Source organism: Globicephala melas, chromosome 16 (genome assembly GCF_963455315.2).
Source record: "Globicephala melas chromosome 16, mGloMel1.2, whole genome shotgun sequence".
NCBI lineage: Eukaryota > Metazoa > Chordata > Mammalia > Artiodactyla > Delphinidae > Globicephala > Globicephala melas.
Window position 1 is genome coordinate 29366932 of NC_083329.1, and position 121896 is coordinate 29488827.

At 42.0% G+C, this 121896-nt stretch overlaps 2 protein-coding genes across 10 annotated transcripts; one reads left to right on the forward strand and one right to left on the reverse strand.

Moving 5' to 3' along the window:
- Positions 1–11470: 11470 nt before the first annotated feature.
- Positions 11471–35157, forward strand: LOXL4 (lysyl oxidase like 4). 4 transcript variants are annotated; one of them, XR_004041423.2, is made up of 16 exons: positions 11471–11566; positions 15849–16143; positions 16726–16904; positions 17812–18017; positions 19442–19480; positions 19654–19873; positions 20654–20837; positions 21012–21166; positions 21869–22036; positions 23089–23251; positions 25413–25656; positions 26755–26870; positions 27487–27623; positions 28004–28115; positions 28439–28585; positions 30165–35157. XR_004041423.2 is itself a non-coding variant. In XM_030865287.2 (15 exons), the coding sequence occupies exons 2-15, from the start codon at positions 15864–15866 to the stop codon at positions 28468–28470; spliced, it is 2235 nt and encodes a 744-aa protein (XP_030721147.2). In that variant the 5' UTR covers positions 11471–11566; positions 15849–15863; the 3' UTR covers positions 28471–35157. The 4 variants fall into 4 exon arrangements, 3 of the variants coding, with proteins under 3 accessions (XP_030721147.2, XP_030721144.2, XP_060142246.1); XM_030865287.2 differs by having other exon boundaries at positions 28439–35157; XM_030865284.2 differs by lacking the exon at positions 28439–28585.
- Positions 34189–121629, reverse strand: R3HCC1L (R3H domain and coiled-coil containing 1 like). Of its 6 annotated transcripts, none has more exons than XM_030865280.3 (9): positions 121572–121629; positions 102017–102125; positions 69443–69551; positions 65681–67488; positions 48802–48977; positions 44143–44213; positions 43133–43228; positions 42501–42641; positions 34189–34991 (listed from the first exon to the last, which is right to left on the reverse strand). In XM_030865280.3, the coding sequence occupies exons 4-9, from the start codon at positions 67472–67474 to the stop codon at positions 34924–34926; spliced, it is 2346 nt and encodes a 781-aa protein (XP_030721140.1). In that variant the 5' UTR covers positions 67475–67488; positions 69443–69551; positions 102017–102125; positions 121572–121629; the 3' UTR covers positions 34189–34923. The 6 variants fall into 6 exon arrangements, with proteins under 6 accessions (XP_030721140.1, XP_030721142.1, XP_030721141.1 ...); XM_030865282.3 differs by lacking the exon at positions 121572–121629 and adding an exon at positions 121250–121553; XM_030865281.3 differs by lacking the exon at positions 69443–69551.
- Between the last annotated feature and the right edge of the window lie 267 nt (positions 121630–121896).

Sequence of the window (121896 nt, forward strand, 5' to 3'; positions counted from 1 at the left end):
TGCAGCCAGGTTGAAACGCTGCAACTTGCCTCCTTGCTTTGACTTAGCCCTTCCTCCCCTTTCTACGCTGCCTGTACCTGTGGCATCTCCAGGCCTTCTGCTCAGTGGGGCTCCTGGACAGGCCTGAGCCCCTGTTGCTGCCATGATGATTATGGGTGGATGGGGTGACTTGGTGTCTGTCCAGGGTCACCTCTTCTCAATTGTCATCCTCACAAGGGTTCACGGCCAATCTCTAGGCTGTGTCCCGTCTCTTCTCTGCGAGGGCATCTGGAACAGCGAACTCCATCCTTCCCACCTGGGAACGTCTGTATGCACCATTAACCGGGCCGCTCCTTCTCACTTAGATTCAGATTAGCAAGAGGAGCTGCTACTTTGTCCTGTCGTCAGAGACAATCAAGATGAAAAAGTATCTCAAGCAACCACATGGAAATGTTGGCTTCAACACAGGGTGTCCACACGCCTGTGAGACCCCCAGTGCCTGTGGTAGCATGCCAGGAGGACGCTCTAAGATTTCCAGAAGGCAGGACTCTATCATCAATACCTGGAGACAGCATAGGCGATTGTCATTGATTAAGTGAGATGCTTAAATAGACCGATCACAGTCTAATTATCGCTCATCGCTGACTCGAGGTACCCTCTGAAGTTATAAAAAACAGTCTGTGTCTTCTCCTTACTCCTTCTGAGGAACTGAGCAGGAGGAGTAGAGATTGGGGGAGGGGAATCAGGGTGGGAAGAGGAGCAGGGGGCTGGCTGTTGCCCCTGGCCTGGGCAGCTGGGGTCTCTGCCCGCCTAGCGCCCTTGCCCCTTTGTGGTATCAGCACTCCAGTTTCCCTTTGAGGAACTACCCGCCCCCTCCATTCCAGGATGCCTTGGTAACACTGTCAAAGCGCTCCCTTCCCACCCACCCCTTTGCCCCTGAGCAAGCTCTGGCCCAGAACAGCATCAGCCCCAATCAGACCTTCTGGTTGAATTTAAACTTGAGTGAGACGACCTGAGGCCATTCCACGAGCAGCAACCGGAGTCAGCTGCCCTTTCGTTCCTGCTAATAACCAGGTTCCCTGAAGCTGTTAGCCTGCCTTTAACCAGCCTGCGTAATTTAGCTTTTCCTGTTTCTTTCCAGTAAGTCCCTTTCTTGTTTAAGTTAGCGGAAGTTGGTGTCTATGGTCTGAAAGGTCAGAAGGATGACGGATAAGAGGCTGTATCCCATGTCTCTGTCAGGGCAGGGCCTGGGCAACTAAGCCACTTCAGGGTTACCGAAAGTGGGGTCACCGTGCAGGTCAGGGCCATATTGCCGCTGAGTCCTTGTGGGATTTTTTTTTTTTTTATTCAAATGGAAAGTCACAAAAATTATAATCATCCTCATCAGTTCACTCAGTCCCATGTAGTTAATTTTTTTTATCTTGATCTTTTGTTAGCACTTTTATGAATTCATCAGTTTTCCATTAGGGTTCTGAAAATGCTTATTCATTCAGTTCAGCAGTATAGTCAGTTACCAGAAACCTGTATTTGTCAGAGTCTTTTCCATGAATTCCTTGAAGATGAAACCCTTTTATAGGAACATTTTTGCAGGTCAAGGTCATATTGAATGGGTACAAAACCCACAGATATGGCCAGCTGAGTCACATCAGGGATGAGGTCCATGAGGCCAGCAGACTACAGAGTGGCCACATCCCAGCAACCAGAGGTGACACAGCAATGGGGTAGCCGCTACATCTTTGGGGTACTTGGTCCTCTCACAGCAAAAGTTTTAGTCCGTGGCTGGTGTGCTAGCTTCCCGTGGCTGCCGTAACAAATTACTACAAACTAGGTGGTTATAACAACAGAAATTTATTCTCTCACAGTCAGAGGCGGCCAGAGGTCTGAAATCAAGGTGTCGGCAGGGCTACACTCCCTCTCAAGGATTCTCAGGAATCCTTCCTTGGCTCTTCCAGTTTCTGGCAGCTCTGGTTTCTTGACTTGCGGCAGCCTAACTCCAATCTGTGACTTCATTTTCACATGGCCTTCTTCCCTGTCTGTGTGTCTCAAATCTCCCTTTCCTTTCGCTTATAAAGACACCAGTCATTGGATTTAGGGCCCACCCTAAATCCAGGATGATCTCATCTCTAGGTTTTTAACCTAATTGCATCTGCCACGGTTCTTTTTCCAAACAAGGTCACTTTCATAGATTCAGGGAGTTAGGACTTGGATATATCTTATTCGGCCAGTTTCACAGGATACAAGGTCAATATGTAAAACTTGATTGTATTTTTAGATGCTAGCAAGGATCAAGTGGAAATTTAAAAACTTTTAAGTGCCGTTTACAATAGTACCAAAATGTGGAATACTGAGGCATAAATCTAACAAATGTATGTTATATGTGGGATCTTTATGCCAAAAAGTATAAATTACTGATTAAATAAATAAAAGGAGAAAAATAAACGGAGACCTATACTGTGGTCATGGATTAGAAGGCCCAATTTTCTTAAAATACCACTTCTCCTTACCGACTTATAAATTCAGCACAATCCCAGTCAAAATTCTGGCAGGCTTTTTTGGGTAGAAATTGACAAGCTGATGCTAAAATGTATATGGAAAGGCTAAGGAATTAGAATAACTAAAACAATTTTGAAAAAGAACAAAGTTGGAAGAGTCACTATCCGTTGTAAGACTTACTCTAAAGCGATGACAACACACTGTGATATTGGTGAAAAAATAGGCCAGAGGCCAGGGAAACAGGATAGAGTACAGGGAACACAGCACAGCCCCATCCGGGAGAGGCGTTTCCTCACTCTGAGGGCAGGTAGCACCATTGCTTTAGAAGCATCAACAAGTAGCCCCTCTGGCTTGGAGCTCAGCATTTTTGGCCCATGAGCACTAGCTACAAATACGTGAAAAGTTTTTCTAGAAGCTTCTTAGGTAATGGACATCAGTGGTGGTGGTGGGCAGGGTTGGGGGTGTAAAGCTGGGTGGAAGATCATGGAAGATGCTGCAACCTAACTGTAGCTTACAGCCTGCTTTATGAGCGCACGTTGCCCACACCTTGAAAACTCCTAGATGTAAACTGAGTGAGATTGGTTGGGGGGGTGGGGTGGGTGCTGAATGTGTTACCGGAATAATAGAGAGAAGAACCTGGAAAATATTGCCTGTACTGTTACTGTGACCCCAGCAGTACCCTGGAGCCTGGGAAATTGGGTTAAGTTTACTTTTCTGGATTTCCCAAAGTGGCTACATAAATAATAGATGCTTAGCAAATATCACTGAACAAATAAGTAAATGAACCATCGGCTCCACACAGATTGCACTGGCTGATGGAATTCACGTAACTCACATAAGGATATAAATATAATTCATGACTTATATTGAGGGCAGGAACTGGGTCTGCCCCTTGCCTGTGCCTAGCAATGTGTTCTCTGTGCAAATATGACAGATCCACGCCTAACAGGATAATGCTCCCATCTGAATGAAACATTCACCCGTTAGCTCCGGTTTACAGATCCTTGCCCAAAGCATAAGGCGTTAACACCAAGCTCCCGGCACACCACCGCACCACAGTGACAGTAATTCAAAGAGGGCTGGTGGGCAGAATCATATGCTCATTAACTGGTAATGAGGAGAGGAAATTATTTCCCCTAAGAAGTTAAGTTTCTGCTGATATCTTGGTGGAATTCCTTCTCTCCCACCGTGTTTACTAGCACTCAGTGCTAAAAGGAGACATCATTTATCTACATTTTTTCTGGATAGTTCAGTCAACACTTTAGGAGTCAAGCTGTCCTAGGAAGAGTGGTTTTCAGTTAATGGCTAGGAAATGAAGCTTTTGTTGTACTTTCTGGGCAGTTTCCTTTGTGAACAAATCAACAACCTTGTAACTGTTTAACTCCTCTCTGGCCACTGGTGTATCCAGAATGGTCCAGGACTAAGAATGGTTCCTGCAACTCAGGATTCACTGGGCATTATGAAAGCCAAGACCTACAAGGGGAAGGAGAGGGCATTTGCACGGGGCTCCAGGTCCCTCTGCCTGCCCAGAGCTGATGGACGGCAATGACACCTGTTGGCCAACCCCAGACATTCAGTCTTATGTTCACCACGGCGTAGATTTCTGTGGGGTTGGAGAGATGTTGAACTTCCTGTCATGGAGGAAGAGTCTGCCAGAAGCTAGATGCTGGCCTGACCTCCCACTCCTGGCCCAGCACACGTAGGGCCTCCTAAGGACATAACGAGGAATCCACCACCACACACGCCAATGATGTGCTCCTCAGGGACACGGAGGTTCTGGCAGAACTCTACACAGGACAGACGATACGGCCCTCCCACCCCACCATGAAGGGACTGAAATCCCTTTGGGAATAACTGCGATATAGAAGACTGTGACCCTCAAAAATCAGCCCGTCGTACAAGGAGGGGGTCCTTCATAATGCAGGAGGGGCGCTGAGGGGGCTGACCCACCAGACAGGTCTGAGACTCCTAGGAAAATGGCATCCACAGGGCCCCAGACTCCGTCAGGCAAACATTTTCTGAGGGTGTGGTCTAGAGGTGGTTCTCAAATGTTAGCAGGCATTAGAATTATCTGAAGGACTTGTTAAAACACAGATGTTGGGCCGCATCCAGGGAGCTCCTCATGGAGTGCGTCTGGGGTGGGGCCTGATAACTGGCGTCTCTAACAGGTACCCAGGTGACGCTGATGTTGCTGGTCTGGGACCACACTCGGAGCACTGCTGGGCTGGAGCTGAGCTTGCCAGCCTGCTTCCTGCCCTGTCTGGTGTTGTCTGAACAGATTAGCCCTGCCTTCTGGTGCGGCTTGTCTCTCACCCCTTGGCCCCCAGACTCGCTGGTTTGGCCTTTGACCGCCCTGATGCCCGTGGCTCCCTGTGTCACCTCTGGCTCTCGGCCGGGTCTTGGCTTAGCTCCTGCTTCATCCAGGGATTTCCCTTGACCTCTATCGTGGCAGGTCCCACCCTCTGCCCTGGGGCAGGCCTGGTCAGGGAAATTCCCCACGGGACAGCTCCTTGCTGCCCCCTCCTGGCTCCTGGAAGCTGAACATTGGCTGGTGCGTGGAAAATTAACCCTTCGTCGTCGTTTGTCAGTCCCAGCCTTGATCTTACATTCTAGCTGGGGAGATAAAACCAATTCTTCACAAAGAACCTTAAAAACGCGTGCAAAGCTCTAGATCAACAGAGTCAAATGCAACAGAATACAAAACCGTGTTTAGGTTGCCATGTACCTCTCTCTGGTCTATAGCTCTGTTCCAGAACTCATTCATATTTCTCACTGACGGCCTCAATTAATTCCAGAGATAATCCACAAATGGTTGATCTGGGGCTGTGAGTGGTAACTAATACTTTCGCGTTCAGTTTGGCTCGGCCCCCAAGTAGTCAACGATCTTGCCAAAGGGGCCAAGAAGAGGCAAGGCCCTGGGTAAGGGAGTGCTGTGCGAACTGCGAGGTTCCCGGTCTAGCCCACTAAGGCCAGCTGACCTCACCTGCCACAGGAAACCTGGAGAAGCAATGAGGTTACTGTATTAGTCATTTTAAGAGATCCAGGAAAATACCACGGAATAAGAAATGGTTTTTAATTTAACTTGTCTGGTGTCACTTGAGGAAAAAGGGGTTCAATTACTGGCGGGTGAGAAGGTCAGCGTAGTAGACTTGCGTGAGATTCTGAAGGGACCTCGGGGGCTTCGGGACTGTGGCACTGAGTCTTCATTGCATCTCATTTCCCCCAGAACTTATGACCTTCATTTACCTGAGTAGAAGCACGTCCAGGCACTGTGCCCATGTTTAGCTGCTGAGACCTGGGGTTTGCAGGTGGAACTGGGGGGAAGAAGGAGAACGGGATGGGGGCATATTCTTAAGGGGCCTGGAGAAGACCCATCCCGGGCCCTTGGCAATGAGAGCGTGGAGTCCTAACCACTGGACCGCCAGGGAATTCCCTGGGGGAGAGTTTAGAGAGGGGTGTGTGGCTGAAAGGGAAGAGGCAGGGAGAGAAAAGGAAAGGGGGGAGCAGGGCGTGGGGAGGGGTCTAGAGGGAGAGGGAGGGAATGATGATGGGTGGGGAGGAGGACGATGATGAGGATGACAGCCTTCCTCAGCCTAGGACTTAACCTGAGATACGAGGTAATGAGCTGAGAGCATGTATCTTCCTGCGGACGGAGGTGGCAGAAAAAAGGCTATGGGGCAAAGATGAGGGAGAACTATTGGTGTCAAATCAGATGAAGAGCCAAACATCTGTGGGAACTCAGGGCCTTTGTGCTGGGGATGCAGAGGTGGAGGCAGAAACGGGGGAGTCTCAGTCGGGCTCCCTGCCTTTTAGCAGCTTACTGGTTACTAAGATCCTCCCTGTCCTCGCCCCAGCTCCCCGCCTTTCCCAGGCCCTACCCCCTCCCACCAAAAGATATGAATCCGTGAAGAGTTATACCAGCTCAAGATAGTACCGGAAAGATTAAGGTTCCTACAGCCCAGCTCTAATCAAACCCACCCCCAGCCCTCCTGGGAAAGCTTCCATGGCCCCACACCTGTCGAGGTAGGGCGGGGCCCACACCTGGCTCTGGGGCTGGACAGCTCAAGGCTTTCTTTTTATTTATTTATTTTTGGCTGTGTTGGGTCTTCGTTTCTGTGCACGGGCTTTCTCTAGTTGCGGCGAGCCAGGGCCACTCTTCATCGCTGTGCGCGGGCCTCTCACTGTTGCGGCCTCTCTCTTTGCGGAGCACAGGCTCCAGACGCGCAGGCTCAGCAGTTGTGGCTCACGGGACCAGTTGCTCCACAGCATGTGGGATCTTCTGGGACCAGGCCTCGAACCTGTGTCCCCTGCCTCGGCAGGCGGACTCTCAACCACTGCGCCACCAGGGAAGCCCGGCCCGAGTCTTTCTAAGCAGAGCTTGAGTGACTTGATACCCCAACCGCAGCCCCAGAGCCCACCTCGAAGCCACATCCCCGCCTCCTCATGGCACCTCCTCCCCCTGCCCCCAAGACTGTCCTTAGACTGGGCAAGGACTCCCTGCTTCAGGAGGCATCACTGTGGCCCTTGTCCAATCATGGTCCCCCAGAGGACGTGGCGTTCACAGGGCCAAAGGGATGTGCCCACTGGAGCCCACACCCAATTTCTAAACCCAGGCTCAGGGAATTCTTGCCCAAGAGGCCCGAGCCAGCTCCCAGCCCTTCCTCCTGAGGGTAGACTTCACCCAGGCTGTGCGCCCAGGCTCAAGGGGCCAAAGGGCCACAGTTGCAGAGGTCTGGACAGGGCCTGGTGTGCTCATGTTTCTGTCACAGCAGAAGGACCCTTGCCGTGTGGGATGGAGCAGAGGGTGGGAGGGGGAGGCAGGTGGGCCAGGCTGGGGCTCAGGGCCAGGGGTAGATACTCCCTGTAATAACATGTTTGACACAGAACTCCAAGAAGTAGAAAGTTCTGGATTCATACCTGGCCTATTCCAGGGCTTTCCAAAGGTGTATTTGTCAAGGCAGGAGGACAGACCATGTTTTATTTGACAGTGAGTGAGTTTGATTTTTAACTCTTAGATACGTGGACATACGGTACGAGGCCCCCTTTGACTCATGACCAAGCCCTGCAAATGTTATTGAGTAACAGAGATTTTCCGGAAGTTTTCAGAGGAACAGGGAGGAAGATGACATTCCATATCACAAAGCAAAGCTTGCTAACGTTTCCACTGAGCCAGCTCTTCCCTCACATGTCCTCCCCTTACCCAGCAGACCGTTCGCTCCTGTCTCCCCAGGGCCCATCTCCTTGGTGAGCCTCTCCAGCCTGGCTAGATCCACCTCCTCGCTCCCCCATCCCTAAGATTTCTTAAGGTCCCCTCAGCTCCCACTCCCCAAACCCCACTCTAAACACAAGCCTAATAAACAGCTCTCAGCAAAGGGAAAACCTGTCCTCTGTTGAAATGGTCTCTCCTCCTCCATCTGTCCTGCTTTGTGTTATCACGGTCTGCTCTCCACCACTGCTGTGTCTTCGAGCCATCTCACCCACTAGGCAGTGAGCAGAGACTGTGTCTGGTTCAGTGCCGTGACTCGGCCAGCGCCTTATATTTTGAGACCATTTATGCAAGGTTTCATGGACGAATTCGTGGAGAAATTAGAATTAGAGTTAGGCCTGGAGAACAGGTAGAAGGTGGAAAATGAAGTCAGGAGAAGAAAGGAACAGAGGGGACAGGAGAAGCAACAGTGGAGTCACTGTATCCTGTGGGCAACAGCGAGCCACTGAAGATTCTTGAGCTAGGGCATGACAACACGTTAGGAAGATCCATCCGCGCAGGATTTACTGAAGTCAGGGTCAGCCGAGATGCAGGGAAGAGAGGAGGGCAGTTTGGCCCTGGGATGTCAGAGGGCAGGAGTGCAAAGGCAGGACAAATGGATGCTGGAGGCCGTACACTGGCCTCAGCAAAATGGCTTGCCTGACGCCACATGGCTCAGTCAGTTAGAACTAGAATTCAGGTCCCCAATTCCCAAGATGTACAATTTCCTCCATACTGAGTCTCAAAGGAGGTGGGGCTGAGTCCCAAAGGCTGCTGAGGAGGCAGTTTTGCCCAGCGGGCATGGCACTGGGTACTCTAGCCAGGTTCTCCCCGGGCGGCTGCTGGCAACGTGCGAGATCACAGCTTTGTGCAGGAGATTCGGGCCTTCCCACTTGGGAGGAAAGGCCAGGCTCTGATTTGGGCGGGGATGAGGAACACCCCATGGGGAAGGGATTCGTGTTAGCTACTGTTTAATCTCTCAGCTCCTCACTCAGAGGGGTGGGCAGATGGCAAAGCTTACACCTGGGGCCCTGGGGGACTGGGTGAGGGGTGAGGAGACATGGGAAATTCCTGACATCTGTAAAGTGCTCCATGACTTCCAAAGCTTTATTCATGACCACCCCACTTTCCCACCTCTCTAGCTAGTGAATCATAGCCACCCTCCAAGGCTCTTCTTCCATGAAGGCGTCAATCCTCAGACTTCCCTCCTCTGTAACCTCACAGCCCTGTGCTTAGGCTCCAATCTACCACTTGCTACCCTCTGCCGATAGGAGCTGTGTGACTTTGGCCAACTCACTTAACCTCTCTGTGCCCCAAGTTCATCATTAGTAAAAGGAGGGTAATGAAAGCATTGTCCACAGGGATTTTAAGAGTAAATCAGATGATACAGGGAACAACAGCTCCACACCTGCAAGCTGTTATGATGATGACGATGACGCCTCATCTGTTTGGTTGACTGTGGGTCTGTCTCCCCCACCACTCTGCAGATTCCTTGAGGACAGGGATCTCACATCCAGCTTGTCTGCTTCTCCACCAGGTCTGGCTCAAAGCACAAAGCAGCCCATTTATTCAGTCCATCAGCACCTACTGAACACTTGCTATGGGTGCTAAGCCCTGTGATAGAAACTGCGTTTAGAGATAAATAAGAAGCTCAAGGGGGGCCCCAGAGTCGAGGTGGACACAGACCCGTATATCAAGAGTGCGGCAGAGGGTTTTGGCGGCAGCTGAGGCTGTGAGCACAGTCAGGCACGAAGGAGGAAGCGGACAGTCTCCATCAAGTCAAAGCTTATTGAGATGAACTGAATTGTCCCATTTGACCCCCAGAGCAACAGCATTTAAGGATGAGGAGATGGCCCTCAGCTGAGAAAATCCCACCGCTAGCACGTCATGGAGCTGGGCCTGGGACCCGAGCTCCTCCCTTCTGAAGCAGGGGGCTCACACTGACCCCCTGGGAAGTCCCTCCTTCCACTGCTCCCCAGCCTCAGCCTCTGCCCAGACTTGTAGGTTAAAGGACTTCTGGGCAGCATCCGTTCATTCCCTGGGCTCTAGCCCAGGCTAGGCCCTGGCCTCCAGGGTATTTTTAGTTCTGGGCGGCCAGGCCTGGGAGGGTGATTGGCAGCAGGTGGAGCCCATGTTTTTCGAGCTTCCCGTGTTGTTCCTGGCTCAGCATGAGAGGTGGCTGGGCATGGGGAGGGGGCCGAGGCATACCTGGCACCCCAGCCCACAGCGGGCTCATTGTCCCTGGGGGAGGGGCTGGGCCACTACTGCTGCCACTGACCAAGGCTGGAAGCATTCTTTGCTGTTGATTCATCACAGGGTACTCTTTGAGCCCAGCTGGGGTGGGGCAGGGCATTGGGGGGACATCTGGGGCATGGGCAGCCAGGGGTGAACACTAGTCCTCCAGTGGCCAGGTCAGTGTGACCTGGCTGTCACCCAGGAATCAAAAAGGTCTGCCTTGCCACCCTAGCCCTTATCACATTCTGCCTTATAGTGATGTTTGCTTACTTGCGTCTGCCTCCAGGACCAGACTGGGAAGCCCCTCCCATCCACCCCCTGCAATGTCTAGCACTCTAGCCCCCTGTCCAGCAAGTAGGAGAAAATCAAAGATGTGCTGAATGATGGAGCCTTTGGAAGACCGTCAGGCAAGGTGGGGGGGAACAAGGGGAATCAAATTGCACTGATCTGGGCCTAGGGAGGAAACTGGGAGGCTGGAACTCTGACCATTTTACAGACCGGGGCACTGAGGAACTGGGAGGAACCAGGACTGGGGGAAAGAATCTGGAGGAACCAGGCTGGGATTCAGGCGTCTGGGTGCCCCCCAAAACTGATGGGACTCCCCTCTGTCAGCCCCTCCTACTTTTGTCTTATTCCACCGTCTCCCCGCACCCCACCCTCCGCATACACTCTCCGCCTACGAGCCTGTCAAGGGCCAGGGCTGCCTCATTCAGCTCTGTAAGCGGTTGTAGTGGAGGATTTCAGCTTGTTCCATTATGGTTTATTACGTTGGGGAGCAAGTCGTGTCTCTTGAGGCTCAGTATTCCCAACTGTACAAGGGGCCTCATGCCCCCGCAGTACTCAATAAACTTCGAGGGACCAGGGCAATGGAGAGGACTGCCTGTTACCCCAAAGACAGCACACCTACACCCCACCATCCCGACCTCATCTGAACAGAGCCACCTCGCCCCCCTGCCCGCCCCCGCCGAAAGGAGCCTGCGTTGTCCGAAGTAAACAAGCCGGTGGGACAGTGAGGCGCTACCACGTGAAGGGCGCTGCGCATCTTAGGGACCCACTGACTGTAATCCCCAGGACAACTCTGGTGGTGGCCACACCACCTGGCTTTGCAGAAGAGGAAGCTGCGCCTCCGACAGGCACTCACGAGGCCACAGCGGCACTCGGGCAAATGCAGCCAGCTGGCGCCGAGCCGCAGTCTTTTCCCGGGAACGCCGATCCTCCCACAGTCCCTCCTGCTATAGCGCGCCAGTTCCCTCCACGGAAAACAGCTGCCCCGACCCCCGCAGCCTAGCGACCCCGGGACTTCCCGGGCCAGCGGGCTGCGAGTGGGCGCCGGGCCGCCCCGGGCCGCGTCCGGGGGAGGGGGTCGCCGGGCCCTCGTGGGGGACCGACAGGGCGGGGCGCCCGCCGCGTCCAGGTCCGCCCGGGGGCGGGGCCTGCGGGCCTCCTCCGCGGCTGGCGGGCTGGAGGGCGGGGCGGGCGGAGCGGGGCGGGGCGGGGCGCGGGCGCCCGTGGGCCGCAGCTGGATAAAAGGGCCCCAGGGTGCCCCAGGAGGCCCGTTAGCGCTGCCCGGCCGCGGAGCCCCGGCCCCAGCCCCGCAACGTCGCACTCCAGCTGGTGAGCCCCTGCCTGGCCCCTGGCCAGGTCTGTCTCTCGCTGTCCTGCCTGTCTGTCCGACTTCTGTCTCTCTGGGGGTCAGCAAGTCTCTGAGGGTTCCTGAAAGCTGGGAATGGCAGGCGTGGGGGGTCCCATGAACAGTTAGCCTAGACCCCTAGTCACTCCCCAACCTGCTGCCAGTGTAAGTGACCGAGTTGGGGAGCTTGGCCCCATGGCCGCCCAGGGTGGTGCGTCGTGGCCTCGGGGTGCCTGCGTGTCTTGTTTGTGGACACGCTGCGTGTAGTGTAGGCTTTTCTCTGGCCTCTCCCGGGGCAGGGTAGGGGGAGGCAGGGGAAGGGACAGGTGGGTTCAGACGTCATTCCTGTGACAGGGTTCAAAGAGGCAGGGTGGAGCCGGGCTCTCTGAAAAAAACAGACCAAAACTGAGTATGCTGGGGGTCGGGGGGAGACTGGGGACAGAGATGGAGGGTGGGCAGAGGGCTTCAAACTCTACATGTCCTATGCCTGGACAGGTGGACATTTGCTGGCACTGTGTCAGGTCACCACAATCAGTGGTCCCAGGGAGGCAATCAGGGCTGAGAGGGGAAACCCCACCCCCTCCTCAAAGAGCTAGAGAGAGGAGGCTTCCAGTGATTCCGGAGCCTGGTTCCCACCAGGACAGCACCCCAGCGCTCTTTCTGAATACCCTTGGGCACTTCCAGCCTCTCTAGCAAGGCCAGGTCAAGCCAGGTGCCAGAGTCCCCTGGCAGCACCTGGATCAGGTGCCTCTCTCCTCCAAGCTGGCAGGATCCTGGATCTGCCACTTGGTTGCACTCAGCGCTGGCATCCAGCCCAATGCCCTCACACCACGGCTGGGTCATAAATCAACCAGCAACAGGGTGGAATTTCATTCATCTCCCTGCCTCCCTTCCTTCTTCCCCTGCTCCCGTGTCCATCTCTCTCCTGACTGGGAGCCTGGCGCTGGAGCCAGGCTGCCTGGGTTTGAATCCTGGCTGGGCAAGTTACTTAGCTTCTCTGGACCTCGTGTCCTCACCTATAAAGTGGAGATGAGTATTCAATAAATATTTTTAAATGTATAATAAACTTATTGTGATTAGCCTGCCCTCCTCCTCAGCCTCACTCTAGCTAGCCCTTTCTCCTTCACTTTGGAAGAGATCCACTTTTGAGGCTGTTTCCTTCTCTGAGGGAGGCTTCTCAGCCTGGTCCTCTTTTTGCTTAGCTCTGGGGGAGCAGTTATGGGAGACACTCCCCTGGGTTGTGGAGACAGGAAGCAAAGACACCAAGTGCTAGGAAGGTGGGGGTCCGGGCGGGGGACTTAATGGAGGGGGTGACGTTTGAACTGGGTGTGGAAAGATGTGTAGGAATTTAACAATCTGAGATTGAGGGAAAGGGTACCCCAAGTAGAAGGAACAGTGAGAGCAAATGCTTGGAGGCTGGGAACTGAAGGATGTGTTTGGGGAATGTGAGAAGACAAGTGTGATGTGAGCGAAAGCTGCAGTGGGCAGGAAGGCTGGGAAGTGGGCTCTCCCTGCATATGACTCGGTTCCTGCTACCGCCCATCCACCTCCTGGGCGGCTTTCATAGAAGGGAGCTGATCTAGCTCCAGGATTCTTCAGCAGAAGGCCACCCCTGTCCCCACGGAGGCCCCTTGGAGGGCAGGGGGCCTACAGGCCCAGGAGTGTCCACAGCCTCTAATAAGACCTCCACAGTACTCTGGGGATGTCAGCCACAGCTACACAACTGACCTACCCAGCCCACCCCCTGGCCCATATCGTAGATGGGGGACCTCTAGTGCCACCCCCTCATTTTAGAGGTGTTGCACCTGAGTCTCAGAGGAAAGCATCTGAATCATGTCACCTAATTTGGTGGCAGAATGAGGAGCATCCTGACTGCTGCTGACAGGGAGCGGGGTCATCTCTCAGGCCAGACCCAATGTGACCCCTGGGTCCTACCAGCTGGTGGGCCCTGAGCCCAATCTTTCTATCCTCTCATGTCATCTGGGGGAGGTCTCTATCCACAGTGACTTCGGTTTGGCTCAGTCACTAGCTGTCCACCTCCTCCTTAGGGGTGCAGGGAGGAGGGAATGGGAACATCCCAAGCAGCAGAGAGCCTTCTGCATGTGGTGACAGCCAGCAGGGAGCCTCCCCCGGCTCCTGAGTGGGGAGGGACATGAAGAAAACAGTGCTTAAGTCTGAGAAGGAAGTGTCGCAAAGAAGGGTAGCAGTACTGGGGACTTGATGTTGAGTTGGGAACGCGGCCTCCATTCCTTCTTTATCCAAAGAGAGGCTGGGACCAACCTAGACCAATGGTTCTGTAGTAGCTGTTTCAGTTGCTGTTAATAATAGCTGTCAGATGAGAGCTTGCTCTTCTAAGGGCTTAACGCGTATTCATTCATTTGATCTTCACAAGAATCTCACCCCCATTTTATAGAGGGGATAAACTCCATGAGAAAACTAAATCACTTGAGATTGAGAAACTAAATCACCTGCCCAAGACCACCCAGAAACCAATTGGTGGAGGCGGGACGTGAACTCAGTCAGCCTGACTCCCAGTCTGCACGCCTAAGCGCAGTGCTATGCCACCTTGCACCCACGCATCTGCAGATATCTACGGGGTGCCACCTACATACCTGGCACTGCTCTGGGCACTGGGGGCACAATACAAAGTCCCTGTTCCCGTGGAGCTTCGTTCCTGAGCTCATCATGTGCACTTCTAGGAGCCCACTGCCCCCAGCCCTGGGCTCACCAAAGCAGGCGGCTTGGTAGCTGAAGTGGGTGGGACTGGGCGCGGCCAGGAACAAGGACCGATTCTCAGCCAGAAACCGGCTTGTGGGGAAGGGAATGGCAGGGGGCCCTGTAAGACGCTCCCCACTGAGACTGACCAGCTAAGGAATCCCCCTAAGAATAGCAGTGGCCATGGGAGAAAGAGGGAGTCTCCCCAGAAGGAGCCCTTTTAAGCCTCAAGCACCGAAGAGGAAGCCCAGGACCCGACTTTCTCCCTCCACTTCCAGGCCAGCCTCAGCTTCCTGTCAGCAGTAGAGCTGGCCGTGGAGGAGCTTCGGCACTGGTGGCTGCAGATACTCTAACAGCTCCAACCGGGGATGACCGTCCTCTGTGCTCGTCCCAACCCTGCTCCTAGGAGCAAGGCTGCTAATGTATGAGGGGGAGCCCCCAACTCGTCCCCTGTAAGGACCCAGAGAGCATATGACAACAGCTTCCTGGAGATGGGAGCCCTCTTCTGTGTGTGGTCACTGCCTAAAACCCTCCCAGGGCCCTTTACTTCCTGCAGGATGAAAGGCAAACCCTCTGCACGGTGCACAAGGCCCTTGATCATCTGGCCCCAGCCTGTCCCTCCACCTCAGTCCCCTCCAGGCCCCCAATACTGCAGTACAGGGTTAAGAAAGGGCACTCCCTGCTCTTGCACAAACTCACCTCTTTCCCTGTTTCCCTCTTTCCTCATCCTGTTCTCTCTACCTGGAATTCCCCTTCTCTGAAGGGGAATAAGAGAACTCTTATTCATCCAACAAGGCCCTGGTTAAGTGTCCCTTCTCTGATTCCTCATCTCTGAGCTTCGTGAGGGCAGAGAGTAGTGTCTGATGTGTTCACTTCTGTGTCCCAGCACCTGGCCTAATAGTTGGCCTGAAGCAAATATTTCAAAAATGTTCATTGACTCAATGTACAAATTATGCATGTAGGTGGACCTAGAGGTGGAGCTTGCTGTGTGGCTTGGGCAAGTCTCTTAAACTCTCTAGGTCCCAATTCCTTATGTCTAGAGTCAGGAAGTTGATCCAAATACCCTCTGTCTCCTCCAGCTCAGACAGTCTAGCCCTTGGGGGCTCCCCATGACTCAAAGTGTAGGCACCCCCACCTTCTACATATAAGATGACATCAAAAATGGCTGTTCATTGAGCACTGGCCGTGTGGCAGGCTCGTGATAAGCACTTTATGTAGGCACTTTACATCCATACTTTATTCAACACTCACAACAGCACTGGGAGATAAGGATTACTACCCCCACTTTACAGATGAGGAGACTGAGGCTCGGGAAGGCTAAACTTCAACTTCCTCAAGGTCATATGGCCAAGGAATGGTGGGTTTGAACCAGATCGACTAATCTCAGAGCCCAGACCCAATCCATGCCACCACACACACACACACACACACACACACACACACACGCACACGCTCTCGGAGGGACCTGTGCTACCCTTTGTCTCTGCTAGCAGAAGAGACCCGAGGTCAGGGGTAGACGTGGTCATCATTGTCACATTTACTCGTTCCCAGGTGCCTTGACCCACAATGTGGTCCCTACCAGCTGCCTTCCCTCCTCTCCTGCTGCTCCTGCTGCTGAGCCAGACCCCTCCCAGCAGGCTGCAGTCACTGAGCACCATGAAGCTACGGCTGGTGGGCCCAGGGAGCAGGCCGGAGGAGGGCCGCCTGGAGGTGCTGCACCAGGGCCAGTGGGGCACCGTGTGTGATGACGACTTTGCGCTTCAGGAGGCCACGGTGGCCTGCCGCCAGCTGGGCTTTGAAGCCGCCTTGACCTGGGCCCACAGCGCCAAGTATGGCCCAGGGGAGGGTGAGTGACCGGTGCTCCCCTGCAGGATGACGAGGAGATGGTAGCGGGCTTCTCTCAGGGGCTGGGCTCCCTGAGGCTCCAATAGAACCTGTCACGTTCCCACCAGTCCTTTGATACCCAGCTCAAGTGACCACCTCTGTGAGGCATTTCCTGAGTGCTCCAGCTGCAAATGACCTGTCCTACTCTCCCATTCTCACTTGCAGTGAGGCCACCACCATCACCACCATCACTACCACTCAACTCTCAGTTCCTTGAATATAGCAATCACACACAATGGGTGCTCAGCAAATGCTGTTGAGTGAATGACTAGATGGATGAATGAGGGAACAGGTAGATCTAATTAACAGACCTACCTGGCATTTTCCAAAAGCAGATTCTATGGGACCTGAGGCCAAGAGGAGACACTAGGCAGGGATGTAGATACCAAGCTCCCAGGAGAACCAGCTCCTCTCTCCACCCCCATTTTCTACTCAGGCTTTGGAAGAGGAATGTTGATAACTGTGGGGTCCTATCCAGGAGGTAGAGCCCGTGACTTGCCTCTCTGTGCCTGTCCCTGAGCATCACTCATCCCCTCCCACACAGGACCCATCTGGCTGGACAACGTTCACTGTGTGGGGACAGAGAGCTCCCTGGACCAGTGCAGGTCTAATGGCTGGGGCGTCAGTGACTGCAGCCACTCGGAGGACGTCGGGGTGGTGTGCCACCCGCAGCGCCAGCGTGGCTACCTTTCTGAGAGGGTCTCCAATGCCCTTGGGCCCCAGGTGAGAAGGCCGTTCAGGCCCCGGCCTGAGCTGAGGAGGGGGTCAGGGGACAGAGGGCGTCCAGGTGGCGAGCCTGGAGGAAGAAGGAGAAGAAAGGGAGCAGAGCGCGGGCTGGGGCCCTGAGGCCTGCTTGTGGCCTGGAGCAGGTGCACGGGTAGAGGGCCCCAGCTTGAGAAAGGGCAGGCAGGGAATCAGAGGCTGGGTCTGCCGGAATCACTGAAGCTGCTCCCCACGAGGGAGGCAGCAGCAGGTAGGGCTTGCCTCAGCCACAAGGCCCGGCCACAGTTGCTGTCTCTTCCTGGCACAGACAGCTCCAAGCTAAGAACAGCCCAAGCCGAACAGCAGGAGCAGGCAGGGCAGGTCTCTCGACTCTACCCTCTGCTGCCAGACGGCCTCAGCCTGAGGACAGCTGGCCGTGGCCCACTGAACGGGGCAGGCCCTGACAGGGGGCTTCGCACCGGTCTAAGTCATCCAGGGTTAGGGTGGGGGTCTCGTGGGCCAGAGGATCCTGCTGGTGGTCTCAGGCAGCTGGTCTGTGCCCATCCTCTGCCCTCCCCAGGGTGGCGTGAAGAAGGCCCCCTTGTGCCTGGTGGAAGCCTCCCAGACTCCAAGGGCTCCCATCCTGGCCCCAGGAGAGCATGGCTCTGCTTGGTTCTCCTGGAGTTGAGGAAAGGACCCTAAACAAACCGAGCTTCTGCCTCCTACTCACTGTGTGGCTTTCAGCAAATGCCTCCCCATCATCCCCAAGGACCGAGCCACGTGGCCTCTGTTTCCTGGCCTGTCCCATGAGGGCGCTGGGTGGGGTGATCTCTAAGTGCTCCGAGCCCCAGCTTTCCCACGTGAAGACCTGCAGCGGGCTCAGCGGGGGCAGGAATCCTGGGGCCCACGGTGACCACGCGTCCCACAGGGCCGGCGGCTGGAGGAGGTGCGGCTCAAGCCCATCCTTCCCAGTGCCAAGAGGCAGAGCCTGGTGACCGAGGGAGCTGTGGAGGTGAAGTACGAGGGCCACTGGCGGCAGGTGTGTGACCAGGGCTGGACCAGGAACAACAGCAGGGTGGTGTGCGGGATGCTGGGCTTCCCCAGCGAGGCGCCTGTCGTCAGCCACTACTACAGGTAGGAGGACGGCTGGCTGGAGGGCCGCGCGGAAGGCGGGGTTGTGGAAGCGTCTGAGTGTGTGTGTGTGCGCGCGCGTGCACGTGTCTGTGTGTGATGTGGGACCTTGGAGACTGCAGTGAGATTGGCAGGAGTAGTGTCTGTGGGAGGACATTCAGTGGGTGTTGGGATTGGGAGGGAAACAGGCCCGGTGGAGCAATGTGCCTGGGTTTCCTGGGTTATGGATCCCTCAGTAATTAAGACAAGAGTGAGGATGAACTTGGAGACCCTGGGAAGTTTCTAGAAACAATCAGAAAATAAACATCGTACTTGCCAATCAGATAAAAAGAATTGACTATAGTGCAGAGTACTCCCCAAATGAAATGTAAATAAATGTAAAATTGTGTCCCTGATTAAAAAATTAGACCTAACTAGTAAAGATACAGTGCTGCTCGCAAGTACAGATGGCCTGGGTTCTGGTCTAAGCTTTGCCAACAACGAGCTGTGGGCCTTGGTAGGGCATCTGGGCCTCAATTATCCAATCCGCAGGGAACTGTTTGAACTTTGTCTCAGTGAATTTCCTCAACTGCGATCCAAGCTAGGCTCTGACTGGGTTGCGTCCAAGCCAGGCGTGGGGTGGGGCGGCATTTGGGAGAGGGAACATAAAAATATTCTGTCAGAAACGTGACAGAACTGTCCCAAGACTGCATTAGCCTGTAAACGATGACGAGTCATAGTTCTACCAGCTCCGTCAGTGAAAACTTCGTATGTTTCTCATCAAGGGATAAACCTCCCACGAAACATCTGAGTCATCTACCCTTGCCCATCCCCAATCACTTTTAGTTGGTCTGTCCCGTGTCTCTGACTTAGATGACCCTGGTTTCCAAGGCCAGCCACGTGGCCCCATCCTTGGGGATGACTGGGAGCTGGGCCCCTGACTCCCTGCTGCCCGGTAATTGCACATCTGGGCCTGGCTGGCTTGCCTACCTCCCCTGAGGAGGGCAGCCCTGATTATAGCCTCAGTATCTCTGCCTGGGCAGCTCCCACCAGAAAGGCCTTCAACTTCCACCTGTCCCCAGAGGACTTTCCCCAGGGCCCCTTTTCTCCGGTTGCCCCCTGAAGGCTGACCTTCATCTGGACTGGGGGAAGGGTGAGCTTGGAGCTGCCTGCCCCAGGGCAGCCCGGTGCAGAAGAGACACCCACTTTGGGCTTAGTCAAGGGAACTTGCTCGCCCTGCTTTCCTTCCCTGTAAAATGGAGATCATCGTTATCTGTGGGGTGGCCACTCCCTCAGGACTGTGGTGAAGCTCAGCATTGAAGTAAGATTAATGAACAAGTTTACAAACTGAGTCTAGTACAGACTCAAGGACAAGTATGGAGAGGCAGGGTGACGGCGGGTAGGACTTCCGCACCCACTCGACTCCCCGCCTGTTTGTTCCCATCCAGGAAAGTCTGGAATTCGAAGATGAAGGATCCCAAGTCTAGGTAAGGAGCAGCACCCTCAGGGGAGGGTGCAAAGGGGTGTGGCATGAAGGGCCTGCTTCCCCTCCCTTCTCCTCCCCTCCAGTCCCCTCTCCCCTCCCCAGTGCCTTGGCCTCCCTGAGTCCTGAGCACAGCCCTCAACCCCTCCCCTGCCCTCAGTCTCCCTTGTCTTCCAGACTGAAGAGCCTGACAAAGAAGAATTCCTTCTGGATCCACCGGGTCAACTGCCTGGGAACAGAGCCCCACATGGCCAACTGCCAGGTGCAGGTGGCACCAGCCCAGGGCAAGCTGCGGCCGGCCTGCCCGGGGGGCATGCACACTGTGGTCAGCTGTGTGGCAGGGCCCCGCTTCCGCCCTCTGAAGGAGAAGCCCGGGAGCAAGGAGTCCTGGGCAGAGGTGGGTCCCATGCAGGCCTGGAGGCACAGGCCCCACCCCACGGGGAGGCGCTGATGGCGAGGCAGGGGAGGAGCGGTGAACCACCCCTATCAAGGGGGCATCAGTTCAGACTGGGAGGAGGAGAGCAACTCACAGAACGTAGAACTTTGGGATTTACTTAAAAGGGACGTTTATAACCCTACCATAAATGGAAAGCTGACAACTGTAATTACATTGTAGCTACATCCCATTGAGGGCCGAAGGCATGGAGCCCGAGCCTGGCCCTTCGTCATAAAAAGCAATGAGCAAGTGCTGGTAGGCACTGGGGCAGGGCAGCACCATGTGAGGGGGTCTCCTCGATGAAATCGGAGCAGGCGGGCGGGCATTAGAACAGAAGTGACTTGCCCACTGTGCGTTTCATTGACACATGTCCCCACGGGTCTCTAAAATCATTTCACAGATCTGCTGCGGAAGTGTTGCTCTGGGTTCAGCCCCAAAGGACAAAGCAGCAGTGAGGCTGGGCAAGAGGAGGGGACTCGCCTAGTGAGCAGGTGGCAGGCTGTGAAGGCCAGGGAGCCCCAACTCCTAAGGCTCTTTTGTTAGGGCTGGAATCTGTGATTACTGTGGCCGCTCTTTGTCACCGAGGAAGGGGGAGGTCGAGAAAGAGCTTATTCAGAGGAATGGCCACAGAAGTCAGAACTCCAGGCCTTGGCTCTGCCTGTCCTGAAGGGGCTCTGCCGGGGGTGTAGCCCCTACCCCTGCCTCCTCGGCCCTCCCTGAGGCCGGGTTTTCTCCCAGCAGGAGACGAGGGTGCGCCTCCGCTCGGGGGCCCAGGTGGGCGAGGGCCGGGTGGAGGTGCTCAGGAACAGCCGGTGGGGCACGGTCTGCGACCACGGGTGGAACCTCCTCTCCGCCAGCGTCGTGTGTCGTCAGCTCGGCTTCGGCTCTGCTCGGGAGGCCCTCTTTGGGGCCCAGCTGGGCCAAGGTGAGCGAGGAGGCCTGGGGTGGGGTGGGAGAGCCTGGATGTGCCGCCGGTCCACCCTCTGGTGGTCCTGGGGTGCCAGGGCCCAGGCCGGTTCTCCCCTTCTGTGGAGGGGGAGCCGCAGGTGTGGGGTTGCAGAGATGGACCTCCCATGGCCTCTCTCCCTCCCTTCTGCAGCGCTGGGGCCCATCCACCTGAGTGAGGTGCGCTGCGGGGGCTATGAGCGGACCCTCAGTGACTGCCCCTCCCTGGAAGGCTCCCAGAATGGTTGCCAGCATGACAATGATGCTGCCGTGAGGTGCAACATCCCTAACTTGGGCTTCCAGGATCAGGTGAGCCCCGAGCTAGCCTGGGACACTGCTTGGAGCCAGGGGGGAGCAGTTCATGAGAGCCTGCCTGGAGCCAGCCTGGAATGCCCTCTCCTCTGGGAGCCTCCCCTGGCCTGGCCTACTTCCCCTCAGGGCCGGGTTCTAGCCTTCAGAGGTGTCAGAATATCAGTGGGACTCTTCAGGTGCATGGGCTCTCCCACCCCACCCTCTCAGGTCCCCTGTGAAGCTGAGAGAGACGGTGCCTAGGGCAGAGGGCCACAGGATGTCAGCACCCGGGAGTGACACTGGGAGGCTGAGTGGGGTGGTCAGAGTTCAAGGGTCACGCTAACATGGACTGTGGGCAAGTCTCTCGCCTCAGACCTTGGTTCTCTTCTGTAAAATGGGGTCAGCTGTCCCATAGGGTCATTGTGAACGGGACGATAGCTATGAAAGCCCTTGGCAATAGGCACGTTGTCATCAGTGGTAGGATTTCAGGTAGCAGGAGGGCAAGTACCAGAGTGAGAGCCCCAGGTGCAGGCACCCAGTCAGATTTCTCGAGCGGGCAGGGACGTTAGGGACTATCTGATAAAACGTCCTCACTTTACAGAGGAGACTAAGCCAGAGAAGGGGAGTGTCATGTCCAGGGCTGCAGGTTTCCAGGCCGGCAGCCCTGAGCTCTCCCCTGCTAAGGCGGCCCCGCCCCTCACACACCCCTGACCATTGCAGGTACGCTTGGCCGGCGGACGCAGCCCCGAGGAGGGGGTGGTGGAGGTGCAGGTGGACGTGAACGGGGTCCAGCGCTGGGGGGCCGTGTGCAGCGACCACTGGGGCCTTAGCGAAGCCATGGTGGCCTGCCGACAGCTTGGTCTGGGCTTTGCCAACCATGCCATCAAGGTAGGTCCTTGCTGTGCTCCAAAACTTCCTGTGCTAAAGCTGCTGACCCTTCATTCATTCACTCAACAGTTAATTATGAGTGAAACCATGTGCCAATATAATGCTGGGTGCTGGGATACTGTGGTGAACAGGACACACAGTTCCTGCCTAACGGAGCAGTCAGTCGCCACATACAGTCAAGTGAGGGATGCAGTCGTTCATAAAACGTTCACACAACAGGCACATAATTGTGTCTGTAGGAAAAATGAATAGAAGTGAGCCAGACGAGGTGGGGGAGGAATAAAGAGCCCATGCAAAGACCTTGCGGTCGGAGAACGCTTGACTCTGTTGAGGAAATCAGGGGCCGGGGGTGGAGTGCGGCTATCAAGAGGCAGTGGTGTGAAGCGCCAGGGTGAAGGAGGAGACGGGCCACACCATTCAAAGCCCGCAATGCAGACTTTTAAAAGATTTCTTCCTTGCTGTGCGGCAAACAGTTGGGATGGAGATTAACATGAGTACAGAGAAACTATTGCAGTAGCCCAGCTGAGAATGGTGCTGGCGTGGACCCGGGGAAACAAGTGGATAGATTCCAAAGATATCAAGGAAACAAGATCAAGAGGCCTGGGGCATGGCTGCCATGGAGAAACCTCTTCAACTTCGCCCACACTGGCCTGCCAGGCAATACTGGGCATACTTCACCCGGGAGAACTGGGCTCAACCCCGAGCACAACCGACCATCTAGGGTTTTATGAAGAACAGCTGGGGAAATGGGACAGGCCTGCGTGAACAGGAAGGGAACAGGACCTTCGTCTTCAAACAGCTGAGGTCTGCCGTCAGGGAGAGTGATGGCAACAGGGCCAGCGGTGGAAGCCATAGCAGTGGATTTTTGCCTCGACACATAGAAGGCATTTCTAATACCAGAGGGGTCCAGAGTAGCATCACTAAAGATTTCAGGCCAAGGCTGGGCACAGCCCGGTGTGGGTGGTCTGATGGGGTCCAAGCCTCAGATGGGAGTCAGGTGACTCTAAGAGCACATCTCAGCCCTGACTGGGTGATGCTGGCTGTTTTCTTAGGACACCTGGTACTGGCAGGGGACGCCGGGGGCCAGAGAAGTGGTGATGAGCGGGGTGCACTGCTCAGGCACAGAGCTGGCCTTGCAGCAGTGCCAAAGGCACGGGCCGGTGCACTGCTCCCACGGTGCAGGGCACTTCTCAGCCGGAGTCTCCTGCACAGACAGTGAGTAACGGGAGGGGCCGGTGGGACAGGCTGGCCCGGGCTCCCCTAATTTTGCAAGGCCACACCTCCTGTCCTCAGGGAGGGCCCTGAGTGCTGGTCCCAGCTCCAAGGCCAGCAGGGTTAAGGGGTGGAAGGAGGGCTGGATGCAGAACGCCAGCTCTGCCATTTACCACGTGCGGGGCCAAATCACCTGCCACACGGGGATACAAACCCTGCCCTGCCCATCTCATGGAGTTACTGTGAGAATTAAAACAGAGAATATGTGAAAATGTAAGGATACACAACAGTGTTTTCCAATCGTCGCATCACGACCAATAGTTTATAAAAACAGGATAGAAAACAATGATGTGATACATTTAGTAAGGGTAATATTTTTCTCTTGGAATTATTTATGTGTGTCACATTAAATATATTTCTTACTACAGTCTGTAGTAAGAAAAGAGTTTGAAAACTGTTGTAGAGGGTGTGGAAATGTGAGGACACATGGGGCCTACGGTGAGCTGTGGGACTCACCCAAAAGACTTTAGGTCAAGACCATTTTGAGGCATCGGTCTGCCCCACACCCCCAGATTCTTGGGGTAGAAGCATCTGTTTGACATCTGCCAACCTGGTCTGGGCCAGGATAACCGTATCCAGTCCAAAGGCTGCAGGCTGCCACCAACCTGAGTGGCCACTTGACCTTCTTCCCAGCCAGGCTTCAATGCCCAGACATCCTTAACTCTTGTCAGCGAGCTCTAGGACTTCCTCTCTGTCCAGCGCATGCTGGAAGAGCGCCAGCCCTTACAGTACACCCTCCCCTGCAGGGCGATGGGGCCTGCTCCCCCGCCTCTCCCCTCCCAGGAACCTGTACCCCTCTGTCCTACCGCCTGGAGTGGCAGCTCTTCTCCTAAATGCATTTGATGTTTCACAACGGCTGAGCACAGTCAGCCGACCTGCCATCTCTGTGGTCATCCCCATTCCTCCTCTGTAATTTTTCTCCCTTTTTTCTTGCCTTTACCCTCTCTTCTTCTCTCTGAAAGCACTCTTTTCCCTCAGGAATTCTGGGGTCTGTCAGTGGGCATATCCTTAGCTCTCTCCAAAATATGCCTCAGGAATTCCAAGAGCATTTAGTGGTAGTACAGACACCATCCAGCAAACAAGCTCCCACCCTCGACGCCTGTGTTCCCATCTCACCATCGTCAGTGCAAGGCTCACCCATATGATAGCTCTGCCCCAAATCTAAAGTGTAACCCAGTTTTTGCATGAACACTGAGAATTGGCAAATTTCTCTCTTGACGTTACATGCAAAAGCTGTGCCTTTCCTCATTTCTGTGCTGACACAGTGAGGGACAACACGCTGGCCTCTGAGGAGGGTAAGAGCCCCCGTGACAGGAAGGGAGCGGGAGAGGCACTGAGCAGCTTATGGAGACACAGGCTCTAGCATGTTGGATTTTTACGCACCAGAATGTCCACGATGCCTCAGAGGAGAATGCACAGGATGCCCTGGTACGAACACCCCTGATAGCAACCAGGGTAGAACAGGACGCTTGGAAGAAGCACAGGCTTAGGAACTGCAGCAGAATGCACCAGAACGGTAGAACCCGGGGCAGGCTTGGTGCTTAACTCTTCCAGCTCTCCAGCCCTCTCCTTCTGCCCCTCGCATTGCTGGAACTGAGGCCCAGAGAAAGAGTGAGCTGAGGTAACAAGCTAGGGGTCAGCAGAGCTTACTGCGGGGTTATATGAGCTAGGCTACAGAGGCACTTAATGGGCTGAAACGCATTCTACAGAAGAAATACTAGCTTACATCAACCGCATGCTTACCGTGGGCCAACCATGATCTAAGCACGTTACAGGTACTATCACACTAATCTTCTTCTTCTTCTTCTCCCCGTCATCCAGATGAGGAAAATGAAAGACAAAAGGCTGAGCAAGTCCCAGAGCTAGTTAATGGTGTAACTAAAAACCAAGCCAAGAGAGGAACCCAGGCAGTCTGGCCCCAAAGCCAGCAAGCTTAGGCTAAGGTGATAGAGCTTTCTTGCTATTAGAGCTCACATCTCCTGACTCTAAACCGCCCTACTCTTCCGGCGCCTCCAAAAGAGCTTAGTCTGGAGGCAAGGCTGTCCCCTAAGCCAGGGAGCCAAACCGGCTGCCTTCCTAGCCTCTGGGTCTCCACCGTGCCCAGGTGCTGCAGACCTCGTTCTGAACGCCCAGCTAGTGCAGGAGACGGCCTACCTGGAGGACCGCCCGCTCAGCCAGCTGTACTGTGCCCATGAAGAGAACTGCCTCTCCCAGTCCGCTGACCGCATGGACTGGCCCTACGGACACCGGCGCCTCTTGCGCTTCTCCTCACAGATCCACAACCTGGGCCGGGCCGACTTTCGTCCCAAGACAGGACGCCACAGCTGGATTTGGCACCAGTGCCACAGGTTAGAGCCTGCTTAGGCCTTGGCTCTAGGGGAACAAAACCAGGGTCCAGGGAGCCAACCGGTGTGGTCTCTTCCGGGCAAGCCTTCCTGGGAGGGGCGTGCGCTCTGGGAAAGAGCCTTCCTTCCTAGACACCTCACTGGCCTTGCCTCCGGGCGGCAGTGAGGAATCCCAGGAGCATCAACCTGCCCTCTCCATCACTCCGTCGGCTGCCCAGGAGGTACCCACATGTCCATCTCCACCACAGTGTCCAACAGAGCAGTCCTTGCCAGCAGAGCTGGTCTCTGTTAGAATGATAGTGGACAATTTTTCTGTTGGCCCTGAGGCCTTGTCTTTAAAAGCCAGGTGAAGTGGGGACTCCTAGAAACCTGGAGACCCAAAATAGCCATCCCATCCAGGGTGCTGGCTGTGCAGAAAAAGCTAGCTGGTTTCTGCAGCAGCAAAGCGAGGCCCGCAAGGAAGAGCTGCTGGCGCTGGAAGGAGACAATGAGCGTTCTTTCCTACCAGGAGCCTCCAGCCCAGACAGAAGGAGAGATGATGTCTGTGACAAAGGCAGAATGGAAAAGGGTGTTTTTTTCCTTCAGGACACAGCCGTGGGTGGGGAAAGCTGAGAAGAACAGGCAGTGACTTTGGGACTTGGCCTTGCTGAGAAAATAAGTACCTTTCCCGGCAGCATGAAGAGCTGTCATTAGAACTGGAAACAGTGGTAGCAGTTTGGGCCCAGGCTGGCAGGGAGCAGAGGAAGCATCCCTCCTCACTCAGCAACTCGGCTCCTGGGCTGGTCCCTGGACGTGTCTCTTCTTTCCACCTGCAGGCCTCAGGCCTTGTAGCCAGGCAGCCTCCTGGAGCTTTGACCTCTCCTCACCCGGGTGAGACCCTAGGTGACAAGAGCAGCTGTCTTGCTGCCTGGCAGGGGTGCCAGAAAAGTAGGCCATGGGTCACACTCATCTTGGGTTTGGGGGGGAGAAGCGCACTGCACTGCTATTGTAACGTTCCTCTCTGGGTAAGGATGGGGCCTAGTGCCTCAGCCTTCCCTACCAGCTCCTCTGTGAGGACCCTCTCCTGTTGCTGCTGGCCTGACAGCTCTGCCCCTTCTGCAGGCACTACCACAGCATTGAGGTCTTCACCCACTATGACCTGCTCACTCTCAATGGCTCCAAGGTGGCTGAGGGGCACAAGGCCAGCTTCTGTCTAGAGGACACAAGTTGCCCTACAGGTATGTGGTTTCCTGTCGGCATATCCTCCTCTGTTAGATTCCTCGGCCCCTTTGGGCTCGGGATCCCCTCTGCCCTGCTTAACAGCCTAAGGCAGCTGGAGACTCCAGCCTGGCAACAGTCAGCACTCAAGGCGACTCAAAAAGATAAATTTCTTACCCTCTCTACTTCCTCTGCATTCCCAACATACTGTGTACCACTTTTGAAATGCCTAACGCTTTCTCTTTTGGATAATAGTTGCAGACCTGTTTCACTTCTAAGTCCTTTGGGACTTAGCATGGATTGATTGTCTGATTCCTATTCGCACACCCACAGTTCCTAGCCCTTAGAAATGGCATGGTAAAACACTGGCTCTCCTCAGGGTTGTATGGGCAAATGAATTAGCGTAGTAGGGCTGGAATCTTCTAATCACATTTCCTAGGCCAACAGGAATTTCCACTAGTGCATCCAAAGAAATAATCTCTGTCACAGATGGGCTTTGCTATGGTGCTGGATTCATGCTTAGTAGGAATTCTGGCTCCAACAGGCAAGATATTTAGCTGAAGCCCAGGCCCCTAGTCTGACTGCATTTAATTGGCAATTCAGGGACTCAATAACTGTCAGCACCCTCCATTACAGGAATGCAGAGGCGCTATGCATGTGCCAACTTTGGGGAACAGGGAGTGACCGTTGGCTGCTGGGACACCTACCGACATGACATTGATTGCCAGTGGGTGGATATCACAGACGTGGGTCCTGGGGATTATATCTTCCAGGTAAGTGAGCTTAGGGATTCCCCACAGGAGGTCCATTTCTTCCAGATGTTCCAAAAGCTCCCTGAGGTCAAATGAAGAAAGAGAGCTTCATAAATAGGATCTCTGCCAGGTCTGGCGCTTGAAGGAGCTACACCGTAGGGGAAGGGATCAGAATCCAGGACGTAGGTTTGAGTCCTGATTCAGCGAACAAGGGGCACGTCGCAACTCAGTCCCCATCTATAAAATAAGGACCTTACTGCCTCCTTCCTGGGGTGGCTGTAAGGGTTAACAAAGAAGACGAGCACAGTTTGCAAGACAACATGAAATGTAAAGGATGTCACAGCCACTGTCAACTCAGAAGCCCAGTCACCTGTTTTCAGCTGGCCCATCTCTCACCCCAGGTGGTTGTGAACCCCAAGCTCGAGGTGGCAGAGTCCGATTTCTCGAACAACGTGATGCGGTGCCGCTGCAAATACAACGGGCAACGGGTCTGGCTGCACGACTGCCACACAGGTGACTGCGGGCCACTGTGAGACCAGCCCCATGCGAGCTCGGGGAGCTGGAAGACCCTGTGTCCCTGTGTGTGACTTCAGTGTGTGTACAAGGCTGGGGAGGGGACAGAGATGAATTGCCTTTGACAACTTCATAGAAGTTCATAGATTTCTGGAACAAGCTGCATCAGCCCCACCCAGTAACTATTCCTACATCCCTCTTTGTCCTTAAGGTTGTTTGGATTGTAATCTCAGTCTGCCATCTGTCCTGGAATCTTTCCTTTACTTCAGGCCATGTCAGGATTTCGCCTTTCCAGTCTGTTATTTCTCCCCTTCCTTTCATAGGGTCTTTCTTAGTTGCCTCCATCCCAGGCTGACTGCCTCACAGGCAAACGTAGAAGTCCCCCGGATCCGTGTTGCTACCGCCAGCCCTGATCACTGCTTACAGGACGCAGACCACGGAGAACAGGGCTCAGGACGCTTGCAGGATTGGTAATTTCAGGCAAAGAAGCAACAATCCAGTGGGGAGCAGAGTAAGGAGGTGGCTGCCTCACTTGCCTGTACAGAAAGGAAGCAGTTCCTCTACCTTAGAGTTTAAAGTGCTTGTATTTGCTGTGGGGTGTGTGCAGTCACTCCCACGCTTTGCACACAGAGGGTGGGGCAGGTGTGTTCATTTAGTCCACAAACATTTATTAAGACCTACCTCTGTGTTGAGCACTGCCAGGCACTAGGAACATAAATAGGAGTAACAGGCAGAGCTAAGTGTCAGGTAGGGTAAGCAGACACGCAAATGGGTAACCCCAGTCCTACTGGGTACCCCAGAGCGCTGTGAACCACTGCTGAGCAAGCAGAGCGCCCTCCGAGCAACCACCTGGAGGCCAGCCGGGGTTTCGCAGAGGAAGGGACATCTGAGCTGGCTGCAAGGAGAGGCACAGGTCAGAGAGGGGACGAGGAGAAGGCGCATAGGATTTGGCTTCAGAGGGCTTCACTGGGCAGCAAATCCAGTTCCACCACCTTCTGGCTTTAAGACAGTCAGGAAATCTCCTCCTCAGAAGCTGTCTCTTTTGTAAAATAGGGCTATGCAGTCACACCTACTAAAGCTCTTTGCAGGGAGGGTTACGGTGGCTCCTGCTGAGAGAATGGACTTGATCCCGTGGGCTTCTGGGAACCACTAACAAATTTCAGCCAAGGAGGCAGGGAGATCAGATCAGATTTTCAAAAGATAACTCTGGCAACAGATGGAAGACAGTGAGAAGAGGAATATAAGGATTTGAAAATCGTGAGACTGCGTAGATGCTGCTGCCATTAAGTGAGACAGGAGCGTGAGCGAGATCAGGGGTTGGACCCTAAGGCTGCCGGCGTGGAGGCACAGCCTCCGTGATGCTGCGGGCAGGCTGCAAGGGGGCCAGGGCAGCAAGGAAGGAAAGACCACTACGCAGCTCTGACCCCTCCAGGGTCCTTGCAGGAAACACAGGGCACACTCAGGTGAGAGTAGGAGGTTATTTAATGAGAGGACTACACTGAGGTGTGAGTAGGACTAAGGAGATGAGGAGTGTTGAGACGTCCAGGGATAAGCAAAAGTGGAATGTTGTTATCACCTTGGGCTTGAAGGGGCAAAGTGTGTCCTGGAGCCAGGCGAGCGCTAGCACTGAGGAGGAGGGAGCAGCGGGCAGGAGACCATCACTGCACAAAGAGGGGAAGAAATGCCCTGGCCTCTCTCCTTCCATCCTCTAATCTCGTGCTGTTTCTTCCCAGTGACCTACATCAGTCGGCAGTCTCTAGGGGTCAGGTCTCCAGGGCATGAGAGAACAAGAAGGGTAGAGAATGAACCTGGGGAGGGGCGAGGGAGAGTGGCCAGCACAACCCTTCCCACTCAAAAGCCTATCTTCCCGATGTCCCTGCAGCTACGCATCTGTTGGCATCCATTTCCATAAAACGGATTGTTTGTGCCCACGACTAACCTGATGGAAAGGCTGAGCTGGGCAGGATGTCTTGGTGTTTGTGACGTTGTCAGGGAGGGGATGAGACTCCGGTCAGGTCGACGACTTACCTGCCCTCCTCTGGTCCGCAGGGGACGCACACCGAGCTAACACAGAGCACTCCCCGGAACAGGAGCAGCGTCTCAGGAACAACCTCATCTGAAGGCACCCCTGCGCACCCCCAGCTGCTGCCCACACACCAGATACCTCAGCTTATTGGAGCCATGCCCTTCACAGAGCCCTAACTCAGAGGGTAAGGGGCCAGTGCCAAGGGGCACCAAGAACCAGCTCAGGAAGCCTTCTGATGGCAAGATCACCACACCAGGGCGGCACTGCTCCCTCAGGATGGCTCTGGGTCTATCCCCTGAGGGCCTTTGGTCTCTGGACTATGGCCTTTGGGCTTTGTTCAGCTGAGCTCCTCTTCCATAGGAGACCCAGTCCTTCCCGGATCTTGCCCCAGAGTTCATGGTTCAAGAGCTATCAGTTCCTTAGGAATGGACTGTGGCCCAGTCCCCCATCTAAATGGTGCTTTGCAAATGTCTTGGAGGAGGACCGAAATACACAGGAGGAGAGGTCAGCTCTCTGCTAGGAGCTCTGTGCAACACAACTTGTATCAAAGTCACAACTGGCAAAGAAGCTGGTGAATTCAGTCCCTTGCTTGATAGGTCCGCATTTAGAATTCAGCTACCATACTCTCTAGAGTCTGTTCTTTAGTGCCCTTACCTTTACCCTACAGCACATATGGGTGTTTCTAATATCCCTGGAAGCTTAGGCCTCAGGCATCCCCTTATCTCCTGACGGGCCCAAACCACCAGTTACCGAGTGCTTGCGACGGGGCAAGATTCACTGGAGTGGCCAGATATGGCCTTCCCGCAGAGCAGCAAGAGGAGGCCGAACAGAAAGAGTCCCGGGGTGCTGTGGACCCCAGCTGCTGCCAGGCCCTCTGCCAAGGGAAGAACACTTGCCCTGACCCCGGCAGGCAAGGTCACTGTGTGCCTCAGGACCGGCCTAAAGGTCGGGTCCCCCAGGCTTCTGGAGTGAATTTTGCATTGAATAAAGTTTTGCAGTGGAAAGAACATGGGTCAAACAGACCGCTCATCTCTGCAGGAAAAAGAAGACAGGTCTGGTAGAGTGGAGGACAGGAGACTACGGAGAGGTCAGAAGGGGAACATTTAATTTAGTTAAGGACTAAACCTAGGAAAGGCCACCATCCCTGCTTGACCTGGCTGTTGGCAAGCCCTTGCTCAGATGGTATAAAATCCCATGGTCTTCCTGGACATGATTCTTAATCTTGTCTCCACTAAGACACACTTGAGAGATGATCCTTACAGGTCTGATGCCCTGATGCCAGTAAAGTTTGCTCACTATGGACTGCTACAAAGACAAGACTGGCTGTGATTCTTGGCAGTTCCCAGCACCCTAACTCTCCCCCTTTTCACTGCTGGTGACCTGGTTACTAAGATGTGTGGAGCCCACATACTACTCACAACAGCCCCACTGCACTTCTCCGACATCAGCCTACAGTCTGCTTCGCAATTCCCTCCCTAGGCTCCGTGGTGAAACATGGGTTGGAAAGGTTAAGGGATGAAAAGTAGGAGGAAAGAAGAAAAAGTCCAAAGATGGTAAACTTTTACAACCAAGGCTGCAAGGCCAGAGTGAATGGTGGTAGATGGGGCAAGATTACAACAGTCCTCCCGTCCTCACATATGAGAGCTGCCCTTCCTTAGCCGGTAAAAAGGGACCCGCTCTGGGGTATCCTCTGTGAATACAAAGAAGCGCGCTTTTCCTTCTCCTCTACCATCCCTCTTCTCAACTCCCTCACCTCCTTCATTAGGGCAGAGGGAGAGCTTTACTTTGGCATGGCAGTTTAGGTAAACAAGGGAAGGACTGATTTCCTGTTGGATCCAGCAAACATCTCCCAAACAGTAACAACATTATACTCGCACATGCACCCAATGGTCTGTGAAAGAACGTGTAGCTGGCGGGGGAGCGTGTGGTGACTGATGACTAGATTCAGGCAGGGAGGTTACCTACAGCTTCTGGCTGGATCCAAGTTTCCAAGAAGGCCAGAAAAAGCAGGCCAGGCAGCCAGCCACCGGCTCTGGTCTCAGTCTTGCTGCCCACATCACACATTTGATAGGTGCAGCCAGTTCTAACTCTTGGAAAAAGCTATACAAGGGTTGCGCTGTTACACCTCTGACTTGAAAGGGAAGGATATGGGAAGATGCGGCTGGCATGACTTGTAACTAGATGAGGAATGTTAACAGAATAGCAACCACCAAATTCCAGACAGAACCAAAAATGTCTGATGATTTTCACCTCGGCATTCTTGTCTCAGAGAAACTGAAGTACTAGGAACCTCAGCTTACCATTCAGATGCCTAATTTCTTCCTATTCCACAAAGACTTCCACTCCATGAGGAGTATACTGGAACGCAAGGGGAATGTCTCTATCTACTATAAATTCCAGGTGATACTGGGATTCAGAAGTTCAACATACATGAAGCAACGTGTAACACACAGCAGAGTGCGTTAGCTGTCTTCTCAAATATCTACCCGAGGAGCCAGTGGCAGCTACAGGGTGCTCTCCAGTTAGCTCAGTGTACAAAGGCATGGTGTAGATATGACCAAGGAGCTGATTCCTGTCTGGACAAGCTCAAGTAGTCCGTGCTGGGTCAGGGCAGGTGCTCTTTCTTACCTCCAGCCAGTATACATCAATTCCAGCTACTGGAAAAATACAACTAAAAAGCACATTCTCTACTAAGGGCCGAAGCAGGAGCACTCCTTAGCTTTCAGTTTTGGCTAAAAAAATCCTTTCTCTGGATCTACTTATAAGGATAAATCTGAAAGTTAGAGGTGGCTGACTGTTATCCGAAAAAAAGTGTAAGTTACTAGCCACCAAGTACACAGCATTAGAATGAGGACAAAAGTAACTTCTTGAAATTATGAGTACTAAAAGAAAACTGGGTAATAAACACGGGACTATGTGTTACCATCAACAATGCCCTTAGAAGCCAAAATGCTGCCAGAAAGGGGAAGCACCCTCAAAGGCAAGTGATAGGAACAATCACTTTTTTTTTTTTTACCACCCAAGGCCATTCTCAGCCTTGAAGAATCAAAACAGAGCAAAGGTCTACCTCAGAGGTATACTGTTCAGTACGAAACCTGGCTAGTTTCCTGCATTTCCTTTCAAATGCAGCCATACTGTTCAAACAGACTTCCCTGTGTTCTACGATGACAGCACAAGCTGTACAGCCAGCTGCCCTAAGCAGTGCTGGGGCAGAGGGTCGAGAGGACCTAATGACCCCTCCAAACTTGGAATGGAGGTATTGAACATGAACAAGGGACAGTTTCAGAACAGACAAAGGATGAGAAAAACAATGCTGAGGAACTGTAAGAGGGCTCTAAGACCGAAACAGCGGCAGGGATCAAGACCCACGGCCAGTGTCATTTGAGGAACGTTTGGACGGAGCCCCACTACACCATCTTCTAGGCAATGCTATAACCCATCATTGTCATGGGCACTAAATCATACAAAAATGAGGCTGCTGCCCTCACTGAAAGCACAATGAGACATCATTTCTTGCTCTCTCAGCATCTGGAGGTCCACCACTACGATTTCTTCAAAAACACTGAGAATGCAGATATGAGAAGGATAAAGCCTGAGCTGACTGCTCTGACTTGTCCACGTCTTTTAGGAAATCTCTTACTGCCCAGAGGTGTGTGACTCGCTGCTCTTCACTATAATGGACGAGCTGGTATGGCTTTTGCCAAATGCCTCTGGCAAAGGCAGAGAAGATCATACCAAGAACATGCTGTGTGCCAGATGCCTCCTGCAGGATGTCAGATTGGACAAAAATGGCGAAAGGCAAGAGGGTGGGGTGGGGATGTGCAAAGAGGGCAAGAAGGGGAGAGAAGCCACCACATACCAATGCCAGGAGAGTATTTTGTAGTATACTCTGGGGCACAGAGATGATCAGCAGTCTACTGCTGATCAATAAAACCAACAGATCCACCGAATCCACGCACAGCATTACGGGGTGAAGATAAGGGAAGAACTGCTCTCTAATTTCTTTAGGGGCATGACAAAACTGGCCAACAGCAGAGTGATGTATGTCATAAAATGGGCTTTAATGTCTTTCTCTTTCAACGTGATAGTACTGCTTAAACTGGAACTGGCACACAGCTCCCAAGACCGGCTTCCTGTAAGGAATGAAGCGGGCACGCCCCAGGCTGCCATGCGGCTGGAGCAGCCCCAGGCACTCAGCTTAGTACAAGCTCTGGAGTCCAAATACCTACACCTGCTGCAGTTCACCAACTTTGGGGTTCTGGAACCGGCAGTGCAGATTCTGTGAATACCAAGCACTCCAGATACCGTTCCATCTCCTTGTACTAACAGCTCCCTCCCCTCTGACCGCCCACCTCACCCGCCCCCTGCAATACTGCTGTTCTCAGCTTTGTGAGGTACTAAGGAACACCCTGCCTTTGCGGTGCCTTAATCTCCCATCATCACAGGTTTGAATCCTCTGTTTTGCATTTGCTTAAAACATCTTGGAAGTGTGACTTGCCCTGTCCAGAGGACTCTTGGAAGTCACATCTTCCAAGTTTCTTCCTAGCTGATGGCTTCCTTCCACGTCCAACACAGTTAAGGCAGTTCCAAAGAACTGCATTTAGGAGTGAAGACAAACAGGAGTCTGTCTTCCTCCTATACCTCATCAGCCCTTGTCTTGATCGCTTATCTCTTTCTTTCGTTAACATGCACATCTGCATGTACACAGAGCTCTGGAAAAATCCTCTGAAGACTGGAAATATTTTCTGAATTCCTGGAATTATCCCTGTCATCAAATGATGTTCAAACTGCAGACTGGTCTCTGCCTTCCCAGATGTCTTCCCGTTGCTTGGCTTCCAATTGTTTTCTCTCTGTAAATAAGGGCAGTGTTAAGATGGTTAAGTATAACTTCACATAACCAGTGACTTTCACTTAATCTGAATTACAAGGCAAACTTTAATCATGAGACAGGTGAATTCCCTGGTTTTCTCTTACCTGATTCCAAGAGTCAATATTTTTAACTTTCCAAGTGCTTTGTAAGTGGGAACAATGTTTCTCTTACTATATAATAAAAAGAGAAAGATCTGTGGCTAATAGAAATAAAAAGCATATGGAATAAGTCAGAACTGAGCAGGATCCAGATTTTTGTCTTGCTGATAATATATTTATTTTAATTATCTTTCTAAACTGTGTTAGTGCTTCAGTAAAATTGCCCATTATTCCCAGTCTACTGATCTATATAAATATTTCAATAGGCATCAAGAATATGTTTCAATATTTTTCTTCTACTTTTTTGCTCAAATGGAAATAGTAGCCACTGGGCTTTAGTCATATCTCTCTACTACAATTCTACAAAAAAAAGAAAGAAAAAAAAATTTCACAGGAAAATCAAATTTCAATATTTTCAGAGCACTTTCAGGAGCCAGAAATCTTCTGGAACACCAATTCCAACATGGAAAAATGACCACATATAATGGAGGGAAACTAAGAACTGTTTCTAAAAACAAAAAATGCACAAATCTGGGCAATCCATCTTCAAATTTTAACACAGAAGCTTAGTTTCCATTTAACACTTTCACCAATACCTGAGACAATAAAGACCTTACACAGTGTGGTGACCCAAGTACTTCACTAGATGCCACAATACCAGTTCTAATTTCATGGCTAGTCAGTCATTGATCTTGACACCATAAAATGTAGATGATTAAGCCTAAGTGCTTCCTTCCAAGGGCAATTATTTCGACTAAGAGATTTTGCAAGTCATGAACCAGGGGGATTACAGAAATCAAGGTGAGTTCAGAGTTAATTCTTGCTATTCTGACATATCTTTCCAAATCAGCAGAATCCCTTACGGAATTCCTATACTGTATTTGACTCAACTTTAAGGGCAAAGAACTTGATAAGGAAGCTAACTGGCACTTGGAAATGTGAGAAAGAGAAATTTGCTGCTATTTGGGCACCATCTTGTGGCATTATCTGAAAATAGCAGCAAAGTTACAAGAGGCAAAAAATGGGGGTCAGTAAATTCCAAACTGAAGGCTCAGTGTCATGTGACTCAGCTTTAAGGCAAGCTTAAATTGGGTTGAGATTCTCCAGGGAGATAGCACGAAGGATAACTGGCTTGTCTAAAGGATTCTGGGATTTCTTAGGAAGGCTGACTGTGGTTCTGATTCAGAGAAAAGTTAGGAGAGGATCTAAAGGCAAAGGCAACCTTGGATGAAAACAATCAAAAAGTGGTCCTGGGTTCCAAGAAAAAGTGAAGAAACTAGAAAAGTGAATTATTAGAACTCAGATTTTTCAATAAACTCAGAAACTTAAACCAGAGAGGCAATATGGAAAGCTTTAGGAAAAGAAATCCAGGAGCAGGAGAAAAACGAATGACTGGTCCATAATCCACGATTTCAAAATCGAAGTAGCACTGGAAAAAAAGTTTTTTGTTTTTTAAAAAGTTTGGGGTCAAAACTCCTTTGGTGGTAAATATAACCTGAAAGGACATAAGGCCACAGAAATATTAATGCTAATGTGTTCGATTTTGGTGTTATGAAACACGTATTAATATATTATTTTTCTAAAATTGGAAAAGTTTAGAATTCTGAAACATTTCCTACACTAATGCTTTCCAACAAAAGACTGTAGATCTGTATTACCAAATATATGTAAATATAAGAGGAAATTCTGGTGGTAAACCATATGATAAAGTCAGCAAGAATAGAGAGACAAACTGAGAAGCACAAAGAAATAGTGAAAATGTGAGGCTTAAATTTATAAATATAGAACATGAACAGAATACAGAAATACAGGTTAGGATGAGACCTAAAAATATTTTCTTCATCTTAAAAGAAAAAATGGAAGCTTGGAGGTGTTAAGTAACTTGCCTACGATTACATAATCAGTGAAAACCTGAAGCTGGAACCCAGGTCCTTAATTCTTAAATCAGCATACTTTCTACTGTCCTGACCTCTGAAGAGAGGATCTGAAAATATTTACACAGAAAAGGAACAAATGTGGGGGAAAAAAAGTATTTTGCGAAAGATAAAGAATAAACATGTTTCCACTTTATCAAAGAGAAAAGAAAGTAGGTAATAGCTGATAGACTGTATTAAAAAAGCTCCTATTAACTCCACCAATTAAAAAAAGTAAGAGAAAGCCCAACAGCAGCCATAAGGGCAAGGAACTAAAGAAGAATATAGTGTTAGCATGAAATGACTAACTAAAGCACTAACGTAACCTGGCCCTGAAGACTTTTATTTCTCAGTATAATAAATAAATTGGCAGAAACGATTACATTAAATGAGTTGACTTCTCACTGAGGGAACAGAAAGTGCTAAAGATGAAAAAGGGGCCAGTTTGGTGTCGTGTTTACAAAAATAAAGAAAAGGGATGGAAATTAAAACCTTCAAAATTTATTTCTACACCTAAGAAAATAATGAAGAAAAATCATCACAAAATCCACTTGTAGCCACCTACAGAGTAATAATCAACCTGAAGACTTGAAGTACAAGTCTGGTCAAACTAATCTAACTGCCTTCTTTTATGGATTGACAGACCTGGTAGATCAAGGAGAGGTAACATAAATGACCTCTTCATTTTAGATTTCAGGCTTACCAAGTATGTATTAATCATTAATATACTGGGAAAAAATAGTCTGGCTCACGTAAGTGTTAAGGGAGCATTTAACTCTAGAGGGTGGAATGATTATCAATGTATTAAGTATAACACGTGTTATTTACTTAGCAATAATTGGTGAAATGGTCAGTCAGTCCATAAACATTTTCATCTCTGATATAGGCCAGAGACGTGAGTTTACTAAACAGCAGGTGACACCAAAAATATGGATAAATACTGCATTCCACAGAAAAAGGTCAGATTAAAATGAAAGGAAATGTGGTTAGAAATGAAGGGAACTTCACGTCCAGGGAGAAAAGACACCAAGAAAATGCCGTAAGACCTAGATTATGAGTCAGCAATGCAGCACTGTTCTTGAAGGCAGAATAATGGAATTCCTAAAAAGGATTTCAGAAGGCAGCTGACTGTGATTAAATTTTTATTACAGTTGACTAAGTATCCTATAGAGATGATTTTACTTTTAAGTTCTCAGTGATTTCATTAATCAAACTAAGGGATCAAATTATTGTTTACCTAACTCTGCCTCTCAGGCCTATGACCCAAAAGATGGCCTTTTAGAACCAGCCAATTAATCATATACCCCCCCAAGAATAAAATGGAACAAAGTTATGAAATAAAATTATGGCAGGCTTTGAAAATGAGAGTGGCTTATTCTGAAAACTTTGATTCCAACTTTAGGTGGGAATCAAATGTTCTGATAAGTGGAACATGGGGAAATTTTACACGTATTCCTGAGTCTGGTCTTTAAAATGTGGTTTTATCATTTAGTGTGAATCCTTGATTTAAAACGTGATTAAGTCAAATACAAAGTACTCAAGGACGATCTATGTTTTCATTTCCCACTCTTAGTATAGTTCTAATCTGTCATGCGCTCTGCTAGACTAAAAGATCTATCTGTTCCTCACACTCAGGGACTTGTGTCTAAAGTTCTTATTTTCCAGATATATAAAATATGATTTGCTTAAAATGATTTGAGTACTTCCTTTTTCTCGCTTCTCCCCAGAGTAGCTTTAATTTCTTAATCTCCTTTTTAAGGATTAAGACAAAGACTTCTCAATAAAAGGATAAGAAGACCAAAGTAGGGTAAAGGAAGTTATCAGGAAAGTATTTATACCTCAAAATCCCAAATTCCAAATTCATTAATTAGAAGGGTTCCATATGTAATGTTCAACTCTGGATTTTATAAAGAAAATCATGGAGGACTTGAAAGGGTTCAGAGTAGAATCATGAGTGAAATAAGACATATGAAGAAAAATTAGAGTAACAAATGTCATTCATGTATTCAGTCAATGAATGTGCACACTGAGTATCTCTTTATGAACTAGGCACTGTGCCAGACAGCAGAACTCTTGAAGTGGGAAAAAGAAAGGCTAGGAAATTATTCTATAGTATTATTAATAAAAGTACCTATATCAGGATGGCACAAAGATTTCAATTTCGATTTCTATGCTAATTCTGATCTATTGGCTACGGTCAAGTCAAAACTCACCAAGAGTGTCATGACTGATTAGCACTGTCTGTCATGGATAATGAATGGGGAGCAACAGTACACAGTACACATTTGTCATTACTGGCTTATATTATTATAATGAATACTAATTTCCCAAGAGTCACATAAATAATAGTATTCTAAATACGTAAAGCACCTTTTAAACATTTTTATACATGTTAACTTATGTTGCTCAAAAAATTCTCCATGGTTAGGTAAGTCAGGCATTGCTTTCACTTTGTTGGAAACTGGGGCACAGAGAAGTGTAAGAAAATTGCCCATGGCCATATAGCTAGTTAACGGCAAAAACTCTATTATAGCCCAGATCCTCTCACTCCTAAATGATCTGCCCTGATCTTTACAGTTAAAGGCTGTTAGAACAGAATGATGTCCAGATGTTCCTGAATTTCTACTAAATAAAAAAGAAGAGGAAACTGTTTTAAACTATTGTACAGGTTTAAGTTAGACCTATGGAAGAATTTTCTGACAGTAAAAGCTCTAACCATTGGAAAGGATAACTAAAAAGAAGCCTGTCATATTTTATTTTCTGAAGACCTTAAAATGTTTTAATTTTTTTTTTTGGAAAAAAATGTTAATTACCCCAAAACTCCTTCAAAAGGGATTACACTATTATAAAAGGACCATGGGTTTTAATTAGAGAGGGCTAGGTTCAAATGTCTCCTTTCAATTTACCAGTTGGGTGACCTTAGACCAGCTACTTCACCTCTCTGGGCCAGCTCTAAACTGGAGATAATACCATCCCCATCCAGAGTTATCATAACATGTTATATTGCCAGGAATTTCCTTCCAATCCTTTTAATTGCAAAAACCTCTATGTGGCTTTTAATCTTAAAATCTTCAGAACTGAAGAGAGAGGAGAAACAACTGCTTAAAATATCAGGTTCATATTTTCTTTCTTACTCAAGGCAGATATCCCCACCAGACTGCAAGTCTTAAGGAGAGGAACAACATCTTCTGTTTCTCTAACTTTCCTAATTAGGGAGCACAATGCCTTGCACAGGGTAGGTACACAGTGAATTCCAAATGTAGTTGATAGTGTATCACAGGCAATTGAAAATAAAAAGAGTAATGACAAGAAAAAAATACGTACTGGAATCTGTGCTGGACTCACCATAAAATGATATTTTGCTACTATTACTAAAAACAGGAGCAGCTCGTATTTATCACACACTTATTATAGGCCTAGAGAAACAGGAGGGAGAGTGTTCCTATCGTTTTTAAAGATGACTAAGTATCTTTTGTGGATTATCTCACTTGATTCCCATTTTATGGATGAGGAAACAGAGGCCTCCAGAGAGTAATTACCCAACTGGTAATTTGCCTAAGGTGACATAGCCAGTAAATGGCAGAGTTTAGATGTAGACCCAGGCAGTCTGATTCCAGAGTCTATAATGTTATTTCCTATGCTGTACTGACCCCTTTCCCTCCAGTGGAAGAAGAACTGGAACAGAAGTATCTGTTCTGTTTAATACCTAAACAGTACTTTTAATTTCCACAGAAAAAAATCTTTAAGTGAGAAGTCTTGGGCTCCATGCAATTACAAGAGTATATGCTCAATGCATAAAGAAGCCAGAAAGCTATATCAGGAATTTTTCCATACGCATTTTCTCAGATATAAAGAATGGGAGAGTTCTGAAACATAATAAAGGAAGAGTCCTCTACAACCTGTAAAGATTCAGGACCAATGGATAGGAGAAACTTACCACCCTGGGTCTCTATTCACAACTAAATGCCTTCTTTAAAAAAGTAAGTAACAGGGTACCCACTTAGCCAACAGCCTCATTTTTAATTTCATCACTGAAATGTCCTTTGCATAGCTGAGCATTTAAAACAAATTCAAGGGGAACAGTATGCTGATGTGCCTACAGAGAAACAGAGGGGGATACTCAGGTGATAGCCATACAAAACTATTATTGCAGTACCTGTAGAAATACAAGTGATATTACACACATAGGGAAGCAGGAAACATTGCAAAAAGAATCACATCTCCTTTTATAGATACCATTGCTATTACCCTCTATTGATTTTCTGAGATAACTGTGGTTATCACAGAGAAATCATTTTCCTCAGAGATAACCAATTAATAAAGGGTTAAGGACACTGCACATTCTACTTTAATCTAGCTCTGACAGTGCCATATATAAAAACCAGAGGAATCTTCCCCTGTTTCTATAGTCTGTAGGAAGCCTTTGAGTCAAGAATGCATGGAAAAAATCAAAACTGCCTCATTATAATCATTAAGGTTTCAAAAATTAGTTGGGTTCAACTCTGAAACTCTAGCACCTGCCATGACACCCTCTGTCACTGGTTATCTGGCCAGTGCAGCTGAGAGTCTGCAAGCTGCCTGCTATCACCAAAGCAGAGTGGACAGGAAGTATTAATGGCCTTGTTAGACCGGCAATAAACAAGGAGTTTGAAACTTCCATTCGTTTAGTGGAAAAATGAAGTTACTTTTCGGTAAGTGGAATTTTCAGAATAAATTGTCTTCACAGATTCCACAGATCGAGGGCTAAGGCAATCAGACTGTCTAAAGCCTGAAGGTTGATAAAAAGCACTTAAGTGCTAACCGGAGTCCCAAGCCTTTACGTACAAGTCAACAGCCTATAAAGGGGAGAGAGACATTTAACCTCAACTACAAACTATAGGGAAAGAAAAACCCTGCTTGTGGATCAGTTGAAATATTCTGAGGACTCTTAAGTACTGGAAAATAATCAGAAGATTAGGCTAACCTAGATGTGCTCTAATGGAGCCACTCAGGACTGTCTTTAAAGAAAAAATTACCTTCTACAGTTATTATCAATGTCAGATGCTGCCTTCTCCTTAATTTGTCTTCTATCTAAGATCTAAACCATCTGATAATATCATGGCAATCATGGCCCAGTAAAACCACAGCAAATAATGTTTTCTGCCTGGGAGACTATTATGTCTTCATAGGAATATTTTTCTGAGAGTCGGGAGCAAGAACTATAGAAATAGCCATGGATAAGCTAAAAGGACTGAACCTATCTCTTGGAAAACAACAGTAGGAACATGGATTAAGATGCCTTGGTGTGGAACAGGCAGACAAATTCTAAAATGTCTTCCTCCTAAATATAAGGCATGAAAACAATTTCAATATATGTAGGAGGCTTCTAGGAAATGGAAATGCCGAAATGGAATGGGCTTCCTTCTTTTTTTTTTTTAAACACATGCCTTATAGTGAACTCTAAAGGGACTAAAGAAAACACCATCAACTTCAACTCACCGCGGGCTTCTTGCAGTTTCTTAAGTTCTGCTTCCCGTTCGGTTTTGCTCTGCTTACTTCGAACCCCAAGGGCACTGATGACTAACCTTCTGGCTAGGGCTGCTGAAGTCTCAGGACGCTCCTTTGCTGGCTGGAGAAACTCTGAATGGGAGAAAGGGAGGGAGCAGGAGGGAGTAAGGAAGAGAAAGCACTCTAGCTCCAAGTGATTTAACTCAGTAATTAACATACCAAATAGACTAACAAGGGCTGTATCAGCAGTAATTAATACAAGCCTGATAGATGAAGAGCAGAGGAAATTAACATGGCAAAGCACAAACAACCCTGCCTTCATTATCTGTATTAACACAATTTCTTATAGTGACTCTATCAAACAGCTAAACACAGAGGTAAACTAGATAAGGATGTCATCAGAAAATGGTTGCTGCATTGCTTGCAGTTAGTATCTCCCACTCTCTCCAAGTGGCTACTCCAGTGCTATATTTCCAACACAGCCTTTTCTCCTTAAAATAATATTTCCTTTAACACTAAAAATAAAAGTGATATGTCCTTAGAACTCTGGATGCTATACAAGTGCTGGAAAAAACAATATCACCGCTATCAACAAGAAAAAGCTCCTGAGATTATAGGCTTACCAGCATAAGCTCTAGCTTTGGCCTTGGCTGCTCTCGTAGCCTGCGACAAGGGCCGGATCTTCACCATGGTATGTTTACTACCCAGAGCATCACGAGCTGTTAAGAGAATAAATATAAAGAAGTAGAAGACATGAAGAAGAGTGATGCAAAAAAAAAATTTAAGGCTAGTTCTTAAAAGTATTTCCTAGATGTTATCCTTTATTTTTCATCATGAGCAAAAGAAATGGTAAGCTCTAGAAAATCCGTAAGGAACAAAATGGCAGTGATTATTTTAGAACAGGGATCAGTAAACTATGGCTTTGTGACCAAATCCAGCCAACCACCTGTTTCTGTAAAGTTTTACTGAAACAGAGCCATGCTCATTCATTTGCATACTGTCTAGGGATGCTTTCTGGCTACAACACAAGAGTTAAGTAGTGACAGAAACCTTACACCCTAAAATATCTACTATCTGGCTCTTTACAGAATAAGTTTGCAGACCCCTATTTTAGGTGATTCAGACAGGAATCAACATCTCTAATTTCTTTGAATGCCTCTGCATCAGATCTATCATGAGGCCAATGATATAAGTGAAAAGGCCAAATCATATATTCGGAAAGTAGGTATTACAAATGCTCACTGGACAGGTTAAAGGGCTACTGCAAATTCATTTGTCGGGGAGGGGGGTAGAATCAAAAATATTTTAAGATTTAGTCATACTGGCTTCTTAAATCTTTACGTATAATCTGTCTATGCACTATCATAATGACAGCTATGCAGCAAATAACCTTGGAAGGAGCTCTCTCTCCAAATACCACTGGATTAGGATAAAAAGGGAGAGGGGGAGCAAATGGGTACCAAAGTAACATGCCTCAAAAACCTCTACCTGCCAATTATCTGTATTGACTGAATAAAATGTCAGGTGGCTGGAACAGAAAGCAAATAAGGACAAGTAGTCCTTAGGAGACTACTTGTAAGAGAAAGTAGGAGAAAACGGACAACAAGCACACTGAAATCCATTGGGTGAATACCTGTAATCGGACTGGAGAATACTCCTAGGGCGTGTGTATCATCCACCCATTTAATATCAAATCCTTTCTTTCTGCAACAAAAGAACAGAATTTTATTCCTTAAAATAAAATTTACTTTTAAAAAACATCTTTCAAATAGAGTCTCATAAAGCATTTCATGATGAGATAGAAACACTCAACAAGCACACAGGTGGAATGGGGATAATGACACACAAAATGGCTTGGGGTACAGAAGAAGCCACTGAACTTTAAAAGCAATAATACCATCATAAAGAACTACCTGGGAGCATTTTACATTGTAAGCCAGTTTACAGACATCAACTAATTAATCCTCACGTGTTCCCTGGGGAGGTAAAGTATTTATCACACTATTTACAAGAGATGTTTTTAGGGGACTGGAACTAGAAGAGGTGGAACGAGGAAGCATAGGAGGGGTAGAAGAATATTAGAGGAGGAGGTAGGCAGGGAAGGTCATCTGGATTTAATGCAAATATAGGCTCAAGGACAGAGACAAGAGACAGAGAGGAAGAGGGAGACAGGTCATTCAAAGCAAAATCAATCAATCAATCAAATAAGGGAGAAAAGGGACAACTCTAATCAGAGAGGCTGACCTATTCTTTCTTTCCAGTTGTAGAAGTGAAGTAAGAAAGGGAAACTCAGGTTCTGCCACCTTCAGACCATGGGCAGGTTTAATCTCTCTGTAAGCTAGGTCTGCTCATCTGTAGAAATGGGTACAGTTCCTTCATAACAGAGTTGCTGTGAAAACGGAAGTGAGATCATCCATGACAAGGTAAAGGGCACAGTGTTGAGCACTTAGTGGACATCTAATAAATGAATAGTGCCCATTATTTTTTATTATTAATAGCAATATTCATCAGGAAGATGATTAATATTGATGAAGATGTGATTAAAATATGAAGTTGACTCTGGTGTTTGACTCAACAGGCATTATTATTATACGCTTTTGCACCATGACCTTTTCTTTTTTTTATAAAGCACTATAAAGAAAAAAAAAGGCAACTGCTAAAATATCTTCCCTCTTTAACAACTAGTCAAGAAAAAATTTCCTTTGAAGGAAAAAGGAATAAAGAGGCTTTGAAGGTTAGTTAGACAATTTCCTGAATGTAAGGGTCAGTTTGACCATCGCATAAAATGACCACAGGGGTTGAAGACTATGAGAAAGTTCAACAGTGGAAGTCTATATTATAAGATAGTTGACAAAAGAAAGAGAAAAACTTAGATGGGCTCTGGAGGGCCTTTTAGACTTCAGAATTTCATAACCCTTTAAAATGCTTCCCCCTTTTGAGAATGTTTTCCTGTTTCATAGAAAAATGATCTGCAGGTAAGATTAGGAAGAAACAAAGCAAGGGAAGTTAATAATTCTTAAGAAATAACTAATCTTCAGGAAATTCCAGACATCAACAAAATCAATTCTTGGTCTTAAAAGTCATCATTATTAATGACAACCTAAGGTAGTTCTAATTTTGGATTTAATCTCATTGACTGCTTTTTAAAACCTATTATGCACTTTATCCGGAACAGACCCTGATACCGAGTCTTAACATAATTGTAATGAATTAGACTGACTGATCTACACTATATGTTTAGTGTAAGATCTATGGCAGAGAGTGTTAACTGTCCTCCATGATCTAGTCACTCCTCCTCTCTTTTAGTTACATAACTGATAAGTGCTACTCCTGTCCCCTCAACCAACAAAATTTAAGTGAGATACCTGGCTGCTAGTTTTGCCTGTTCTAGAGCTTTACAAAAAAACAGGGTGCTTGTTTTTGTACATAAAGTTTCAATGAATACAGCCACACTCATTGTCTGTAGCCACACCTGTTGTCTATGGCTACTTTTGTGCAACGATGGCAGAGTTGCCTAAAATAATTACTATCTAACCCTTAAGGAAAATTTGGGAGCTATACCCTAATTCAAGATGTACATGAATTGAATTTTAACTTTAAATTTGTATATCAGACAACAGACCTGGTTCATTGTTAGATCTGGTTCATTGTTAATGTCAGGATTGGAGCATTAAAGTATAATCCCTTCTTGGTAATGACTTTCTTCCAGACCCTGAAAATCTTTTTCTTAATAACTTATTTTTGGGATTATTTCTTTATTCCTGAAGCTTATTTTTTCTTATAAGCTAAAGATACAGAGGTATACTTCTGACTCTTTTACCTTCTCATACATATGTATGAATTACATACATATATAAGAGGTAGTGCAATTATTCTCAAACCCACTTATATCAGTTTTAATTTACATTTTCACTACATAATTTAATTTATTAAATAAAATTAAAACGATGAAATATGAGTGTGAAAAAGAAAAGTTGTGTCTATGGTTTGGAAGACTAGAGAAAGATAAAGTCACTAGAAAAACCGAAACAGCTATTATCAATTATGTTTGGGCAAAAGAGCTAAAAAAAAAAAAAAAAAAAGAGAGAGAGAGAGAGAGAGAGAGGGAATCTCTGGTGGTCCAATGGTTAGGACCTGGCACTTTCACTGCTGTGGCCTGGGTTCAATCCCTGGTCAGGGAACTAAGACCCTGGAAGCCATGCGGCACAGCCAAAAAAAAATTTTACGAAGAGAGAGAGAGAGAAAACATTTTAACCTATAAGGAATTTGCACTCAGGTGACTCTGAAGGGACATTAAAGTTCTTGCTGGAAGACACAGGTGATATCAGGGTGACATATAAGAACTCAATAGAAGATAGTCTGCCATCAACAGACTAGTTACTTAAAAAAAAAAAAAGGCCTTGGCACCACATCAAAGACTGGCAAGTAAATGGACATTTATATGTCTTAAAATAAACTGGTTGAGACATATAACAATCATTTTTTTATCATTCTCTACTTGACTATTTCTATCTCGGTGGTCAGAATAACCTCAAATCAATAATTTAATTTACAGCTCTTTTGGACTGTTAGGGCCCCTGGTGCCTGGCAGAAGAAAACACATATCCTCTCAAGAGATATCCTCTTCTTTTACTGTAAGCCTCAATTCTCATAAGTAAAATTCCAAAGGAAATGGTCAGCTGTACAGTTTTTTAAAAAAGTAACTAAACCTCCAAAAAAGAAGCAAGGCACTATGAGTGAGAATTTGCAGAAAGAGAATTAAAAGGACTTCAGGTAAAGAAATTACCAGACATAGACTACAGAAGGTCTATGTTCAATATACTTCTTGAAAATATTTGGAGAAAAAAAAGAAACTAATGACCATGCAGATTTGAAAAATAGAGAACTTTGAAAAATGAGAAACATAAAATGAAATTTAAAAATTCAATGGACAGATTTAACAGCAAATTAAACACAGCTGAAGAAATCAGAAAGCAGAAATTAGAGCTAAAAAAATTACTCAGCATGTAATGGAGACAAAGAAATGGAAAATATGAAAGAGATAACACGAGGATTAAGTGAGAAGGTTTAATCTACTTTTAACTGGCATCTTAGAGAATATAAAAGAGACTAGTACAGAGGCAATATTTGAAGAGAGAATGTCTAGTCTTCTCCAAAACCAATGAAAAATACAAGCTCAATAATAATAATAACAAAAGAAACACAAAGCCACATCATACTGAAAATGCACAATACCAAAGACAAAACATTAAGAGCACCCAAAGAGAAAAGACAGATTACTCTCAGAAGCAATAGTCAGATTTTCAGCTGGCTTCTCATCCTACACTAAGAAAGCCAGGAGAAAGCAGAATAAAAATTTCAAGTTTCTGAGAAAAACAATTACCAACCTAAGATTCTCTACCCAGCAAAAATGTCTTTCAAGAATGAAGTTGAAATAAAGCCATTAAGAAACAACGACGATGATGACAACAAAACCCAACTAAGTGTGTTACCAGCAGACTGTTACTAAATTAAATACTAAAGAACATGTTTCATTCAAGAGGAAAAAGATTTCAGATGAAAGGTATAAGACACAAGAAGGTATAAATGAAGAATACAGAAAGTGGATGAATCTGAATGCTGATAATATAAAATAATAATGTAACATCCAATGGAATTTAAAAAGAAAAAAAGATTCAAAATACTAAATCACAATAGCATATTAGTTGGAGGTTCGGGAGACACTGGAATGGAATTGGGGAATGGAGTTTAAAACCCTTAGAATGTTTGGAAAGAGTGTAAAAATATTAACTTTAGCCATTGATAAATTAAGCAGGCATTTTATAATTTCTAAAGTAACCACCAAACAATAGAAACAGGATCATTTCCCAAATATATGGAAGGAGAAAAAAATACCTCATCAATCCAAAAGAAGGCAAGAGAAAAGAGAAAAATATGGGACAAGTAAACACACAAAAAAAGATGGCAGGCATACATCCAAATATATCAATAATTACAATAAATATAAATGGACTAAATGTACCATGAAGACAGATTCCAAAGTCATTATTGATGACATTCTTCTTAAATGCTAAAATGGGGTCTAGAAAGACTATTTAGCATTTTTTAAAGGAACTGAGAAGAAGAGTGGTTTGATACGGATTTCTAACGGACTTGGAAAAGACAATAAACAAACTTGATGCTAAAGTAAACGCCGGGAATAGAAAAACAAAAAAGATGATCTTTCAGAAGACATTTTAAGAAAACTTCATTCCACCTTCCCTAACATCCCCAATCATTTGCAAGTACTTACTGATAAGTGCAGAAAATCCGTAGAAGATCTTCAGTACGAAATTCTTGGGGGAAGTCATAAATTTCAATGACATGTGGGAATTCACAATCACTGAGGTCAATATCAGGAACTTCATGGTTGTAATAATCAAATATAGGTTCTTGGATGCTTTCTCTATTCTTCATATTCCCTGATAACTAGAGAGGAGGAAGCATATATGTGACTGTTACATCAAGCCAGAGCATTGTAAAATATCCTCCCATATATAAACAATCCTTTTTGTCTCCATGTTCCTATTCCTTAACCTTTATCATTTGTCTCTGTTCATGAACACAGTAATGACTGGGCTCTATCACCCAGCTTATATTATACATGTGGAATACTTTGATTAATGTGGTGAGTTATGAACAACACATCTTAGAAAATGAATTTCAGAAAATAGCTGAAGAGATGAATTAATAACATTTGTTTTATTTGAACTTATTGATCAGACCCATAGTTTTGTTTCTGAAAGTGAACAAAAACAAAACAAAATTTTTAAGAATAAAAACACTGTTAGTCTACCTTTCGTTGACAGTAGCTTACAAAGAAATTTGTTATGACAAATGTAAGTGGCACAAATAATTATATTTAAGTTCCCTAGCATGAGAGCTACCTAAAGGAATTTCCATAAAGCAGGTTAATACAGGAATTAATAGTAATGAAGAATACTTAAAATTCTACTATTCTATGGTGTGCAGATTAAATGAGATGATGCAGTAAGTGTTAGCACACTACGTGTCACCTAAGTAAGAATTCAATTTCAACCCAATTCAAACATATTTTAACTAGGTGCTAAATCTATTATAGGCCAAGCACCATGTTATTTCTACCCTGCTTAGGATGTAGAAATCAGGAAGAGAATATTCCTCACACCGTAACAATGAGAAAAGACCAACTGACCTATAAAATCATAACTTTTCTTGAGTTTACCATACAGCTGAGTATGCAACACAGAGTACACAAGAAAATTGAAATCCACAGGATGACATGTCCCTCCAAAGAGAAACAGAATATATAAACTTTTTTGCCTCTGGCAGATCATGGGAAGAAGTGGCCACCACATGAGTGGGCAAGAAGATATCAGCTAAATGTTTAACAAATCCTTAAAAGCCTACAGTGGACTGGTGTATCAGTTTAGAATAACTGAGAGCCCCAGAAAGGAGGGTAATCTGCAATTACTTGCAAGTCCATCCTTATGCCAGTGCCACACTGTCTTGATTACTATTGTTTTATAAGTTTTGAAATCAGGAAGTTTGAGTCTTCCTACTTTGTTCTTTTTCAAAATCATTTTGGCTATTCTGAGTCCCTTGCATTTCCAAATGAATTAGAGGATCATTTTGTCAATTTCTGCAAAAAATACAGGACAGCTGGGATTGAGCTGGATGTGTTAATCACTTTGGGTAGTATCTTAACAATATTAAAGAAGATAAACATGGGATGTTTATTTAGGTCTTCTTTAATTTCTTCCAAAAATGTGTTGTAGTTTCAGGGTACAAGTTTTACACTTCTTTTGTTAAATTTATTTCTAACTTTTTAATGCTACTGTCCTTGGAACTATTTGCTTCATTTTTGAATTTCTGGCATGGACTTTTTGAGTTACTTTGCAAAAACCAAACCAAACAAACCACTGCATGTCCATGCATTTATAAATTGGGGCTAAATAATGCATTGTGAGAGGTAAACAATGCCTAACTACAAATATCTTGGAACTATAAGAACTGAATATAAAGAGGAAGAAAAAAGAGAGGCAGGATAGTCTGGCAAGGAAATTTGATTATGGCCCTTTGCTCTAATCTGGTCAGCAAATTTGAACTTGTATACTTACAACCCATTTTTGAGGTAATTATTAAACACTTCAGCTTCTGGTACTGATTAAATGCAAAGTGTAAATAATAGCAAAACACACAATTCCTACTCTACATTTCATGGGAAAATAGATATAAAGCCTACAAGTAACATACTCTTGACTAGTTTTTCCTATAACACTCAGGACTCCACTATTATCAGGGACTCCTAACTTTTCTTAAGAGGAGAACTTTGTTTCATACTCCCATGGTACTGATATTGTTGGAATCAGCTTACATGTCTACTGGCAACACATTTTGGGGGGAGGTAGGCTGAGAGGTAGCAGGCCATACTATTAATGGTGTTTTCTCCTGAGAATTTCAACAAAACATTCAAGGGGGCCTTGACAGGGTAAAGAGAAAGGAATATGTGGCACAGAAGGGGGAAATGCCTAAGAGAAGACAATATGGTATAAAGTGAGGATAAGAGCATGATTGTGAGAGGGGAGTGGGGGCGGGTAGGGTAGAGACCACTATCAGACAGGGGTTAGACACAGTAATACAGATGTATTTCAGGAAAGGCCCTAAGATTTGATGCAATGACTTTTTTGCAGTAGACCTGTACTGTCCAACACAGTAGCTGCCAGCCACATGTGGTTACTGAGTACTAGAAACATGGCTAGTCTGAATTGAGATGTGTTTTATGTATAAAATACACATCAAATTTCAAAGACTTAATACAAAAAATAAAAGATCTCACTAATAATTTCTTATATTGATTACATGTTGAAATGATATTTTGGATATATTAAAAATACGTTCTTGACTTTACCTGTTTATTTTTACCTTTTTAAATGTGGCTCATAGAAATTTTAAATTATATACATGGCTCACATTTGTAGTTTGCATCATATTTCTACTGTAGACAACTGAAACATTTACTGTTAAGAGTCACATGTATTGAGACAATACTTGTCACAACTGTCAATGTGAAACCTTCATACTTTATGACCAACCTTCATATATTTTTCTTTCATATGGCTAATAAATGTTTGATAGAGCAACAATAGAGGGGAAAGGTTTACAATTTGATTCATTCTAATCTATTACAGTCCACAGGAAAGGAAAGTTTGCAAACAACTCAGCAAATAATTTTGAGTTATGAATCACAAATATTTTATGATTTTTACCAAGGGCCTGCTTGCTGTTTATAAAGCATAAGTGAAATCTGAGTAGTCCTTCATATGTAGAACCAGCTTCCACAAAATCAACTAAATTAAATTATCTTCCCAAAGTGAGGGTTTTAAGACTCTTATAAGCCTAGTAACCTGCTCTTGAAAACAAGTCTAAAAAACAGTACCGCTTCAGAGCTAGGGACACATACAGACTGAAAATGAGGGGATGGAAAAAGATATTCCATGCAAATGGAAATCAAAAGAAAGTTGGAGTAGCAATTCTCCTATCAGACAAAATAGACTTTAAAATAAAGACTATTACAGGAGACAAAGAAGGACACTACCTAATGATCAAGGGATCAATTCAAGAAGATATAACAACTGTAAATATTTATGCACCCAACATAGGAGCACCTCAATACATAAGGCAAATGCTAACAGCCATAAAAGGGGAAATCGACAGTAACACAATCATAGTAGGGGACTTTAACACCCCACTTTCACCAATGAACAAATCATCCAAAATGAAAATAAAAAAGGAAACACAAGCTTTAAATAACACATTAAACAAGATGGACATAATTGATATTTATAGGACATTTCATCCAAAAACAACAGAATACACTTTCTTCTCAAGTGCTCATGGAACATTCTTCAGGATAGATCATATCTTGGGCCACAAATCAAGCTTTGGTAAATTTAAGAAAACTGAAATTGTATCAAGTGTCCTTGCCAACAACAACACTATGAGACTAGATATCAATTACAGAAAAAAAACTGTAAAAAATACAAACACATGGAGGCTAAACAATATGCTACTAAATAACCAAGAGATCACTGAAGAAATCAAAGAGGAAACCAAAAAATACCTAGAAACAAATGACAATGAACACACGATGACCCAAAATCTATGGGATGCAGCAAAAGCAGTTCTAAGAGGAAAGTTTACAGCAATACGATCCTACCTCAAGAAACAAGAAAAATCTCAAATTAACTACCTAACCTTACACCTAAAACAATTAGAGAAAGAAGAACAAAAAACCCCCCAAAGTTAGCAGAAGGAAAGAAATCATAAAGATCAGATCAGAAATAAATGAAAAAGAAATGAAGGAAACGATAGCAAAGATGAATAAAATTAAAAGCTGGTTCTTTGAGAAGATAAACAAAACTGATAAACCATTAGCCAGACTCATCCAGAAAAAAAGGGAGAAGACTCAAATTAACAGAATTAGAATGAAAAAGGAGAAGTCACAACTGACACTGCAGAAATACAAAGGGTCATGAGAGGTTACTACAAGCAACTATATGCCAATAAAGTGGACAACCTGGAAGAAATGGACAAATTCTTAGAAAAGCACAACCTTCCGAGACTGAACCAGGAAGAAATAGAAAAATGAACAGACGAATTACAAGCACTGAAATTGAAACTGTGATTAAACATCTTCCAACAAACAAAAGCCCAGGACCAGATGGTTTCACAGGCAAATTCTATCAAACATTTAGAGAAGAGCTAACACCTATCCTTCTCAAACTCTTCCAAAATATAGCAGAGGGAGGAACACTCCCAAACTCAGTCTGTGAGGCCACCACCACCCTGATACCAAAAGCAGACAAAGATGTCACAAAAAAAGAAAACTACAGGCCAATATCACTGATGAACACAGATGCAAAAAATCCTTAACAAAATACTAGCAAACAGAATCCAGCAGCACATTAAAAGGATCATACACCATGATCAAGTGGGGTTTATCCCAGGAATGCAAGGATTCTTCAATATACGCAAATCAATCAATGTGATAAACCATATTAACAAATTGAAGGAGAAAAACCATATGATCATCTCAATAGATGCAGAAAAAGCTTTCAACAAAATTCAACACCCATTTATGATAAAACCCCTCCAGAAAGTAGGCATAGAGGGAACTTACCTCAACATAATAAAGGCCACATATGACAAACCCACAGCCAACATTGTTCTCAATGGTGAAAAACTGAAACCATTTCCAGTAAGATTGGGAACAAGGCAAGGTTGCCCACTCTCACCACTATTATTCAACATAGTTTTGGAAGTTTTAGCCACGGCAATCAGAGAAGAAAAAGAAATAAAAGGAATCCAAATCGGAAAAGTAGTAAAACTGTCACTGTTTTCAGATGACAAGATACTATAGATGCTACCAGAAAACTACTAGAGCTAATCAATGAATTTGTAGCAGGATACAAAATTAATGCACAGAAATCTCTTGCATTCCTATACACTAATGAATAGGAATAGATGAAAAATCTGAAACACTCCCATTTACCATTGCAGCAAAAAGAATAAAATACCTAGGAATAAACCTACCTAAGGAGACAAAAGACCTGTATGCAGAAAACTATAAGACACTGATGAAAGAAATTAAAGATGATACTGACAGACGGAGAGATATACCATGTCCTTGGATTGGAAGAATCAACATTGTGAAAATGACTATACTACCCAAAGCAATCTACAGATTCAATGCAATCCCCATCAAACTACCAATGGTGTTTTTCACAGAACTAGAACAAAAAATTTCACAATTTGTATGGAAACACAAAAGATCCCGAATAGCCAAAGCAATATTGAGAAAGAAAAACAGAGCTGGAAGAATCAGGCTCCCTGACTTCAGACTATACTACAAAGCTACAGTAATCAAGACAGTATGGTACTGGCACAAAAACAGAAATATAGATCAATGGAATAGGATAGAAAGCCCAGAGATAAACCCACACTCATACAGTCACCTTATCTTTGATAAAGGAGGCAAGAATATACAATGGAGAAAAGACAGCCTCTTCAATAAGTGGTGCTGGGAAAACTGGACAGCTACACATAAAAGAATGAAATTAGTATACTCCCTAAAGCAATACACAAAAATAAACTCAAAATGGATTAAAGACCTAAACGTAAGGCCAGACACTATAAAACTCTCAGAGGAAAACATAGGCAGAACACTCTTTGACATAAATCACAGCAAGATCCTTTTTGACCCACCTCCTAGAGAAATAGAAATAAAACAAAAGTACACAAATGGGACTTAATTAAACCTAAAAGCTTTTGCACAGCAAAGGAAACCACAAACGAGACGAAAAGACTGTAGCACAGTGGTTAAGAATCCGCCTGTCAATGCAGGGGACACAGGTTCGAGCCTTGGTCTGGGAAGATCCCACATGCTGCGGAGCAACTAAGCCCCTGCACCACAACTACTGAAGCCTGCGTGCCTAGAGCCAGTGCTCTCAACAAGAGAAGTCACCACAATGAGAAGCCTGCACACCACAACGAAGAGTAGCCCCAGCTCGTCGTAACTAGAGAAAGCCCAGATGCAGCAATGAAGATCCAATGCAGCAATAAATAAAATAAATAAAATAAAATAAACAAATTTATCAAAAAAAAAAAGAATGGGAGAAAATATTTGCAAATGAAGCAACTGACAAAGGATTAATCTCCAAAATATACAAGCAGCTCATGCAGCTCAATATCAAAAAAACAAACAACCCAATCAAAAAATGGGTGGAAGACCTAAATAGACATTTCTCCAAAGACACACAGGAGGAATTAGAGAAATGTACATCAAAACCACAATGAGGTATCACCTCACACCAGTCAGAATGGCCAGCGTCAAAAAATCTACAAACAATAAATGCTGGAGAGAGTGTGGAGAAAAGGGAACCCTCCTGCACTGTTGGTGGGAATGTAAATTGATACAGCCACTATGGAGAACAGTATGGAGGTTCCTTAAACTAAAAACAGAACTACCATATGACCCAGTAATCCCACTACTGTGCATATATACCCTGAGAAAACCATAATTCAAAAAGATACATGTACCACAACGTTCATTGCAGCACTATTTACAATAGCCAGGACATGGAAGCAACCTAAGTGTCCACCGACAGATGAATGGTTAAAGAAGATGTGGCACATATATACAATGGAATATTACTCAGCCATAAAAAGAAACAAAATTGAGTTATTTGTAGTGAGGTGGATGGACCTAGAGTCTGTCATACAGAGTGAAGTAAGTCAGAAAGAGAAAAAGAAATACTGTATGCTAACACATACATATGGAATCTAAAAAAAAAAACCAAAAAACAAATGGTTCTGATGAACCTAGGGGCAGGACAGGAATAAAGATGCAGACCTAGAGAATGGACTTGAGGACAAGGGAAGGGGGAAGGGTAAGCTGGGATGAAGTGAGAGAGTGGCATGGACTTATAAATACTATCAAATGTAAAATAGATAGCTAGTGGGAAGCAGCCGCATAGCACAGAGAGATCAGCTTGGTGCTTTGTGACCACCTAGGGGGTGGGATAGGGAGGGTGGGAGGGAGATGCAAGAGGGAGGGGATATGGGGATATATGTATACGTATAGCTGATTCACTTTGTGATAACAGCAGAAACTAACACACCATTGTAAAGCAATTACACTCCAAAAAACATGTTAAAAAAAAAAAGTACCTGACTTGCTATGACATAATTGCCTGATTCCTATTTGTAGAAGGGGACAAAAAGGGTGCAGAGAGCAGAAGGTCAACTAGGCATGGATCACTGAGCTTTTTATTTTTTGTTTGATACTAGGTTCTTCAAGATACAAAAGGAAAAACAAAAAGTTCTGAAGTCACAAGTTACTCTCTACAAACAAAAAATAAATATATGCTACATTATTTTGGGATAAAGTTATATTTATATCTGTCAGATGGGCATGTTAGATCAGCTGCTACTGTTATCCCAATTATAAGGATGGAAAATTACATCACAGAGAGACTAAAGGACATCCCTAAGGTTACAAATCAAATTACTGATAAAGTTTGAATCATAACTCAGGTCTCCTGACCGCTAGTCTAGTATTCCTTCCGTAACATGATGAAATGGCCTTACAGTGAACAGAATCAGAAACGGTGGCTATATCAATGTTCAGGACAACTAATTCCCTCTGATTAAGGATTTATGGATACAAGCAGTTCTGGGAGGAAAGGAGGGATGGAGGGAGGATCAATGGCAAAGCGGAAAAGAACTCAGGGGTGCTGATTTCTTTCCAGTCCTATATTCGAGACACCATATAGCTTATAGATTAAACTTCCCAAAATACTGCTTTGATCATGACATTCCTTTGATTAAAAATCTTCAATGGCTGTATTTAAAGCTCATAACCTGGACCCAACCTACCTGTGGTTGGCAGAATGACAGCCTCTCAAAGATGTCCATGTCCTAATTCCCTCAACTTATGGACATGATACATGGCAAAGGAGAATTAAGGTAGCAGGTGGAATTAAAGATGCTAATCAGATGACTGTAAAATAGAGAGGTAATGCTGGATTATCTAGGTGAGCCCAATATAATCACAAGGGTCCTTAAAAGCAAATTGTTTCAGAAGAGTCAGTGTGTCAGAGTGAGGCAATATGAGAAAGACTTGGCTGGCCACTGCTGGCTTTGAAAACGGAAGGGGGCCATGAGCCAAGGAATGTGGGCAGCGTGTAGGAGAAGCTGAAAAAGGTAAGAAAATGGGTTCTCCCCTAGAGTCTTCAGAAAGGATCACAATCCTGCCAATACCCTAATTTTAGTCCAGTGAGACCCATTTTGGACTTCTACCTACAGAACTGTAAAAGACAAATTTGTGTTGTTTTAAGACAGTAGTTTGTGGTAATTTATTACCTCATTAATAGTGTACTAAAATATATACATTTCTAGCTTTATGTCATGTCATCCCTTAAAATATGCTACATTCCAACCAAAGAGTAATACTATGCCTAAACACATCTTGCTTCTTCCTGCCTATTGCTTTGATCACATTATTTTTGGTCACATGTATAATCTGACTCTTCCTCTAGACTTCTACAGTGTTTACCTCATCTGCACTACTTTTACAGTACTCACTGTATAACACCCTATATTAATAAGACCTGTCTCTTCCTCCAACTTCAACCTGACCACCTAACCAACATTTAATGTACATTGAACATAACATTAGAGAAAGAACTTGAACAAAGAATTTTAATATGTAATAAAGTTATAAGAATGAAGAAGGTATTACCAGTGGATAGAGGGGAATGAACTTTGTTTCGTTCACTGCCCAAGTAAAGAAATTATACAGAGAAAAGTACCATAGGCAGAAGTGTGCAAAGGCATGCAAGGAGTGTGGTATTCATTAAACAGTTCAGTGTGGTTACACTAAATAATGTGAGGGCTTGGGGGAGTGCTATGGGCTTAATTGTGTCCTCTCAAAATTCATGAGTTAAAGCCATAAACCCCAGTACCTTAGAAAATGACTGTATTTAGAGATAATGCCTTTAAACAGGTATTAAGTTAAAATAGGGTAGACCCTAATCTGAGTGGTATCTTTACAAAAAGAGGAAATTTGGACACAGACACAGAGGGAAGACCATGTAAAGACACAGGGAGAAGATGGCCATCTACAAACCAAGGAGAGAGGCCTCAGAAGAATCTAACCCTTGCTGCCACCTTGATCTTGGACTTCTAGCCTCCAGAATTGTGAGAAAACAAATTTATGTGGTACTTTGCCATAGTCAGTCTAGGGTACTATGCTCTGGCAGCCTTAGCAAACTAATACAGGGAGTAAGGCTGGAAAGAAAGGCTGGAGTTTCAGTCTCCTCATCAATATTCTGATTCTATAATTCAACTACAAGGGATGTGTCATATTTATCCCTATATTCCCCCCCTGCACACGTTACCTTGCACAAACTAGGCGTTCAAAAAACACTTGTGGAATGAATAAAATGCACATGCCCCAAGTTAATTACTTTGTCCAAATGCATGCTTATCGAGACTGATTCTACATAGAGCCCCCATCAATAAGAATTTGATTTATGAAATACATATTTTTTAAATGATTCTGGATGGCATTCTGAAATTTTGGGGGAAAATGACACTTTTTTTATTTCCCTTTGCCAATAAACTTTAATTGTTCTGGCTACATAAATCATGCAGAAAATCCAATTTAATAAATTATAAAAGGAAAACAACAACAACAAAAACAAAATTTCAAAACAGATCATCTAAACTTGTGATAGTGACAAATTCAGGACCTAAGCCTGGGAACGTTCCATATTTTTTACAAGCTCTCACAGCCTGGAATGCCTTGTCTGCTCCTGATCCTTCTCTTTTAACACCAGCTTCAATCTTCATCTTCTCTTGAAGCGTTCCCTATTGACTCTATTTTGATGGTTTCTCCATTCCCTATACTACCATATCATAACCCTTGGCAGTTGGATATATACCGTATGTCATCAGTTCTAAGATGCACATTTTAACATCTCCAACACCAGTATGCATCTTAATCATGCATATTGTCACTGCTTGTCTGAATATGAATGAGCACCAAAAGCACCAGTACCAAAATTTGCAGAAAGGGTGGTCAGCAGGGTGGAAGAAAATCTGAATATAAGAATAGCCCTATATAAGTGCAAAGCTGGCTTAAGAATCCAGCAACAATGATTTTTGCTTCTTTTATGTATTCTTTTAAGAAATGCTGTATCATCAAAGTTGTTGATGGAACAGAAGATGGTAACAGGATGGAGAGACATCAGTATCAATGACTGAGTCAAAAAATTATTAGGACTTCCCTGGTGTTCCAGTGGTAAAGAATCCACCTTCCAATGCAGGGGACATGGGTTCGATCCCTGGTTGGGGAACTAGGTTCCCACCTGCCATGGGGCAGCTAAGCCTGCACGCCACAACTTCTGAGCTCACGTGCCTCAACTAGAGAGCCCAGGTGCCACAAACTACAGAGCCCACGTGCCCTGGAGCCTGCACGCCACAAGTAGCGAAGAGAAAACCTGCACATCACAACTAAAGAGAAGCCCATGCTCCACAACGAAAGATCCTGCATGCCTCAAATGGAGATCTCACGTGCTGCAACTAACACCCGACGCAGCCAAAAAAAAATAAATAAAATTAAATTTAAAAAAAAAGGAAGAAAAAGGAACAGTTGGGTTCTAATTCCAAAAAAAAAGAAATCATTAGAAAGAGTTGGACTATAAACACAAAGTTTTAGGAAATGAGAACCAATTTATTTCACCTACATTTTCTTTATGTAAGAGATGACATGTGATAAAAAATTTATGTCTAATTAAGAGCTCTTTCCGTATGTATAAAATTAAAATTCTAAAGGGTAAGCATTGTGTAAAAGTTTAATTTCTTTCTTAGTGATACATAAAATAATGATATATTTCACAATCAACAGCATTTTCAATTCAATGAGATAGAATACTTCTTTATTTTTTTCCAGACATTTCTGAGAATAAGTTTCATCAGCTCCACAAGACTATAAACTCCTTAAACATTCTTATCCTTCTCTTTTATCCCTCATATCACCAATATCAGAGCTGGGCACAGTACGGTTGTACAATGTCTGTTGATTGGCTGAGAGCTTTAGGTAGAGGCAAAGGCTTACTGTCATGGAAAAAGCCCAGGGTTAGAAACCAGGAGACTGGGATTCTAGTGCCAACTCTGGCACTAACCTTAGCTAGGTCAGTAACAACCTTTCTGGGCCTTACTTGCCTTAGCTATAAAGCAAGAGGTAAACATAAAACATTATGTTACAGGTCCCTTTCAATGCTAACATTCCACTTTTTTAAAAAAGACGTACAGTTTTCTCTCTTAGACAGGTTAAAGTTCCAGGTCTTAGTCCTTATTGTTCAAGGCCTATGTTATAATCCTGCCTCTGATCTTGGAAGGTAGGAATAAGAACACTTCTGTAGGTACTTTTTTTTTTTTTTTGCGGTACGCGGGCCTCTCACTGTTGTGGCCTCTCCTGTCGCGGAGCACAGGCTCCGGATGCGCAGGCTCAGCGGCCATGGCTCACAGGCCCAGCCGCTCCGCGGCATGTGGGATCTTCCCGGACCGGGGCACGAACCCGCGTCCTCTGCATTGGCAGGCGGACTCTCAACCACTGCGCCACCAGGGAAGCCCCAGGTACTTTTAATTAAACGTAATAAACCATTTTAAACTATAGTTGTGGCTATAACAAATTTAAATATTAGGGATATCAGGGGGTTACAGGGACATGGACAACAGAGACTTGACCAGGAGTTAATGGTATAACATTACTGCGGTTGCTTCAAATATCACCATGTCTATTTACATAATTACTTACAGAATTAACCCATATAGCTAATTCTCAATTATGTAGGTTAGGTTATTCAAACCTTTTGTTTCTATTTTCTCTTCCACTATTACCCTGTAGCTACTTAACTGCTTACTAACTCAGTTTCTACTCTTCAGTAGAAACTGAAGAAAATAAATTTTTCATGTTTGTCCATGGTAATGTGAATAAATCAAAAGCTAGAATTAAAATGTTTCACCCATTTAACTTCCTATCTTTGGCAAATAGGGAAATAACACTATTTTTTTAAAAGTATTTCAAGCCTTTTCAAATTTTTCATGACCTAAGTTCTAACACATCCAAAAAGAGTTCCCTTAAAAGATAATAAAACTACAGTGTATAATATACAGCATAAGTTATGGCTTTCATCCCTTTTCTATACTGCTTTGGGCATAAATCCTTTACAACAGCAGAAGGATACATTCAGACTTTTAAACTCCAACTTTTTTTAAAATTAATTTTCATTAGAGTATAGTTGCTTTACATAACATTTTATACATTAAATATAAGAGTAGATAATGTCTTCAGTGGTGTTTCCTATCTGCAAATAAAATTATCTAATATATCTAGGCTATGCCTCCACTGACCTTATCAAGAAACCAAGGCCAGAAATGCAAACTTTGACTTCATAAAATTTATTAACACAGAATGAGTAGAATGCCATTCAAGGTGCCATCTAAAGATTTCTCTAGGGACTTCCCTGGTGGTCCAGTGGTAAAGAATCCACCTTATAATGCAGGTTCGATGCGGGTTCAATCCCTGGTCAGGGAACTAAGATCCCACATGCCGCCGGGCAACTAAGCCCGCGTGCCACAACTACTAAGCCCGCGTGCCACAACTAGAGCCCACATGCTGCAAAGTTCAGAGCCCACTCGCTCTGGAATCTGCGTGCCACAAACTACAGAGCACATGCACCCTGGAGCCTGCGTGCCACAACTAGAGAAGAGAAAACCCACATGCCACAACTAGAGAGAAGCTCACAGCCCACAACGAAGAGCCCACGCACCACAAGGAAAGAGCCCGCATGCCTCAATGAATATCCCACGTGCTGCAACTAAGACCTGACGCAGCCAAAAATAAATAAATAATAAATAAATCTTAAAAAAAATATTTCTCTAGAATAGGTATCAGCAACATCTCAATATCACTGATTATCATCAATGAGAGAAATCCATGGCCATAGCTTTGGATTAAGGCACAGTAAAAGAGAAGAAAGGGCAAAAGTGAATAAGAATGCAGAAAAGGAGAACCAAAGGAAGAAAAAAGAAAGCTACAATAATGAAGCATGTCAGATGATCACTTACTGACCCCAGTGCCAGAGGACAAATTTGAGAGCTCCAGTTTCCTCTAATGAATAGTAACATATGGTACACGAATATATGGGCAGGGACCAAGTGAATATCCTGAACCAACTTGGACTTGGCTCCTATTTAGACAGTACAGAAAGGTTAATATGGCAAACTGATGCTGGCATTCTTGGGAAGATGCTATCCAGACTGAACAGTGAAAACACTGTGGCAGATTAAATTTTAGTCAAGAGGAAGACTGAGAAAGCCGAGGAGACATATCTGGATTTCCTCGTCTTCCCAGCATGATTGGGAAGACCAGATGGAAAGATACCACTGATGAAGTATGAACATGAGTAGGCACACACAGAAGGAAGATGGTTTGGGAATGAATGGTGTTCCTTTTCTCTTTTCCATGGTCATACCTTGTTAGCAACCTTCTATAACAAAAGGAAACTCCTACCTAAATATTTACCGCTATCTAAAAACACACATCAGGACCAGAAATGGCCAGTGAAGGGACCAGATGTCAGTGTCTATCAACATCAATGTTATGCTGCTGGTATCTTACTAACCCTCCTACCAATAGGTTTGCTGATCAGTACAGGAGGCAGCAGAGGAAGTTTTATCTAGACAACAATAATTCCTGTGTGCTGGTACCAAGATCTCAAAGGGTTAAAAGAAGTCATGCCAACATCCTTTTCTTTATCAATTATCAACTTCAATTTCTGGGCATCCCATACCACAGTTTTAGGAGATGTGTAATCTTTGGAGACTCATCAAGAGTTGCAGTTCTGGGAGCTCAACAATGACCTAAACCCTTCAGGCAGTTTCAGAAGTTCAAATGTCACAGGAAACTGCTTCACATGCCAATGGCTACCACACCCTGCTCTAGAGCATACTTCCCTGCCTATTAGAAGTACTAGGCATACCTGTATGGCTAGCCATTGTCAACAAAGAAACAGGCCAGCTGGGAAAAGAGCCAAAAATCTTTGGTTGGAAAGTTTTCAAGGTAGACAGACACTCTGGTTTAGCCTTTAATAACGTACATTTGGAACAGTATAAATAATAAATTAGGAGTAATAGTCACCAAAGCTATTAATGTTCTTGGATTTGTGACATCTTTTAATAACATTATTATTATTACATCTTCTAAAACCCAGAGCACAGGAGGCAATAGCTTGGAGTTGGATCCATTACTTGCATTCTCAATCCAACTTCTTTCTTGCTCTCTTCTATCCTCATGCCTCCACACAGACTCCAATCTCTACCAAACACCTCAGAAGATATACAAACGCAATACCCAGGCACTGGCTGTCTTCAGCTTAAAACACTACCTGTTCCGTTTTCCTGCCATTCCCAGCTTTAGGTCAGGCTAGTGTCCTCTGGCTATATTACTATGCTTCTCAAAAGACTCAGTTGCCTAAATTCTTTTGCACCTAAACAGTGTTAAGAGCTGAACAACAGAGTTGCACACCTAAACCTCCCTCCCGCCAATACAGAAGCCATATCCCTAACCTACCACACAGAATCCAAGTTCCGGCAGCAATGATGTTTTGAAAGCTCCTGGAGGGTAACCTAAAAAGGCAGAAAGCAACTCTGCCCTACTGCCTACATCCATTCAGTAAATATTTACTACGTCTACCATGTACAAAAGGCTCTGTGTCCCATGCCCTTCTTTTGTAGGAAGCTGTTTCTTCTCTCCCACGTACACCTGTGCTCTCCTACCCCCTTAAGCAGTCCCTTTGCCAACTCCTAAGAACACTGCTTCCTTCCCCAGACTAAGGCCTTCTCCCAATGTCTGGATCCTTATTAACTTCTCTATATTCACCTAACTTACCATATTATTAGTACATCTTAGCCTGATTTGGGTCTAAAACCTCTGCTGAACAGTGTTTTGCTTTCTGATTATGAGCTGACAGCCACTTCTGGTTACCACACTCACATCTTGATATAATTTAAGTTTGTATGTTGTCTTTGAGCCGTGATTCTCACTTTATGTGCATCAGAATCATTTGAAAGTCTCATAAACATAAAGACAGCCTGGCTGAAGAGTCTGCATTTCTAACAAGTTCCCAGGTGCTGCTTATGCTGCTGGTCCAGGGACCATACTTTGGGGAACTATCACCTTTGAGAATCCGATAAAAGTTATGAAAAACTGCACTTACCTACAAAAGTCTGCATGCAATTTCAAAGGATTCATGAATGTTAATTTGTAGGTGCCTTCTGCTCTATATTCTTTTAAGAAATGTTTAAGACCTGCTGTTTCCTGACTCGCCCATAAGAAGTACTAACTGTGGTACAAATGTGCATGCAAACACCTCCTAAGAATAAGGAGGAAGTGCATGGTACTGGAAAGTCAATTCTGTCCAATGCGCTGCCCTCTTCAGTCTCACGTGTCTCTTTTATACATGCTTGTGAACATTTTTCTGTACTTCTGGTTCAACTCTCAGAATCAAAAGACTCATCACTTAGTATTTAAAAGGCTCTATGGAGTCACTCAAACAAAACTATTTTATAGGGGAGGAAGCGGTCTGGTAGAAAGAACATATATACTGGATTAAGACAGAAGTAGATTGAAATACTGATTCCGCTTGTCTTAAAGATACAACCATTAACCTTCAATTTCCCCATTTACAAAACTGGAGATTTTATAGGGAAAATCATTTTTTCCCCTTCTGGGCAAAGGTGTAAGGAATAAAAGGGGGAATGATTCTACTATTCAAAACCAATGATTCTTATTTATGGTAAGGAATTTAAATGCTGGAAGAGGGAATGTCTAAACTAAGAAAATGAAAAAAATTGAACTAAATAATTTCTAAGATGCCTTCAAATCCAACATTTTGTATTTATGAACTCTAACTAGCCAGCATATTCAACAATCATTTACTCTTCAACTCAGCACAAACTCCTTAAAAAAACAATCATACCTTCCTTTATTACACCCTTCCCTTCCCTCTATAGTGTCTAACATCATTCCAACATCTGCTGGAAAAATAAAATAAATATGAATAATAAATTATTCTTCTCCCCTCAAATAGGCCAGTGTGAAATACATCTTGTCAACACAGAAAAGCCCTTTGGAAGAAGTTTCCCTCTGTATCTTCTCAACAGTTAGCCAGAATCCATTAAATTCATCTTTAACCTATTCAGTAAGATCTCTCAGGATTTGGCTATAATAGATATAGTTCAACACTGTATGCTTTGTTTCTTAAAGATCTATCAGATATTCTTTTCTCAATCTACAATCCTATTACTGGGTTGGCCAAAAAGTTCGTTCAGGTTTTTCCGTAAGATATTATGGAAAGACCCGAACGAACTTTTTGGCCAACCTAACAGTTTCTTGCAAAACTGTTACATTGGATGTAATGTGTGTGAATGTATAAATATGTCTATCAAAATTACCCCTAAAATCCTAGGTCCTATGAATTGATGAACCACCTAAGAGCCAACCAGTTTCTACTAAAACATACCTCTTGTAGAAGACGTGGGTCCAGGCAGTCACCATCATCATTAAACATAGACTCCCAGCTCTCCTCAGTAGCAGCACTTGCTTCTGTGTGAGACATATCAGTTGCTTTCGATTCCATGGATGTTTCCACAGACACTGATTCTATATCAGGAAAGGTTACACCAAATTCTGTAGTCTCTGAGCCATCTTCTTCTTTTGTTTTGAACTCTTCAGCAGTTTTAAGTTCATGCAATGCCTCTGTTATATCACCAGTACAATCTTGATCACTGCCCAAAGCACTGTCTGAAAATACTTTTGTCCCACTTAACATACTGAGTTCAGAGTCCAAAAAAGTGTTACAATTACTACCAGCAATCTTCTTTACAGGTAAGGAGGAAGCACAATCTGACAAGCTCTCTATCAACTTTCCTGTTGACTCTGTGAAACTAGATGAAACACTCTCAGCATAAATATCTGAGCAAGCAGTCAGGTTGCTGAAATGTTCAGTGTCATTCCCCCTTTTAGCTACATGAAGAGGGGATGTATCTGCACTTATTTCGAAATAGTCTGAAAAACTACTTGTGTTGCTACAGGCCTCATGAGCTACTCTAACAGCAACTACAGTTATTTGATCAGATATGATATCTGTAATGTCCATCATACATGTCTTATTGGTAATGTCACCTACACTCTTAGATCCATTATTTGTATATGTTTCATGAGCAAGGACAGCTGTATCAGAAGATTCACACTTTACACATAACTCATCAGCAGTGCTGTCATTCTCCTCACACTCTCTAATCATTGTTGGATCAAAAATGCCATTTATGCTCTCTAATTTGCTGACTGTAGTCATCTGATGAGAGATGTGACCCATAGTCTCAGGAATGGAATCTATACCTTTCTGACCCAAGATGAAATCTGTACTGTTGGCTGTATCACCAACATTCTCAGCATCCAAGTCTATGCAAGTCTGATCAATGATACCAACTGGACTTCCAGGAACAGAATCAGTGGTGATGCCTCCGTTGCTGCGCTTCAGCATTCCACCCGATGTCTGCATGCCTTGTTGTACAATTCCAGAATCAGAGCTTGGTTTTACTGGTGCAATCATACTCTCAGGTTTCACCACAGAACTAAAATCTCCAGGAAATTGGGATAGTATCTCTGCAACCCTGGCATCAGTTTCCATTCTGCTTTCCAAATTTCTATCTTCAAATGTTTCCCCATTTAGTTCATGCCTATTGAAATCACAGAATTCCACATTTTGGAATGGTTTGTTTGGAACCTGAGCCTTACTGATTTCTGAACAAGACTGAGATTGAAGCAACCCATCCTGTTCTGTCACATCTCTGGTTTCAACCTCCAAACACTCTACCTTCTTTGGTTTAAAATGTCTTTGTAAAGGTATGATAGGTATAATCCCAGGATTTGGGACTCTTTGCTGATGTCCTTGGGATAATACTTTTTTGGATTCTGTGGTTGCCCTCTTAGTACAAACACTATCTTTATTTCTTTCTTGAAGCCACACATCTTTCTTAAATTTTGTTGAAGATTTCTTTCCTTCCCTATGATTGTGTTCCTTTTTATCTGGATTAATACTTAGTCTTTGAGCCTCACGCTTGTCTCTAATGATCCCCTTTTGAGAGAAAGAATCTTCCTTTTGTTCTTCTTTTACCACGGAGTTAGGTGGACCACAGCTTTTTCCCTCATCACCTGATTTGTGCACTACTATGCCCCTTCGAGCTTTGGGTACATAAAGTGCCATGTCAGGCCTCCTGACTCGAACTCTGCATCTCTCTGCTTCTCGCTGCATGGCACCCCCTCAATCTGCAAGAAAAAAGAGAGAAAGATTCAATTACCAAAAACTAATTACAATGTATTGAGCCAAGAGATTTTAAAAGACTAGGTAGAGGGCCTACTAATCCATCCTATAGAAACCCTTAAGTTAAAAAAAAGTAAAACCTGCCATAAAATAATTAATGCAATCAGGTAAGCAACTAAGGAGAGTAAATTCCAAAATAACTCATGAGCCCATGAATTTTATCCATATAGCCTCTTTCCTCTACCTTCCAAGTCCTCTCTACTTTTTAACAAGTAGCCTTGTCTTCAGCTGAATTAAAACAGATGAGAAAAGTGATTACAGGCTATCAGGTACTCATAAAACACAACCATCTTAGGAGCTCAAAATTTACACTGAAGAATACATTCAAGGAGAACCCCTAAAAGCACATTTGTTCAACATAAATATATATACATAAATATGATTTTAAGAGTAACATATGAATGAGAGTAACTTGAATGTGGGCTAGAAAATGAGACAACTAATCATGGACTGCTTTCTAGAAGATGCTGCTTGTGCACTATGATTTTTAGGAAAGAAACAGGTAGTGGGAAAGAGAAAGTCATCATTCTATTAACACTATTTAATCAAGTGACCTACTATAAATTTTTCTTCCTTCTAGTAGCAATAAAATGGGTCTGGGTAGGATAAAGGAGGGTGGAGGCCAAGGAATGTGATGGGACAACTCACTGGTAACTCTCTGACAATCTCTACCATGGTTGGTCGATGGAACTTAACAAGGAGAAAAAATTTAACAAAGGTTAAATAAAACTTTATTTACTATCTACAAAATATGAGGAAATGCACTAGACAATCTCATACTGAGTTATTCTTTTCATCTTCAAAATAATACTGTGAAGTACATACTAGTTTGCCCAGAGCAAAGAGAATAAGAAGGTCCTACACATAGCAAAGAAACACCCATATACACTCAGAAGCACCCACTGTTAATATTTCACCACATACCTTTCAAAGGAAAAAGACAGTAAGAGGGAAAGGCTAACAAATCCTGTCCACTCTATTACAGATCCCTAAAATTTCACCTGATCAGAATACCTCCTCAGTGAAGAAGCTCCACTTTCATGGCCAGGCAATTTTCTTTTCAGCCCAGGGATATACCATGGCCCTGATCATCAAGTGTCTCCAGTGATCCACCTGTTCCTTTTCTCTTTTGATGTCTTAATTATTATCTAGCTCATCATTCTGCATGGCTTTTCTATCTTTCCATTTGTGGAAGAATATGACTTCAACATTTAGCCATGCCAAATCTTTTTAAAACGTCTATTTTTCAAAATAGGAGTACTAAAGTATATTTCATTGGAGGGGATGCCATAGACACAATGTATCTTGATCTCAGGTAGCAAAACACCTGACAAAATATATCATGATGAACTGTAAGATGGTAAAATATGGGCTACTAAGAACTGGTAGGTGGACTCACAATAAAAAGTAATGATAATGGGTAGAAGCAAATTTAGAGAGGGTTATGTAACGGAGAACTATGTTCCCATTGCCCTTTAAAATTCAACATTTTAAACAATAATTTGGATGCAAACAATGAACACAGTGTTTATCGAATGTGAACCGACACAAAATCGACAGGATTAATAAATAACAAAAATGATTAAATTACAATTTAATATCATTTCTATAATCTGGAATGCTGTGCTGAAAGCAATATGAAGACTAGGAATGAATAAATACAAAGACCTGCTTTGGGTTAACAGAAAAAAAAAAAAGAATCAAGCAACACAGAATAAAATGTATAATTTGCACAGAAAAAAAAAAAAAAGATCTGAAGGCTTTTACTTCATCTACAAAGTCAATAAAAGCCAAAAGATAGTGATGTGGATGTTTAGAAAGGCAACAGTCTTAGATTACAAAGTCTAGAAAATATACAACACAAGGTATGGTTAAAGGAACTAAAGGTATACTCCTTACCCAAAAAGGTCTAAATGGAAACATCCCAGCTACCTTTATACGTGAAGATTGGTTGCTCTACGGGATTGGTTGGTTCCATATTTCTTCAGAAGTCAGTTACCAGAACCAACTGGTAGAAATTAAAAGAAAACAAAGTTTACCTCAATATAAAAAAGAACTCTACTTTTAGAGTTCTCCAACGCCATTATCAGGTATTCTGTCTCTAGAATAATTTAAATACAATCTAGACAATGGACTAATATTAGAGAAAGAATTTCTATCTGTAAGGCAGATTGGTCTGGATTAATTTTAAGTGTTCTTCAAACTCTATGATTCTATTTGTCATACACAACAGACATATATCAAAGGCTTCAAATTTAAAATTATTTTGTGCTACAGCAAATGGCTTTTAAAACTCTACCTTCTTTTTTTCTTAGTTAATGTCTACATGTCATCATGGTTATTTCAAAAGCTGAATAACAGTATAATAAATTTAGAGTATTATCTATTTCTTACCAAAGCACTGAATTCAATTATGCCCATCCAGCACTGTGCTGGTAAATGTTTAGCAACTGGCTTTCCAAGTGTAGTTTGGAGTATTATTTTCACTTACATCAATGATGTCACCAGTGTGAGTGATGTGACTTCTTTATGGAAGTGGATAATCATTTTTGAATGAAAGAATATATTCTCAATTTTTTGAGCTATGCACAATATAATAAATAGCTAAAGACATAGCACTTTTGTAAGTCAGCATTATTACCATTTCTCCATCACTTTAAGTCTAGACAATCAATAAGCAATAAATCAAACCGTGATTTATGGCATTTGCTGATCTCTGTGATGTAAATATTCCTACCGTGGCTAATTTCAAGCTACCAATGTGGTGTTATCAATGAACCTGGAGTTAGGAAAAGGACACACAGTAGCCTACCACGACACAGTATTTCAACCATAAAGGTACACTATACATAAATAACTTCAAGAGCACAGATCATAGTAAAATGAAATAATTAGGAAGTGATGAATTTTAAATATTTATTAACTTTTTATAAATGTCACTTATTTAATAATGAGCTATAATTTAATTTTTAATAATGGATAGGTTTAATAATCAGTTTGAAAAATTCCTAAACAGTTAGCTCTTACACCAGTAGGAGATGCTCCAATACACCACCACTGGCCGTTTTGTTAAAATCAGTATCCAAAAAGATCTACACACTGCACTGGTCTTTCATAGGTGCCTGTCACACTGGCTTTGTTTTTGTTTTCCCATCTTGCCATTCATTTGTTAAAGAAACTGGGTTATATGTCCTTTAGAATCTCCCACATTCTCGAGTTTGCTCATTGTACTCTTTAGCATTAATAAGTTTTTATATATAATCTCTGTGCTTCCTAAAAAGTAGTGGTTGATCTAGAGTCTTGATAAAATTGGGGTTTAATTATTTTATAGCAAGAATATGTCATATATGGTGCTATGAACTTCCTACTGCATCACATCAGATAGCAATAATGTCTGATTATTTCCTTTTTGTAATAATACACATTGATCAGTGGGTTCAGGTCCATCAGCCTGAACCGTCCACTATAAAGTTCCCTCTCAGTCTTTTACCCAGTGGTTTTAATAGCTTTAGAGGAATACTGCCAAGATACACTATTTCATCAGGGTTTGCAAAATGATGGCATTCTAATTCTGACATTCATTGTGCATTTATTAGCTGGAATTCTTTTACAGTAAACTTTCCCTCATCAACTATTTTGTGATTATGAGGTACAGTTTATATAGATAAGACAGAATATTTGATTATTTATTTACCAGTTTCTAAATGAATTGGTTCCATGACCAACATTTTGTTGTTGTTATTGATTTTAACAAAACCAAAAAACCTCACAGATTTTCACTTATTTTGTTTCAATCCAGTGCAATAATTATTCCTCTTGAAGCTCAAACTATCTTTGGCCAATGGCAGCCCCTTCAAGGTCGTTTCTACACAAGCCCAAGTTATCCTTGATAGTTCCTTGCTTTGTAGTATGACAGCTTGTCATACTAGACCAGAGCTGGAATCAGCCACTTTTTTCAAGAAGCCCTAGTTCACTTTAGTGAAAAATAGTATTTTAACATGGGCACTACAGGAATTCACTGCTACTTGGTTAGTCACTGTGTCTAAGCCTTTTCAGATCTCATAGTCAATCTCACATTGATTTTTGCAATGACATGATAATGAAAATACATATTTCCATGCTTTCTTCATCTCATAAGTTATTTAGAAGTGTCTGCCAAATGTATATATGTATTTTTTAATTACTTTTAAATTGATTTCCAACTTAATTACACTGTGGTATAAATGAGATCAAGTCTTCAAAATGTGTTGATTTTGTTTCATGGTCTAGTAAATGGTCAATTTTGGTAACTGTCTCATCTGTGCCTAAAAATAATGTATAACAGTTAAATTTTGGGGTTCTGTGTATGTGTATTCATAAAATCAAGTTTATTAAAGTATTGTTCAAATCATACTATTTACTGTCTGTGCTTAATCACTGCAAAGTATGGATAAAATACCCACTGTGTTTGTGGATTTATTGATTTCTCTACGTTTGTATATTTATTTTTATATAATTTGTCAAAGTAATGTTATCAGATACTTACATTTAGGATTGTTCTGTCTTCCTGGTAAATTGTTACTTTTGCCATTATGAAGTGATCCCTTCTACTGGTGACCCTAAAGGGGATGCCTTCTATTGGCGGGGTTGGGGGGGAACGACCCAAAAGTCTATTTTGTCTGAAAGTAATATAGCTATAGCAACTATATTACTTAGTTAGGTATCTCTTCTTATCCTTTTACTTTCAGACTTTCTGTGTCATCATGTTTCAGGTATCTCTTGCAAACAGTATACAATCAAGTTATGAATTATTTAATGTCTGTCAAATTGTCAATCAAATTTGACATTCTGTCAATGTCAAACTGTCAAATTTAGTCAATTAACATTATTGTGATAATAGATACATCTGGAAGTATTTCTACCTTTTTATTTTGTGCTTCCTTTCCATTTATCCTATTTTTTGTAGTTTTCTTCTTTTCCTGCTTTCTTTCAGGTTGATGGAGTTCTTCTACTGCTCAGAAAGCTCTATACTATATTCCTAGTCTGTTCTTTATCATTTTATCAATAACATGAGTACTTGTCTAAATATCTCAAGTTGATCATTATTTGTATCTGTCTCCTAGACAACTGTACAATGGTTTTATTTTACAATCCCTTCATATATACTCTTAGTTTTTGTCTGAAAATATCTTTACATTGCTCCCATTCTTTAATGGATTTTGACTTCTACTGTTACTGTTAAGAAATCTGTTGTCAGTTTGTCACTGATTTGTAAGTGGTCTCTCTTTCCTCTCTGATGATTCTCAAGATATTCTATTATGTGTATGGTGTTCTCAAGTGTGTACTATGTGTTTTAGTTTGTGTTTTGTATTATTTTTCTACTGGGATAACACTATGCTTTTGAATTTTACCAGTTCTATTTATTCAGGGCAGTATCTTCAGATCCATCTTCTAAACCACTAGTTTTCTCTTCACATTTGTCTATTTTGCATTCTATCTTATCCAATCAGTTTTTTTTTTAAATTTTAATGACTAAAGTTTTATTATAGAAGTCCTATTTATCCTCCACCCTGCCTCTGTTCTCCCTGGCCTTATGTTTTTGATAGTTTTGTTGTTCTTCTATTTGTTTTCTTCTTTATCTTTAATCATTTTTAACATTTCTATTTTATTATTTAATGTTCATTATTATAACTGTGGCATTTACTTTTAAATTAATTTTTAATTGGTTTTAATTATTTAATATTAAATATTTATTATTCAATAGTTCTACTTTGTGAAGTTCCTGAGGATTTAACTCTGCTGTCTCTTGCGTCTCTGACTTTTACTTAAAGCACTGTCTTCTTTTGTTGGTGGTGGCGGTGCTGTAACTTTGGGTAGTGAGTTCAGCATCAATGCGCCTTTATCAGTGGAAATTCCATACAGCCAGACTATAAGTATTCCTCTATACAGTGATTCTTCATTAATGTGAATTTTTAAGTTTGAAGTTTTCTGAATGATACAGTAAATATAAATATGAAACACAAACCCAGATGAGAGTAAAACAGTAGCTATACAATCTCAGGAAACATTCCCCCCTCACTCAGAACCCAGGTGAGAACAGACAAGCGTCCTTATTTTCTTTCTGTAACTCTGAATAATTTTTTTTCCCTAGTCTACTCTTTGAATGAGGGCATAACACTTTGAGATTTAAGTGGTGAACTCAGTTCCAACTCATCTCTCTCAGGCCAATGCCTCCACTCTTATTTCCCACATGGCTATTAAAATCCAAGCCTCTTAGCTACCAAGAACGTCAACATTAGTAAAATAAAAAATAAATAAAAACTGTAAAGAAAATCTAAATAGGGGAACTGTCTTAAAATTACAGCGCATCCACATAATGGGTTGATATCCAAAACATAATACTAACTGAAACAAGAAAATTACAATCCAATTCATTTTTTTTGTTTGTTTGTTTTTGCACAAAAGTGTACCATCAAGTATAGGCTATGGTTCCCAGCCCAACGTTTGACTAGCCCTTATATCAGACAAATTACTTAATTTTATTGTGGCAGAAGTTACCACTTTAAGCCTTAGTTTACTCAAAGTATAAAATGAGGATAACAACAGACCTATATCATAGACACATTGAACAGATTAATTAAATGATGCACATATAGAAACTTGCTAGTCATGTTAAAAGTCTCAATAAAAGTTAGCTATTATTTAAATAGGCAGTTGAGTTCCTTAAGTTACAAGTTTACACAAGGAATCAAAAGTCCTTATAATACAATAATATTCAAAATGTGCCTTGATCACATATAAAATCCATTTCTACTTGACACTAACATCTACTGCAACTATATATCCTGGCTTTGCCCATCAATCTCTCACTAATAGTCTAATGTTGTAAGCATCCAATAATACAAAGTAAACACAATGCAATTCAATTGTAAAGTGAAAATACAAATGTTGAAAAGAATGCAGGATTTCATGAAGTCTATAAAAATACTGAAGGAAGTACTCATCTCAGAGCAAAACCCTTGGGGAATGAAGTTCTGGCAGAATCAAACCAGTGAACAACTGAAGAAGGGAAAATCTAACAAGGATGATGACAGGACAGGAATCAAGAAAGGAAATGTCAAGGGCTAAAGAAAAATCTCTTGAGAAACTGTTAAAGCTCTCAACAGTTTTGGTAAAACTGAAGCTCTTGTCTAATCTGTATGATAAATACTAAGAAAATCAAAGTAAAGGATGCTATCAGACTATCACACAATTTTAGTGAAAAAAATTATACAAAGAAAGCATTTATATATATATATATAAAGCATATATATAATATATATAAATATAATATATATATTATATCTATTATATTTATATATATATTATATTTATATATTATATATATATAAATATAAATATAATATATATATAAATATATATATATAAAGCATATATATATATAAAGCATATATATATAGCACAACTGTAATTACAACCTCAATTTTATTAAATATGTGGTAAAATAAACATTTTCATGTCAGAAAAAATAAACCTAACAGGTTTTTTTTCATTAATAATTATGAAACTTTAGTCTCCATTTTAAATAGGTCCACTTTAAGACATATTTTCAAAGTACCAATTTCCTCATTTAACAAAGTTTTCTCATAAATATATATTCCTAAGGGGAGAAAGGCTATCATCTAAACTGTTAACAGTGGTTACATCTGGGAGAGCAGAAAATGAGAGAGGGAAAAGAATTAAGAATTACTATCTTTTTATACATTTACCTCAGTTTGTTTGAATTTGTTACAATAAATGTAGTTATTTTTGTAATTAAAAACAAAATCACTAAAATTTAAAGATATGCTATTGCTTTAGTATAAGAGGCCATTACCATAAATTGGTGTAGGAGAAAGCAAAGGTAATGAAAACTGACAAACAGATCTTTATTGGACAAAATTACTATAAGTAGGAAAATGATGAATGGAGAAAAGGGCAACTCTTTAATATACTTCATAGAATAATAAAACAAACAGCACAGAAATTACTTGACATTGGAAAGATAATCTCACAAATGTTGCAGAATGCTGAGCAACCTCTACTTTTTGGTCTAAGAATAATCTAGAACTACATTGTCCAATACACTAGCCACTATCCACATGCAGTTACTGAGCACTTGAAAAGTGGCCAGTCTAAATTAAGATGTGCTGTGCTTGTAAAATATCTCTGGATTTCAATGATTTGGTATAGCAAATAAAAAGTAAAATGCCTCATTAATATTCTTAAATTGATTATATGTTTAATAATACTATTTTGTATATAATGGATTGAATAAAACACATTGAAAGTAATTCCATCTGTTTATTTTTATATTTTTTAATATGGCTACTAGAGAATTTAAAATTACATACGTGGCTCATATTTTTGGTCTGTGTTATATTTCTAATGGAACCGTTGCACTAGTCTAAGATCTGGCCATGTCCTTAATGCCACAAGAACACAGTCTGGCTTTTCCTCTTGTGTCTTGCCTGTTTCAGATTTTTTCACTTTCAGCAAAAAGGGAATGTACCAAACCAAGGAATCAACTAAAACATGAATGTATAGATAAGCTTATCTTGGTACAAACAATTTAATTTTCCCAAATTTTATAATGATAAAAAAATAAAGCATCAAAAGAAGTAAAGTCTACTTATATTTCATAAATCAGAAAATAAGACTGATTGGACATTCCCATGTGGTGAAATCTACCCTCAACAAATTTAGGAGCATTTTTTCATAAATGTTTAAAACTGTGCAGGGCCTTAGATTTAGAATCATTTAACAACTGCCTTTGTTTTACTGGACTATCAAGAGCATTCACATTCTCACTGGTCTACTTAGAAGCGGGCAAAACTAAGAAACGCCAACATCCTTCAGTTCGGTAGCATATATGTGCATCTGTAAAGGAATAAAAGTATCCTAAAAGCAGATTTAGTACGTTTATAATTAAATGTAATATACAAAATATATTAAGTGACACACGTAAACCAATAGATTTCTGAGCACTAAAATATAATTATACACTTTTAACTTCTAGGCATCCCCTCAGAAGATTCACTGTCCTTCCCTCCCTAATTTCATAGTCTGGTGAATGGTATCACTATCAACCCAGCAGTTCAAGCCAGAAACCGGGAAGTCATTATCTATGACATTTCAATCAATTAACAAGCCCTGTTCATTCTACTTCTATACTGCTTCCCATGATTTTCTAAAATACAAGTCAGATTTGGTCATTTCCTTGTTCAAAACTCTTCAGTGGCTCTTTATCACGTACATAAAGTATCTTGCATAGCAGATTTGGCCCTACATGATCTAGCTCCATTGCCACACTAAAACTGCCTAGCTGCCCTCAGCGGGCTGTCTCAACTCCAGCCGCTCCTAATATCAGACTTTAGAGTCCACTGATTCCAACTCCTGATAGTACTAGAAACATGCCCAGCTGCCTTCTCACATCTCTGTGATTTAACACACATTATTTTCTCAGTCTGATGTCTGCCTGATACTCTCATACCTGCCCTTCAAATCTCACCTTAAAGGTCACCTCCTCTATAATTTCATCACTGACTCCCTGATATACTACGGTCCTGCCCATAAGTTCCCACTACATATCGTTACAAATACCTTCATTAAAACAATTATCATATTGCTTTACAGGTATGTGTTTGCACGTCTGGCTCTCTTCTAAACAGTAAGTTCCTTCAGTGTAGGGTTAGTGTCTTTTTGTCTCATAGCACTGCATTTGGCACTAAATAAATACTATCTGTTAAAACATGGCAAGTAAGACTTCTCAATAGGTGATGCTCTCCCAACCCCCAGTTGAGATTTGGGGTCCCATTCACTCCACAAACATTTATTGAATACCTAGTATGTGCTAAGTCCCCTCTTAGACACTGGGAACACAGCAATGAACAAAACAAAGTCTGGCCTCATGGAGCTTACACTGTAATGGTGGAGATAAAAAATAAGCATTTAAATATATATTATAATGTTTGACAGTGGTAAATGTGGTGGAGTGAAATGAAGGAGGGACAAGAATACAGAGTGATGGGTGTGTGGCTATTTTAGAAGGGAAGACCATATGGAAAAGTGGGGAAGACCACTCTGAGGATTTAATACCTGAGTTTATACTTGAGTTGAATCAGTGAGTCACAGAAATTATCTGGAAAAGAGAATTCCAGGAAAAAAAGAAGAGCAAGTACAAAAGCTATGAGGCAGGCCAAGCTTGAAATGTTCCCGGAATAACGGGAAACAAGTGCGGTAACAGAGTAAAAAGGGGCACCGAAGTTGGTAAGACAGCTAAGGGCCAGAACAAACAGGGACCTGCAGGCCAAGACAAGGTCTTTGGATTTTATTTTGAATGTGTGGGGAAATCACTGGAAGCAAGAGAATGACAAGATCTCACTTAACCTTTGCTAAAGATCATTCTAGCAAAAATGTGAGGAATTGACAATAACGGATAAGAAATGAGGAGGAAAATCTGCAAGTCTAACAATAGACATGCAGCAAGTCTAGAGTAGTAACAAAGGAGGTCACAAGAAAAGGTTGGATTAATCATATATTCTGAAGGCAAAGCTAACAAAAACTTGGTGGTATGGTTCTATGGGATGTAACGGGAAGAGAGGAGTCACTTTGAGAGTTTCGGTCTGATCAACCTGGGTGATGACGGTTAAATTTACTAAGATAGGGAAGACTGGGGAAGGAAATAAGAAAAGAGGAATCAGGAGTTGTGACATGGACACTTTAAATTTGAATGCCTGTTGGACATTGTACAGTTGTTAAGGAAGCAACTGGAAATATAAGTCTGAAGCTCAGGGGAGGTGTAAGAATTGGAGATAAAAATTTGGAAGTCATCACCATAAAGATTCAAGCCAAGAACAGAAATAAAACTACCCAGGGAGTGACAGAGAGAGAAAAGGCTGGGGGAATTGAGTCATGGGGGAACTACAACTCTAGAGGTCAGGAAGGGGAGATGCAGCCAAGCACAGGAGATGGAGGAAGAAAATAGGAAGAAAACAGAAGTATGTAGTATCCCAGAAACCAAATGAAGGAAATTTCTTTAAAAGGCAAGAGTAATCATTTGCATTAAATGTTGAAAAGTCAAGTAGTAAGAACTGAGAATTTTCTATTGGATTTGACAGGATAGAGGTTGCTGGTGACACTGGAATAGTTTCAGTGGAGCTGGGGAGATAACACCTCACTGGAATGAGGTGAGGAAGAATGACCCAATAGGAAGGGAGAAACTGATGATGAAAATAGGAGATGCGGAGTTTAACTGTAATAAAGGCATATTTACAATAGTTTTTAAATCTTGTAACAAAAAGTTGGCAATTATAAGATTAGAAATTCTATCAATACCAGCTTTGTCATATTATTAGAAACACAAGGGGAGTATTAAATAGAATATGATACTCTGAATTGCTCAAATATTCACCTCAGGACAGTTAAGGTACCTTGAGCCTCAGTATTTCATATATAAATTAAGCTTACATACTCAACATCTTTCTTTAAAGTTTTTTTTTTCTTTTTGTGGTATGCGGGCCTCTCACTGTTGTGGCCGCTCCCGTTGCAGAGCGCGCAGGCTCAGCGGCCATGGCCCATGGGCCCAGCCGCTCCACGGCATGTGGGATCCTCCCGGACCGGGGCACGATCCCGTGTCCCCTGCATCGGCAGGCGGACTCTCAACAACTGCGCCATCAGGGAAGCCCTTTAAAGTTATTTTTGCCTTAGCAAATTTCAGGATTTATTAAAGCCTACTGAAAATCAGTCCTTCAGGCATCTGAATTCAATCTAAGAAACACAAACAAATGAATTCTGCTTCTTTAGCAATGGCCACTATACACATACATACATTTTTGGAGTATGGGTAATCTTATGAATGTAGCAGTAAATATTCATTTACAAACTTTTAGAGAGTGTTCAGTGTTCTGCTGACAAAACTAGATTACAAAGTTCTTTTACTTGGCCACTATGGCCTGAAGACTCCAGGTAGGAAAAAATGGGATTTCCTTAAACAGGCAACCCTTTCTTAAAGGATAATAGATGGCTCAAAGGTCTATAAAAGAGGGGAAATCTAGTTTTAAGAAAAAATTTAATGAAGTGTAAAGCTAACCAAAAAAAGTGATTTTTTTCCCCTTAATACAAAAGCATCATGCAATAAACCTAAAAATAAATTTTAAAAAAATCTGTGTTCTCACTTTACAGAGATAACCACTATAAACACCTTACTATATGCTTCTGGATCTTTTTATATTTTTTAAAAAGCTTTGTGAATGAAACTGATCGGCTGTGAGCACAGATTCCTGTATAGAAAGACTTTCTGAGCCAGTTTTTTTAAACTTTTTTCTGCACTCCAGTTAAAAACATTTCACATCATGACACAGTACACAAATTCACATATTTATACGTGACTGAAAAAAGTTTCATAAAATACATATTTATCCTTACTGTTCGCACTGCTCTTATTTTTTTTAATGTTTATTTATTTACTTATTTATTTTCTTATTAGTCATCCATTTTATACACATCAGTGTATACATGTCAATCCCAATGTCCCAATTCATCACACCACAACCCCTATCCCTGGCCGCTTTCCCTCCTTGGTGTCCATACGTTTGTTCTCTACATCTGTCTCAATTTCTGCTCTGCAAACCGGTTCATCTGTACCATTTTCTAGGTTCCACATATATGCGTTAATGTACGATATTTGTTTTTCTCTTTCTGACTTAACTTCACTCTGTATGATAGTATATAGATGCATCCACGTCTCTACAAATGATCCAATTTCGTTCCTTTTTATGGCTGAGTAATATTCCATTATATGTATGTACCACAACTTCTTTAGCCATTCGTCTATCCATGGACGTTTAGGTTGACCCATGACCTGGCTATTGTAAATAGTGCTGCAATGAACATTGGGGTGCATGTGTCTTTTTGAATTATTGTTTTCTCTGGGTATATGCCCAGTAGTGGGATTGCTGGGTCATATGGTAATTCTATTTTTAGTTCTTTAAGGAACATCCATACTGTTCTAAATAGTGGCTGTATCAATTTACATTCCCACCAACAGGGCAAGAGGGTTCCCTTTTCTCCACACCCTCTCCAGCATTTGTTGTTTGTAGATTTTCTGATGATGCCCATTCTAACTGGTGTGAGGTGATACCTCATTGTAGCTTTGGTTTGCATTTCTCTAATAATTAGTGATGTTGAGCAGCTTTTCATGTGCTTCTTGGCCATCCGGATGTCTTCTTTGGAGAAAAGTCTTCTTTGGAGAAATGTCTATTTAGGTCTTCTGCCCATTTTTGGATTGGGTTTTTTTTTAATATTGAGCTGCATGAGCTGTTTATATATTTTGGAGATTAATCCTTTGTCTGATGATTCATTTGCAAATATTTTCTCCCATTCTCAGGGTTGTCTTTTCATCTTGTTTATGGTTTCCTTTGCTGTGCAAAAGCTTTTAAGTTTCATTAGTTCTCATTTGTTTATTTTTGTTTTTATTTCCATTACTCTAGGAGATGGATCAAAAAAGATCTTGCTGTGATTTATGTCAGAGTGTTCTTCCTATGTTTTCCTCTAAGAGTTTTATACTGCCCGGTCTTACATTTAGGTCTCTAATCCATTTTGAGTTTATTTTTGTGTATGGTGTTAGGGAGTGCTCTAATTTCATTCTTTTACATGTAGCTGTCCAGTTTTCCCAGCACCACTTATGGAAGAGACTGTCTTTTCTCCATTGTATATCCTTGCCTCCTTTGTCATAAATTAATTGACCATAGGTGTGTGGGTTTACCTCTGGGTTTTCTATCCTGTTCCATTGATCTATATTTCTGTTTTTGTGCCAGTACCATATTGTCTTAATGACTGTAGCTTTGTAGTATAGTATGAAGTCAGGGAGTCTGATTCCTCCAGCTCCGTTTTTTTCCCTCAAGACTGCTTTGGCTATTCGGGGTCTTTTGTGTCTCCATACAAATTTTAAGATTTCTTTGTTCTAGTTCTGTAAAAAAGGCCATTGGTAACTTGATAGGGATTGCACTGATTCACTAGATTGCTTTGGATAGTACAGTCCTTTCACAATATTGATTCTTCCAATCCAAGAACATGGTATATCTCTCCATCTGTTGGTATCATCTTTAATTTCTTTCATCAGTCTTATAGTTCTCTGCATACAGGTCTTTTGTCTCCCTAGGTAGGTTTATTCCTAGGTATTTTATTCTTTTTGTTGCAATGGTAAATGAGAGTGTTTCCTTAATTTCTCTTACAGATTTTTCATCATTAGTGTATAAGAATGCAAGAGATTTCTGTGCATTAATTTTGTATTCCGCAAGTTTACCAAACTCATTGATTAGCTCTAGTAGTTTTCTGGTGGCATCTTTAGGATTCTCTATGTATAATATCATGTCATCTGCAAACAGTGACAGTTTTCCTTCTTCTTTTGCAATTTGTATTCCTTTTATTTCTTTTTCTTCCCTGATTGCCAGGGCTAGGACTTCCAAAACTATGTTGAATAACAGTGGTGAGAGTGGACATCCTTGTCTTGTTCCTGATCTCAGAGGAAATGCTTTCAGTTTTTCACCATTGAAAATGATGTTTGCTGTGGGTTTGTCGTATATGGCCTTTATGATGTTGAGGTAGGTTCCCTCTGTGCCCACTTTCTGGAGAGTTTTTATCATAAATGGGTGTTGAATTTTGTCAAAAGCTTTTTCTGCATCTACTGAGATGATCATATGGTTTTTACTCTTCAATTTGTTAATGTGGTGTATCACATTGATTGATTTGCATATATTGAAGAATCCTTGCATCCCTGGGGTAAATCCCACTTGATCATGGTGTATGATCCTTTTAACGTGTTGTTGGATTCTGTTTACTAGTATTCTGTTGAGGATTTTTGCATCTATATTCATCAGTGATATTGGTCTGTAATTTTCTTTTTTTGTAGTACCTTTGTCTGGTTTTGGTATCAGGGTGATGGTGGACTCATAGAATGAGTTTGGGAGTGTTCCTTACTGCAATTTTTTGGAAGAGTTTGAGAAGGATGGGTGTTAGCTCTTCTCTAAATGTTTGATAGAATTCACCTGTGAAGCCATATGGTCCTGGGCTTTTGTTTGCTGGAAGACTTTTAATCACAGTTTCAATTTCATTACTTGCGATTGGTCTGTTCATTTTTTCTATTTCTTCCTGGTTCAGTCTTGGAAGGTTATACCTTTCTAAGAATTTGTCCGTTTCCTCCAGGTTGTCCATTTTATTGGCATAGAGTTGCCTGTAGTAGTCTCTTAGGATGCTTTGTACTTCTGCGGTGTCTGTTGTAACTTCTCCTTTTTCATTTCTAATTTTATTGATCTGAGTCCTCTCCTTTTTCTTGATGAATCTGGCTAACGGTTTATCAATTTTGTTTACCTTCTCAGAGAACCAGCTTTTAGTTTTATTGATCTTTGCTACTGTTTTATTTGTTTCTATTTCATTTTTCTGCTCTGTTCTTTATGATTTCTTTCCTTCTGCTAACTTTGGGTTTTGTTTGTTCTTCTTTCTCTAGTTCCTTTAAGGTGTAAGGATAGATTGTTTATTTGAGATTTTTCTTGTTTCTTGAGATAGGTTTGTAGAGCTATAAACTTCCCTCTTAGAACTGCTTTTGCTGCATCCCATAGGTTTTGGATCATTGCGCTTTCATTGTCATTTGTCTCTAAGTATTTTTTGATTTCCTCTTTGATTTCTTCAGTGATCTCTTGGTTATTTAGTAACGTATTGTTTAGCATCTGTGTGTTTGTGTTTTGTTCGTTTTTTTCCATGTAATTCATTTCTAATCTCATAGCGTTGTGGTCAGAAGAGATGCTTGATATGATTTCAATTTTCTTAAATTTACTGAGGCTTGATTTGTGACCCAAGATGTGATCCATCCTGGAGAATGTTCCGTGCGCATTTGAGAAGAAAGTGTAATCTGCTGTTTTTGGATGGAATGTCCTATAAATATCAGTTAAATCTATCTGATCTATTGTGTCATTTAAGGCTTGTGTTTCCTTATTAATTTTCTGTCTGGATGATATGTCCATTGGTGTAAGTGAGGTGTTAAAGTCCCCCACTATTACTGTGTTACTGTCGATTTCCTCTCTTAGAGCTGTTAGCAGTTGCCTTATGTATTGAGGTGCTCCTATGTTGGGTGTATACATATTTATAATTGCTATATCTTCTTCTTGGATTGATCCCTTGATCATTACATAGTGTCCTTCCTTGTCTCTTGTAGCATTCTTCATTTTAAAGTCTATTTTATCTGATATGAGTATTGATACTCCAGCTTTCTTTAGACTTCCATTTGCATGGAATTTCTTTTTCCATGCCCTCACTTTCAGTCTGTACGTGTCCCTAGGTCTGAAGTGGGTCTCTTGCAGACAGCATATATATGTGTCTTCTTTCTGTATCCATTCAGCAAGCCTGTGTCTTTTGGTTGGAGCATTTATCCATTCACATTTAAGGTAATTATTGATACATATGTTCCTATGACCATTTTCTTAATTGTTTTGCGTTTGTTTTCGTAGGTCCTTTTCTTCTCTGTGTTTCCCACTTAGAGAAGTTCCTTAAGTATTTGTTGTAGAGCTGAATTCTCTTAGCTTTTTCTTGTCTGTAAAGCTTTTGATTTCTCCATCGAATCTGAATAAGATCCTTGCTGGGTAGAGTAATCTTGGTTGTAGGTTCTTCCCTTTCATCACTTTAAGTATATAATGCCACTCCCTTCTGGCTTGTAGAGTTTCTGCTGAGAAATCAGTTGTTAACCTTATGGGAGTTCCCTTGTATGTTATTTGTCATTTTTCCCTTGCTGCTTTCAATAATTTTTCTTTGTCCTTAAGTTTTGTCAATTTGATTACTATGTGTCTTAGTATGTTTCTCCTTGGGTTTATCCTGTATGGGACTCTCTGCACTTCCTGGACTTGGGTGGCTATTTCCTTTCCCATGTTAGGGAAGTTTTCAACTATAATCTCTTCAAATATTTTCTTGGGTCCTTTCTCCCTCTCTTCTCCTTCTGGGACCCCTATAATGCAAATGTTGTTGCGTTTAATGTTGTTCCAGAGGTCTCTTAGGCTGTCTTCATTTCTTTTCATTCTTTTTTCTTTATTCTGTTCCACAGCAGTGAATTCCACCATTCTCTCTTCCAGGTCACTTATCCGTTCTTCTGCCTCAGTTATTCTGCTATTGATTCCTTCTAGTGTAGTTTTCATTTCAGTTATTGTATTGTTCATCTCTGTTTATTTGTTCTTTAATTCTTCTAGGTCTTTGTTAAACATTTCTTGCATCTTCTTGATCTTTGCCTCCATTCTTTTTCTGAGGCCCTGGATCATCTTCACTATCATTATTCTGAATTCTTTTTCTGGAAGATTACCTATCTCCATTACATTTAGTTGTTTTTCTGGGGTTTTATCTTGTTCCTTCATCTGGTACATAGCCCTCTGCCTTTTCATCTTGTCTATCTTTCTGTAAATGTGTTTTCTGTTCCACAGGCTCCAGGATTGTAGTTCTTCTTGCTTCTGCTGTCTGCCCTCTGGTGGATGAGGCTATCTAAGAGGCTTGTGCAAGTTTCCTGATGGCAGGGACTGGTGGTAGGTAGAGCTGGCTGTTGCTCTGATGGGCAGAGCTCAGTAAAACTTTAATCTGCTTCTCTGCTGATGGGTGGGGCTGGGCTCCCTCCCTGTTGCTCGTTTGGCCTTAGGCGACCCAACACTGGAGCCTACCCGGGCTCTTTGGTGGGGCTAATGGCAGACTCTGGGAGGGCTCATGCCAAGGAGTACTTCCCAAAACTTCTGCTGCCAGTGTCCTTGTCCCTTGGTGAGCCACAGCTGCCCCCCGCCTCTGCAAAAGGCCCTCCAACACTAGCAAGTAGGTCTGGTTCAGTCTCCTATGGGGTCACTGCTCCTTCCCCTGGGTCCCGATAGGAGACCACTACTTTGTGTGTGCCCTCCAAGAGTGGAGTCTCTGTTTCCCCCAGTCCTGCCAAAGTCCTGCAATGAAATCCTGCTAGCCTTCAAAGTCTGATTCTCTATGAATTCCTCCTCCCGTTGCCAGACCCCCAGGTTGGGACACCTGACGTGTGGCTCAGAACCTTCACTCCAGCGGGTGGACTTCTGTGGTATAAATGTTCTCCAGTTTGTGAGTCACCCACCCAGCAGTTATGGGATTTGATTTTATTGTGATAGCGCCCCTCCTACCGTCTCATTGCAGCTTCTCCTTTGTCTTTGCATGTGGGGTATCTTTTTTGGTGAGTTCCAGTGTCTTCCTGTCAATGACTGTTCCCGCACTGCTCTTATTTTTTAAAATCTATTCCATTTCACTTTTTTAATTAAAAAAAAATTTAGATTCTTATAACTTAAAATCAATTTATTCACTAAGTTGTTTCACTTGATTGAAAAACTATTCTAAAACAGCATATTCAATGTCAGAAATTTTCACAGCAGGGATAGAAAACATGCTCTATTTCAACTGATTTGCAATTTTGGTTGTGGAGCAAGATAAAAGAAAAAGTAAAATATGAGTGAAAAATTAGCAGATTATATCACCTGACCAGAAGTCTTTAGTAAAATAATAAAATGAGGGATATACCCAATCTTTGCACACTTTCAAGTTCCAGCACTCCCAGTGTCAAGCACATTTCTACAAACAAGAAACCAAGAAATGTCCTCCCTTTGCAAAAGGGCTTCACTTAAAAAACAAAAAACAAAACCTGATCCAAACACAACAAAGAGACACTTGTGTGTGATATAATAACATGATAAATTATACTTGGACAGCAAAGAAATGGTTTCATATTTTTAAAACTAAAATCTGTTAATGAACCACAATTGATTCTGCTGTAGTTTTCTTAATGCATCCTTCCATAAATGCACTTGCACCAGTTAATACAATGACATATTTCACACTTGAAAACACAAAATAATTTCTACATCCACCTGGTTTATTCTTCCATTCAAACCAGGTTTATAAAATATATGCTGTGATTTAAATTAACAGAATAAAGACAATAATGTGTGACATTAGTGAATCTAGGCCTTCTCTTTAACATACCTGGACTGAAGAGAAAAAAGGTTTTAAATCAGGTAAACATTCATTTAGAGGCCCTTACTCAAAGGTAAACAGATTCACTAATGGGAAGCAAATGAGGAGTCAAACAGCCCTATTCAAACTGCTAAACTGGCCACTTGTTGAGTGACACATCAAGGCCTTATTCATTGTGAAAGAATGTGTTCTCACCTCACAGACAACACAAGTATATTATGACCTCAGTTTACTATTTTTTTAGCAGAGTACAGGATTTTTATTGTCTCTGTCTCTTCACCACCTGTCACTTCTTGCCACTCTAAGCATTTTTATTTTTTTGAATCTAACAGGTACTGTAAATTCCAGCGTGTTCAAATTATATACAAAATAAGAATAAAAAGGCTTCTCAGTAAGGATCTGAGATGCTTCTTATTTGAGCAAAGTTTATGAACTTTAATATATGAACTTTATGATACCTATTTTGGCCACTTACCAAATCTTATGTAGCTTACTTGATGACATTCGAAATAGTTAACACCCTCACTGAAGCCTCCCAACAACCCTACAAAGTGAGATTATTACCAGTCCAATTCTACAGATGAGAAAATGAGGCATAGGATGTTAAATAATACGTCAAAGGCCAAGGACCTAGAAAGTGCCTGATTCTAATCTAGATAATATAACTCCAGCGTTTGTGCTCATAACTGCCTTATGTACGCAATATGAATACAATATGAATACAACAGTGTTTAATGCCCTCCACTTTAATATCTTACAGTGCTCTGGGAAAGAAAAATATTAGGAATAACTGTATCAATCAGTTGATGTCTCAGAAATGAGAAACCTTAACCACCCTCCTTTCTCTTCAAAAGCTACTCCAAAAGACATAATGGAGCCATGGAAGTGAAAAGCCAGAGGAACACCAGTGGGTCAACAAAACTGATCAGGAAGTTTTCAGGGGTCTAACCTTGTCTAGGATTACACTGTGCCTGTCCTATAGTGAATCCAACCCCAATACTGCCCATTGCCATTTGAAGACCTACTTGCCTAGGATCGTTTTGGACTGTTCCTTTTGAGATACAGCCCTAAGTGATCTCTGAATGCCTGCTGCATGCTGTAGATTTCAATAAATATTCTTTGAGAAAATATGGGTTAGGTATTTTCAACTCCCTACTGTCATAGCAAACTGTTAGCTTGTCTGACTCCAATTATACCTTGAACTCCTTGAAAGTAAGAAATGCCTTATCATTTTTAAATCCTCAATGCACAACACCATTCCTGGCACATGGATGGCATTCAATAAATGTTTGGTAAAAAATGAGGATAAAAACAAATGTTCCTAACACAAAGTAATATCAACTCAGATATTTCTCCTTAACTTGAGACTGTGAATAGATGAAAGGTATGTGTATTCTTGATCAAAGTTAAGAATTCTTTACCGTTGTGTTTTTTTTTTAATTCAACTCATTAGCTATTTTCCTACTAATATAGACCCTTCTTAACTTGTATATGTGACACATGATATAAATATATTTACAGAAAGAGGCCTTATGTGCAAACTAATGGTGAGAGCAAAATCAAACTATAGCCAGATTAAAGGCCTGTCCCCTGTACCTGGTTCACTCTTGAAAACCACAATGTCCTGCCACCATTAAAGAAATGATGCTCTACATTTTTAAGTATTACCCATTTTTACAGGTAGATACAGAGACATATCCCAATCACAAGAAATACTGGAAAGCACTAAGACTACGAATATTTCTGAGATTATAAAAAATCTTATAGTATATTGGATCTTAAAAACTACAGAGTATTTGTCCTGCACTAAAGAAGTCAATGAGTGGAAGCACTGTGCTAAGTGCTCATATATTATCTCATTTAACCATCATAACAACTCCTTGAGGTATGTATAGTTATTATCACCATTTCACAGATAAGGTAACTAAACCTGTAGGTCACACAACTAGCATGTAGGAGCCATAAGTGAAACCAAGTTTTGACTGCTTCCAACTATGCCTCCCATAGTATATCCTCAACAAAACAACTCTGAATTTTCTGAATCATAGATGCCTAACTTTAACACTGTGCTAACATACCATGGTTACTGTTAACTTCATCACTTTGAGAAGTAAAATTGTTTACCTTTATGAGCTCCACACATATCGTCCCACCTTAACCACTGAAATCTTGAATCACAGGGGTGCTGTTTATCATTAACTTTCCCTTCTCTGAAAATTAGACTTTGTCCCTCCTATACCAGGAAAACACTGTTGGCACCCACCACACTGTTCTGTATAAAACTTGCCACAGCTATTAGTGGTGCTGGTCACTACCTTAGATAACTCTGGAGTCTTAGAAGACTTGAACTCTCTAACACAGTTTCTAAAATATCTACCACAATAAATGCTGAGTAAAAACGTCTGGGAAAAACAAGGAAATTATGTGATTAAATACAGTAAGTTTCTCTCTGCATGGACCAGCTCTTTGAGAAGATCAATTGTATGCTATTTTTGTTCCAAAAGAACAAGAAAGCCAGTTTGCAGATTTTATTTGTTTATATGCCAACAGGCTAAACATCAAAATTGAAGGTATCAAACTGCTTCTCTTTTTCTCAACACTCAAAAACGACCAGGGAAGAAAATTTTATTTGTCATGACTTAGATATGATTTAGATATTTTCCTTTTCCCCTTTTCTGACTTACTTTCACCCAAAATCTCAATGAATGTGGAATCATGCATGGGCCATGAATGGTGGTATTTATTAAAGCAAACCAAGGATCTTTTCTTCTACTCTCCCTCTCAAAAGAGGAAGAAGATTTGGAGGTTCTGCAGAAACATATCAAGACTTATGGATACACTTCAAGTCTTACCTTGCCCTCACCCTCTACATTCAATCGACAAATTCCACTGATCTTCATACCTGCTTATCTCTTTAATCTGCCTAGTTTTCCCTATCCTAACGCTACCCCAAGGTAAACCAACACAAACAAATGCCTATATAGTATTTTTTTTTTTTCCAGTATGCGGGCCTCTCACTGTTGCGGCCTCTCCCGTTGCAGAGCACAGGCTCCGGACGCGCAGGCTCAGCGGCCATGGCTCATGGGCTTAGCCGCTCCGCGACATGTGGGCTCTTCCCGGACCGGGGCACGGGAAAAAAAAAAACAACAAATGAACAAAACAAACAAAATAAAAACCTAAAACTATAACACTACTAGAAGAAAATATGGGAGAAAAAATCTCTGTGACTCTGGGTTCAGCAAAGATTTCTTAAATACAACACAACAAGCATAATTCATAACATTTAAAAAAATTAATCAATAAACTGGACTTCAGAGAAATTAAGACCTTCTGCTCTTGAAAGACACTGTTAAAAGAGAATGAAAAGACAAACCACAAACGGAGAGAAAGTATTTGCAAACTGCATAAACGAGAAAGAACTTTTATCCAGAATACATACTGAACTCTTAAAACATAATATCCAAAAACAAACAACAATTTGTTAATTTTTTTTTTTTTTTTTTTTTCTGCAGCACGCGGGCCTCTCACTGCTGTGGCCTCCCCATTGTGGAGCACAGGCTCCGGACGTGCAGGCTCAGCGGCCATGGCTAACGGGCCCAGCCGCTCCGCGGCATGTGGGATCTTCCCGGACCGGGGCACGAACCCGTGTCCCCGGCATTGGCAGGTGGACTCCCAACCACTGCGCCACCAGGGAACACCACAAACAACTATTTGAACAATACTTCACCAAAGAAGATATAAAGATCAAAAAATGCTCAACATCATATATATCAGTAGGGAAATACAATTCCATTTATATGACTTCTGGAAAAGGCAAAACTTTAAGGACAGAAAATGTATCTGCAGTTGCCAGAAGCTCAGGTTCAAGTAAGGGGTTGACTACAAAGGGGCACAAGGGAATTTTTTGGATCGATGAACTGTTCTGTATATTAACTGTGTGGGAGTTATATGACTATGCTTTTGTCAAAATTCACAGAATGTACTCTAAGAAAAGTGAACTTCATATAAATTATATCTTAATTTTTTAAATGAAAAATAATCACATTCTCTAGAAATTCCTACCAAAACATAGCTGACCCCACTGACTCTTTAATTTTTGATTCTTGCCTTTAAAATATACCTATTTTATACAGTGAGTAAGCAGTGCAGCCTCAATGATGTTACATTAGCATGACTAAAGATCAATTTCGCTCAGGATTTCAGGCTACAGTCTTTCCTAATTTAATTGTGCAGTCATTACTTAAAACTTCCATTGTCTTCTCAACTTTGCATGAGTAAAAACTGTAAAACTTGGTCTCCTTTGACTGTCTGTTATTTATTCCATATATAACCAAAACACAATTCTTTGCATTGCATTCAGGGAGCTATATAAATCTGGATATTCTGATTCTGAACAACCTTAGAAAAGAAGGGTGTATTCTAAGATACTCTGGCAATTCCAAATGACATTGGCACATGAATATATAATAATTTTTTCTAAAACACCTTTTTTCATAATTCCTTGCTCAAAAACCTTAGTGATTCACTAGAGTCACTAAACTTAGCCGGCATTCAAGGCTCTCCATGATTTGGTGTCAATCTGCTGTTCCAGTCATATTTCTTCCACTCTCAGACACAAATCCTCCATTCTGTACCAAATGGCCTCATGATCTGTTCATTCCAAATTCTGAAATATCCTCCATGAATTATCTCAGCTTAAACACTCCTAGTTACTAGTCATTCAAAAGACGTACATCTTTATTTGAAGACACGCTGATTTCACCCTTCTGTGAATTCATGTACCTATGGTATTCATTCATTACCTATGGTATTCATTTGTCATTATAAACAACCTTATATTCCTGTTTTACTTATGAATGTCATTCTCATACTCTATAATAGTTTCTTGAGGGCAGATACTGTTTCTCAAATGCTTCTTGTATCCTCAGGAACACAAAAGGTACTCAACAAATATTTAGAAAAAAAAATTAATGTGGAAGTTAATTTTAAATCCCTTTAATTTCAGATTAATTTTAAATTAATTTAAAATACTTACACAACGTTCTGGAAAAGCTTACTTTATAGCTTGAGAGACTAAAGCTAGGGGCACTAGACTTTGCTCCCTGAGGTCTGCTGCTATATCACATTCATCTTCATATTTCCAGAGTTGAATACAATGTCTGACACATGGAAAACGCTCAAATATTTAAATATTTAACTAAATTTCACTTTCGAAGGCCACAAAGTAGGAAATGGAACCCTGGAGTTCTATCCCAATCCCCCCAAGATTATATTAGTGCCTTGAAATGTTCTCTAATTTCTCATATTTCTTCAGATTCTCCCTGAACAGACTACAAACATCAAAAAGACAAAACTGTGCTTTCTCCCCTCTTTAAAGCTCACAGAGCAATTATTACAGGACATGCACAGTAGGGCAGGCAATATTTCCATCAGATTTCTTAAAAGTAACAGAAAGGCAGCTTATATATACTTCTCTGCCCCATGAAAAAACACCAGTTACTACTCTTCCTACTAGGAAGATTTATTTTTCATCATCTTTAGCACAAATTCTAGAATGCTATCTGCCAGCTCCCATGCCCCAATAAATATGCATCCACAAGCAATTATGGAGATAGATAGCTTATGGGGAGGGGGCACTCTTTGGTCAGGTCCCAATGCTGTCCCGTGGTTAGGTGGAAGGATAAGTGGGGGTGGGGGGTGGGCGGCCTTGTGATAAATTACTGCCCACTCTGCTTTAGGGGTATTTATCACAGCCCGCTGTCAGGTAAATCACTGGAAAAACACCTCTTCGGTAATTAATGTGAAGTGACGGATGGACAGCCCCTGGGCCCATTAATCAGGAACATCAGCAGCCTACTGAGATTATGAATGTCAGGATGCATAAACTGCCGGTGGATCAATAGGCCCAGGAACTCATCCAAGGCTCTCATTTCCGAGGCATCTCCGGTACATTAGGCTCCCTCGACCCCTCCCCCAATCTAAAATGAAAAGCAAGCCTTCAGAACAAAGGGCAAGAGCTGAGGTCTAAAGTGACCACTGCAAGAAAACAGTCAAGGAACGTGGCCATGGCTAGGGAAGTCACCAGGATAGGTAACATGAGCACAGAGCTATACTGACCAAGAGGCTCTCAGAAGTCTCAGTGCACTGGAAAAGCAGGAAGATAACAGTTAACATTCAATACTCAGAGTCTGATTATCTATTTTAGGGGTAATCCAGGTTCTTGCTTCTAATCTTTTACCCTTTTTCCTGTCCACATTTTCCTTTCTTTCATATTGGCACCACTAATACAGAGTAGAGAGAAATAAGCAATTTCTGCTCTCTAACAACCTAGGTAAAAATTTCAATTTTAGAGGAAAAAGAATCTGTATAAAATAAAATCATTGAATTATCCCTGAATTTAATTTAGCCTCATCCTTCATTACCATGACGAACTGAGAATTGCCAGCAGAAGTACCCACAGTGTTTACAATTGAGAAAAAGGTGATCTTCCTGATTCATTAGCATTTACAAAGCCGCCTGCCAATATACGACAAGGGTTAAAGGCTAAACTGTGTGGTAGGATTCCAGAGAATTAAATCAGCTCTTAATTCTATTTCTTCTCCAAGTCAAACAAAACATTCTCCATCAAGAGTCTGCTCAACTTGTAAAACAGAATGGACCTGAAAGAGAATTACTGTTTGCTCGTCACCCAAAGTTTAGTCAAATTTGTATGGGAGATTCGGCTGTGCTTCAGCCTCGTACTGAACACACTCTAGGCTGGCAGTGGCGGGAATGTGACTGCACTTGCTGTCACATCCCGCCAGACCCCAGCGCGGTGCTCTGTGGTCAGACTAAGGCCAGGGCTGCAAGCGTTGGTTAGAAAGTGTCTCAGAGTTACGGCTGCCTGTTCCGCTAAATCTCATTTCATCCTACTGATGGATTGATGGACAGATGGCTGCTTGGTGAAAGCAGCATTATCAGGCAGCTTCTATGAAGCCTCTGAATGATGGATAGCCCTCTTTCTACTTTCTCCAAACCACCATCGATCCAAGCCATATTTCAACGGTCAGAAGCCCAGTAATATTAAGACACGCAATAAGGTTAAGTTACTTTCAGTGTAAACCTTTAGAACAGAAATTCTAACACCTCTGCTTTGCTGTCAGGAACTAGGCTGAAAATGTTACAGTCCATTCTTTCTAGCTGCTAACCCAATGAATTCCAACAGCTCAAAGCCCAACAGCTGGGCTCCATTCCTAGGAGCACTTGAAAAGCTAACTTGCCTGCCAAATTTTTTACTAGCCAGTTCTGTGAAATGAATTCTGCAGTTGTAGTGAACAGATCTGTGACTATGCATATCCACTGGAGTGTGAAGCTATTAGAAGCATACAAACCATGCAGAGTTTGTCAATGATATGTAATCGCTAGCCTCAAACGTGTGGTGCCCTGGATATACCAAGTTGGCATGACTACCAACATCAAGGAGGGTGATTAAAACCAGGATAGATTAAAATTTTGTCTTCTGCACATAATCCTAAAATGCTGTTTCTATCTAGCTCGCCTGGCTGGCTTCTACTCTCTTGTGTACATATCAAATCATAAGTACTAATCCTTGCCTGTTTTCACAAGCACACTTTTACATCCACTTGTCTGTCACCTTCTAGACACTTATCTCAGCTTGTTTATTTGGACTACATGCCCTCTTTGTTCCTTCCATGTTATCCTGTGCCCTCAGACTCATACAACTGGACTCTATATCAAAGTTACTTCCATTCATGTGGTTAAAGAAATGGACTCTGAATCCAGCTTTGTGATATAGATTCCTAGACCCCACATGCCCTCTCTTTCTAAGCTCACTCATCCCCAGATGACTTCTCTAAATGCTTCACTATCAACTATACCCCATATCAGCTTGGCTTGGCTCCTGGTCCTGCCCTTCTTGACTGACTCACTGCCACTCTGAGCCAATGTTCAGAGAATTTGTTTGTATTTGTTTTGGGGGTTAGAAAAATGTCTCAGTGGAGTGGCAATTGTCATTCTTCTTGCCATAATGGTAGTTTAGTTTAATACTTTAATATTTGTGCCTTAACAACACCTATAGTTCTATTCCTAGCAAAAAGAAAAAGAAAAAAATCATGTGCTATTTTTATAAGATATTGCTTAATTATAATGTCTTATCAAGAATAGCAGTGTTGGGTGGGAGGGAGGGAGACACAAGAGGGAAGAGATATGGGAACATATGTATATGTATAACTGATTCACTTTGTTATAAAGCAGAAAATAACACACCATTGTAAAGCAATTATACCCCAATAAAGATGTTAAAAAAAAAAAGAATAGCAGTGTCCTTCACATAAACATTAAAGAATTTTTACAGAATCTTAAATTACATTATTGAAAAAGATTGTATAGGTCAGAATTCAAATAAAGAAATTGAGGATCTGAGCTTGTAATGTGCATGGTTAGATAGATACTAAGTAGCAAAGCAAAACTGGAACCCAGATTTCAATTAAAAGTATTGTGCTTATTTTATTATATTTCTCAGACATCCCACTTTCATCCTTGGGATTTCAGAGGGAGTGAGGGTAATAAGGACTGAATGTCACTTGTATGTGTGCCTGTGTGTTTGTGGGGAGGAAGGTGTCCACAAGTAATTTAAATTTAGCCACTCATACTATTGTGCTTCCCATCAAAGTTGCCAATGGGTCATCTGAGACTCACTCTCTACCTTAGAGAACAAAATTAGATGAATCCCTGACAACTAGAAACCGCTACCTTTCTCTTCTCCCTTCTTTACCTAGAAGGTTGAAAAGAAAAAAAGCAGAAAGATGTCAAATTCAAGTAGAATCGTAACAGCAAGAAGCTCCACAACTTAAATTAAATGGATAGAGGAGCAATGTGTCCTCTTAATTTCCAAGCTTGTCACATACTGGTCAAATACAGAGCACAAGCTGACTGATTGGACTTCACCCTCTGTTGGTGAAAATGTGTCACTGCTGCATTTCCTGATTGTCAAGCTACTCCATACAGATCTTTATACCTTACAGCTAGCTGAAAAAGACCTTGGAAAATCATGTCCTATAACCTCCTCATTTTAAAGATGAGGAAACTGTTAGAGGAATTTACTTAAGACTTGTAGCTGTTTGAGTGGTAAGTGAGACCAGAACCCAGATCTCCCATCAACTAAACTAAGTAGTTTTATCACCATCATAGCTGCCTTAACCGGTTTTCCACCTAGTATATATACTCAGGATATACTAGCTGAGCAAAGTTTAATCAGGAAGTCAATTGTGCTGCAAAAATAATCACATAATACACATCAAAATACAAAAAAAATAAACACATAATACACATCAAAACCAAATATATTATTCACACTAAGGCACATCTTCATTAGTAAATGATCAGGATGACTTTTCCCTCCCATTCCCACAAAAATGTCCTCGAACATTGGACAAGAACTCTACGACAACTATTCTTAGGACCAGACAAAACATTTCTCCTAGGAATTCAAAAAAAGGCAACTCCTCAGAAAAAATAACTGGTGCTAGGTGAATAATAAGGAATGACAATTCCTTAAACTCTTACTTTATTTCTATATACTCCCTAAGTTCATAGAAAAGCTGTTTTATTTGCATTAACCAAATACACTTTAGAATAATCAATTTTTTTACAAGGCTATCTCAAGCCAACACAAAGATCCTTTCCTTTCACTAAAAAGTCTTTTTATAGAGTTTCTATTTGGTTAAGAAAGATCTATTAAGCAATAGATTAAGCAAGAGAACAGTGACATATTTTTCAAAATCTGCTGCTGTGAATCACATCTAATTACGTTTTCTGTTCCATTAAGGTGTAGGCTCTACAAGCAAAAGTGAAGTAGTGGCAAAGTAGTACCAACAGTAGTAGCAGAGGAAGAGAAAGAAAAATTAAACAGCTACCTACCATTCAATGAGGACTTAGATATGACAGGGACCGTGCTACATATTTCATATATCTAATTTCTCATTTGATTCCAACTATAATACTATGAGGTAAATATTATTACCTCAATTTTACAAATGAGAAATCTGAAGCTTAAATAACTCAAGATCACATAGCTTCTAAGTGTTGGTTAGGATTTCAAAGTCCCTGCTTTTAACTACTACACTAGACTGCCTGATATTCAGCAAGATGATCTCTTACAATCATCTATTAATTTCATAAATATCAACAATTTGCTTAGAATCTGCATAAATGCATAGCAACCAAAGAGAGCTCAAAGACTGCTGCAGTAAAACAGGAAAATCAACTAGGATAAGAATGAAAGATTAATGCTTTCATGGCATGACTACTCCCAATAACCTTCCAGACTTAAAAGTGCTGACAATAATAATCTACTGCTATCTCTGAAACTTCCTCATTCACCTTGCCTCATCCTCAAAGCCATATGGTGAAGAACCTCACCAGGTGTCAGGAGAGGAATTCCCTCTCTTCTATTCCCCGTAAGAATAATCTCTATACTTCTTCCTGCCAACTCCCCTGACCATTTGAAAACGTTACCCTTCTCTACATACTTCCCTTTCTCCAGAGGCACATGGGAACATGGGAACAATGACCAGTGAAACTGATGACACAGTTCCTAGACTGCAGAAGCCTTCAAAGCAGAATATAGAGTACACTTTCAAATCTGAATCTAAAAAGAAAAGAAACTTGTACATAAAATACCTGCTGCAGAAGGTATTTTCAGATGTCATCTTAAACAGAATATAACAGTTACAGTATTTTAATATTAGTCTGCTTCAGACATTTACAGCCTTCGCCTCTGTGCGTGCAGTTGAACAAAGAATATAGCTTGCATAACTGGAAGAAACATTTCACAAAAAATCTGAGTATCCAGACAATGAAAGATGATTGTCTGGATAGATGATTCCAACGGGATCTTGAGGGCCCCAAAATATGTAAACAAACTATGGCATGAAAAGGTTTTTCTTACAACATAACACAATTCACGCTCCCAACTTATTTTACACTCCACTGGCCACAGTCGCCATGCATTGGCACCAACTGATTTCATGCTTTACAGGCTGGGAAACAGTCCGCAACTTAGTCTCTTTCACACTCCACTGATGTGGTAACCCCATGGTTCACCAACTTAACTGTTCCAAATTTAATGTTTGCACCTACTGTTGACCACCTCAAAAGGTAGTCAGATCAAAGCTTTAATATAACTGAACAACAGCAATATAATATGTAACAGAAATGTAGAGAGAAAAGTCTGCTACCTGCTCTGTATATATACCTGGTGGTAGGGAGGAGAGAGGAAAACTCCCTCCTAAAATTTCTTTCCCTCACTATACATCTGGAGGTTGGTCTGTCCTTCTAGACTTATTTGAAATTAGTTCCTCTCCTGGGTCTATCCTGGGTTGCATTGATATCCTATACTTGACAATAAAAGAGTTGAAATGAATAAGGCTTTCAGGGCTGTGCCTCAAACCTGACATACATTAAGCTTGATTTTTTTTCCCCTTTAGGATTCACAAACTAAAGCTAATAAACCATTAAGTAAATTTTGAAAGTAGAGACTACTAGGCTTAATCTGTGCTAAGTGTCTTATATATGTTATCTCATTTGACCCCAAGTACATACTAAGAGGTAGCTATTATTTTCTCAATTTTACAGATGAGAAATCTGAAACTTACTTAAGATCACACAGCTTCCAAGTGTTGGTTAGGATTTCGAAGTCCCTGCACTTAACTACTACAGTAGACTAGAATACATGCCTTCTAAAAAATGGGGTAAAACAAAGCATAGCACAGTTTTAAAAAACAGAAATACCAAAGTGCAATAATAACAAAAGAGAATAATTGTAAAGGAGATGGAGTACTTATGTTAGAGATATAGTTACAACAACTCTATGTCTCCTTCCTCTTTGTAGCTACAGTACCAAGTGTGAAAGCCAAATGTGGCTAAGAAACTGAGACACCAAAAGAAGCAAGCTTCATTCTAAAGCAGGCAAAGAAAACATCAGATAATTAATAAAAGCTTCTCTTATACGCAGATTGAAAGTTTACTAATTAGAGTTTCAAGAATAACAAACAATTATCTAGAATACAGTGATATCTTCAGAGAACTGCCCCTTTAAGGATCAGGAAGACTGTACAGAGTGCTACAAAAGGTTTTCAAAGTAGAATAATCTACTGAACAAACATGGCTCAGGTACTAAATCCTATTCTAATCTATTATTTTTATGATACAAAAAGCAAGATAAATGTTAAAGGTTGGTAAAAGCTAACAATAGGTGATGGTATTTTCTTGCAGCAAACAAATATTTATTAAGTGCACATATTGTACTGAGACCTATGCTGGGACAGTGGAAACTGTAAAGTTGGACCACAGGTAAGAACATGGTTTGAACCACATGAATAATGTAGCCTCCTCTTTAAGTTATCTCTACTTAATTGGGAAGATAAGAAATTTTAGAAAAACAAAAAAAGTTGTTTTAAGGTAGTATATAATTGCCAAACAAAGAGAAAAGTTGTAAATGATAAAAAGAGAGCTATCACTTAGGGCCTGGAATAGCTGAAGAAGATGTCATAAGGTAGGAGGAACTGGAAGCTGGTATGTAGACTGAGAATTGAAGGGAGATATTCCAAGTAAAAGGAATAGCCTGAACAATTTGAAGACGCAGTAAGCAAAAAGCATTATTTTGGGACTTCCCTGGTAACACAGTGGTTAAGAATCCACCTGCCAATGCAGGGCACACGGGTTTGAGCCCTGGTCTGGGAAGATCCCATATGCCGCCGAGCAACTAAGCCTGTGTGCCACAACTACTGAGCCTGCGTGCCACAACTACTGAAGCCCACGCACCTAGAGCCCGTGCTCCACAACAAGAGAAGCCACTGCAATGAGAAGTCTGCACACCGCAACAAAGAGTAGCCCCCGCTCGCGGCAACTAGAGAAAGCCTACGTGCAGCAATGAAGACCCAACGCAGCCAAACATAAATAAATTAAAAAAATAAATTTTTTTAAAAAAAGCATTATTTTGGAGACAGCTATAGAAACTACTAGAGCCAAGGTTCAATATAGGAAAGTGTGGAACATTCTGCCAGAAAGATTGTTTTCAGCCTGGAGGGCCTTCAACACTAGGTTTAGACATTCAGTACCCCAAGCAATAGAGACTCAAGTCTAGACCATACAGACAATTCCTGAGAAGTGATACTATTACTGTGTCTCTAGTTCTCCAAACCTTCCCTTACACCATCTGCCCATTCATTTACCCTGTCATCTTTTTTAATAGGTACCATCAGGTAAATGTGATGAGACAGCACACAATGTTAACACTGACATTTCTCTTATGCTTGCTTAACCCGATGGTATCAATGAGCAAGTGTAACATTTAACCAAAACCCAGAAACAGGATGAACAGGAGGGATGGGCTCCAAAACAATGTGCCCCAAGTCTAATCCCATACTCAGTAACAAACATTACATCTAGGGGAGCAATCAAATACACTTATTTTGTATAGCCATTCTCAGAACCAGAGAAAGAACTGAACCAAAGCCTGCCCCACATTATATTCTACTCCACAATCCAAATAATACCCAGAAACTCATGCCTTGATACCTGATGAAGACTCCTATAGTTGGCCAAGTGTTTCTGAAACAAATAGCTGGTGATATATGTATATGTGTATAAAATCTAATAAACAAATAAGTAACAGGATATACATTTGTCTGAGATAAAAGCCCAGTCATTCTGGATCTAGATATGGTAACTGGCCTTACTACCATTGTAACAGTTCCTAGAAAAGATAAGACCCATCCCCATTACACTGATTTTTATAGTTTCATTTTCCAGCATGAAGTGATATTTCTAGTCTCTTCAAAACTTTTCAATCCATCCAATCCCTACTCTCATCAATAGAACATCTAACCTTACAGTTTTGAAGACAGAATGAAACAATAACAGCTTGAAAGGAAAAGCAAAACACACTACTTCTACCCCACCAAAACCAACTCCAGCTGTTCGTTTCACAATTGTATCAGCAGAGCTAACAAGGAGAATAGCTACCATTCTAATTGCCCACAGAACCTGAGATGCTCTGCTCTTCTCTCATTTCTCCCCCTTCCCATCTCCTCTGTAACTTGCACACGACCACCTCACTCTGCTGTCCATCCTCCCCAACTGCTGCCCAACAATTCACAGGCTGCCACAGATTGTCAGCACTGTGTTTGGGGACTTGAGAATTACCCCTGTGGGACAGCGCAGTGTGTTAGGACAGCATTTGCCCGGACACAATGTCGCTCTTTATAGCCAGTTGCAAATTAGTTTCTTCTTAAAAAAAAATAATACTCTCAATAAGACAGGTACAAGGAGATTTTAAATAACCAAGATTAAAACTCACTTGGTTTGCTCTGAGATCTGGGCCATTTCAGAGTCAGGTACGATAAAATCCCATGCCTCTACTCACACGAGCCATGCACATCATCTAGGAACATCTGAAGTCAGCTTTCCAATGCTAACAGAAGCAAAGAGGCTACCAAAAAACATATCAAAGGAGAATCTTCCTTCCCCTTTTTTCTGTGCCTATGGCTCCTCATCCTTAAATTTTATCTGACAGTACTTTGTTTTAAGCTCAGCTCTCAATATTAACATTAAAAGGAAATTCTGGAAATCACCAGAGTCGTTTCATTATAGTTTCCATCCAATTCTTTGCCATGTGCTTCAGCAGCACACAAGTACAGTCATCTTCTGACAGTTGCTGTGCCTGACCCTCTGAAAAATCCTTCATCCTATATATCAGCTTCCCGGTTGCCACTGGCTACACATGAGAGTCAGAAGCTGGAACAGACTGAAAAGATCATCAGAGGATGTGGGGAAGAAAAACCTCTCACAAAACAGCAGGTCATATCAACTTAAGTCTTCTTAGAAAAAGGAATTAATTAAAAATAAACACCTATAGAGTAATATTTTAAAAATTAAAATCAGTTTTACTAGTTATCTAATTAGTTTTCATTTCTAAGTTCTTTGATAGCATTACTCATTCTGCTTTATTATGCTGTACTGAGGATTTAATTGCCCATCTAGTCTTCCCGAATCAGTTCATCAAACCTCTACAATAAAACTGCATCTTTGCTGCTCCCTAACTGAACTACAGGGAAGCTAGAGCTGGACAGGAAGGATGTTAATTCTCAGTTCTTACAGTAGAAAGAGACTGAAAAGAGCAAAGATAGTAATTCAACTTTGAGAAATAATTCCAATATTTAACCAGCCCCTGTTCTCTCTACAACAAAACCAAAATTTAAGAAAGACAGTAAATAGAAGCAAGAAAATCTTCAAAAGACCCTGAACGCCTTTCAAGATATTGCCACTTTCAAACTTGTTTTACATGAGAGTTACAAAATAAAATGACACTTAAAAAACAAAATATAAGCAAACAGAGTAAATAAACAATATTTCTAAAATATACATAAGTATAGTTAACTGACTTACCAAATAAGTGACATTTATTTTTTGAATAATAAAACTCTAGAACGTGCAGATAGACCGTGTCTGAGGCAAATGGTACAAAAAGTTCCCTTCTGACAGATAGCGGCCTCACCTGGAAAATAACAGTAATAAAAATTATTTTTATAAAAATATGTAGTTATCACTTCTTTGACACCTGTCGTGCATTTAACTTTCATGATCTCATTTCATGAATACTAACAGTTTAACACAATGATTTACCATAGAAAGTGCATTGAAAATAAACACACACTTTTTAGAAGCTCAACAACAAAACAGAATAAGGAAATGTCATCTTCTCTCATTCTCAGTCCTCTGAGAACTAGTCTGAGGGGGACAAAACATCTAACTGCCATCAAAAAAAGAGAGAGAGAGATAAGAAAATAATACAAATGATCAAAACACAAAAAGATGTTCAACTTCTAGTCATTACTATAGTTCTAACTTTTAGGATGGCACATGGTGGATGTTCAATAAGAATATGCTGAGTGGGGCTTCCCTGGTGGCGCAGTGGTTGAGAGTCTGCCTGCCAATGCAGGGGACACGGGTTCGTGCCCCGGTCCGGGAGGATCCCACATGCCGTGGAGCGGCTGGGCCCGTGAGCCATGGCCGCTGAGCCTGCGTGTCTGTAGCCTGTGCTCCGCAACAGGAGAGGTCACAACAGTGAGAGGCCCACATACCGCAAAAAAACAAAACAAAACAAAACAAAAAAACAATATTTTGAGTGGATGGCTGGATGGATGAATAAAAAATAAACCTTATCAGTTAGCAAAGAAAAAATAAATCACATCAGTTAGCAAAGAAATCCAAAATAAGTGTATTATTTTACCCATCAAACTGGTAAAGATGAAAAAAGAGCAATAAGGTCCTGTTTTGGTAAGTACAGACTAAACAGGACTCCACACTGTTCATGGAGGTACACATTTTATTAATGTAGAAAGCATTTTAACAATATTTCAAAATCTTTTATATATCAAAGGACCTTTGGACCAGGCAATTCTCCTTCAAAGAATGTGTCATAAGGAAATAACTGGATTTCTACAGGATACTTATTCCACAACTATTTATAATAGTGAAAAATTATAAATAACTTTAATGTCCATCTATATGGGCCAGGTTAAATTATGGTACATTTATACTATGGAAAACAATACAGACATTAAAAAGAATAATGTGGGGCTTCCCTGGTGGCGCAATGGTTAAGAATCCGCCTGCCAATGCAGGACACACGGATTCAAGTCCTGGTCCGGGAAGATCTCACATGCCGCTGAACAACTAAGCCCGTGTGCCACAACTATTGAAACCCGTGCGCCTAGAGCCTGTGCTCCCAACAAGAGAAGCCACCACAATGAGAAGCCTGCACACCACAACGAAGAGTAGCCCCCACTCGCCGCAACCAGAGAAAAGCCCGCGTGCAGCAACAAAGACCCAACACAGCCAAAAATAAAATAAGTAAAATAAATTTATTTAAAATAAAAGAATAATGTAGTTCTACAAATATTGGCATAAAAATCTACAAACCATATTAATAAGTTTTTAAGAAATGGAGAATTTGACAAGAAGTGTTCAAAAACAATATAAAGAAAACTTTAAAACATTCCTGAAAGACAAAAAGTAGATCTGAACAAATGGAAAGATATTCCTCATTCTTGGATGGAAAACTCAACATCATAAAGATGTCAGTTCTTCCTAAATTAATTTATAAATGTAATGTAATCCCAATAAAAATCTCAATATGAGCAAGCTTTTTTACAGAGACAGACAGCTGATACTAAAATTCAACAGAAAAATAAACTTGTAAGAATAGCCAATAAAACATAAAAAATTTTAAAGCTGGCCCTTGATATACTATCAAGCCTCTATAATTAAAAGTGTGATAATGATGCAGGAATAAACAAACTGGTATAAAAGAACAGAAGTCCAGAAATAAACTCAATGGAAACTTAATATAGGATAAAGGTGGCATTTCAAGATATTGGGCAAGATTGTACTTTTTAAAGAAAATATGTTGAAACAAGTAATTAGCATCTAGAAAAAGATTAGTAACTCATACATTATGCATTAAAATAATTCCAAATGAATCAGGGATCCAAATGTAACAACTAAAACCATACAAGTACTAGAAGAAAACGTGTGTGAATTCCTCTTTACCCTGGGTAAAGGGAAAGGTTTTCTAATTATAACCCAAAATTCAGATGCAACAAAAGACTGAAAAATTGGACCACATAAAAGCTCAAACACATGCACAGATGCACAGACACACAGACACACACACACAGTAAAAGACAACTGACAAACTGGGAGAAAAATATGTGCAACATATATCACTATAAACAGCTAATATACCTAATATATATATATTTATTTATATATATATTTTTAAAGACACTTAAAAATTGAGGGAGAAAACATCAAAAACCTGATAGAAAAATGAATTTAAAAATACAAGACAATTCACACAAAAAGATATTAAAATGGCCTTTATATATTCTATGAAAAGATCATTAACTACTACTAAGTGAATATTAAAACTGTATCGAGATACTATCTCGAACTATAAACAGGTTAGCAAAAACTTAAAAGCATACCAACATACTCTGACGATGAGGCTGTGGGAAAACTCATGCACTGCTGGTGGGAATTCAAATTCGTACAACCCCTACAGAAAGGGATTTAGCAATACTTAAGAAAACTATATTTGCTTTTAAACTTTTGACCCAACTCTCCTATTTTAGGGATTTACCCAAACATACATTTCCAACGTACAAAAATATATATAAACAAGGTTAGTACTGCAGCAATGTTTATAAATTCAAAATACTGGAAATGGCCATAGAGAATGGTTAACATCCTCACAATAGAGTACTATGCAACCCTAAGAGGGAGGAAAAGACAAAGGGAGGGAGGGAGGGAGGGAGGGCAAGCTCTACAAATTGATATGGAATGGATACCAAAATATATTTAAGTGAAATGTTAAATTAAAAAAGCAAAGTACAAAAGACTATCCATAGTATGCTAAATTTTGTGTAAGAAGTTAAGAAATAAGAAAATAAACGTGTATCTCCTCATTCCTGGGGGAAAAACACACAAGAAGGATAATTCAGAGAAAGATAAGATTGGTTACCTATAGAGGATGGGTGGAAACAGGGTGAAAAGGAAGAAGAAATGGGTGACAATGCTTTGAGTATATATATATATATTTTTTAATACAATTCTGACTTTTGGAACCATATTAATGTTTCACATGCTCAAAAATAAATAAGATCAATTAGGATGGGGAGAAAAACTTAGAATACAATAGAAATGAACTGTATTTCAAATAACTAACATAACCACGTTATAGGAAGAATGTTGGGGAGAGAAAACTAATCCAAGTAACTTCTGAACATGGTTTCTTGCTCAGTGATGTCCAACAGAGAGACAATGGATGCCACATATGAAATTTAATATTTTCTAGTAGCCACATTAAAATAAAAATAGGTAAAATTAATTTTATAAATTTATTTTACCTAACATATCTAAAATATTTCAACATATAACCACCATATTATTTAAATATTAATGAGGTATTTCACATTTCTTATTTCATACTAACTTTACAAACTGTGTACAGTTCACACTCACAACACATCTCAATTCATGTGGTTAGTGGCTACTTTATTGGCCAGTGGAGATTTAGACTATATGCCCATAGGGTACAGGAAAAAAACTATAAACAAATATTGAACTCTACTTACTAGGTGTCTTTTAAGTAGTGGTATGAGCTAGCAATTCTTAAACTATTTTCTGGTATTCCAGGATTAGGCCAATAAGTAAAAACATGAATAATGGGGGCAGGTTTCTCACTTTTGGAACAGGGAGTTATAAATACAGAATGAATAAACTCTGTAGTGTTGGACTGGAATCAGAGGTATCAATATAAACTCATTGCTTTCAGTAGACAGATGAAGATGTATATGAGCGTGAGTGGACACACACACATATCACATATTTCTATTTCCTAGATGTCTACTGAAAGGGTCTAAAGGCAATGATACTGACACCCAGCAGCACTGTCAATGGACATCTAGAGTCCAGTACCTGGCTTATAGAGCCATTCTCTACTAAAACAAACCAGAGCTCTTTGAGGAAATAACTTATTGCAGGACTCAGGCTGGAAGAGTGCAAGATAAGCCTAGAACATCTTGTAGTAAAAAGTGAGGAAATGCTCCAAGAATGACAAGGGCAAGGCAAAAGGAGACAGGAATCAGCCTGAATGGGGCTCCCACTGGCCAAATCAGGAACAGCGTCAAAATAAATAATGAAATAAAGTATTATAAATAAGTGTATTAGACATGATGGAATTAGAAAATCGCCATTTAGGAACCATCATGAAAATGATTCAGGCAGAAATCACCAATGGATACTAAAGTTAGTGAGTAAAAGTTCAAGGAGTAACAGGATATTTATAAAATCTCAAAGTATTTTTGCAAAGATGCCTCAAAATTACAAACAAAATGTCAATGCACTTAATCCCACTGAACTGTATACTTAAAACTGGTTAAAGTGATAGTTTCTGGCCTTACATTTCGGTCTTTAATCCATTTTGAGCTTATTTTTGTGTATGGTGTTAGGGAGTGTTCTAATCTCATACTTTTACAGGTACCTGTCCAGTTTTCCCAGCACCACTTATTGAAGAGGCTGTCTTTTCTCCACTGTATATTCTTGCCTCCTTTATCAAATATAAGGTGACCATATGTGCGTGGGTTTGTCTCTGGGCTTTCTATCCTGTTCCATTGATCTATATTTCTGTTTTTGTGCCAGTACCAAACTCTTAGAGGAAAACATAGGCCGAACACTCTATGACATAAATCACAGCAAGCTCCTTTTTGACCCACCTCCTAGAGAAATGGAAATAAAAACAAAAATAAACAAAGGGGACCTAATGAAACTTAAAAGCTTTTGCACAGCAAAGGAAACCATAAACAAGACCAAAAGACAACCCTCAGAATGGGAGAAAATATTTGCAAATGAAGCAAATGACAAAGGATTAATCTCCAAAATTTACAAGCAGCTCATGCAGCTCAATATCAAAAAAACAAACAACCCAATCCAAAAATGGGCTGAAGACCTAAATAGACATTTCTCCAAAGAAGATATACAGATTGCCAACAAACACATGAAAGAATGCTCAACATCATTAATCATTACAGAAATGCAAATCAAAACTACAATGAGATATCATCTCACACCGGTCAGAATGGCCATCATCAAAAAATCTAGAAACAATAAATGCTGGAGAGGGTGTGGAGAAAATGGAACACTCTTGTACTGTTGGTGGGAATGTAAATTGATACAGCCACTATGGAGAACAGTATGGAGGTTCCTTAAAAAACTAAAAATAGAACTACCATATGACCCAGCAATCCCACTACTGGGCATATACCCAGAGAAAACCATAATTCAAAAAGAGTCATGTACCAAAATGTTCATTGCAGCTCTATTTACAATAGCCAGGAGATGGAAGCAACCTAAGTGTCCATCGACAGATGAATGGATAAAGAAGATGTGGCACATATATACAATGGAATATTACTCAGCCATAAAAAGAAACGAAATTGAGTTATTTGTAGAGAGGTAGATGGACCTAAAGTCAGTCATACATAGTGAAGTAAGTCAGAAAGAGAAAAACAAATACCGTATGCTAACACATATATATGGGATCTAAGAAAAAAAAAAAAGGTCATGAAGAATCTAGGGGTAAGATGGAAATGGAGATGCAGACCTACTAGAGAATGGACTTGAGGATGTGGGGAGGGGGAAGGGTAAGCTGTGACAAAGTGAGAGAGTGGCATGGACATATATACACTACCAAACGTAGAATAGATGGCTAGTGGGAAGCAGCCGCATAGCACAGGGAGATCAGCTCGGTGCTTTGTGACCACCTAGAGGGGTGGGATAGGGAGGGTGGGAGGGAGGGAGACGTAAGAGGGAAGAGATGTGGGAACGTGTGTATATGTATAACTGATTCACTTTGTTATAAAGCAGAAACTAACACACCATTGTAAAGCAATTATACTCCAATAAAGATGTTAAAAAAATAATAAATTAAAAAAATGTTAAAGTGATAAAATTTTGTTATGTATATTTTACCACCAAGAAAAATTATAAAAGGAAAAATAGTGGAAAACCTGGCAGATACTACCTTAATGAAGTGATCCAAGATCACATTACTAATATTTCAACATCCTGTGCCTCCTGACATGATGCCCTGAGAAGCATAACATTACTCCTGTGGTACTCGTGCCAGAAATGAGAAAACAGCAGATATACCCAAATTACAAGCATTTTACAAAGTAACTGGCCTGTACTCTTCAAAAATGTCAATCTCATGCAAAAACAAAGACTGAGGAAATGTTCCAGATTAAAGGAAACTAAAGAGACATGACAACTGAATACACTTCATGAGCCAGAATTTCCTTCTGCTATAAAACAGTACATTATTGGGACAATGAGTGAAATGTGAAAAAGTCTGTGGACTTCATAATAATATTAAATCAATGTTAATTTCCTGATTTTGACAACTGTACTGTGCATTCATACAAGAATGTCCTTGTTTTTAGAAAATGCACTCTGAAGTATTTAAGTATACAGGGGAATAGGTCTGTACCTTACTCTCAAACAGTTCAAGAAACAAATATTGCAGGTTGGGGGGAAGAGACAGAGAAAGGAAATACAGTAAAGTGGCAACATTTGGGGTATCTGGGTAAATTTTTTGTTCATTCTTGTAATTTTCTGTAGTGTGAAATAATGTCAACATGAATTAAACAGAAGAAAGATGTTAGCACAGTACCTGGTACATAAATCAAATACATAAATCAAAACAAAGAAAGACACGGGATATGGAAAACAGGATATCCAACACAAGAGAGAAGTGAAGGAATATTGGTGAATGGGAATTCCAGGATGCTAACTGTGAACTAGAAGTAGAATGCAACCATTTCAGATTAAAGCTTTGTGACAGAGACAGGCATGTTGAAGGCAGTCATCCCCAGGCTCTCCACCATAGTACCATCTTTTTAATACAACACAACTACTAGAGGATGTGCTCCACTCAAGCAAGAGGGTAAATGAAGAATGAAGAAGATAAGAGTTCCAACAATATTGGGAATCATATCCAAAACAGAGAAAAGTCTAAGGATGACAACAAAGGAAAATCATCCCAGGAAAAGAGCTGTGCAGCAGGCCCAAAGAGTAGGCTCAGACAGGACAAATAAAGTCTCCAGAAGAGAAATTTCCAAGAATTTTTTTAAAAAAGAAAGAAAATTTGAAATGACAGATTACTGTTACTGACCTTGTGGAAAACTGCACTTAGAGGCCACTATTTAAGACACTATAAGCAAATAAAATTTGCACAGACATAATGTAAACACAACATTAACTATTTGATTTAACCAAATATTGTAACAGAAACTGCGAGGCCAGGGGAGGAGTAGCAGTGGTGATTGTGGTTTAAGAACAATAAAACTGGGCTTCCCTGGTGGCACAGTGATTAAGAATCTGCCTGCCAAGGCAGGGGACACGGGCTCGAGCCCTGGTCTGGGAAGAACCCACATGTCACGGAGCACCTAAGCCCGTGCGTCACAACTACTGTATCTGCGCTCTAGAGCCCGTGAGCCACAACTACTGAGCCTGCGTGCCACAACTACTGAAGCCCGCATGCCTAGAGCCCGTGCTCCGCAACAAGAGAAGTCACTGCACCGCAACGAAGAGTAACCCCCGCTCGCTGCAACTAAAGAAAGCCCGCGTGCAGCAACGAAGACCCAATGCAGCCATAAATAAATAAATAAATAAATTTATAAGAACAATAAAACTTTATCATAACAGAAACACAACATATAATGAATAAATTGGTGAATCAAAAGACAGCATTACACACATATTATTTTAAAACAAGGAGATTTGTAAATGCCAGAAGGAACAGCTTAAGGAATTGAAAGTGTTTACCTTTAGGGAGAGGACTAGAGAGAGTGGGCAAGAATGACACAGTAACTATTCACTATATTTTGTTACAAACCCTTTTTAAACTATATCTATTTTAAACTATATGTCTGTTGACAAAATATAAATAGCAACATATGAATTTCTTATCTTAAATATATTGTTCATCGTTCAAAAATATATAAATAAAACATTTTCAATTGAAAGGGACAAAAATCCTAGGGAAAACATAGTCCCCTTTTTGTTAGAAGACCTTCATATTTCCAACACTAAAAGAACATAAACATACAAAATATGGAAGCTTTAAAAATAAAAAAAAAAACTCTAAAGCAAATAATTACCAATTTAGTGGATAGAGAGAATTCAGTCATGGTAATACTAGGAAGATTGTAGGTCTGACCTTACTTACAAATTGATTAATGATCAGGACAGTGCAAATAACACATTTAATTAAATATGCTCATTTATCTATTTTGGGAAGTATTTACAGCAGTGAGAGCGAGTGGTAATATAAAAGGACAGAGACAGATTAAAAACAGTGGCCCAAAACAACCAAATTGGAGAGTGGATAGAAGGCTAGGTAAATTAGAAGCTGAAAACAACTAAAGAAAGATATCAAAGGCTTAATTATCATCAATTTTACTGCATGCTGCTGCCATATGAAGAAATTCTGGCAAACACTAATGTTAAGTGAGAAGATATATACATTATATATATAATATATATGTCTATGTCACACGTATATATACATACCCATAATCTTTTTCGTTATAAGAGACTGATAATCCTAATTAAGTAGGGATTCATGAAGGGATTATACCCTAAAAATAAAGTACTGTTGATGCAATTTGATAAGAGTAGTTTCATACTCATAGTTTCGCCAAGTACTGAAACTCTTATCAAGGATTACCAATAATGAATTAAACTATCCTAAAGACAATTAACTCTGTTATCTACCTGATAGTCCTCATCTAGCTACCCTTGGATTATCCTTATTGTTCCTGTTTTTTCTTCCCAGGCACTGACCATTCAAAATAGTTTACATTTCCCAACCTCTCCTGCAGGAAGATGTGGCTATGTGACCAATGGAATATGAGCAAAAGTGGTATATATAACTTTTAGGAAGTATCCTTAAAGGGAGGGAGATACGTTCTTCTCTTCCTCCTTTCTGTTGGTTCGAACGTGGATGAAAAGGCTGGAACTCCAATAGCCATCTTAGACCATCAAGTGAATCCATGCACAGTGGAGCAACAACATGACACCATGATAAACCACAACAGTCCTAGACTACTTCTGGAATTCATGACATCGAGAGAAATGAAATCTATCATGCTTAAGTCTCTGTTATTTGGTTGCAAACAAATCTAATCCTAATTAATATAACTTCTATACTAATGTACACTCCTTGTTCTCTTTTGTTCTCTAAACAATCTTCCACTGCCCTTCTGCCGGCTCGTTTTCTGCCTCCCACTCCGTTACTATGAATATTCCCCAATATTCCATCCTTGGTCTTTTCTGCTCTCCTCCCACTAAGTTCTAGGTCAAACATTCTATAAAACTTCATCACTATATGTCTGATCATTTATTTGAGGTCTACTTTTATCTCCAGCTGTCTATCATTCCATTTGTACAAGACATAATTAAACAGGAACACAAGTGATTTTTAAAACAAAAAAGATAAATAGCCAAAGTGGTGGTGGTAGCAGTAGTGGTAGTTGTTGTGATGGTAATAAACAGCTAATATTTACTGAGCTTTTAATATTTGCCAGGCATTGTTCTAAGAGCCAACTCTCACAATAATCCTATGAAGTAGGGCATATTATCACCATCCTCATTATAAAAATGAGGAAACTTGAGACCCAGACAAGTTAAGTAACTTACTCAATACACAGAACTAATGTACTAAAGAGATCATTCAAATCTAGGCTTCCAGAACCCACCCTCTTAACCAGCATGCACTACCACCTTTTCTAAGGATGCTGTCACAGCTTTTTAAGGTTGTCCTCAGCAACGATGATAGTTATTTAAATATTCACCATGGTAATAAATTTCATGTCTCTGCAGATTAACTTTTAGGAACTGTCAAATATCACTTAGAAATAAAAATGGTAAATAAGATGAGTGATCAAGCAAGATAATACTCTTGGGCACAAAAGATATGACCATAAAGTAATGAGACTGGTTTTCTTATATGGTTCTATTGGTTCTGAAAGCAGTTCCAAAAGACAAATTCCAAAGAATATTTATTTGCTAAAATAAATGCATGGTCTTAAAAATGGATTACTTTCAAAGGGACAGCATTCATTTATATTATTAAGTTCTTTATTTTTAAAGCACCAGATTTTTTCAACTGCCACTCAAATTATCCAATACCTAAAACTTGTATTAGCAGTTGAACTCATTATCTTTCTCCCTAGACCTATCTGAGATCCTTTCTCAGATAATGTCATTATCAAGACACCACAATAGGGACTTCCCTGGTGGTCCAGTGGTTGGGACTTCACCTTCCAATGCAGGGGGGGTGCACATTCAATCCCTGGTCAGGGAGCTAGGATCCCGCATGCCTCGAGGCCAAGAAACCAAACATTAAAAACCAGAAGCAGTACTGTAACGAATTCAATAAAGACTTTAAAAATGGTCCACATCAAAACAGATCTTAAAAAAAAAGACACCTGGGGCTTCCCTGGTGGCGCAGTGGTTGAGAGTCCGCCTGCCGATGCAGGGGAAACGGGTTCGTGCCCGGGTCTGGGAGGATCCCACATGCCGCAGAGCGGCTAGGCCCATGAGCCATGGCCGCTGAGCCTGCGCGTCCGGAGCCTGTGCTCCGCAATAGGAGAGGCCACAACAGTGAGAGGCCCGCATAACGCAAAAAAAAAAAAAAAAAAAAAAAAAAGACTTCATGTCCATAACATCTTTATCTACTGGTAATTTTGGGGCTTCCCTGGTGGTGCGGTGGTAGGGAGTCCGCCTGCCAATGCAGGGGACACAGGTTCGTGCCCCGGTCCGGGAGGATCCCACATGCTGCAGAGCGGCTGGGCCCATGACCCATGGCCGCTGAGACTGTGCGTCCGGAGCCTGTGCTCTGCAACAGGAGAGGCCACAACCGTGAGAGGCCCGCATACCGCAAAAAAAAAAAAAAAGACACCACGATACACTTGATTTGTCAGGCTCAAAACTTTTGAGGTATTCCGACTCTTTCAGCTTTTCTAACCCCATTCTTACTGCTCTTCCTTCACAAGAGCTATCATGTTTTCTATTTCCATATTATTCCATGATTGTCCTATTGAGATACCCTACAGCCACTCCCTGCTTGACGTTATCCCACAAAGCTACCAGGACAACCTTTCTCAAATACTGTTTTCATCATATGACTTTCAACAAAAATACCATCATCTATAGGATCAAATCTAAGTTCTTCAGCCTAGCCTTCAAAGCTTCCCATTAATTCTTCATTACCCCCACAGACATGTAAGCCTGACAAATCACATCTCTTTACTACTCATCATCATCAGTAAAATCAAACCTTCCATTTGTGCAATATTTTTAAAATACCCTTTTTGTCTCATTCAGTTCACATATATTGTACTTTTTGGCTTCTAACGTCTCATCACCCTATGTGGAATTTTCTTCTGTCCTCTCAAGTCAATTTGTCATTCTATCACTTCCTTCAAGATCCTCCTCTTGCTTGAAGCCCTAATAACCTCAAATAGATACTGCTATATTTTGCATTCCTCAACATACAGTTCATCTAGTAGAATGGGAAGAATTGCAAAGATTGACCGGACTATGTAACAAAATTGAGAGCCCAGAAATAAACCCACACTTATACGGTCAATTACTCTATGACACTGGAGGCAAGAATACACAGTGGGGAAAATATAGTCTCTTTAATAAACGATGTTGGGAAAACTGGACACCAACATGCAAAAGAATATAACTTGACCTCTTTCTTACACCAAATACAAAAATAAACTCAAAATGGATTAAAGTCTTAAATGTAAGACCTGAACCATAAAACTGCTAGAAGAAAACACAGGCAGCATGCTCTCTGCCATCAGTCTTAGCAATATTTTTTTGGATCTGTTTCCCTGGGCAAGGACAACAAAACCAAAAATAAACAAATGGGACTACATCAAACTCAAAAGCTTTTGCAAAGCTTTTGCAAAGCATCAGCAAAATGAAAAGACAACCTACTGAATGGGAGAAGATATTTGCAAATGCTATGTTCGATAAGGAGTTAATATCTAAAATATATGAAGAGTTCGTACAACTCAATGTCAAAAATTTCACAGCCACCATGCTGTGAAGAAGCCCAATTAAGTCTATGTGGAGAGACCATATGTAGGTGTTCCAGGGGACAGTCAACTTCAATCATGAGGCACATGAGTGGAGAAGGCTCCAGATTCTAGTTTCCAGCCACAAAATTACCACCAGCTTTCAAGCCTTTCTAGCTAAGGTTCAAGCCATCTCCACACTGCCCTGTCTGAATTCTGGCAGAATCCATAGCATAATAAAAGGCTGTTTTATTGATACATCACTAAATTTCAGAGTAGCTTGCTACATAACGAAAGCTGACCAGAAAAAGCACCCCTTTCCTAGTTCAGTAACTTCATATTAAACACACACACACACACACACACACACACACACAGCCTAAAATCAAGCTTTTCTCAACATTAAGGAAGATCCAGTCTGCCGATGAGAAATTGGACAGAACTATTTAAATAGGAAAGTTTCTAATTAGAGAACTTAACAATTCATCTCAAATATATTGAGTACTTACTATATGTAAGACACTTGGTTAGTCTAAAACACAAATATGAATAACAGATAGCCTAGTTATTAATCTAACCTAGGGAGGTAGGAAATAAAAATAGGTATACAAATACTATAGTTTATGGAAGTACCTAAGTGCCAAAATAGGAATATAAAGTTAACTCCACCACAAACAGTTAATTTAAAAATGATTTTGGGGACTTCCCTGGTGGCACAGCGGTTAAGAATCCACCTGCCAATGCAGGGAACACGGGTTCGAGCCCTGGTCCGGGAAGATCCCACATGCCACGGAGCAACTAAGCCTGTGTGCCACAACTACTGAGCCCGCGTGCCACGACTACTGAAGCCCGTGCGCCTAGAGCCCGTGCTCTGCAACGAGAAGCCACCACAATGAGAAGCCCGCAACGAAGAGTAGCCCCTGCTCGCCACAACTAGAGAAAGCCCACATGCAGCAATGAAGACCCAACGAAGCCAAAAATTAATTAATTTTTTAAAAATGATTTTGGACTTATAAACAGCTTTTTGGTTCTGTTAGGAAAGAAGAAGAGCTTTAATAAATACCTAAAAAAAAAAGACTGTAAGTAAACATGAAAAATGCAGGCCTCATTGTGTGTTGCTTAGATTGTGAGATTATGAGTTTTGTTGTTCTTTAAATTTTTCTGTATCTTCCAAGTTTTCTACAGTAAGCATATATTAGATATTTTTAAGAAAAAATATTTCTAAAAAAGAAAATAATCATTTTATTTCATTTTTTAAAATGTGTTTAAACTATACTATGAAGGGGTCAAGTAAGTAGTCAACAAGCCTGTAACAAAAGTTGGCTTGTGTTTATATGTTTAATATGCCATATAAAGTTAGTGTTTAAGGGAAAATTTTAGTGTAATAAAAACTGCATATGGGGCTTCCCTGGTGGCGCAGTGGTTGAGAGTCTGCCTGCCGATGCAGGAGACACGGGTTCGTGCCCCGGTCCGGGAAGACCCCACGTGCTGCGGAGCAGCTGGGCCAGTGAGCCATGGCCGCTGAGCCTGCGCGTCCGGAGTCTGTGCTCCGCAACGGGAGGGGCCACAGCAGTGAGGGGCCCGCGTACCCCCCCCCAAAAAAAAAAAAACAAAAAAAAAAACAAAAAAAAACTGCATAAACATGTTTCTTGATTTGCTATTAATATCTGCATTTCTTCCCTTTCCTGGCTAATTACAAATGTCTACAAGATCTCCCCAAATAACAGACAAAAACTAACTCAATAAGCTCCCATCTCTTGGTCATGCCCTGCTGGTTGTTCCTCCTCAGTCTCTCTTTCTCCAGCTCCCTCCCTGCATCCACCTGTCATTTCTAAGTCAGCCCTTCTCTCTACATCTGATTACCCTTCTTTCTAACTCTAAATGCCTCAGTCTGACTGTCCCTCTGTGTTTCCAATGTCCCCTCTCTATCTCTGACTGACCCTAACTCTCTGCCTTTGGTGTGTGTGTATTCCTCTTTCTATCTCTCCCTAAGTGACCCACCCCAGTGTGTGTGTTTTCCCCTCTCAGACTCTGCCTTTCTATAAGTCTCTCCCCTATAGTTACCCCATTTCCAAGAAATTCTTGTTACCTTTTCCCTCTAATCTTTATAAATAAGCAGGCTTGATATTATTAACTCTATTTTACAGATGATAAAGAAAAACAAACAGGATTATTGGTATAAATTTGAGAGATGAAGATTTAAATCCAAGTGCTTCCCTTCTTTCTTTAATACTCTTCTGGTAGTCCATGGCAAAGAACTTGAAACAGCCCAGATGCAAGCCAGTATTAACACTACACATATTTTTTCCTTAGAGGCAAACCTGATATTAAGGAGCACCACACACCATTTGCCCATATTTTTGCCTCTGCACCAGGTTAAACAGTCATGAACTGTCAGCCACTTGCCCATTCCAGAAATCCATTATCATATACACAGGTTAGCCCGTGTTATTTGGGAACCTCAGAATACTAGACACCAGAACCTGCTGTTTCCAACAGTGCTTCTCTGCTTGTCTGTTTTTATCCCTAGTCCAAAACCAGCCATGTTTGACTTAAAAAAAAAAAAAAGAGAGATACAAGAGGGACAATAGATAGTAATGAAACTGAAGAGCAAACTGGAAGAATGAAAAACTAGACAGAAGGCTAGCATGAGATCATGAAAAATACACACCACAAACTGGGAGAAACTGGTCCATGTTTTTACTGAGAGGAGAAAATCCTCTTCAAATGCAGGCTTACCTCTGCAAAGCAATACCCTATAACTTCTCTCCTATCTAAACCTCTGACAACTGGAATTTCTCTGTAATTCAATAAGCTCTTAGGAGTTACCAGGGCTTCATCCATCCTACTGGGCTCATTAACAGAAAACTCTAAATGTTTTTCCCCACTAGGTAAGAGCACATTTTCGGTGGGTGGCACAGTAGAAGTAGGGTTCTCTTTGAAGACATGAACAGCCTAGTTCCATTTCTTCTCACTTCTCCGGTGGGTGGGAAGCCTGCAACCAGTACACTTCAACAACTAAAAGAAACGTCTAAATTACAGTTCAGGTTAGTGATTGTCAAAGATCATCCTACAGGTCACCAGTTTTATACATAGTGTGACGGCTACTCTTGTATTATAGGTTTATAATTAAAAATATATACTTTTACTTCTGCCACTAGTTCATTTACTTCTACGATATCTAATGAGTGCACAGGTGCCAAATCAACAATATACCAGTCTTATCATTCATTCTGGTGAGATATTTTGTGAACACTGAGCTTATGGAGCTAATGAGGACAGGGTCACAGATTCAAAAATATTAGCCAATTAATTTTGCTGTTTTTCAGGGTTCAATGGTCACAGTCAACAAACTTAACCTTGACTAACAAAAAAATACAGTGATCATGTGAAGCATTTTGGGAATGAATATATATGTATCACCAAAATTCATGAGTATAAGAAAAAATATAATAATAAAATTAAATATCGTAATAATAATAATACGATCTTTCACTAAGCCTGAAAATGGGTCTACCTTCCGAAAACTCAAGTAAAAACCAATCAAGAACAAAAATGTTTAAAACATAAAGGAAAAAATAACACATTATTGCACACAAAGTAGATTTTAATGGAAATGACTCTCTACTGTCATAGTTTATACACAAGTCTGTAGTAAAAAAAAATAGTTATCTTGCTGATTCTTAACTATATGTCAGGATGAAACTGGCAAAGCAGAGCCAGGGAAAACCACATCAAGAAAGACAGTAAAGGAAACATTTGCATCTGCAGACATCTTGTAGTCAACACAGCATCTGAAGGAATGAAAAGTAAACATTTCAATTCTTAACTCTAAGACTTTGCTTTGACCAACACATCAGTTTTCTCTATTAGGCATTCCTCCTTGGTTTCTCTGAACTCTCACTCCTTACAGATACACACACACACCAGTGCCACCATCAGCACCTGTCACTAAGTGTTTCCACTTTCAAAAATGACGGTCACCAAATCTTCTGGACACTACCCACTAGAATGAACTTTTACAGTCAAATACTCTGGCTTTAAAAAAAAGAAAGGTGGGGAGGATGGGGAACCAACAAAAAATGCTCTGTAAAACTCTGTCCTACATAAATCACAGAAAGATCTTTTTTGATCCACCTCCTAGAGTAATGGAAATAAAAACAAAAATAAACAAATGGGACCTAATGAAACTTTTGCACAGCAAAGGAAACCATAAACAAGACAAAGACAACCCTCAGAATGGGAGAAGATATTTGCAAATGAAACAACTGACAAAGGATTAATCTCCAAAATATACAAGCAGCTCATGCAGCTCAATATCAAAAAAACAAACAACCCAATCCAAAAATGGGCAGAAGACCTAAAGAGACATTTCTCCAAAGACACACAGGCTGCCAACAAACACATGAAAAGATGCTCAACATCATTAATCATTAGAGAAATGCAAATCAAAACCACGAGGTATCACCTCACACCAGTCAGAATGGCCAGCATCAAAAAATCTACCAACAATAAATGCTGGAGAGGGTGTGGAGAAAAGGGAACCCTCCTGCACTGTTGGTGGGAATGTAAATTGATACAGCCACTATGGAGTATGGAGGTTCCTTAAACAACTAAAAATAGAACTACCGTATGACCCAGCAATCCCACTACTGGGCATATACCCTGAGAAAACCATAATTCAAAAAGAGTCATGTACCAAAATGTTCACTGCAGCTCTATTTACAATAGCCAGGACATGGAAGCCACCTAAGTGCCCATCGACAGATGAATGGATAAAGAAGATGTGGCACATATATACAATGGAATATTACTCAGCCATAAAAGAAACAAAACTGAGTTATTTGTAGTGAGGTGGATGGACCTAGAGTCTGTCATACAAAGTGAATAAGTCAGAAAGAGAAAAACAAATACCGTATGCTAACGCATATATATGGAATCTAAAAAAACGGTACTGATGAACCTAGGGGCAGGGCAGGAATAAAGACACAGATGTAGAGAACGGACTTGAGGACAAGGTGGGGGTGGGAGCTAAGACGAAGTGAGAGAGTGACATGGACATACATACACTACCAAATGTAAAACAGATAGCTAATGGGAAGCAGCCACATAGCCCAGGGAGATCAGCTCGATGCTTTATGACCACCTAGAGGGGTGGGATAGGGAGGGTGGGAGGGAGGTTCAAGAGGGAGGGGATATATGTATATGTATAGCTGATTCATTTTGTTGTACAGCAGAAACACAACACTGTAAAGCAATTATACTCCAATAAAGATGTAAAAAAAAAAAAAAACAACTCTGTCCTAGTAAATAGTCAATATCTAAGTCATAAACACAGATAATTGTTCTGCTACAAGCTCCAATGTACAGACAGAAAACTGCATTCTTACTATGGGTTATAAATGAAGCAGCAGTCCAACAGCACACCCCAACAACAAGAGCATTTTGGAAACCTCTAAAAGTAAAAAATAGCCTAATATAATCTTTAGATAAAATGCAATTGCTTAAAAAAAATTTAAAAAAAACAACCCTGCAATCTGAGCACTTCTATTTACAGCTTTTTTTTTTAAGTTTATCAGTTAAGGATAACTATCCTCATTTTACAAACAACAAAAAGGAAATGGAATCTCAAGAAAATACTTTACCTAAAATTATCATCATCATTTTTTACCATCATCATAGTCATCAATTACAACAGCAACAAAATAATGAGCACGTACTCATTCCAACACTACTTTATATTCACATCTCATTTAATCCTTATAGACAGACACCTTGTGAGGTAAATGCTATCATCTCCATTTTAGAAATTAGTAAGACAGGCTTAGAGAGGAGAAATAATTTGCCAAAAGTCATAAACTAGAAGTCACAGCACTGGGATTTGAACTCAAATTTGTTCAACTTTGTATATTCAACTAAGTCACTGTACTGCCATCCTCTTTGTTTTTAGAACCACATTCAGGTATTCTTCAACCAATGATTGCAGAATAAATACAAGATTACCTCATTACTATACCTCCAAACCCATAAAAAGTTGTTTGTAAAATCCTCTCTCTCTACAAGGGGAAAAATACCACAAAAAGTCACCTGCTTGGAGTCTCAGAGCTGAACAGCCAGAATAAAAACTAGACTGGAATATTGGCTGTTTAGATTCTGAATTCTAACTGCAAGGTAACACAGACTCCGAACACATATACCTAGGGAGGTGAAAATAACCCCAATAGTTCTTGTTTCAGCTAGTATACACAGGATAGTGGTACCGTATTAGAATCAGAGCTACGTTTAGCACAAGCAGTATCTGAAAACGGGGAAGAGACAGCAGACCATCTAGAGACAGGCATCAGCTTAGCGCATGTGAGGAACATTAAGCGCTCTCTGGGATACTCGTACCTGTGTAGCACTGAGGAAAGGACGGCTATAACAAAGCAAGAGGGGAGCGAGTGAGAGAAAGAGTGTGTGTGTGTGTAGACAGAAAGATAGTGAGCTTGCTGTATTTGAAACGTGCTTTCTCGCACATGTCACTTCTGCTGAACCCCATAACACCGGAAGGCAGGCAGGCCAAAGACGATTACCCCCATTTTTCGGACTGGGAAAACGAGGCTGCGGTAAATGTGCTACAAAGGACCACAGATCTAGCAAGTGACATACCCGAAACTCCTCCCAGCACATCAGATTCCAAATCCCGTGCTTCTTCCCTACTCAACCCTGAGAGGAGGCTTTACTGATAAAAGAAACTTTAAAAATCGGACCTGGAGTTTTCCGAGGGCGGCCCAAGAAAACCAGGAAGTACACCCTCTCTGCTAGACTGCTCACTCCCAGCCCACAGCCCGGGGTTCCCTGGCAGTGCAGCAGACTCGCTCCAGAGAAATCGCCGGCAGCGCCGGGGTCGTCTCGGGCGGCCCCCGCCGTCCACAGCCCCGTACCCCTGGGGAGAGAAAGGGGTCGCCACGTCCCCGCTCAGTACCTGTTGAAACCAGGAAAGGAACGGCCCCTCCGCAGACAGTAACTGGGGAGAGGGCCCCAAGCGAGCACGCAGCCCTGGGAAGTAAAAAGGGCCTTGAGAGGGTCCCCAGCAACCCAGGGCCCGCTGGGGTCGAAGGACGGGAGCTTCCCAGTAACCTCCGCCCCAGGAGGGGGCCGGCCCCACGCCTCACTTGAGAAAAACACCGATAACAAACAAAGGGGAAAGAAAGCTTGTGCCAAGTGTGGAGAGAGAAGTGGAAGCAACGAGCCCCAGCCTGGGGTGCGGCGAGAGGGAAGGACAAGGACGCGGAGCGGATCTTTACCGGCGGCACAGTCGCTCCCCGCATCCGCCGCCTCCTCAAAGTTCCAGCTCTTCCGCTCGCGCCGTCGGGGCGCGCGCCAGGCCTCGGCTCCGCCCCCCCAGCGCCGCGGGGCCTTCTGGGGGCTGTAGTTTCCGCGAGGCCGGCCTCCGCGGGCCGCCTCCCGGTCACGTGGGAGGAGGAGGCAGTCAAAATGGCGCGAGATGGCAGATGTTTGCGATCCTGTCTGCTCAACCCTTCCCCTACGTCTTAGCTGTAAACGGGCTCAAATCTCCTCACATACAGCTCAATCATACCATCCCTCCTCTTTCAACAGATAAGTTTCTTG

What these genes read in the sequence shown, in the direction of transcription:
- LOXL4 (XM_030865284.2), top strand. Translation starts at nt 15,864, where the DNA reads ATGTGGTCCCTACCAGCTGCCTTCCCTCCTCTCCTGCTGCTCCTGCTG. An exon ending in CCAATGCCCTTGGGCCCCAG is followed by an intron (nt 16,905 to 17,811) that starts GTGAGAAGGCCG and finishes CGCGTCCCACAG; the next exon opens with GGCCGGCGGCTGGAGGAGGT. An exon ending in TTGCCAACCATGCCATCAAG is followed by an intron (nt 22,037 to 23,088) that starts GTAGGTCCTTGC and finishes CTGTTTTCTTAG; the next exon opens with GACACCTGGTACTGGCAGGG.
- R3HCC1L (XM_030865281.3), bottom strand. Translation starts at nt 67,474, where the DNA reads ATGCAGCGAGAAGCAGAGAGATGCAGAGTTCGAGTCAGGAGGCCTGAC. An exon ending in CGGATTTTCTGCACTTATCA is followed by an intron (nt 44,214 to 48,801) that starts GTAAGTACTTGC and finishes CTTTTGTTGCAG; the next exon opens with AAAGAAAGGATTTGATATTA. An exon ending in GAAACTGCAAGAAGCCCGCG is followed by an intron (nt 34,992 to 42,500) that starts GTGAGTTGAAGT and finishes CCTTATTTACAG; the next exon opens with AGAGAAAACAATTGGAAGCC.